Source organism: Stomoxys calcitrans, chromosome 5 (genome assembly GCF_963082655.1).
Source record: "Stomoxys calcitrans chromosome 5, idStoCalc2.1, whole genome shotgun sequence".
NCBI classification, from domain to species: domain Eukaryota; kingdom Metazoa; phylum Arthropoda; class Insecta; order Diptera; family Muscidae; genus Stomoxys; species Stomoxys calcitrans.
In genome coordinates, this window is record NC_081556.1 from 33,759,859 (window position 1) to 33,904,037 (window position 144,179).

Consider the following 144,179-nt stretch of genomic DNA (forward strand, 5'->3'; position numbering starts at 1 on the left):
GCACCCTAAAGGCTTAAGAAGTCAAGACCCAAGATCGGTTTATATGGCAGCTATATCAAAACATGGACAGATATAGCCCATTTACAATACCAACCGACGTGCACTAATAAGAAGTATTTGTGCAAAATTTCAAGCGGCTAGCTTTACTCCTTCGGAAGTTAGCGTGCTTTCGACAGACAGGCGGACGGGCGGACAGACGGACGGACATAACTAGATCGACCTAAAATGTCGCGACGATCAAGAATATATATACTTTATGGGGTCTCAGACGAATATTTCGAGTATTTACAAACAGAATGACGAAATTAGTATACCCCCATCCTATGGTGGTGGTGGTATAAAAGTTTTTGACAGGACTGAAAAATAATTAGGAAACCGTACAATTAGTTTCAGTTTAGAATATGGCAACACTGGTTGATAGGTTAGATCGTGCTCTTACAACAAAAAACGTCTGACTTCCAATTCTAGCGAGAATATCACTTTTAATACCCACCACCGAAGGATGGGGGTATATTCATTTTGTCATTCCGTTTGCAACACATCAAAATATCCATTTCCGACCCTATAAAGTATATAGATTCTTGATCAGCGTAAAAATCTAAGACGATCTAGACATGTCCGTCCGTCTGTCCGTCCGCCTGTCTGTTGAAATCACGCTACAGTCTTTAATAATAGAGATATTGAGCTGGAATTTTGCACAGATTCTATTTTTGTCCATAAGCAGGTTAAGTTCGAAGATAGGCTATATCGGACTTTATCTTGATATAGCCCCCAAATAGACCGATCCGCCGATTTAGGGTCTTTGGCCCACAAAAGCCACATTTTAGGGTCTTAGGCCCATAAAAGCCACATTTATTATCCGATGTTGCTGAAATTTGGGAGAGTGAGTTGTGTTAGGCCATTTGGATATAGCTACCATATAGACCGATCCTCCGATTTAGGGTCCTAGGCCCATAAAAGCCACATTTATCATCAAATTTTGCTGAAATTTGGGACAATGAATTGTCTTAGGCCCTTCGACATCTTTCTTCATCTTTCCTGATCGGTTCAGATTTGGGCCATATAGACCGATCTCTCGATTTAAGGTTTTGGTCCCATAAAAGGCGCATTTATTGTCCTATGTAGCCGAAATTTGGGACAGAGAGTTAAGTTAAGCCCCTCCACATATTTCTGCAATTTGGTCTCGATCGATCAAGATTTGCATATAGCTGCCATATAGACCGATATCTCGATTCAAAGTCTTGGCCCCAAAAAAGGTGCATTTATAATCCTGTTTAACTGAAATTTGACACATTGACTTATGTAAGGCTTTTCGATTAGGCATGTTGCACAAAATTTCACCCAAAGTGGAGGCTCAAGACGTCAAGATTGCAGATCGGTTTATATGGCAGCTATATCAGGCTATGGACCGATTTTTACCATATTTAGTACAGTTGTTGGAAGTCTTAGCAAAACACTTCATGCAAAATTTTTGCCAATTCGGAAAAGAATTGCGCTCTCTTGAGGCCAGAATTCAAGATCTCAGATCGGTTTATATGGCACCTATGTCATGTTATGGATCGCTTTGAACCATACTTTTTCAGCCAAATCGGATGACAATTTTGCCCTCTAGTATCTCAAGAATTCAAGACCCAAGATTAGGTTATAATGCAGCTATATCAGGTTATAGACCGATTTGAACCATACTTAGCCTTATTGTTGGAAGTCATAACAAAACACCTCATGTAAAATTTCCTCCAAATCGGATGAGAATTGCGTCCTCTAGTGGCTCAAGATGTAAAGATCCAAGATTGGTTTATGTGGCAGCTTTACCAAAACATGGACCAATATGGCCCATTTACAATCTAAACCGACGTACACTGATAAGAGGAATTTGTGCAAAATTTCAAGCGCCTAGCTTTACATCTTCGAGAGTTAGCATGATTGGACAGATTGACGGACGGACGGACAAGGCTAGATCGACTTTAAATGCTTAAATAAACTCCCTGTTTTAAATTTAAAAGAAATCGGGAATTAAATAAAGCTTTTATGGGCTTCAGACCCTTTATCGTGACGACTCTGGACGGCGTGCCGCAGTGCGATACCTCTTTGTGGAGAAGTTTTTACATGGTTGCCTTACCAAATGGTACAGTACTTCGTGGCCTCCAGCTTATGGTCCAATTTAGACCATGTTCGGTTTGGCCATCAAGGACCATACTGCAACACATTGATTCAAATTTCAGAGAAATCGGAAATAAATGCGGCTGTTACGGCAGAACGGTCTATATGGTAGCTTTATCCAAATATATTCCGATTTGGCCCATTTAAGAACTTAACCTGCGTATGGAAAAAATATGGAATGGTGCCAAATTTCAGATACAAATCTCAATTGTACAACAGCGGGACACACAGATTGACGGACAGACATAGGGATATCGCTAAATGTCTTAGAAATTTATTACGATCAAGAATATAGGCATTCTGTAGAGTCGGAAATGGATGCATGAAAATGTGTTGCAAACGGAATGACTAAATACAATATATACACCATCCTATGGTTGTGGGTATAGAAAAGTCATAACAACATCACATGCAAAATTTCAGCCAAATCACATACAAATTGCGGCTTGTATGGGTTCAAGATATCAAATCGAGATATCGATTTATATGAAAGATATATCATGTTATAGATCAATTCGGACCGTACTTGGCACAGTTGTTGGAAGTCATAACTGAACACCGCATCCAAAATTTCAGCCATATCGGACAAAAATTGCGGCTTGTAAGGAGTCAAGAAATCAAATCGGGAGATCGGTTTATATGAGAGCTATATCGGGTTATAGACCAAATTGGACCGTACTAGGCAGAGTTATTGGAAGTCATAACGGAACACTACGTGCAAAATTTCAGCCAAATCGGGAGATCGGTTTATATGGGAGCTATATCAGGTTATAGACCGATTTGAAACATACTTGACACAGCTATCGAAAGTCATAACAGAACACTATGTGCAAAATTTCAGCCAAATCCGATAAGTATCAAGGCTTCCAGGGGTTCAAGAAGTCAAATCGGGAGATCGGTTTATATGCGAGCTATATCAGGTTATGGACCGATTTGGACCGTACTTAGCACAGTTGTTGGAAGTCATAACAGAACACTATATGCAAAATTTCAGCCAAATCGGACATAAATTGCGGCTTGTATGGGCTCAAGAAGTCAAATCGGGAGGTTAGTTTATATGGGAGCTATATCCAAATCTGAACCGATATGTCCCATTTGCAATCTCCTACGACCTACATCTATATTAAGTATCTGTGCAAAATTTCAAGCGTCTAGCTTTACACGTTCGACCGCTATCGTGATATCGACAGACGGACGGACGGAAATGGCTAGATCGAATCAGAATGTCGAGACTATCCATGGGGTCCCAGGTCAATATTTCGAGGTGTTACTAACGGAATGACTAGATTAGTATACCTCCATCCTATGGTGGTGGGTATAAATATAATTTCGCTAAAAATCTAACAAAATCGAAATGGGCCGTCCATCCGACCATACCCTTGAAATTGAAAGTGAATTCTACCAAATTTAGCAGAAAAAGCCCAAAAAGGCAATGCTGTTGGGAAGGCTTTACAAACACTTCGTACATTGTCAGCAAAGATGTTTCATTTTGAGTACCGATTTGTTTGGTTTTGAAAGTTTGGCATACATTTCGCTTAATTCAATTGGTGTTTCTGAGGGTCCCCCCTTCTTAGAATATCAAAGTTAAGTACCCCAGAAAAAACTCGTTTTTTGGCCTGCCGAATTCAGAATCAAATCAGGTGCTTATTATTTGGCTGCACACTGCAGTCAATGACAAAGTTAATCTTTTTCAGTGTAGTTCTCTTTCACCAAACTTTTTTTCAGCTTTTATCAAAAGAAAAACTCTCTCGTAAAGCTCTCATAAAAGCGTTCTTTATACCTCGAAGGTAAACATTGTTTGTAGTTTCTACATCTTGCAGCGCTGCGTATATCATTTAGATAAAAAAAATTAAAACCTTATCGGTAACTGGTATTATTCCCTGCCCCACTTTTAAAACCCACTACAGTACTTTTATCGCTTCTCCGGAGCCAACAAAAATTGTTTAGAAAAGATCTGTTTTTAGTTAATTCCTAATGCTCAAACTATAAACAGACGATTGCCACATTATGAAAGAATTTTTATAAAACGAACGGAAGGAATCGGAAAAAATTATCACAATGTCACGTACTTGAAGAGGAAAGCTTAAATAAAAATTGAAAAAGTGCTTATTTAAAAAAAAAGAATTAAAAAAAATACAAAATTGAAATTTTTTTCTAAAACAAAAAAAAAAAAAAAAAAACAAAAAATTTAAAAAATGCTGTTGGATATCTTTTTGTTTTTCTTTGTAATTCTGTGGCATTGCTTGAAATACGAAAGGGCCTTATATGCAAGGTCTGGCATAACGAATCGAGAACAAGTGAAATTATTGCGATTCCGAGAAATTCCGGAAATTTGTTGTAAGTTCTTACAAAGCTTATCCAAATGTATGGCCCATGGCATTTTGTTTATGAAAAAAAAAAATAAAAATTTATTAACGAGCCTTCAATAGCGGTTTATTATTCAAAATCTTAGCTGCCTAAGGCAATGGTTGAGAATCCATAAATTCACAGGTGTGTCCCGGATTTATTGTTCTTTGCTATTTTTATGGCTATGGGTGTAGTGTTTTTTTTTTGTCGTCTATTGTTATTGAAATTGGTTTTATTCTAAATTATGTTTCGTTTTTGGAATGTTGCCAAAGGCTTTAAATGAAGCCGCCAAACCACCACAAACCATTGATGACCATAAAATCGTGACTTTTTGTTTTGTGCTGTTTTGTTTTGGCGACAAAAAACCAATCTATCAAACCACTACTACCTGACCATTGACATTGGCCTTTAAGTTGTGCTTTCATTCATTTGGCCTTCTAGGAGATTATGCCACCAAGAACTGTACATACTACGATAACGGGCCAGTGAATGAACTTGAGTACGATCTTAGCTTAAATGCCAACCTTGAGGAAGGTAAAGAATTTGATTTATTAGGTAGATCTAAAATATGTTTTGCCGAAAATGTTCTATAAAAAATAAATTCTTTGTCGATATTTGATTGTCATGGGAAACTTTGCCGTTTTTAAATTGAATTTTAATACCTGTTGGAGCATAATTGATGAATCCCATTTTCAAAAGCATCAAAAAAGTCTAGAACAAACTTAATCGCCAAAAAATCTAATTGAAAGTGTAGCCGAAATTTGATTTTTCGATTAAAATTTGGAAAACTCTTCAACAGAACGAAAGCCACAAGAGCACCACATGATTGGGACATCTATAAGGCTGAGCTAAGAAAATACAAGGGCGAGCTGAGAAAGGCCCAGAACAAATCCTGGGTGGAATTCTGCTGCTCTGTGGAGTATACATCTGAGACCTCTAGGCTAAGGAAGAGTCTGTCCTCGAGACCTATTATTCGGCTGGGATGTTAAAGAGAACAAGATCCCAGATGGGTTTATATGACAGCTATATCAGGTTATGGACCGATTTGAACCATACTTTATACAGTTGTTGGAAGTCATAGCGAAACACGTCGTGCAAAATTTCATTCCAATCGGATAAGAATTGCGCCCTCTAGAGGCTCAAGAAGTCAAGACCCAAGATCGGTTTATATGGGAGCTATATCAGGTTTAAGACCGATTTGGACTGTACTTGGCACGGTTACTGGAAGTAATAACAGAACACGATGTGCAAAATTTCAGCCAAATCGGACAAAAATTGGGGCTTCCAGGAACTTAAGAAGTCAAATCGGGTGATCAGTTTACATGAGAGCTTTATCACGTTATAGACTGATTTGCAACATACTCGGCACAGTTGTTGAAAGTCTTAACAGAACACTACGTGCAAAATTTCAGCCAAATCGGACAAAAGTTACAGCTTCCAGGGGCTTAAGAAGTCAAATCGGGAGATCGGTTTATATGGGAGCTATATCCGGTTATAGACCGATTTGGACTGTACTCGGCACAGTTGTTGAAAGTCATAACAGAACACTACATGCAAAATTTCAGCCAAATCGGACACAAATTGCGGCTTCCAGGGGCTCGAGAAGTCAAATCGGGAAATCGCTTTACCTGGGACCCATATCAAGTTACAGACTGATGTGGACCGCACCTGGTACAGTTGTTTGAAGTCATAACATAATATAACATGCAAAATTTCAGCCAAACCGAACAAAAATTGCGGCCTCGAGGAATTTAAGAAGTCAAATCGGAAGAATGGCTTATATGGAAGCTATATCTAAATCTGAACCAATATGGCCCATTTGCAATCCTCAAGGACTTACATCAATATTAAGTATCTGCACAAAATTTCAAGCGACCAGCTTAACGCGTTCGACCACTATCGTTATTTCGACAGACGGACGGATGGACATGGCTAGATTGACTCATAACGTCGAGACGATCAAAAATATATATACCTTATGGGGCCTTAGACGAATATTTCGAAGTGCTACAAACGGAATGACTAGATTAGTGTACCTCCATCCTATGGTCGTGTGTATAATAAAAATTTGGTCCAGTCTAGAGCATAATCGGCAAGAATATTGTGGCAACTTAATGTGTCAAAGAACCTAAGACCTAAATCGCGTGATCGGTCTATATGAGGGCTAGTTTAAATTATAATCTAATCTTGACCATACCCGACGCACATGCTGTGTGTTGGCAATCACTGTGTCAAATTTCAGCGAAATCAGTTAACAAATGCGGATCTAAAGTCTAAGATATTAAACTGGGAGATAGGTCTTACATGGGGGTTTTTTTTCGATATGAACTGATTCAGATCATATTCGGCACGGATATTGATGATCTTGGCAAAACTCATTGTGCTTAGTTTCAGCTATAAGTCACAAATTAAGGCCGATTTCCCTCTAGGACTCTTAGTTTTGGAGATACAGGAGATTCATGCTGAAATTTCGATTTTTGATGAAATTTTGATTTTTTTTGATGTAGTCATGAATTAAGGCCCATTTCCCTCCAGGACACTTTGCCTACGAGATACAGCTTTTTCATGCTGGGATTTTGATTTTGTATTTATTTTCTATTAAATTTCGAATTTTGTAATTAAGTCATTAATTAAGGCTGATTTCCCTCTAAAACTTAGTTTTGGAGATACAGCCAATTTAGAGTTTTCATGCTAGAATTTTGATTTTGAATGGATTTTCGAAGAAATTTTGAATTTTATGATGGTGTCACGAATTAGGGCCAATTCCCTCTAGGACGCCTAGCTTAGGAGATACAGCTTTTTTAATGTTTTCATGCTGGAATTCCGATTTTGGATGGACTTTTAATGCAATTTTGATTATGATGGAGTCACGAATTAGGGCCAATTCCCTCTAGGACGCCTAGCTTAGAAGATACAGCTTATTTAAAGCTTTCATGCTGGAATTTTGATTTTGAATGGATTTTCGATGAATCTAGAACCCTTAGTTTAGGAGATACAGCAAATTTAAAGTTTCATGCTGGAATTTAGAATTAAATTTAGAATTTTCAATGAAATTTTGAGTTTTGTGATAAAGTCCTTACAGGACGCTTGAATGAGCCTAATAAATCGGTCTATATGGGATTTAAATTAAAATATAGTCCGATATTGCCCATCTTCGAACTTAACCTAACTATGAACAACCAGTAAAAATCATTAAGTTCGGCCGGGTAGAAGTTTGAATTTAAAGGGTGATTTTGTAAAAGCCATAGAAAAGTTTTTCAAAAAAAAAAAAAAAAAACAAAAAATTTCATGAAATCTTTATTTGATTCGATAGTACGTTCCATCGATAGTACGATTTGAAGATTATTTCATGCAAATGTTGACCGTGACTGCGCCTCAAATGGTCCATCCGCTTAGTCCAATTTTGGCATACTCTTTCCAACATTTCGCCCGGTATCTCACTAGTAAATGCTTCAATGTTGTCTTCCAATTCGTCAATTGAAGCGGGCTTGTCTATGTAGACACGAAAAAAAATAGTCTAAAGACGTTAAATTGCACGATCTAGGCGGCCAATTGACCGGTCTCGACCATGAAATAAAATGTTCAACGAACTCGCCTCTCCATAAATCCAAAGTTGGATATTATCTTACGGTAGCGCTTACCATTTACAGTTACGATACAATTCGCATAATCTTTGAAGAAGTACGGTCCAATGATGCCACCAGCGCATAAACCGCACCAAACTAGGACTTTTTCTGGATGCATTGGTAGATCTTGGTGATCTTCACTCCAAAATCGCCTCACCTTTTCACATTTCGGATATCCCATAAGACCTTTATTGTCTTTTGTTACCCAAATACTTAACTTGGGTCGCGATGCCAAGAAGGAAGATTGTTCTCTCATAGCCCTTTGTGGAATTGCTCCCAAACAATGCGGAGGATCCGATCATATGTAACATAAACATTAATCGCTAGTTGTCAAGTCTTGTATAAGGCACACATTTCGTAAATACCCGGACATCCTCGAATCGTTAGGATGGTGGTATAATCTGGCAGGCAAAAGACGAAATTGGTTTTCTGGATACCCCTTATTTATTTATTCAGTTTCGATCGATTAATGTAGCAGCAGCTACCAGGTGGCATTTGTGCTAGGCTTCGTCCCATTCATTATTCCATCCTTGGTATTCGTGTTTCATACTCCACTTCAATCGTCGTCTAAGGTATACCGAAACCTTTAGCATTCCATTCATTGGTCTTCTTCTTCTTTTAATCGTTTCTCCTCATCTTCTAAGTCCCATAACTGTAAGTGCTGCCTTTACTTTATCTGTATGTGTATGGGATGGTGTCTCATAGTCCTTATGTCGAGACAGAAAGTCCGTTAGACCTGTTGTTATATTCCGTTATTGCACATCCCCTCTATCGCGGTCTACCAATATACCGATACATGTCTTAAAATCGACCTGACCTTACTCACGTAGATTCAGTGAAGTATCTTGAGATTGAGAGGTTAGCATGTCCGCCTATGATGCTGAACGTCTGGGTTCGAATCCTGGCGGGAACATCAAAAAAATTTTCAGTGGTGGTTATCCCCTCCTAATGCTGGCAACATTTGTGAGGTACTTTGCCATGTAAAAACTTCTCCTCAAAGAGGTGTCGCTCTGCGGCACACCGTTCGGACTCGGCTATAAAAGGAGGTCCCATATCATTGAGCTTAAAATTGAATCGCACATCACTCATTGATATATGAGAAGTTTGCCCCATTTCCTAAATGGAATGTTCATGGGCAAATTTGCATTTGCACCTCGAGATTCAGCCCCTTATTCGAGCAAATGAGTATAGGCCTCCTCTAAAGTAATCGACTTCTATAGCCTTCTCCGCACGCTCTTGAATGTGATACTTCCAGTTCAGTTCCTGTCGAGGATAACTAAATGTTCCATGATTATTCCATTAAGGAACAAGGGATACTTCTCTCATATCAATGAGTGCAGTCCGATTAAAGTTTAATCGCAATGATAAGAGGCCTCCCTCCTTTCTATGCCGAGTCCGAACGGCGTGTCGCATAGCGGCACCACTTGGTAGAGAAGTTTTAACATCGCATACCTTTCAAATGTATTGGGTTGCCCAAAAAGTAATTGCGGATTTTTTAAAAGAAAGTAAATGCATTTTTAATAAAACTTAGAATGAACTTTAATCAAATATACTTTTTTTACACTTTTGTTATAAAGCAAGCTAAAAGTAACAGCTGATAACTGACAGAAGAAAGAATGAAATTACAGAGTCACAAGCTGTGAAAAAATTTGTCAACGCCGACTATATGAAAAATCCGCAATTACTTTTTGGACAACCCAATAGCCAGCATTAGTAAGGGGATAACCATCGCTGTTGATTTTGTGGATATTCACGCCGGGATTTGAACCCAGGGGTTCGTTGTTATAGGCAGACGTGCTAACATCTGCGTCACGGTGGCCTCTAAGTCTAGGTTTACTACCAGGTTTTTATCTTTATTCGATATCGAGTTTTTTATACCCACCACCACAGGATGGGGGTATACTAATTTGGTCATTCCGTTTGTAACACCTCGAAATATTGATCTAGGACCCCATAAAATTTATATATTCTTGATCGTCTCGAAATTCTGATTCGAACTAGCCATTTCCGTCCGTCCGTCTGTCGAAAACACGATAGCGGTCGAACGCGTAAAGCCAGTCACCTAGAATTTTGCACAGATACTTAATATTGATGTAGTTCGTTGAGGACTGCAAATGGGTCATATCGGTTCAGATTTGGATATAGCTTCTATAAAAACCGATCTCTCGATTTGACTTCTTGAGCCCATGGAAGCTATTGTTTTTGTCCGATTTGGCGGAAATCTTGCTCATAGAGTTCAGTTATAACTGCCAACAACTGTGCAACTGTGTCCGAATCGATCAAGAACCTGATATAGCTCCCATATAAACCGATCTCCTGATTTGATTTCCTGAGCCCCTGGAAGCCGCAATTTTTGTCCGATTTGGCTGAAATTTTGCACATAGTGTTCCGTTATGACTTTCGACAACTTTGCCAAGTACAGTCCGAATCGATCAAGAACCTGATATAGCTCCCATATAAACTGATCTCCTGATTTGACTTCCTGAGCCCCTGGAAGCCCCAATTTTTCTCCGATTTGGCTGAATCCAAAACTGTGCCAAGTACGGTTTAAATCTGTGTATAATCTGATGTAGATCCCATATAAACCGATCTCCCGGTTTGACTTCTGGGGGCCCCTGGAAGCCGCAATTTTCATCCGATTTGGCTATACGGTCCAAAACGGTCAAGAACCTGATATGGCTCCCATATAAACCGATCTCCCGATTTGACTTCTTGAGCACCTGGAAGCTGTAATTGTTGTCCGATTTGGCTGAATTCTGTTATGACTTCCAATAACGGAGCCAAGTACAGTCGAAATCGGTAAAAAAAAAAACCTGATATGGCTTCAATATAAACCGATCTCCTGCTTTGACTTACTGAGCCCCTGGAAACCCGCAATTTTTGCCCGGTCTGTCTGAAATTTTGCATGTAGTATTCTGTTATGACTCCCAACATATGTGCCAAATACGGTTGAAATCGGCCAAGAACATGATATAGCTCCCATATAAACCGGTCTCCCGATTGGATTTCTTGAGCCCTTACAAGCCGCGATTTTTATCCGATTTGGCTGAAATTTTGCATATAGTGACTCTCAACAACTGCGCCAAGTACAGTCAAAATCGAGCAAAAACCTGATATAGCTCCCATATAAACCGATCTCCTCATTTGACTTCCTGAGCCCCTGGAAGCCCAACTGCACTAAGTACGGTCCAATTCGGTCTATAACTAGATATAGCTCTCATATTTTAGCAGAATCCATGGTGGTGGGTTCCCAAGATTCGGCCCGGTCGAAGTTAGCATGGTTTTACTCGTTTTGTCTAGAGAGCGTTGCAGGGGTGTGTCTGAGGACGTGGTGCTTTTAATGACTGAGTGCCCGTACTATTCGGACCTAAGGGACTCAGGCGCTATGGGTATATGCTATGGAGAGGGGGTGTGGTATTTGAGTATGGCCTTGTTGTTCTATAGGACGTTTGCGAGGTTGGCCACCTTTACGAGGGCGATCTTTGATAGAAGGATGTTAGGTAAGGGGTGATAGGCCTCTGGTGAGCTCGTCCGATGGTTTGGTTCTTGATGTTTGTCTGTTTTGTGGGCTCGTCCGTTTTCGTCCGTAGTGGGAAGTATCTGTTCTTGTCCTTCCGTTTTTGTCTGTTTTGTCAGTATAGGGAGTTGTCCATTTGCGTGTTGGGTATTTCATCCGTTTAGATTCGTATTGGGTTTTTAGTCCGCTTTGTTGGTGACCATGTTTGATCTGGAGGGTGATGGGGGGTGGTGGAGGGTTTTGGCGGTTCGGAGAAATGTCTTTGGCTGTTTTCCCTTTAGGTGAGCAGTCCGGAACCGTTTGGAGTTTAACTGGTAGTAGCTTCGGCTACGATGTCTGACTGAAGTCCTAAATCTGATACCACAGGAGTCGGGAATCCCTGGAATTTCGATCTCAGCCCGACTATGGTGAGGTCCCAGTGGGGAGTAACGTGGTGGCTGTGGTTTGCACGCAAATCGTGGGTAGAGTGCAAGCTCGATGTGTCCGTGTTGGGTATTTCATCCGTTCAGATTCGTATGGGGATTTTAGTCCGCTTTGTTGGCGAACATGTTTGATCTTGGGGGTGATGGGGGTTTTTGGGGGTTCAGAGAAATGTCTTCGGCTATTTTCCCTTCAGGTGAGCAGTCCGGAACCGTTTGTGGTTCAACTAGTAGTAGCTTCGTCGACGAGGTCTGAACGGAGTTCTTAACCTGATACCACGGGAGTCGGGAGTCCCTGGGATTTCGATCTCAGCCCGACTATGATGAGTTCCCAAAGGGGAGGAACGTGGTGGCTGTGGTTTGCACCCAAATAGCGGGTAGAGCGCAATCTCAATGGGGAGTTGCATTGCAACCGAGTGCCGTGACCTATAGATCGGAAGGTATTTAGATAGTGCTCCGCTCCTAACCAAGGGGGCGACTACGTCCAAACAACGTGAACTCGAATTGGTACTCATGCATGGCCTAGGCTAAGAGTGGGGGCTTTGGTAGCCGCATTGTATTCACCCGGGATTAAGAGCCCTGCATGATAGGGCCAACACGGCAGGTGCCTGCATTAAACACCATTAGGACCTGTCTAGAGACCGTTGAAAATTATATTGACTTTGCAAGGCGTGACCTTACTTAAAATACTCCCAAATATTGGCTATATGAACCAATTGCAGAAAAATTTTTGTTCGAGACTTTTGAGGAAAATTTGGTAATCTCTAAATTTTAGCCCAATAATGCCTGCTGCGCTATAGTCTGGCCCTGACACATTGTCTGGCACATGGAGTTGTCAGACACTGTGTCAGGGGCATCGACTATCGTCGACTAAATCATTGGTTTTGGTTGATAGGTAGAAACATTATCGGCCTTCCATTAACTCTTCTTCGAAGTACTTGCTGGCTTTCAACCACTTTCTACAATATGACGATTCTTTAGATAATATTGGGCTGCCCAAAAAGTAATTGCGGATTTTTTAAAAGAAAGTAAGTGCATTTTTAATAAAGCTTAGAATGAACTTTAATCAAATATACTTTTTTTACACTTTTTTCTAAAGCAAGCTAAAAGTAACAGCTGATAACTGACAGAAGAAAGAATGCAATTTCAGAGTCACAAGCTGTGAAAAAATTTGTCAACGCCGACTATATGATAAATCCGCAATTACTTTTTGGGCAACCCAATAGAAACAAGCACCGTGTTCTTCCGTTCTAAATTTGTTAGAATAAAATTGTATAAGATTTTAATTTTTACTGTTTTTTCGAGTTGGTCCATGTCTTCCCTATTTTTCTCTTTGAAAAAATTTGTCTGCCCCATAGCATGCAGCAAACCACATACTCATCTCCCTTTTCCCACAAAGACCGCAAGCATTGGACCAACCAACCACCATAAGATGAAGACCACACCATATTCATATTTCCATATTTATTTATGTTAGTTTATGGATAATATTTTTTTTTATTAATCTTTCATCCTTTTTTCTTTTTTGGTTTTTTTTTTCGTTTTTATTGCATGTAGGTAATCTGCCACAATATGCGAATGTACGCAGCTGCAACTGTTGTCCTTATGGATATCACATCGATTTGGATTTTGTGCGCTATTGCGAATCATTGGCCAATGCCAAGCCATCGGAAGAGGAATTACAAAGACGCAGCCGTCGAAGATCACGAAAATCTATGGAATTTATGTTGGGCTTGGATTCAATATTCGATCAATGGGATGCCATCGATAAGCAGCAAACATTAACCGAGGTAAGTGTATGCAGGGGATAGATTAAATTTAGCCAATAAAGTAACTCCCGCTTTGCGGCATTGTTTGCCAGCCACCGCGCCATGATTGAACTCAAAGGAATTTCAGTTTTGCCAGTTTATATCCCCCCAAAGTTTATGTTGAACTGTCTGTCTTTCTGTCTGGTGGCGTTATAGGAGGTTAAAGCGTCTTTGGTGTTGTTCACTGCCGTGTAGGCTGCAATCAATTCAAATAAAATTTACCGCGCTTCTAGAGGGAGTTTGGAAAAAAAAACGAAATCCCAAAAAACGTTAGACTGTCTAAAGAAAGAAATATTTGTGCAATAAATGAAATTTGTCTTGGAGGTTTTTGGGGGGGCTATAAATATTTCTTGCCATTCCATCTGCGGTAGGTCTGAGATTGGAGTTTTTTGCACTTTTTTTTCTTGGTTAACATAAGCGGGCGGTTTCTGTTTGTTTTTTGGGCTTTGCTGTTATGGGGGGAAATTGGAAATTCATTTTAAGCAATAGATTAATTTATTGTGCAAAAGTCGTAAAAGCTGTCTGAATTTTTTAAAAGGCGGACAATGAGCCACAGTGAGTGACGGCTTTCCATGAACTGAAAGGCGAAACATAAAAAAATTAAATCACCTCTAAAGACAAAATTTTTATAAAAATTTTTCTAACGACAAAATTTCCAGAAAAAATCCTTAAAGACAAAATTTTACCCTAAAGACCTAAAAAATGAGATTTTCTTTAAAAACAAAATTTCGGAGCTGAAAATTCTAACCAGGAATTTTTCTAAGCCTTTCTCAGCTCGACCTTATATTTTCTTAGCTCAGCCTTATAGATGTCCCAATCGTGTGGTGCTCTTATGGCTTTTGCTCTGTTGAAGAGTTTTCTGCAGTCCTTCCTTAGGCCAACCCGCTCTGGGGTCCACTATGGCGGTCGCTCTTTGCCCCTTGGCTTGGCACTAGGACATGCTGACACAAGCGCGTCATTCATGGCCTACGTGATTCGCTTGACCACTATGTCTATATCCTCCATAGTTTCCACTTCCTTTTCTGGTCTAGAAGAGATAGATGTGCAGAATTTGTGCCGAAATGTATCCCAATCCGCCTTTCTTCTGTTTAGCCGAGGAACCACTTCTGCAGTATCTTCTCCAAGGCTGAAACTTATATAACGATGTTGTTGGTGTAGCAGTTTGTTGTGTTCTATCTTTCGTCTGCTTGATTCTGTTGAGTGTCAAGACCCAGGAACTCTGCGACTTAGATAGGATGCGTCCACAGGGATCTGGGTCTAAGGCGAGTGGGTCTAGCCGGGCAGTTAAACAGGTGACTTGTATCGTGCGGTCCCTCGTTACAATCGGGACATACATCTTGCTCGTCGGCATCAATCCTTGCTCTGTAGGAATTGAGGCGGCTGCATCTGCCGGAACGTAATTGAGCCAGAACCACTCTGGTTTGCTGTGGGAGGTCTATTTCTTCATGGGCAATGGGAGGCCGTCGTTCTCCAAGGACTACATTCACCCGGTTGCCAATTACCGCATCTGCTACCGTGTCTGCATGAATGTTGTCTAGACCTGCTTGATATGCCACTTGATCGAGAGGTTCTCTCTTGTAGCGCTGAACCTCACGCTCTAGATCGTGTAGATCTACCTAAAGGCTTCTGGGCGGTGGATATCTATCCACAAGATGATGATTTGAATGGTCTCTGCGATAACAGCGCCCAAAAGGTATTGCTTAGACAGCATGGAGTTATGTCTTCGCATTGGAGAGACAGCCCGTCACAGTTCGGAAGGCGGCATTCTGACAGATCTGAATATTATTCCACTGCGTGTCACAAAGTTGACGAGACCACACTGGCGCTGTATAACTTACCATAGACCGGCCAATTGCTTTGTACGTGGTCAATAGGGATTCTTTGTCAGCACGGCAAGTTCGTTGAGGTAGACGTTAAAACTATCGCATATGTCATCAATGAGTGGATAGCCCGATGCCTTGATCGTACAATCGTCCGCATATGATACGATCTCTATGCCGTCTGGTGGGGATGGAATAGAGGATAGGTAGAGGTTGAACAGTGCCGGAGATATCACACCACCTAGGACAACTCCCTATATCACTCTACGGTGTTTCGACTTCTTATCCCTAAATTCCACAAATGACTGGCGACCAGACAGGTAATTCGCGACCCATCGTTTCAGACCTGGCTGGAGGGACGTGTTGGCAATGTCCTCAAATAATTTGGCATGGCTGACCGTGTCGTTTGCCTTCGATAGGTCCAGTGCCACGAGGACCGTCCCATCACATGCCACGGCAAATGTGTGCGGTGAAGGCATGCAAGACAGTTGTTGTGCTGTGCAGTCTTCGAAATCCATGTTGATGCTCGGCAAATGGAAATTCTCCTACGAGGTTCGGGAGGAGTATTGCCTCAAGCCACTGGTGAGAGAAGAGAGATCGGTCTGTATGACTCACCCAAACTCGAGTCTTTTCCAGGCTTCAGTAGCGGGATCACTCTGCCCATTTTCCAGACATCCGGAACTGTAAGAGTGTTCAAAGACAGGTTGAGGACAGTGGTAAGGTACTCAACTTCAGGTGAATCCAGATTCTTCAACATCAATGTAGAGATTCCGTCGGGGCCCAATGCCTTAGATGATTTGGCGCCACGGATGACATGCGTAACTTCGCCCACGGTAAATTGTGATGGCTGTTCATCGGCTCAGAGACCACGAATACGGCGAATGGCCCTCCTCCTTGTCCTGTCTCTCTCGGGATGCACAATAAATTGACGGTTGAACAACCTGGCACATCTCTTCGGATCAGTCACGGTTATTTCGCCAAAAGTGACTGAGGTCCGGTCACCCCGTCTACCGGGGTTCGAAAGTGACTTAACAGTAGACCACAGTTTGCCTACACCGGTGCCTAAGTTACATTGCTCCAAGTGTTCCAGCCACAAATTCCGATTATGTTCGTTGACTACCCTGTTTATTACCAGATTCAGTTCGCTGATTCTGAAACCACGTCAAATCCCCCTGCCATCAGGAGGACCTTTAGTGCCACCGATGTGGCCTTGCAATGGTGGAGATTTATCTATAGAAACCGGATCATAGCCAGGATTCAGAACTTCCACCACTGTTGTGTAAGCCTCGTCTTCTGATTCCACCAGGAGTTCATCCTCACAAGATTCGTTCGATCTTGTCATGATGAGTTTCCTTACCCAGGGGCAGTTGAGAAAGCAGTGAAACCAGTCTTCTGCTGGTGGACACTTGCGGTGTTGACTATTCCTCCTTAGCTGCTTCACTTGCTGATGCTGTCGAAGTACTTTTTGAGTTCCATACTTCCCCACTGGTGCACACCTTGAGCCCAGTTCAACTGGATGACCCACCAACACAGGGCTTGTCGGGTCCCGCTTGGATGCCATCCCCTCCTGTCTCGATTATGGCAGGGCGATTTTCAGTCTCCTGCCAGACTTCAGCGATGTGGTCTATAGTTCCTCAGGCAAGTGTTTAGCAATAACTGCTGAGTCGTCTCCTGATTCCCCAACAACCCCTTCAGATTTGTTGAGGTCTGCGAGACAGACGGAGTTGAGTACGAATACTGCATGTCTCCGGTCACCATCAGTCTCATCCAATCTACCAATCTTCCAGTCAGTGGTTGAAAGATTGGGATTAAATTCCCTTAGTCTTCCAAGTATCGATTCAGGATCTGAGGGAATCCTTGGTAGCCAATCATGCGCCATTGGTCGAGAAGGAATATCTTCCTTCTTGATCAAATCTAGTGCTGCACCTGGCCAGATCTCACCAATCTTTTTAAGCGCACAACGATACATTTCAATTGAGCTTTGATCCCCGAAGAAAATTAGTCTGTATAGGCCCCGATACCAGCCTGCATCGTCACAAACTGGAGGAGACCTAGGAAATTCCACAAGCACATCGGAGTATGTGGAGGCGGTCTTACCCGGATCTGAGTAGATGCACAGTTTCCATTACAGTTTCTGGCAAATTGTCTGCTCTTTCATTCTCCCTCACTATGCGATGGCCCGGCACCCAAACGATGGAGATCGAGCAATTCTCAGAGAAGGCGTTTCTTACACTCCAAGACTGTCCGTGACCAATCCGTTCTGGTACCTATTGCCCTTTTGGCCAATCTATTCTCCATCCTCTACGTCCTCGCGTTAATACCAGACCATCATACGCATTCCGTGCTTGCCCGGATCTCCGCCCTCAGTATCAGGCCCGAAGGCCAACGAATGATAAATGGGCATTAAGGCGCATTCCAAAACTATGTGGCCTAATCTAGACTTGTAGTGGTCTACCGCTTTGCTATCGCTGGCTAGAACAGACGTCTCAGTCATTGTGTCTGTCATGACGGGTCACTGTCTACTTGGAAAACATGCTGACAGACTGAAGGTTGCCAGCAACGACGTTTGCCGAAGCTGTGAGGACATCGAAGAGGAAGAGACTAAACACCTTCTGTGCGTGTAGCCCACACTGGCATTCAAAAGGAGTTCCACTTTAGGTCCTCATTTCATTTGAAAACTTTAACTGGATGTGAACAAGTTATTAGGCTTTTTAAAGTTCAACGGTATGAAGTATAAGGCATCTTCCTTCTCCTATACCTCTGGTATCACCAAGAACAAAAACGTCTAAGTCTAAACCTTACCTAACCTATTTCTGGACCCATGCCATTAATGCTATAATGTTTCGAAAAATGGAAAGGAAACCAGAAAGAGCTCGTCCATGGAAGATTTCCTTAAAAGCAATACTTCAGTGAAAACTCCCTTAAATACAAAATTCCAGTAAAAATATTCCTAAAGACCAAATTTAGTAAAAAATTCCTAAGTTTGAGTGAAACTTTCCCTAAGGGCAAAATTTTAATGACATTTTTCCTCAAGACAAAATTTCAGTGAAATTTTCATTGAACATTTCTCAAAGGACACATTTTAAGGAAAATTTTCTTTAAGACAAAATTTTAGTAAAATTTTCCTCAACACAAGTTATTAATGAAAATTTCCCTATAGACAAAATTTCAATTAAATTTCAGTTCAAATTTCCCTTAAGACAAAATTTCAGTGAAAATTTCCCTTAAGGCACAATTTCAGTAAAATTTTTCCTTGAAGACATAATTCCCCTAAGTAAAAAATTTCTCTTAAGACAAAATTTCAGTAAAATTTTCCTAAAAACAAATTGTTGGTGGAAATTTCCCTAAAGACAAAATATCTGTGAAATTTCCCATAAAGACAAGATTTCAATAAAATTTTCCCTAAGATAAAATTTCTGTGAAATTTTTCCCTTATGACAAACTTGCAGTGCTATTTCCCTAAAAATTTTAATTTCGGTTACAATTTCCCTAAAAACAAAATTCCTGTGACTATTTCCTTTTAGACAAAATTTTAGTAAAAATTTGCCTTTAGGCGAAATGTTATTGAAATGTTGCCTTTAAGACAACATTTCAGTGAAAAGTTTCCCCTTAAGACAAATTTTCAATAACAAATTAAAATTTTCTAAAAAGATAAAATTTCACTAAAAATTACCTTAAATACAAAATTCCAGTGAAAATTTCCCTAAGAACAAAATTTCGGTGAAATTTCCCGTAAAACAAAAATTCAGTAAAATTTTCCTCAATACAAGTTAAGTGAAAATTTCTCTATGGACAAAATTCCAGTGAAAAATTTCCCTTAAGACAAAATTTCTTTGTAATTTCCCTTAAGACACAAATTCAGTAAAATTTTCCCCTGAATACGAAATTCCAGTGAAAATTTCCCTAATGGCAAATTTCCAGTGATAATTTCCCTAAAGACAATATTTCATTGAAAATTTCCCGTAAGACAAGATTTTGGTGAAAATTTCCCTCAAGTTACAATTTCAGTAAAATTTTCCCCTGAAGACGAAATTCCAGTGAAAATTTCCCTAAAGGCCAAATTCCAATGATAATTTCCCTAAAAACGAAATTTGTGTGAAAATATCCCTAAATTTCAGTGGAAATTTCCCTTAAGACAAGATTTCAGTGAAAATTTCCCTCAAGACACAATTTCAGTAAAATTTCCCCTGAAGACGAAATTCCAGTGAAAATTTCCCTAAGGGCAAAATTCCAGTGATAATTTCCTTAAAAACAAAATTTCAGTGAAAATTTCCCTTAATACATAATTTCGGTAAAATTTTCCCTTGAAGACAAAATTTCCCTAATACCAAAATTTCTCTTCACAAATTATTAAAGACAATTTCCCTAAAAACTAAATTTCAGTTAAATTTTAGTGAAATTTTCCTTTTAAGACAAAATTTTAGTAAAATTTCCCAAAGAATAAATTTCAGTTATAATTTCCCTAACGACAAAATTCTGGTGAAAATTTCCCTTTAGACAAAATTTTAGTTAAATTTTCCCTTTAAGATAAAATTTCAGTGAAATTTTCCCCTTAAAAGAAATTTTCAGTAAAAAATCCCCAAGACAAGTTTTAGTAAAATTTTTTATACAAATTTCACTGAAAATTTCCTTATATACGAAATTCCGGTGAAAATTTTCCTAAAGTCGAAATTCCAGTGAAAATATCCCTAGCGACAAAATTTCGGTGAAATTTCCTGTAAATACAAGATTTTAGTAAAATTTTCCCTAAAGACAAAATTTTAGCAAAATTTTCCCAAAACAAAATTTCATTGAAATTTTCTCTAAGCTCAAAATTACCGTAAAATACCATCAAAATATTCAAATGATAAAATTTTTTTTAAATTTAAACCTAAAATACTACAAGAAAAAGTCCAATTTTGCAAATGAAATTCCCTCGCTATATCACATTCTCATTTCACACTGCAGAGCTCTCAAAATCAAGTCACAACAAGATTAATAAAATTCTCCACAGCCATGGCACAAGGCAGATTTCTACGCATGATATTTTCTGTCATTAAAAACCATTAAAATTTTCATTACACCATAAAAGTAAGATCAACACTTTTGAGGCAATAACAGCCAACATTAAAAATTGAAAACACAAACTCACACTCCCAAAAATGTCATATTTCAATTAAGGCGAAGAAGAAATCTTAGGGATATGAAGAAAACTTCAATTTGCTGTCAAAAGCCCATTGAGAAAAGATGACATGAACATCACTTTGATCTTTGGCTGAATGAAAATGAAATGAGACACTGGTACAGAGGCAGCCATGCCAATGGACGAATGGACGCAGCAACGATTACATGGTTGGAACAACAGACAAAAACTTCAACGGGAATGGGGGAATGATGGAATGAGCATGGCAAAAGCAAAAGTGTGACAAAACTTATTAAAAACAAGGCACATTAATGGGAACAAATGTTTCCGTGTGATCATGTTGAAAGATCAAAAGAGAGCTATAATGATGTTGGGGCATAAGACAACTTTCTCTAGTACATAAATAATAAAAAAAAATTTTAAAATATCATAATTTTTTTCCCTTGTTTTCATTTCAGTTGCCCCATGAAAATGAGCCAGATTCACCTTTTACAAGTCTACAGAGAACTCCCTCCTTTACATCCACCCCCTATCAGTATCAGGCCACTAGACCCAGATCTTCTTCAGTTCCGCGTTTTGGCTCCACCACACCCACACCCTATCCAAGGTCTGAATCACCCTATGGCACAGCTTCTTCCACCTGTTCTTCATATCGTGGTGCTGAAAGTGATAATCCTCCTTATCCCTTGCGAAGGCCTCCCATGAGTCCACCTGAAACAAAAGCCTTTCTAAGGGATGCCCTCGATGAGGTTTGCAGCGATTTTGAAAAGACCTTGGAGAGGACTTCCATGAAGAGAAAGAAAACGGCTCTCAGAGATGACTCTGGAGGAGGGAGATTTGGTAGAAGTTTTCCCTATAGCAGTGATCGAAATAACAACAATCATTTGGTCAAGGGCCTCAGTTACAACTATCAGGATAAACGCTATAACGGCTGGTCTTGGGACACCACGGACAATGGCCATGATGTGGGAGGTAAGTCAAATATATTTGAAATTTTAATAATGAAAATCGAATTTAAAGAAAAAATTAACAAAATTTATTTCGTGGAAATCAATTAAAGTATTTTAAGTAAAAAACAAGTAAAAGCGTGCTAAGTTCGGCCGGGCCGAATCTTATATACCCTCCACCATGGATCGCATATGTCGAGTTCTTTTCCCGGCATCTCTTCTTAGGCAAAAAAAGGATATAAGAAAAGATTTGCTCTGCTATTAGAGCGATATCAAGATATGGTCCGGTTTGGACTACAATTAAATTATATGTTGGAGACCTGTGTAAAATGTCAGCCAATTCGAATAAGAATTGCGCCCTTTGTGGGCTCAAGAAGTAAAATAGAGAGATCGATTTATATGGGAGCTATATCAGGCTATAAACCGATTCAGACCATAATAAACACGTATGTTAATGGTCATGAGAGAATCCGTCGTACAAAATTTCAGGCAAATCGGATAATAATTGCGACCTCTACAGGCTCAAGAAGTCAAGATCCCAGATCGGTTTATATGACAGCTATATCAGGTTATGAACCGATTTGAACCATATTTGGCACAGTTGTTGGATATCATAACAAAATACTACGTGCCAAAATTCATTCAAATTGGATAAGAATTGCGCCCTCTAGAGGCTCAAGAAGTCAAGACCCCAGATCGGTTTATATGACAGCTACATCAGGTTATGGACCGATTACAACCATACTTGGCACAGTTGTTGGATATCGTAACAAAACACGTCGTGCAAAATTTCATTCCAATCGGATAAGAATTGCACACTCTAGAGGCTCAAGAAGTCAAGACCCAAGATCGGTTTATATGGCAGCTGTATCAGGTTATGAATCAATTTCAACCATACTTGGCACAGTTGTTGGATGTCATAACAAAACACGTCGTGCAAAATTTCATTCCAATCGGATAAGAATTGCGCACTCTAGAGGCTCAAGAAGTCAAGACCCAATATCGGTTTATATGGCAGCTATATCAGGTTATAGACCGATTTGAACCATACTTGGCACAGTTGTTGGATGTCGTAACAAAACACGTCGTGCAAAATTTCATTCCAATCGGATAAGAATTGCGCACTCTAGAGGCTCAAGAAGTCAAGACCCTTGATCGGTTTATATGGCAGCTATATCAGGTTATGGACCGATTTGAACCATACTTAGCATAATTGTTGGATATCATAACAAAACACGTCGTGCAAAATTTCATCCCAATCGGATAAGAATTGCGCACTCTAGAGGCTCAAGAAGTCAAGACCCAAGATCGGTTTATATGGCAGCTATATCAAAACATGGACCGATATGGCCCATTTACAATACCAACCGACCTACACTAATAAGAAGTATTTGTGCAAAATTTCAAGCGGCTAGCTTTACTCCTTCGGAAGTTAGCGTGCTTTCGACAGACAGACGGACGGACGGACGGACGGACGGACGGACGGACGGACGGACGGACGGACGGACAGACGGACGGACATGGCTAGATCGACATAAAATTTCACGACGATCAAGAATATATATACTTTATGGGGTCTCAGACGAATATTTCGAGTAGTTACAAACAGAATGACGAAATTAGTATACCCCCCATCTTATGGTGGAGGGTATAACAAGTCATTGTTCAATTGTAATAACAAAATGTTGGCCGTTTGAACCATAAGCGACACGGATGTCGATGCGCCTAACATAAGTCACTGTGTCAAATTTCAGTGAAATCGGATTATAAATGCGCATTTTATTGGGCCAAGACTTTAAATCGAGAGATTGGTCTATATGACAGCTATATCCAAATCTGGACCGATCTGGGCCAAATTGAAAAAGGATGTCGAAGGGCCTAACATAACTCAATGTCTCAAATTTTGGCAAAATCAGACAATAAATGCGCCTTAAATTCTTAAATCGAGAGATCGGTCTATATGGCAGCTATATTCAAATATGGACCGATCTGAGCCAAATTGAAGAAGGATGTCGAAGGGCCTAACCCAACTCACTGTCCCACATTTTGGCAACATCGAACACTAAATGCGTCTTTTATGGGCGCGAAACCTTAAATCGAGAAATCGGTCTATATCCAAATCTGGGATAATTACGGAAAGATGTCGAATGGCCCAAATTTCGGCGAAATCGGACAATAAATGAGCTTTTAATGGCCCCAACACCTCATTCGGTCATTTATTATTTGGGACAGTAAGTTTCGTCAGGTCCTTCGACATCTTTCTTCAATTTGGTCCAGATCGGTCCAGATTTGGATATAGCTGCCATATAGAAGGAGAAGGATATCAAATGGCCTAACACAACTCACTGTCCCAAATTTCAGAGAAATAGGAAAATAAATGTGGCTTTTATGGGCGTAAAACCTTAAATCGAGAGATCGGTCTATATGGCAGCTATATTCAAATATGGACCGATCTGGACCAAATTGAAAAAAAATATCGAAGGGTCTAACACAACTCACTGTCCCAAATTTCAACGAAATAGGAAAATAAATGTGGCTTTTATGGGCCTAGGACCCTTAATCGGCGGATCGGTCTACATGACAGCTATATCCAAATCTGGACCGATCTGGACCAAATTGAAGAAAGATGTCGAAGGACCAAACGCAAGTCAATGTCCCAAATTTCAGCAAAATCGGATAATAACTGTGGCTTTTATGGACCTAAGACCCTAAATCGGTGGATCGGTCTATATGGTAGCTATATCCATACCTGAACCGATCTGAACCAAATTGTAGAAGGATATCGAAAGGCCTGACCCAACTCACTGTCTCAAATTTTGGCAAAATCGGACAATAAATGCGCCTTTTATGGGCTCAAAACTTTCAGCTTTATCCAAATTTGGACCGATCTGTGCCATATTGCAGAAGTATATTGAGGTTCTTAACCTAACCGATTGTCCCAAATTTCGGCAACATTGGACAATAAATGCGCCTTTTATGGGCCTAAAACCTTAAATTGAGAGATCGGTCTATATGGCAGCTACATCCAAATCTGGACTGATCTGGACCAAATTTCAGAAAAATGTCGATGGGCCTAACGAAACTTACTGTCCCAAATAATAAATGACCGAATGTTTGTCCATGTTAATTTGTGTACCAAGTACAAGTCGTACCTTTTATCCGATCGTTTTCAAATTTGGTCCAGTCTTGTTTTTCGGCCCAGAGACGAAGCCCATTGAAATTGGAAAAATCGGTTCAGATTTGGATATAGCTTCCCTATATATGTTCGTGCGATGTGCAGTAATAATGCAATAAAATGGTAATTTGTTAATCGATTCTCTCGAAAATTAGCAGGTAGGGTTTTCTCTTGACCTTCGACATTACTGGCGAATTTCATAGAAATCCGTTCAGATTTAGATATAGCTGTCATATATGTGTATCGCCCGATTTTCATTTCAAGAGCCATTGCAAGCGCATTTGTTGCCAATCTAGCCAAAATTTTGCACAACACTTTCCTCGACGACTTCCACAATATCTGAGTAGTTTACTCGAAATCGTTTAGTTTATTTAATAACACATCAGAAAACATCCGCCGAAGTCCATTAAAATTGCTTCAGAATTAGATATACCTCGCACATTGTACTTATAGGGCAGGTGTAGGGTGTTATATAGTCGGCACCACCCGCCTTTTGCCCTTCCTTACTGATTTTTTATGGAATCGAAAACGTTTGACGTTAATTGATCCAATTAAAAAATTAATTGTATATTTCGAAAATTTCAATAGTTTTATTGATATCAATTAAAAAGTTAATTGAAAATTTAAACAAAAATCATTTATTGTGTTGCATCAATTAAATTTGAAATTTCAAATATTTTTAATCATTTTCAATTGAATATGCAGTTTTTTTTTGGAATTTTTTCAATCACCTTTTTCAAGAACTGTGATTAATGATATCATTTTCGTTGTTGAATCAGCTTCAATTAAAAATTTAATTGGATTAATTAATTTCGTAATTGAAATCAATTTTTATTTTTTCTATGTAACGGCCACAATGAGTAAGACTTTTATTCTAGCTCACTACAGCAAAGAAATAGACCTCTTCAGGTAAAATTTTCATGAAAATTTTGATAAAACGTTTGTAGATATGAATATTTTCTTAAAATATTAAGAATTTTTATTAAAATCGAAATTTTTGGAGTACATATTGGCAAACTTAAAGTATCCCTGTTGTTCTTTAATTAAATGTTCATTTGCAAATTTGCATTTTTTCACACATATTTTACTTCCATCAATTTTCAATTTTTCTACATTTAGCTCAGTCTACGGTACGCCAAAATCATTGCACTTAATTATTTATTTTTTTTTGTTTTTATTTATTTTTCGCATCAAATACTGTTGATGTCCTCACATTTAATTCACATCAATTGTCAATTGGCAAATGTATCTTAAGTGTCGTTTCAACTTATGCCGAAATGTATCCATTTTTTATTTGGTTTTGTTGTGTGAGCTGTTACGGCTGTGATGAAGTTGAAAATCAGCTCAAATTTTTGTCTCAAATGAATGTTAAGTAACTTTAAAAATAAACATTTTAAATGATTTTTTTTTCGCGACTTGTGTGAACGTTTGATTTTTAAAATAAACACCAATTGTTGGGTAGCATCATGAGACAATGTGCGAAATCAATATCTACTGAAACTCTTCATTATAAGGCAGAGCTGTAAAGGAGTGCAAACATGAAAATTAACAAAACGAACGAATAATGCTATTGACTAAAGAATTACTAGATAGGTGCCTTGCAGAAAGATTTTTTATGTAGTTGAAAGTAAAAAGCTTAAATTTTATCAAGTTTTGTGGAAACTGAGTATGCCAGTTGATGATCTGCGTCTGTTTCCAGTGGAGCAGCAGATCTAGAGCCCCGGAGTAGGCTTAAAATGGACCCCAAAGACCCAACAACTGCGGTGGTGGTATCAAGCCGTGGCATGTTGTCTGTTACTGAGACCTCGACTGGTGGAGCGGTTGCGCCTGGCTCTACTAGCCGACAGATGACTGGTCAGCATGGGCTTTTGACGAAGACATTTGGTTCGAGTCCTAAAGACAAGGCTCAACCTATTTTTTCTTCGCGTGTCTACAATTTGCCTAGGCCATCGGCTTTCTTGAGCAAATCAATGCGCTCTTTAAGAGGTTTAAATAATAGAAGGCGCATTGTTTCCAGGTTTATTGACAGGCTTGGTGCGAATGATCCTAAAACTCCCACCTATAAATAGAGAGGCCACTTAATAGGGCTCGAAAATTCCCCGCACCGGCCTACACCAAAGGCAAAACGGCCAGATTCGGAAACGCCACCGCAGTCAACCAAAAATCTGTGGTCACCTGGGGGGCATCCCTCAAAATAACTAAGGCGAACAATAGTAATATGGGTCCAAGGACCTTTGCTAATTTCGCTAAGGACAGATTGGTGATGGTAGTTGTCGACAAGAGAGAAGAACAGGAACAATTGGAGTGGGCTAGTCAATGAACTGACATCTTTATACTCCGATCAACTCTCAATTGAGATGTCTCATTGCGCCCTAAAGAAGATTGGCGAGATGTGACCAAGCGCAGCACTGGATTTAGTCAAGAAGGAAGATATTCCTTTTTGGCCAATAGCACACGCTTGAATACCAAGGATTCCTTCAGATCCTTAATCCATACGTGGGAGACTAAGGGGCTATAATTCGAATCTTTCAACCACCGATTGGTAGATTGGATGAAGCTGATCGCGACCGGAGATGTTGCGTTGCGTTTTGTTTGTTCGTTTGTTTGTCTGTTCCGTATAGACTCAAAAATTTACACAGAAATGTACATACTCCAATTGTCAAAAGCGCTAGATCTTGAGAGATGCTAGAGATGCGAGCACCGATTTAAGCGAAATTTTGTATGCTACGTTATGGTACCCCAAAAACAAATTAAACGAAATTGGCATAACATTTTTGGATCAAATAACCTGAGGGGACGCCCCATCCCAAAACCCACCCGGACGGACATGTTTACTGATTGGGGAAATATGGGTATCAAATCAAAGGCATTTAAGAGTAGAGTACAAAATTTGGTATACAAATTTCGCCTAAAGTGTTTGGTGGCTTCCCCACCCCCAAAAACCCTTCAACAGGACTCTCACCGCATTGGGCAAAATGGGTATCAAATGGAAGGTATTTAAAAGTAGAGTTAGAATATACAAATTTATTCCTTGGCATCTGAAGCACCTCACCACACACCAAAAAAAAAGGAATTAAAAATAATATACAAAGGCCGATCAGGATAGAATAGAACAGTAATAAAAAGATCCAGTTTCCCTGAATATCTTTATAGCCACCTTCAAAATGCTTGACATTAAACGGTTAAACTAAATCGGTTAATAGTAAAAAACGAATTTGATATCCAATTTTGAGGCCAAGTGCTTGGGGGTCGTTTCATCCCATAAACTCCCCCTAAACCAATGGCTATTTGGGGCTAAAATAAAAGAAATTTAAGAGGGAATAAGTGCGTGGGTGGCAGCCCCACCCTAGATACCCCCTAAAGTGAACACATTTGTGGATTATGGCAGTAAGGGGCTTAAAACTGATATCTGTTTTATGACCAAGTGTTTCAGGCACGCCTCATCTAAACTTCCCCTAAACTACACATATATAGAAGGCATATCAATTTAGAAGGGCATCGACTTTTTTCAATAAACGGCCTATTCTTAGGAATTTGGCCAATGAAGCCATGGGTGAAAAATCAAACTTTCGGTTTCAACGAGATACTTTGGGGTTTTTGGCCAATAATTAGCAATCTTTCGATTCTGTCGTTAAAATCCGGCAGCTCGATTTTTATTTTAGACCCATGGTTTCTTGGACAAAACTTCTTACATTTTTATGTAGATAACGATTGTTATCTATTGCCCACCTTTTCGTCCATACATTCTATGCCTTCCACATGTACACCACTTTACGAAGTTAGGAGTATAACATCTTCTATAGTCTAGAAGCCTCAGATATATCTTCCGAGAAGTTACAGAATTCTATGAAGAATTTTTTCTAAGTTGTTATACCCTTCACCATAGGATGAGGGTATACTAATTTCGTCATTCTGTTTGTAACTTCTCGAAATATTCGTCGAAGACCCCATAAAGTATATACAATATATTCTTGATCGTCGCGACATTTTATGTCGATCTAGCCATGTCCGTCCGTCTGTCTGTCGAAAGCACGCTAACTTCCGAAAGAGTAAAGCTAGCCGCTTGAAATTTTGCACAAATACTTCTTATAAGTGTAGGTCGTTTGGTATTGTAAATGGGCCATATCGGTCCATGTTTTGATATAGCTGCCATATAAACCGACCTTGGGTCTTGACTTCTTGAGCCACTGGAGTGCGCAATTCTTATCCGATTGGAATGAAATTTTGCACGACGTGTTTTGTTATCATATCCAATAACTGTGCCAAGTATGATTCAAATCGGCCCATAACTTAATAAAGCTGCCATATAAACCGATTTTGGGTCTTGACTTCTTGAGCCTCTAGAGTGCGCAATCCTTATCCGATTGGAATGAAATTTTGCACGAGGTGTTTTGTTATAATATCCAACAACTGTGCCAAGTATGGTTTAAATCGGTTCATAACCTGATATAGCTGTTATATAAACAGATTTGGGGACTTGACTTCTTGAGCTTATAGAGGGCGCAATTCCTATCCGATTTGGCTGAAATTTTGCAAGACGTATTTTATTCTTACTTTCAACAACTGTGTCAAACAAGGTTCAAATCGGTTTATAACGTGATATAGCTGCCATATAAATCAATTTGGGATCTTGACTTCTGAGCCTTTAGAGGTCGCCATTATTATCCGATTTGCCTGAAATTTTTTACGACGTATTCTTTCATGACCACGTATGTTGAATACGTGTTTATTATGGTCTGATTCGGTCTATAGCCCGATACAGCTGCCATATAAATCGATCTCTCTATTTTACTTCTTGAGCCCCCAAAGGGTGCAATTCTTATTCAAATTGGCTGACATTTTACACAGGTCTCCAACATATAATTTAATTGTGGTCCAAACCGGACCATATCTTGATATCGCTCTAATAGCAGAGCAAATCTTTTCTTATATCCTTTTTTTGCCTAAGAAGAGATGCCGGGAAAAGAACTCGACAAATGCGATCCATGGTGGAGGGTATATAAGATTCGGCCCGGCCGAACTTAGCACGCTTTTATTTGTTTTTAACTCACCCTTGTACATTTTTAAATGCTTTTTATATCCTACACCACTACTGTGGTACAGGGTATTATAACTTAGTGCATTTGTTTGTAACACCCAAAAGGAAGAGTGAGGGACCCATTGATACCGATCGACTCAGAATCAATTTCTGATTCGATTTAGCTATGTCCGTCTATCTGTCTGTCCGTCTGCCCATGTTGATTTGTGTACAAACTATAGGTCGCAATTTTCATCCGATCGTCTTCAAATTTGATACGGACATGTTTTTCGACCTAGAGACGAAACCTATTGAAATTGGAAAAAACCGATTCAGATTTGGATATAGCTCCCAAATATATATGTTCGTCCTATTTGCAGTAATACAGCAATAAAATGGTCATTTGTTAACCGATTATCTCGAAGTTTGGTAGGAAGTGTATTCTTATGACTCTCGACATTATTGGTGAATTTCATAGAAATTGGTTCAGATTTAGTTATAGCTCTCATATATATATATCGCCCGATTTTCACTCCTAGAGCCACTGCAATTGCATTTATTCACCAATCTTCCCAAAATTTAGTACAACGCTTTTCTCGACGACTTTCACAATCGACTGGTCGAAATCGGTGCAGATTTAGATATAGCTCCCATGTATATGTTCGTCCGATTTTGAGTAATATTTCAATAAAGTGGTCAATTGTTAACCGATTCTCTCGAAATTTGTCAATAATGATATTCTTATGACTCTCGACATTATTGGTGAATTTCATAGAAATCGGTTCGGATTTGGATATAGCTCTCTGTATACATATCGCCAGATTTTCACTCCTACAGCCACTGCAATCGCATTTATTGACCAATCTTCCCAAAATTTTGTACAACGCTTTCCTCGAAGACTACCACAGATATCTATAAAGTTTGGTCGAAATCGGTTCAGATTTAGATATAGCTCCGCTATATATGTTCGTCCGATTTTGAGAAATATTGCAATAAAGTGTTCATTTGCTAACCGATTCTCTCGAAATTTAGCAGGAAGGATTTTCTTATTACTCTTAATATTGCTGGAGAATTTCATAAAAATTGGTTCAGATATAGATATAACTGTCATAAATGTATATCGCCCGATTTTCACTTCTAAGGCATTTGTTCACTAATATTGCCAAAATATCTAAGAAGATCTACATATATCTAGACAAAATCTTCCCTGTTAATCGCCGATAAATTTTGACAAAATTTTTAATTAATTAGGAACATAACAATGATCTTCATTAAAATTTTTAATAGATTTCTGCTCCGTTGAAAAGTTTTTGAGAAGAAAAGGCGCCGCTTTAAATTTTCAAACTAAATGCTATTTAAAATACATAAAATTTCTTTAATGCAAAACAATTCCGTCGTTTGATCCAAATTACGACGATTTTGTGGTCATAAATCCAAAAATTGTTTGTTTTTTCTTCACATAATCAATGTCATGAATATGGAATGAAATTAGCCAAACATTAGCAAAAGCGATTTTTGTGTATTGGCCTCCCCTATCACTAATTATGTGTGAATCTCTTTAGCGTACAATGTTATTCGCACAAAAAGTTTCTTGAGACTCTACGAAACTACAATGGCCGAGCATAAATTGGTTATATATCTCTGGTTGAGAGATGCTAATTTTGAGCTAAAGCAAGTTTTATTAGTTCATTAAGTAATCATGGATGTTCATAGCAATCACTACTCTAATAATAAAAATGATTTCTTGTTCGCTGGATCACCATCATCTTCACCATTATCATCTGTGAGTTTATCTTCATTTCCATTTTGTGTTCTTCATTTTTCTCCTTCTTTTCATGTGTATGGTCTCCACATTTATCATTTGAGATTTATTTTATCTGGTTTTTTGTTTCCCATTTTAAAAATTAAATTAAAGGTGTAAACGAAGTTATAGAAATATGATATAGTGTTAACAATGAGTTATGTTTTGTCTATGACGTGGGAAAATCATCAAGCCAAAAAAATGGCAAAAATGGCAAAAAATAACAGAAAAAAAATTAAATTAAAACAAAGCAACATTTGTCTAACATGAAGTCTGGTTCAGGGTTTTTTCTCCGTTTAAAGTCGTTTTTTTTTTGCTTTGCCAATAAATATGTTTTGCACGAATCCAAAGTGATTCATAGACTCATGTCAAGTTTTTGATATAATTTTGTTTGTCTGACATATATTAAAAAATTAAACAAACGTACGATGTGTGCAGATCCAATGGCAAAGCGGAGAGCTTTGGTAATAAAATACCCTACAAAATATTTGAAAATAAAAACTTGGCCAAATCATACCTCCTATGGAGAAGTTTAACATACAAGAAATATTTGGGAAATGTTGTCTGTTTTGCTCAGGGCTCAAGGTTTCTTGATATTGACGTTAGGATTTTAAGCCAGGAGTGGGGTTAAGTACTTACACAGCAATCATAAGACGCCTGTTAAGAGAATCTTAGAGCCTCAGGTCAGTAGAATATTCTGTATCTCCAACTCATAATTTGAAAACCAGTAAGGAAGGGAAAATGTCGGGCGGTGCCGACTGTATAATACCCTACACCTACCCTATAAGTACAATGTGGAACCTATATCCAATTCTGAACCAATTTTGATGGACCTCGGAGAGCAAATATGTTCAAACTGTAAAAACTACGGTTGACAAATGACAACATTATGGCAAATTACCCAAAATCAGACGAACATACAGCGGTCAAAAAAAGTATTCATCATTAGCAAAATTGATAATAAATTCACTTATTTTGGGTAATTGAAGAAAATTTAAAGTAAACAAATAATGCAGTTTTATGCAATAGTTTATTTTTCGTAATATGTTTTAAAATAAATTCAAAAAATAAATTTAATTAGCGCAAAAAATGCAATTTTATATAATAACACCAAAAACAGAACAAAAAAAGTATTCATCATTGATGTGCTATCATCAAAGTCAAATTCAAATATTATTTGGGAATCCCCCTTTTCTGTTTTATTTAGTAAAGGAGGCTTTGCCCTTGACAGCAAATATTTAATTTCATTGAAAATATAGTTTTTGTCAAAATGGGTGGTAAGCAAAACGAGGTTTCTGATGAGGTAAAAGTTTTGATAATAAAACACCACAGGAATGGTTTAACTCAAAAAACTATCAGTGAAATATTAAATAGACCACGATCTACTATACAATCCATCATCAGAAAGTGGACAGAAACGAAAACTGTTGACAATAAACCAAGATCTGGTCGACCAAAAGCACTTTCAGTTGGAGATGTGCGTTGGCTAGTGCGGCAAGTTCAGAAAACTCCGAAGACAAATGCGACCATTCTTCGTAAAAACACTATGGAATATTTAGGGAAGGAAGTTACTACACAAACAATTCGAAATACACTCAAAAGGCATAGTTACAGAGGAAGAACTGCACGTAAGAAGCCCTTTATAAATAAAATAAACCGAGTGAATAGGCTAAACTTCGCAAAAATGTATGTAAAACAGCCCGAATCATTTTGGAAAACAGTCATTTTTGCAGACGAGATCAAGTTTAATCTTTTTGGGTGCGATGGAAAGGTCATAGTGTACAGAAAACCAAATACAGAGCTTGAAGAACGAAACACAGTTGCTACTGTAAAACATGGTGGAGGTGGTTTAATGGTTTGGGGGTGTTTGGCGGCTTCAGGAGCGGGAAATCTTGAAATTATTAATGGAGTAATGGATCATAAGTATTACATTGACATTTTAAAGAGGAATTTAAAAGATAGTGCTGTAAAACTTGGGCTTGGTAATAACTTTCAATATTATCAAGATAATGACCCCAAACATTCTGCTTTAAATACCAAGATGTGGATGCTGTATAACTGCCCCAAAGTCATTAAAACTCCTCCTCAAAGTCCCGACTTGAACCCAATTGAACATCTTTGGGAACATCTCGAACGCAAATTGAGAACGCGCAATTTTTCGAGCAAGAGTCAAATGCAACAGGTGATAATGGAGGAATGGACTAATATAGACCAAAATATAACCGCTAAATTAGTCCAATCGATGTCAAACCGTTTAAAAGAAGTTATAAGACGCGGTGGTCGAATAACAAAGTATTAATTTTTTTAAATTATGTTATTTATTTTTTTGTTTTTTTGCAATGATGAATACTTTTTTTGTTTAATTTTTTGTGTTCAGCTGTAAAATGGCCCTTTTTGTTCCAATAAATACTATTTTTTTCTTTAAAAACAATGAAATTGTGTACATATATATCACACAAGCACTACTGCATCATTAGTTTAATATGTTTTTATTCCAATTGTCTTTTGTAGACTTATTAAAAAAAAAACATTGAATGATGAATACTTTTTTTGACCGCTGTATATATGGGAGCTATATTTAATTCTGAACACTTGCAGTGGCTCTTAAAGTGAAAATCGGGCGATATACATATATGACAGCTATATCTAAATCTAAACCAATTTCCATAAAATTCACCAGTAATATTGAGAGTCATAAGAAAATCACTCCTGCAAAATTTCGACAGAATCCGATAACAAATGATAAATTTTTTGCAATATTTCTCAAAATCGGGCGAACATATATATGAGAGCTATATCTAAATCTGAACCGATTTCGACCAAACTTCTCAGATACTGTGGCAGTCGTCGAGGAAAGCGTTTTGCACAATTTTGGCAAGATGGATCAATAAATGCGCTTGCTGTGACTCTAGAAGTTAAAATCCGGCCAAATGTATATATGAGAGCTATATCTTAAACTGAATCGATTTCCATAAAATTCATCAGTAATATTCAGAGTCAAGAGAAAATCGGTTAACAAAAGATTTCGAGAAAATCGGTTAACAAAAAACAATTTTATTGCAATATTACTGGAAATCGGAAGAACATATATATGGTAGCTATATCTAAATCTCAACCGATTTTGACCAAACTCTATGTATATTGTGATAGTCATCGAGGAAAGCGTTGTGCAATATTTTGCCAAGATTGGTCAATAAATGGGCTTGCAATGGCTCTAGGAATGAAAATCGGGCGATATATTGGGTTGCCCAAAAAGTAATTGCGGATTTTTTAAAAGAAAGTAAATGCATTTTTAATAAAACTTAGAATGAACTTTAATCAAATATACTTTTTTACACTTTTTTTTTAAAGCAAGCTAAAAGTAACAGCTAATAACTGACAGAAGAAAGAATGCAATTACAGAGTCACAAGCTGTGAAAAAATTTGTCAACGCCGACTATATGAAAAATCCGCAATTACTTTTTGGGCAACCCAATATATATATAAGAGCTATATCTAAATCTGATTCGATTTCCATGAAATTCACCAATAATGTCGACAGTCGTAAAAAAATCCTTCCTGCCAAATTTCGAGAGAATCGGTTAACAAATGACTATTTTATTGCATTATTACTGAAAATCGGACGAATATATATATGGGAGCTATATCCAGATCTGAACCGCGTTTTTCCAATTTCAATAGGCTTCGTCTGTAGGCCGAAAAACATGGCTGTACCAAATTTTAAGACGATCGGATGAAAACTGCGACCTGTACTTTGTACACAAATTAACATGGACAGACGGACAGGCAGACGGACGGACAGACAGACAGACGGACATAGCTAAATCGAATCATTAAGTGATTCTGAGTCGATCGGTATACTTATCAATGGGTCTATCTCTCTTCCATTTGGGTGTTACAAACTAATTCACTATGTTATAATACCCCGTGCCACAGTAGTGGTGTAGGGTATAAAAATCAAGGATATAACGTTGGCGAAATTTGCTCCTTCTGTATTCTTAAGACAAAAAATGGAGAAATTGGTTCATATGACCAAAAAACTTCTCCCCCAAGAAACCTATGAAACAAGCAGGAATGCCTGAGTACAACTGAGGTATGGACAATAAATCAGTCAATAGTAACTCGTGGTGTAATGAAGTGGCAATAGGAGAAGACTTGAGGGAAGAGACCTTTGGATGGATGGTTAAAGCACAACACGCTTGAAGGCTAATTTCTCGTTTTTTCTGAATGTGGTTATATCGAGACTGAAAGGTCAAGAAATCTTACCAGGTCACCTAGACCTTACTTCATTGTACTGACAAGGCTGCGAAAGAACGACTTATGATTCTAAGTTTACATTTCTTCAGCGCTGGACAAGAGCAGAATCTCCTCTTCCTTATGTTCACAACTGCGGCAATGGTCTTTGTATGGAAGTTTTAGTCTCTTTGCAATTTTCCCTATAGGCTTGTGGCCCGTCAGTACTTTTATCAGTCTTGACAAGTTCCGCCGATTTACATACTTTATTTAGAACCCGGTATTTTATTAAGTATCAGGTTCTTTATTAAGTATCATGTACTTTATTAAGTACCTGGTACTTTATTAAGTACAAGGTACTTTATTAAGTACCAGGTACTTTATTAAGTACCAGGTACTTTATTAAGTACCAGGTACTTTATTAAGTACCAGGTACTTTATTAAGTACCAGGTACTTTATTAAGTACCAGGTACTTTATTACGTACCAGGTACTTTATTAAGTACCAGGTACTTTATTAAGTACCAGGTACTTTATTAAGTACCAGGTACTTTATTATGTACCAGTTACTTTATTAAGTACCAAGTACTTTATCAAGTACCAATTACCTTATTAAGTACCAGGTACTTTATTATGTAACAGGTACTTTATTAGGTACCAGGTACTTTTTTACGTGTCAGCTACTTGTAAGTTTTGGTTACTTTTTTAAATGTCAGGTACTATTTTATGCGGCATGTATTTCTTTAAGTACCAGGTGCTTTGTTAAGTGCCAGGTACTTTTTAAGTTCCAGGTATTTTTAAGCACAGTATACTTTATTAGGTTCCAGGTAATTTTTAAACGCCAGTTTCTTTTTTAAGTGTTAGGTACTTCTTTAAGTGTTAGGTACTTCTTTAAGTGCCTGGTACTTCTTTAAGTGCCTGGTACTTCTTTAAGTGCCTGGTACTTCTTTAAGTGCCTGGTACTTCTTTAAGTACCAGTTACTTCTTTAAGTACCCGTTACTTCTTTAAGTGTCAGATGCTTTATTAAGTAGCAGGTACTTTACTAAGTGCCAGGCACTTTATTATGTGCCAGGTACTATATTAAGTGACAAGTACTTAATAAAGTGCCAGGTACTTTATTAAGTGCATTCTAATTTATTAACTGACATGTACTTTACTCAGTTCCAGGTACTTTATTAAATACCAGAAAATTTATTAGTCGCCAGGCCATGAAAGATTGGATTCACAGTCCCTAAGTCTCGTAAGTATGGATTCAAGCTCTGAGGGAATCCTTGGTATTCTAGCGTGTGCCATTAAACAAGAAGGGATATCATCCTTCTTGACTAAATACAGTACTGCGCTTGGCCATATCCCACCAATCTTCTTTAGGCCCCAACGATCAGTTGAACATTGATTGCCGAAAGCAATTCCTTTGTATCGGCTCCGATACCAGCCTGCATCGTTACAAACAGGTGGAGGCGCAAGCAACTCCGCAAGCACGTCGTAGTATACATATGACATTCCATTGACTATCCCACTCCAATTTTTCCTAACCATGTAGCCATGTTCTCAACAAACTGTTCTTAAAGACATTAGCAGAGGTTCTTGGTCCGATATTACTATTGTATTATTCGCCTAAGTTCATTTGGGCATGGGTTGCCCTCCAGGTGAACGCAGCCTTTTGGTTGACTGCGGTGGCGTTTCCAAATCTAGCCGTGTAGCCTTTGGAGTAGCTCGTGCAACTAATCTCCGGGCTCGATTAAGAGTGCCCCACTCTTTGTCGGTGAGCGTTTCAGGGTCATTCGCGCCAAATCTCGCATTAAAACTGAGAGCCATGCGCCTTTCATTATTCCAATTCCATTATAAAGTAGCAGGCACCGGGGACAAGGTACTTTATTTAGTACCAGGTGCTTTATGTAGTACCAGGTACATTTTTAGTACCGGATACTTTTTTTCATTGCTATGTACTTTATTTAACAAAGTACCGGGTACTTTATTTAGTACTGGGTACTTTTTAGTACGGGGTAATTTGTTTAATAAAGTGACTGGTATTTTTTCTAATAAAATACCAGGACTACAGGCCAACAAGTCTCTAATCTTTCATTTTTGAAGACTTTAGAGAGACTAGTTGACACATGTATCACGGGTCGTCTTGACTCTTCACTCGCAAACGGCTAGCAGTATGCCTACAATAAGGGTCGGGCGTTGGGTAGTGCCCTTTATAATGTGGTTAGCTACATAATGTCCATATGACTGATCACTGCGGGTACGTGATGGCCATTGGTTATTTAAAGCCGCCAAAAAAACTCGCCTTGTCATATCGAGCATCATAGGCATTCAGCAATTAAGCAAGAGCCGGTGCCTCCCGACTTCTCACTGAGACTCTCCACTCGATGCCGCTGATTGTCCGCGACTGCAGTTGCAGCTACTCCGTAGCATTCGAAGCATCTTACTATGCGCAACCTGTAGACGCGCCCGGTAGCTCTCAGCTGAGCTTCTCGTGATAACCACTATACAGATCGGAGCTCAAAGTTCTAGTCTGTGTGGGGTTAATAGTTATGTCGTGCCGGGGCCGTAGTCATGGTAGGTGGTCGTTTTCTTTCTACTATTTCGGACCTCGCTTAGAGAGTCTTGAGGAAGCTAACCAGACCAAAGACCAATATTTTGTTATACACAATTGAACAATGATTTGTTCTTATTAGTATTTGGTCCATATCGGAACATATTTGGATATAGCTGCTATGGGGTATAAGGAATGTATTTTTCACCGGATTTTGACGAAATGTGGTTTATGGGTATCCAAAGTTCGGCCCGGCCGAACTTAACGCCTTTTTGCTTGTTTCTGTACGATGTGGTATCGCTAAGCAGCACGCCGTTCAGGATCCGTTAAAAATAGTCAGCATTAGTAAGGGAATAACCGCTGCAATAACAATTTTTTATGTTTTTGCTCAACTTTAGGCCACTATGGCTTGCACATCAACAGTAGTATCTGTGCTGAATATCAATTCGTTCTAATGCTTTGATGATTTCCTCATTTGAGTAGACCTTATGGGCATGGTTTATTGATGGCGATCATGAGTTATATACTCATGTGTACTAAAATTTAAAAGTTATTTCAAATTGTTACAAACGTTATGACCAGTTAAGTACACTCCCCTACCTATGGTGATGTAAAAACATACGAAATCTTCATTAACATCAAAACAAGATACGGTGTAAAATAGCAAAAAATTATGGCATAAATTTTATGTGCAGTTCAATTTTACCAAGATTGGCTCAACGCTTGGCTGTGGCGAATCGAACGACTGACTTTGCGAAGCTTAGTTAGTCAAACATTGAGAAGAGCCTTTGAGGAAAAAAAAAAAATACAAATATGACTGTTATAATGATGAATTTGCAATTGTTTCAATTTAGCTTGGGACATGTTTGCCAACACAGCTGTAAGACCATAGAATTTCAGCTTGAAAAAGTCAATCTAAAAATCTATGGAAAAACGAAACATTTATGATCAACCATATTTGTCAGTTGACAAAAATTTATGTTGTTTTTTTTTTTTTGTGCTGCCTTCAAGCCAGACGGACTTCTCAGTGATAGCTGGATCGATGATTTTTTTTTTTTTTTGTTGATGTTGGTGTTGATAGTCATCGGTTTTTATTCCCATACGGGCATAATTTATGCAACCCACAATTTTTTCCTTGTCTATATGAATTTTTTCTTGATTTTGCACTCACAAAACCGAGTTTGAAATGCGCAATTTATGTGGTATTTTTGAATATTTATTTGAATGCTGTGGAAAATTCAATCAGCCTAAAACTATTAAAACTTATTTGTATGCAGTCACATTTAAAATTCCTTACCGCTTGAGGTTTTTTTGGACACCGCTAACCTCCCACCCAACCTCACGTAAAAAAAAAAAATCAAATCATTGGCCAAACAAAATGAATTTAAAATTTGCAACGCCAATTGAAATTCAAATGTTTCGCATTTAACGTCTTTTTGACGTAATATTTGTTACAAACAATTGTCACGCTGTTTTGTGTCTATATGCAGTTTTTCGTCACTACTTTGTCTGGGTTTTGTTTTTGTTTATATATATAAAAATTTTTTTAATTTAGTAATATTTTAGTTTGCATAACATTTTGGTAACAATTTTGACGCTTTCATTTGTTACAAGTCAGCGACTTTTTTGCTCCAAAAATGTAAATTACTTTAGACTTCCGACAGTTGTGACAGTTTTAAGGTATTAGTGAGAAACTGGTTTGTTAAACGTTTTTATACCCATCACCATAGAGGTATACTAATCTAGTTATACCGTTTACTTACTTACCTTAATTGGCCATGACACATCATTTGTTACACTAGCCGAACGTAGCATAGCGTTCCAAGCGCCTCGATCTTCTGGGAGCTCAGTCTAAAAACTCTGGCACCAAGTTTCGAGATGTCTCCCACCACTTGATCTTCTCATCGGGCTTTTGGTCTTCCCGGTTTGCGTGTACCACAGTGTGTCAAGACTTCTTTGCTGGAGCTTCTTCCTCCATTCTGACAACATGACCTAGCCAATGCAGCCGTTAAATTTTGATACGTGTAACTATCCTATCGTCGTCATACGGCTCATACAACTCGTGGTTCATACGTCGCCTCCATTCTCCATTAACGCAAACTGGTCCATATATTTTACAAAGAATCTTTCTCTCAAACACTCCAAACACTGCCTCGTCTGCTTTCACAAGTAGCCATGCCTCAGAACTATATAACAGCACGGATAGTAACAGTGTCTTGTATAGTGTAATCTTCGTCTGTCGAGAGGTGGCCTTGTTTCTAAACTGCTTACTTAATCCAAAGTAGCATCTGTTTGCCAGTATTATTCTTCGCTTAATTTCAAAACTGGTGGCATTCGTTTCGGTTACGGCGGTGCCAAGGTAGATAAAGTTACTGACTATCTCAAAGTTGTGGTTCTCAACTTTCTCCATTTTCTTTATCTGCTCGGTTGTGCAAGGCTTTTTGGGAGTTGAAACCATACATTTCGTCTTATCTCCATTTACTAACAGACCCATCTTCACTGACTATCTTTCGAGTCTTTCAAAGGCTGCAGTTACTACTTCCGGTGACCGAACTATGATATCGATGTCGTCGGCATAGGCGAGTAGCAGGTGTACTCTTGTGATTAGTGTGCCATATCTATTCACTTCTGCATCTCGTATAATCTTCTCCAGCAGGATATTAAAGAGATCACACGAGAGGCTGTCTCCTTGTCTGAAACCTCGTTTGGTATGGAATGGTTCGGAGAGATTCTTTCCTATTCTTACTGAGGAACGCGAATCAACGAGTGTCATCCTGCAGAGTCTTAAAAATTTTGCAGGGATACCAAACTCAAACATGGCTTGAAATACCTTTGAACGTAAAGGAGCATCTAATGGGGCTTTGTAGTCAACAAAGAGATGGTAGGTATTGATTTGTCCTTCTCGGTTCTTCTCCAGGATTTGGCGCAGTGTGAATATCTGGTTTAGGGTGGATTTACCAGGTCTAAAGCCGTATTGATGGGGCCCAATTATCTCATTGACTTTAGGTTTCAATCTTTCACACAGTTCGCTCGAGAGTATCTTGTATGCGATAGGGAGGAGACTTATTCCTCTGTAGTTGGCACATTCCGTCTTGTCTCCTTTTTTGTGTACGGGACATAGTATGCTGAGGTTCCAATCATCGGGTATGCGTTTTTCTAGCCAGATTGCGCAGATAAGCTGATGCATACGCCTTATCAGCGTGTCGCCTCCAGTCTTAAAACGTTCATTGGGTAACCCGCCGGCTCCTGCTGCCTTGATGTTCTTTAGTCGAGTCACTGCTACCTGGACCTCATTCTGACTAGGAGGTAAACATTCTATACCATCATCAGGGATTGGTACTACGGTATCCTCTTCGCCGCCAACCTCGGACACTAGCAGTTGGGTAAAACGTTATCTGTGTCAATTGTCAGATTTTCTTCTTTGTCTCTGCAGGGAGATGTGCCTGCACCAAAACCATCGGTTTGATGTTTAATTCTTTGGTAGAATTTCCGGACTTCATTCTGGCCCCTGTACATCTCAATTCGCTCACACTCACGTCTTTCCATTTGCTTTTTCTTTCTGCGGAAAAGACGTTTCTCCTCTCTCCTTTTCTCCCGAGATCTCTCCTACATCTGGAGCGTTGCTACTGATTGCAGGGTTGCTCTATATGCCGCATTCTTGGCTTCAGTAGCATCTCGAAACATTTGGTCGTACCATGGGTTTCTTGGAGGAGGCTTCCGTTACCCAAGTTCGAATTTCGCGGCATTTTGCATGGAGTGGCCAATAGTTTTCCACTGCGTCATTATATCATCGGAACAAGGAGTGCTTTCATCAAGCAGTTGGGTCAGTCGAGTGGAGTATGCCGCTGCCATTTGTTGTGTTTGCAGCTTTTCAATGTCCTGCTTCCGTGCAGTGTCAGATCGTACTTTCCTCGCCATGTTCAAACGGGTGCGAACCTTTGCTGCAACAAGGTAATGATCTGAATCTATATTCGCTCCACGGATCGGTCGTACATCTAACACGCTAGATGAATGCCTTCCATCTATCACAACGTGATCAATTTGGTTCCTCGTGTTTTGATCTGTTGACAGCCATGTGGCCTTGTAAATATTTTTATGTTGAAGTCTGGTGCTACTAACTACCATGTTTTTTGCCGCTGGGAAATCTATCAACCTCAACCCATTACTGGACGTTATCTCGTAGAGGCTAAACTTTCCGGTTGTTAGACCTAAGATGTCTTCCTTCTCAATCTTCGCATTAAAATCTCACAGAACGATTTTAATATCATGGGAGAGGCAGCGGTCATATTCTTTTTAGGCGCTCGTAAAAAATATCCTTGGTCTGCTCGTCTTTGTCTTCCGTCGCGACGCGTCGTGGCATGGGTACAAATTAGGTTAGTGTTGAAGAATTTGGCTTTTATGCGGATTGTGGCTAGCCTCTCACCACCGGAGTAAAGCTGGAAACAAGGTGTTTTAGACTCCGACTAACCACAAATCCACAGCCAAATTTATGCCTCGTGTTATGGCAGCTATAGTATAGTTCGTCACCGTTTGGTGTTGTAGTGACGCCATTCCCAGTCCATCGCACTTCCTGTAAGGCGGTAATATCTGCCTTGTACATCTGCAATACATTCCAGGTACAGATCCGCAAATCATGGTCCTTTGTACGTTTGGGTGAGTCGTCAACGTGGTGGGGGTCCGTTTTTACTATTCCATTTGTAACATCTCGAAATACTTGTTTAAGACCCCATAAAGTTTACATACTTTCGATCGGCGCGACGTTCTGCGTAGAGCCATGTCCGTCTGACGAAATGGCGATAGCGGTCGAACGCGTAGAGAAACCCCCTTGAAATTTTGCACAGATACTTAATATTGATGTAAGTCGTTGGGGATTGCAAATGGGCCATATCGGTAAAAATTTATATATATAGCTCCCATATAAACCGATCTCTCGATTTGACATAACCTGATATAGTTGCCATGTAAACCGATCCCGGATCTTGACTTCTTGAGCTTCTAGAGGGCGCAATTCTCAACCGATATGGCAGAAATTTTGTCAGACTATAACTTGATATATAACTTGTTAAGTATATCAATCAGTTTGTCCGTCCATCTGCCTGTCTGCTTGCCAAATTACTAATATCAATGGGAAAACCCATGATGATAAGTAACAAAATCACATTTATATGCTTCTCTTTTGTTCGTTATATCCTAGCTCTACTGTAAAAAATTCGTAGAGTTCGTCTTATTTACCAGCTGATGCAAACACTCACGCATAGCTCCAATAAAAAATTTGATCTTCTTTCAATTATCACCTCCACATTGTTTGTTTGCTAAGCATGAATAACATGCAAGACAAAGTATGTATGCGTGTTCTTATATGACCAGGCAAACAAGCAGACAGACAGACAGGCCAACTAGGAGATGGACGGCATAATGATACAGTCATAATCTAATTTTGTTTGTTCACAAATGTTTCCAAAAGATTTATTTACATTTCTTATCAGCTGAGCGCCATCGTAATTTCACATATTTTTATATCCTACCCACTGCTGTGCTACAGGGCATTATAACTTAGTGAATTTGTTTGTAACACCCAGAAGGAAGAGAGATAGACCCATTGATAAGTACACCAATCGACTTAGAATTACTTTATGATTCAATTTAGCCATGTCCGTCTGTCTGTCCGTCCATATTAAATAGTATACCAAGTACGAGGGTTGCCTTTAATATTTCGGAATTAGAGATATTAATCATCGATTTATTGTTTTTCAAAATATTCACAATTAAGATAAAGGGTGATTTTTTTGAGGTTAGGATTTTCATGCATTAGTATTTGACAGATCACGTGGGATTTCAGACATGGTGTCAAAGAGAAAGATGCTCAGTATGCTTTGACATTTCATCTTGAATAGACTTACTAACGAGCAACGCTTGCAAATCATTGAATTTTATTACCAAAATCAGTGTTCGGTTCGAAATGTGTTCAAATTTTGACAAATTTTGTTCAGCGATGAGGCTCATTTCTGGTTGAATTGCTACGTAAATAAGCAAAATTGCCGCATTTGGAGTGAAGAGCAACCAGAAGCCGTTCAAGAACTGCCCATGCATCCCAAAAAAAGGAACTGTTTGATGAGGTTTGTACGCTGGTGGAATCATTGGACCGTATTTTTTCAAAGATGCTGTTGGACGCAACGTTACGGTGAATGAACACATTTCGAACCGAACACTGATTTTGGTAATAAAATTCAATGATTTGCAAGCGTTGCTCGTTAGTAAGTCTATTCATGATGAAATGTCAAAGCATACTGAGCATCTTTCTCTTTGACACCATGTCTGAAATCCCACGTGATCTGTCAAATACTAATGCATGAAAATCCTAACCTCAAAAAAATCACCCTATATATGTTCGTCTGATTTTGAGAAATATTGCTATAAAGTGGTCATTTGTGAACCGAACCTTTCGAAATTTAGCAGGAAGGATTTTCTTATGACTCTCGACATTATTGGCGAATTTCATAGAAATCCGTTCAGAGTTAGATATACCTGTCATATATGCATATCGCCCGATTTTCACATCTAAGGCCACTACAGGCGCATTGATTGACCAATCTTGGCAATTTTGCACAACGCTTTCCTCGACGACTACCATAATATCTGAGAAGTTTATTTGAAATCGGTTCAGATTTAGATATAGCTCCCATATGTATGGTAGACAGATTTTGGGTAATTTGACATAACGTTGTCGTTTGTCAACCGGCGTTATTTCAATTTTTGCAATTTTATCGGATTGTTTAAAAACCCATCTGAAAGCATCCGCCGGGGTCCATTAGATTGGTTCAGAATTAGACGTTCAGCGTCATAGGCGGCCATGCTAACCTCTGCGCTACGGTGGTCTCCGATGTGTTTTGTTATGATTTCCAATAATCTTGCTATGCATGGCCCAAATCGGTCCATAACCTGATACAGCTGCCATATTAACCGATCTTTAATCTTGACTTCTTGTTGAGCCACTAGAGGGCGTAATTCTACACGATTTGGTTGAAAGTTTGCGTAAGATGTTTTGTTATGACTTCCAATAATTTTGCTAAGTATGGTTGAAATCGGTCTATAACCTGATGTAGGTATAATAACCGATCTGGGGTCTTGACTCTGGAGCCTCTGGAGGGTGCAATTCCTATCCGATTTAGATGAAATTTTGTACGACGCTATGACTTTAAACAACTCTGCTAAGTATAAGTAAGTATGGTTAGTATGGTTCAAGTCGGTCCACGTTTTGATTTAGCTGCCATATAAACCGATTTTGACTCTTAATTTATTGAGCCACTAGAGGGCGCAATTCCTATCCGATTTGGGTAAAATTGTGCATGACGTGTTTTGTTACGTCTTCTCACTACTTTGCGAAGTATGGTTCAAATCGGTCTATAACCTGATGTAGCTGTCATAAAAACCGATCTGGGGTCTTGACTCCTGGACCCTCTAGAGGGTTCAATTCCTATCCGATTTGAATGAAATTTTGCACGACGTATATTGCTAAGACTTTTAGCAACTGTGCCATATGAGCCACTAGAGGGCGCAGTTCTTATCCACTTTGGCAAAAATTTTGCATGACGTATTTTGTTATGTCTTCCAACAACTTTGGTAAGTATGATTCAAATCGGTTCATAACCTGATATAGCTGCCATATTAACCGATCTGGGATCTAGACTTCTTGAGCCTCTAGAGGGCGCAATTATTTTCCGATTTGGCTGAAATTTTGTACAACGGCTTCTCTTATGACCTTCAACATACGTGTCAACTATGGTCTAAAGTAGTCTACAGCCTGATACAACTCCCATATAATCCGATTTCCCTAGTTTTCTCCTGGAATCCCTAAAGGGCGTAATTCTTTTTCGAATTGGCTGAATTTTTACACAATGATCTGCTACTATGGTCTCCAACATTCAATTCAATTACAATCCGAATCGGATCATAACTTGATAAGACTCCAGTAGCATAGCAATTCTTTTCTTTTATCATTTATTTGCCTAAAAAGAGATACCGGGAAAAGAACTCGACAAATACGATCCATGGTGGAGGGTATATAAGATTCGGCCCGACTGAACTTAGCACGCTTTTATTTGTTAATTTTAATAGTTTTGTGGATTTTGGTTGATTTCAAATTCCATCCCATTGTGCTCCACGCACCATCCCACTGTGCTCCACATAAGGTTTTTGCTTTGCTCACTTTACAGAAGCTTTGTGGCGTTGTTTTTTAAGAGAACACCTTGAAGCTGTTTCACAAAAATTCTCCAACAATTGGCATCTTGAGAAAGTGTAACGATGCTGCCAACAACAATTCAGCCAAAGAGCATTCAGGCACTGATAATTTCTTTAATGATTTTAGTTAATAATATAATCTTGTTTGCATTTTTGTTGTTGTTCATCTTATTCATGTTTTTTTTTTTCGCTGAGACTTAATCGAAACACATACCGCCTTCAATGTTTTGTCTTGAAAGAAAAAAAGAGAGATGAAGCTTGAGCTTTTTCTTGCACAAGCTGCTATTTGATGTTTATTTATAAAGAAGATTTACACATTTAGTAATTTTTCCTTTACTTATTTTCTTGCTCATCAATAATTTGTGAGTTTGGTTGTACGATGGGTTGGGATTTTCGTTTTAAACGGATGGGGGGTTTAACTTAGCTCGAGGTGATTTAGTTGAAAGAAAGCGTTCGAAATGTAAGAAGATGTCTGAAAAGATGCTTAAACAAAGAAAGTGATGTGATTTTGAGAATGTTTAAAAAAAGAAAAAAAGTTGCCAAAAATTATATGTTAAACTGCAATTAAAACCTTCAAAAGATGATTAGAGTGAAGTGATATTTTCAAAAATTGTCATAAAATGTTTTCTACAACCAATAAAGTTAAAAAACGCCAGAAGAAGAAATTATCCACATCTACTACTTGGGAAGATTCCACTACCGCTGCAGTTACATCGCTAAATAAACCTCAAACACTATGGCATACAAGTTGGTGGAATGAATGTATGTACAAATATCATGAACTGTTTCAAGTTGTATACCCACCACCGTAGGAAAGGGGGTATATTCATTTCGTCATTCCGTTTGCAACACTTCGAAATATCATCTTCCGATCCTACAAAGTATATATATTTCGGATTCTCGTAAAATTCCAAGACGATTAAACGATGTCCGTGTGTCTGTCCGTCCGTCCGTCTATCCGTCCGTCTGTCTGTCCGTCCGTCCGTCTATCCGTCCGTCTGTCCGTCCGTCTGTCCGTCCGTCCATCTGTTGCAATGACTCTAAAGCCTTCAAAAATTGAGATATTGAGCTGAAATTTGGCACATATACATATTTTTGATGCACGCTGGTTAAGTTCTTGAACAGGCCAAATCGGACCATATTTGGGTATAACTGCCACATAGACCGATCTCCCGATAAAGGGTCTAATGCCCATAAAAACTTTATTATTCATCTGATTTTGCTGAAATTTGAAATTGTGAGTAGTTTAAGGTTTCTCGACAACTAATCCATATTTGGGTTAGATCGGTTCATATTTAGATATAGCTGCCATATAGACCAATCTCCCGATAAAGGGTCTGAAGCCCATAAAAGCTTTAGTTTTTACCCGATTTCGCTGAAATTTAGAACAGTGAGTTATTTTAAGCCTCCCGACATCTGACGTAAATATGGTTCAGATCAGATTATATTTGGATGTAGCTGTCATATAGACCGATCTCCCGATAAAGGGTCTGAAGCCCATAAAAGCTTTATTTATTACCCGATTTCGCTGAAACTTAAAACGGTGGGTTATTTTAAGCCTCCCGACATCTGGCCTCAATATGGTTCAGATCGGTTCATATTTAGATATAGCTGCCATATAGACCGATCTCCCGATAAAGGGTCTGAAGCCCATAAAAGCTTTATTTATTACCCGATTTCGCTGAAATTTGCAACAGTGAGTTATTTTAAGCCTCCCGACATCTGACCCAAATATAGATTAGATCGGTTCATATTTAGATATAGCTGCCATATAGACCGATCTCCCGATAAACGGTCTGGAGCCCATAAAAGCGTTACTTATTACCCGATTTCGCTGAAATTTAAAACGGTGGGTTATTTTAAGCCTCCCGACATCTGACCCAAATATGGAATAGATCGGTTCATATTTAGATATAGCAGTCATATAGACCGATCTCCCGATAATGGGTCTGAAGCCCATAAAAGCTTTATTTATTACCCGATTTCGCTGAAATTTTCAACAGTGAGTTATTTTAAGCCTCCCGACATCTGACGTAAATATGGATTAGATCGGTTAATATTCAGATATAGCTGCCATATAGACCGATCTCCCGATAAACGGTCTGGAGCCCATAAAAGCTTTATTTTTTAACCGATTTCGCTGAAATTTAGAACAGTGAGTTATTTTAAGCCTCCCGACTTCTGACGTATATATGATTCAAATCGGATTATATTTGGATATAGCTGTCATATAGACCGATCTGCCGATATGGGGCCTGAAGACAATAAAAGCTTTATTTATTAACGGATTAGCTGACCCGGGCCCGCTCCGCTGCGCCTTCTTTTACTTTATATGGACCAAACGTTTCCTTGGAATATTTAGTTTCGACAATTAAAGATCTTTTAGTGAAATACCATGCTAATGTGACTAACAGTTTAACAATATAAGTGCCTTTATCTGAATCCCATGTGATTTATATTGGTCTACGAATTTAAGTTTGGATGTAAGGTGTACTCCAATCTTAAAATGCTTCACTTCAGCCCGATATTCTCATGATGTCTGATTTAGTGGTGTTTTCGGGGGGAGAGGTGGTCCCCCAGATACTTGGCCCAGAAAAAATATCACCATCGTGATCTTCTCTCAAATACTATTTATTTAAACCCCATATTGCCATCGGCTTAAGAGGAGTTTACAGGATGGGGCGTCCCCCAAACAAATGGCCCCACAATTGGTTATCAAATTCGTTTTCTAATTCAAATACCTTTCATTTGAGCCACATATTGGCATGGTCGAAAAATATTTTCCCTTTGGGGGTGTTTTGGGAAAGTGGGTGATGCCCCAAATACATGGTCCTACATTTGGATATCAAATTCGTATTCTACTCCTAAATACCTTTATTTGAGCCCCATATTTCGATGGTCACTAAAAAATTGCTGTTTGTGGGGTATTTTGGGAAAGGGATAGACCTCCAGAAAATTGGTCCCGTAAATGGGTAAGAATTGTTGCTCTACCCCCCAAAACCTTTCATTTAATCTCTACATTGACATGGTCGGTAAATATGCCCGATTTAGGGGTGTTTTGGGGCTTTGGGTTGTCCCCCTAACACTTGGTCTGACAATTGGATATTAGATATGTTTTCTTATCCTAAATACGTTTCATTTGAGTACCATATTGTCGTGATTGGTCTAAATATATGTTTGGTAGGTTTTAGGGTGGGGCAGCCCCCTAGGTACCATATCCGAAATTTGGATACCAAATTTTTATTTTTAGGGTACTATATGAGAGCACACAAAATTTCGCTTAACTCGCACCACCCACCTCCGAGATCTGGCGTTTCTGAAAATTAGGGTAAGGGGGAGGGTCCGCACTCCCTTCAGATATCAAAAGATGTAGTACCATAATTTCACCGCTGGGTTATTATGCACCATCTGTGAACATTTCAAGAAAATCGGTTCAGCCGTTTCTGAGTCTGTAAGGAAGACACAAGCATACAAACAAACAAACAAACCTACAAACACACACCAATTGATTTTTAAACCCTCCACCATAGGATGGGGGGTATACTAATTACGTCTACTCGAAACTACTCGAAATATTCGTCTGAGACCCCATAAAGTATTTTATGTCGATCTAGCCATGTCCGTCCGTCCGTCTGTCTGTCCGTCCGTCCGTCCGTCTGTTTGTCGAAAGCACGCTTACTTCCGAAGGGGTAAAGCTAGCCGCTTGAAATTTTGCACACATACTTCTTATTAGTGTAGGTCGGTTGGAATTGTAAATGGGCCATATCGGTCCATGTTTTGATATAGCTGCCATATAAACCGATCTTGAGCCTCTAGAGTGCGCAATTCTTATCCGATTGGAATGAAATTTTGCACGACGAGTTTTGTTATGATATCCAACAACTGTGCCAAGTATAGTCCAAATCGGTCTATAACCTGATATAGCTGTCATATAAACCGATCTTGGGTCTTGACTTCTTGAGCCTCTAGAGGGCGCAATTCTTATCCGATTTGACTGAATTTTGGCACGATGTGTTTTGTTATGATATCCAACAACTGTGCTAAGTATGGTTCAAATCGGTCCATAACCTGATATAGCTGCCATATAAACCGATCTTGGGTCTTGACTTCTTAAGCCTCTAGAGTGCGCAATTCTTATCCGATTGGAATGAAATTTCGCACGACGTGTTTTGTTATGATATCCAACAACTGTGCCAAGTATGGTTCAAATCGGTCCATAACCTGATACAGCTGCCATATAAACCGATCTTGGGTCTTGACTTCTTGAGCCTCTAGAGTGCGCAATTCTTATCTGATTTGAATGAATTTTGGCACGTCGTGTTTTGTTTTGATATCCAACAACTGTGCTAAGTATGGTTCAAATCGGTCCATAACCTGATATAGCTGCCATATAAACCGATCTTGGGTCTTGACTTCTTGAGCCTCTAGAGTGCGCAATTCTTATCCGATTTGAATGAATTTTGGCACGACGTGTTTTGTTTTGATATCCAACAACTGTGCCATATAAACCGATCTGGGATCTTGACTTCTTGAGCCTGTAGAGGTCACAATTATTATCCGATTTACCTACGTGTTTATTATGGTATGAATCGGTCTATAGCGCGATACAGCTCCCATATAAATCGATCTCTCTATTTTACTTCTTGAGCCCCCAAAGGGCGCAATTCTTATTCGAATTGGCTGACATTTTACACAGGTCTCCAACATTTAATTTAATTGTGGTCCAGACCGGACCATATCTTGATATCGCTCTAATAGCAGAGCAAATCTTTTCTTATATCCTCTTTTGCCTAAGAAGAGATGCCGGGAAAAGAACTCGACAAATGCTATCCATGGTGGAGGGTATATAAGATTCGGCCCGGCCGAACTTAGCACGCTTTTACTTGTTATATATAGGATTGAGCTGAAATTTGAAACAGTGAGTTTTTCTGAGCCTCACGATATCCGACCTTAATATGATTAAGATCGGTTTATAATTGGATATATCTGCCAAAAAGACCAATATTTTGTTCTAAATTGAATAGAGACATATATATTAGACCACTCAATGGCCGTGCCGAATTTGGGTGCTTAAGTTATCCAATTTTCACCGGACTGTGACGAAATAGGGTTTACATATATACCCGAGGTGGTGGGTATCCAAAGTTCGGCCTGGCCGAGCTTAAAGCTATTTTACTTGTTTTTTCCCAATCATTTTGAAAATGTTGCCTCTTGGTGGAATGTTTTTTTGTTTTTGCTTCAATAATTGAAATTTTTAGCTCACAATCTAGGCGGTCACTGTAATGCTGAAATCTATATTAAATTTGTTCTGACGGGCAATGTAGTGGGAAGACCTGACAACATATTCTCCAAAGGGTACCGGAAAAGGAATTGCCCTCTGATCATATACCAGCTTTTCCACAATGACATCATGCTAAAATACAATATAATCGAAATATAACGATAGTGGGTTCTCAACAGTGGGAAATTTTAGCTTCTGATACTTGCATTGTAGGGACACGTAAGATTGAGATTGGAATACCGTGACAAATTGATATATATTCGATTAAAAGAACCAATTTTTTTGCGATTTTGCAGATAGTTACACGCATTCCAAGTAGAGTTTAGAAACACAATGCCACTGCTAAGAGGCCTCTGGTAGACTATTTCCACATGCAATTCATAGTTATTGTTGACTGGCAATTGTAATAATTTTATGTGCAGAAAAATTGAAGGATTTCTGTGTTCATTGGGCCTCACTTCGCACAAATCAAACTTGGCAAAGTTGCCATCATGAAGAGTGCAATTCAACCAATTTTGCATTAGTTTTGAGTGGACCTGGAACATTAAAATCCATATAAATGCCTTTAAGATATGTCTTTTTAGCAAATCTTACCTCGTAACTGTACATAGCAACCAAAATCAAGAGAGCAAATAATCGCTTTGTGCTCTGCCCAAAAAATTCAGCCAAAACCATTTCTACAACTGATATTTGTAAATAATTTGCTGCAACTGATATGAGGTTTTGCTTTGATCTGTGCCATTCGCCAAGTATGGTAATTTTCCACCATTCAATGCAAGGAATTTAGCCCAAATTCAAGGCCAAATGATTAAAATTTACCTTTAATGGAGCTGTATTTGAGTAGTGGGGTATTTCACATTATTTGTTTTGAAAAATGTAATTTAATCTTGAATTTAGTATTCCTATAAAAAGAATTTTAATGTATATATATGCTAGGGATTTAGCGTTTGAAAAACTGTTTTGTATATAGGGTAGATGATACTAAGAGCCCCACACGATTAGAACGTCTATAAGGCTGAGCTAACAAAATATAAGGGCGAGCTGAGCAGCGCTCAGAATAAATCCTGAGTAGAATTCTGCAGCTCCGTGGAGGATACATCTAAGGCCTCTAGGCTAAGGAAGATTCTGTCCTCGAGACCTAATATGGTGGGGTATATTCAGAAGTCAGAGAATGTATGGACCATGTCTAGAGAGGAATCACTAGAACTGCTCGTTGATACACATTTCCCGGGAAATTGTCCAACGCACAACATGGCGCCAGAAGAGATTGTCACTGGTATGCATTCGTCGGAGGTTATGGCGGAAATTGTGTCTGAGCCGAAAATCCTTTGGGCGATAAGAAGTTTCGACTCCTTCAAGTCACCATGCTTTAATGATGTATCACCGGTTGAATTACAAGCTGTGTCTGATAGACCGGTTCCTTGGCTTAGGGAGATATACTCTGCTTGCACCAGCATGTCATATATACCTGTGGGATAAAGGGACACAAATGTCATTTTCATTCCGAAAGCAGGAAAACCTTACCTTTATCCTTTATGCTGAAGACTTTTGAGAGGTTGATAGAAACATATTTTTGGGCAAATATCCCTCGAGACCATTTGTCTCGGCAGCAGCATGCGTATAATAAGAAAGTCCACTAAAACAGCCCTTCACGACCTAGCCGGCTACATAGAGGGTTCTTCCGCTGACGATGAATGTATAATGGTTAGAGATGGGTTTCTACCGAGCAAATACCCAACGCTTTTTTGGGTATTTATAATATTGCAGATATCTTGGATATAAAAAAATTTGCCTGACCTTCTCATCTCATAAAGTCCGACTAGTCTTATATAGCCACTATATAGACCGATTTCCAGACTTAAAGTCTTGAGACAATAAATTGGTAATTTTTCTTTCGATTTCGATGAAATTTGTCACAGTGAATTCTGGTAGACGTCTATTCCTTTCTGTAAAGTGCGTTTTAGATCGGACTATATTTGGATATAGCTGCCCTTAGACCGACCACCCGATCTCCCAATATAGGTTGTTGTTGAGGCCATAAAAGATCCATTTATTACCCGAATTCGATGAAATTTGGCACAGTGTGTTCTGGTAGACCCCTATTCATTCCTGTCAAATGTGGCTACCATATATACCGATCTCCCGATATTGTGTAATTAGCCTATAAAAGGAGCATTTTCATCATATTTCAATGAAATTTGGCACATCGAGGTGTACCGGAACTCGATATGCCAAATTTCATCGAAATAGGATGAACTAGTAATGGTTCATTTCGGACCATAATTGAACTGAATTTTGGAGAGCATAGTAGAAGTCATTATGTAAAATTTCAGCCAAATCTATTAGTAAGAATTGTAAAGAAGTAAATAGGGAGATCGGTTTATAGGGGAGCTGTAATAGGCTACAAACCGATTCATGTCATATTCGACACCTATGATAAAGGTCATGAGAGAAGCCGTTGCACAAAATTTCATTCAAATCGGATAATACTTGCGCCCTTTAGAGGCTCAAGAAGTCAAGATCCCATATTGGCTTATATGGCAGCTATATCAGTTTATGGACCGATTTGAACTATTCTTAGCACAGTTGTTGAAAGTTATAACAAAATACGTCGTGCAAAATTTCAGCTAATTCGGATAATAATTACGCCTTCTAGTGGCTCAAGAAGTCAAGACCCCAGATCGGTTTACATGGCAGCTATATCAGGTTATGGACCGATTTGAACTATTCTTAACACAGTTGTTGGAAGTCATAACAAAATACGTTGTGCAAAATTTCGGCCAAATCGGGTAATACTTGCGCCCTTTAGAGGCTCAAGAAGTCAAGATCCCATATTGGCTTATATGGCAGCTATATCAGTTTATGGACCGATTTGAACTATTCTTGGCACAGTTATTGAAAGTTATAACAAAACACCTCATGCAAAATTTCAGCTAATCGGATAGGAATTGCGCACTCTAGACGCTCAAGAAGTCAAGACCCCAGATAGGATTATATGACACCTATAACAGGTTATTAACCGATTTCAACCATACTCAGCACAGTTATTGGAAGTCATAACAAAACACGTCGTGCAAAATTTCAGACAAATCGGATAGGAATTGTGCCCTCTAGCGGCTCAAGAAGTCAAGACCCCATATAGGTTTATATGACAGCTATATGAGATTATGGACCAATTTCAACCATACTCAGCATAGTTGTTGGAAGTCATAATAAAACACCTCATTTCAGCCAAATCGGATAAGAATTGTGCCCTCTAGCGGCTCAAAAAATCAAGATCCCTTTTCGGTTTATATGGCAGCTATATCAAAACGTGGACCGATATAGCCCATTTACAATCGCAACCGATCTACTCTGATAAGAAGTATTTGTGCTAAATTTCAAACGGCTAGCTTTACTCCTTCGAAAGTTATCGTGCTTTCGCCAGACAGACAGACGGACGGACGTGGCTAGTTCGACTTAAAATGTCATGACGATCAAGAATATATATACTTTATTGGGGCCTCAGACGAATATTTCGAGGAGTTACAAACAGAATGACGAAATTAGTATACCCCCATCCTATGGTGGAGGGTATAAAAATGCTCGTTTTATAGGATATAGTAAACTATATCGGGTGATCGGTATATATGGCAGCTATATCCATATATGGTCCGATCTCTACCACATTTGAAAGGAATGGGATGGGGTCTATCAGAACACACCGTGCCAAATTTCATCGATTTCGGGTAATAAATAGATCTTTTATGGCCTCAATACCCTATATCGGAAGATCGGGTGGTCGGCCTAAGGGCAGCTATATCCAAATATAGTCCGATCAGAACTGCACTTCACAAAAATGAATAGAGGTCTACCAGAAGTCACTGTGCCAAATTTCAAATCTCATCCGAAATCCGAAGAAAAATTACCAATTTATTGCTCCAAATCTTTAAGTCTGGAGATCGGTCTATATAGCGGCTATATATAACTAAAATCCGATTTTATGAGATCACAAAATCAGGTTTATATGCAAAGAATACGAAATCATCAAACTTTTTTTGAAAATGCTTTTATACCCAAGATATCTGCAAAATTATAAATACTCAGTTTTTGGGTATAAATGGGTAAATTCTTGGGTATTTACCCAATTTACCGGGTAAATAACTTTGAGTATTTACCCATCGTCCATCTCTAACAATGGTAGTATATTTTGACATTGAAGGTCCTTTCAATAAAGTAAAACCGACGTCAATCATGAAGGAGTCGGCGTTTCTAGGCATCAATTCTATCGTAAGAAAGTCTATTATGCCCACCACCATAGTATGGGGGTATATTAATCTAGTCGTTCCGTTTGTAACACCTCGAAATATAGCCCAAAGATCCTATAAAGTATATATATTCTTGATCGCCTCGAAGTCGATCTAGCCATGTGCGTCTGTCCGTATGTCAAAATCAATCAATCAATATTTATGTAGGTCGTTGGGGACTGCATATGGACCATATTGGTCCAGATTTTGATATAGCTTCCATATAACCGATCTTCCGATTTGACATCTTGAGCCCTTGGGAGCCGAATTTTTTGTCCCATTTGACTGAAATTTTGCGCGTATTGCACGGTCAATAACTGTGCCAAGTACAGTCCAAACCGGTCTACGACCTGATATAGCTCCCACATAAACCGATCTCACGATTTGACTTATCTGATCCGATTTGGCTGAAATTTTCCACGTAGTGTTGTGTTATAACTTCCAACAACAGTGTCAAGTACGGTCCGAATCGCTCTATAACCTGATATAGCTCCCATATAAACCGAACTCCCGATTTGACTTATTGAGCCCTTACAAGCCGCAATTTTTATCCGATTTGCCTGAAATTTTCCACGTAGTATTTTGTTATGACTTCCAACAACTGTGTCAAGTACGGTCCGAATTGGTCTATAACCTGATGTACCTCCCATATAAACCGTTCTATCGATTTGACTTCTTGAGCATTTACAAGCAGCAATTTTTCTCCGATTTGGCTGAAATTTCGCAGGCGGTGTTCCATTATGACTTCCGACAACTGCATTAAGTACGGTCCGAATCGGTCTATAACCTGGTATAGCTCCCATATAAACCGATCTCCCGATTGACTTCTTGAGGACTTACAAGACGCATTTTTTGTCCGATTTGGCTGAAATTTTGCTTGTAGCCTTCTGTTATGACTTTGTCTAGTATGGTCCAAACCGGTCTATAACGTAATATAGCTCCCATATAAACCGATTTCTCGATTTTACTTCTTGACCCCTAACAAGCCGCAATTTTTGTCCGATTTGGCTGAAATTTTGCATGTGGTGTTCGGTTATGACCTTCTGTAACTGTGTCTGGTACCGTCCAAATCGGTATTTAACCTGATATAGCTCCCATATATACCGATCTCCCGATTTGACTTCTTGAGCACTTACAAGACGCAATTTTTATCCGATTTGGCTGAAATTTTGCATATAGTGTTCTGTTATGACTTTCAACAGCAGTGCTCAGTGCGGTTTAAATCGGTATATAACCTGATATAGCTCCCACATAAACCGATCTCCTGATTTGTCTTCTTGAGCCCCTGGGGGCCGCAATTGTTGTCCGATTTGGCTGAAAATTATCGCATTTTTGCTTGTTAAGATTCCTTAAAACATAATTATACCATTCTAATTATTTTGATTTTAAACTTTTTTAAAGCCTAGAGCTTAAACAAACACTTAACACCAATGTTACATACTCTAGTGTTCCTCTTTACTCAACTCTTTGGCCAGTCACAACGTGCTCATCATTATATGAATTTAAGCACCATTTCCATATAATGGCCTAACTGTCTAACCGACAATCAGTTGGAAAGACAGACAATACCGTTTGAAAGCATAATTCCGTAATTAATTTTTAAATGTTGTCTTAAACAGGCTTCACCATATCTTTCTTTTGCCTAGAGTTGGCACCAAAAAATGATGGTAAAAGGCCATCAGAAAAAAGGCCAAAATTTGGAGACGAACATTTTAGAGGTTTTAAAACTATTGGTAACATTGAAATTTATGATGACTTAAGTGATTGTTAAACTTATTTTAAGAGGCTTAGGTTTTGTAGAAACGTTTTTTTTTTCCAAATTCTGTCACAAGAATTTGACGAAATTATTCAAATTTGAAAATAAATTACGAATTAATGCCTTTGTGTTGAAAAAAAAAAAATATTCTGTAATTTAATACTTAAGTCAAGGCAGTTGGCAGATGACTTAATAACGCTATGGGCTGGGCTTGAAGATTAAAAGTATATATTGACATTTAATGGGAATTTAAAAAAAAAAAAAAATAATAATTCTCAAGACTTTGCATAATAGCGGTGGAATAACAAGTGAAAACGCATTAAGTTCGGCCGGGCCAAGGTAGTGGTTGCCCACTACCTTGGATATACATCCATACATGTTAACCTCTTTATGTCAAGTCCGGTGGAAAATCTTTCCAGCTATATCGAAAGATGTTCCGATCTGGATCAAACTCACCAAAATTCGATCTGCACCATATTCACGATGTGTAGTAGATCCCTATATTGTATTGTACCAAAATTCATCGAAATTGGGTAATAAAGCAGCCTATTATAGCCCCAAGAACATAAATCGGGATATCGTTATATATGACAGTTGTATCTAAATACAGGCCGGTCTAAGCCATACTTGATACGAACGTTGAGGTGGCTAACACAAATCATTTTTACCAAATATCAGCAAAATCGGCCAATAAATCCGCGCTTTTATTGGCCAAAGAACTTAAATCGAAAGATCGGTATATATGGCAGCTATATCCAAATATGACCCTATCTGGGCCATATTTGGATCAAATTTCAAGAGGCTGATCTCAAGTCATTGAGCCAAATTTCAGCGAAATCGGATAAGAAATGCCCTTTTTATGGGCCCACTACCCACTATCCAAATATGACCCTATCTGGGCCATATTTGGATCAAACTTCAAGAGGATGAACTCAAGTCATTGGGCCAAATTTCAGCGAAATCAGATAACAAATGCCTTTTTATGGGCCCAAAACCTTAAATCGGGAGATCAGTGTATATGGCAGCTATATCCAAATATAGACCGTTATTGGACATATTAGACAGGGATGTTGAAGAGACCAACGCAGTTCACGTCGCCAAATTTCAGCAAAATCGGTTAACAAATGCGCCTTTTATTGGTCGGAGACCTTAAATCGAGAGATCGGTATTTATGGGGTAAAATATAGACCATCCTTGAACTTATCCTACCGGCACAGTTGTTGAAGGTCATAGCAAAACACAACAAGAAAAATTTCAGCCAAATAGGACAAAAATTGCGGCTTGTAAGAGCTCAAGAAGTCAAATCGGGCTATCGGTTTCCCATATAAACCGATAGCCCGATTTGACATATCAGGTTATAGACCGTACTTGACATAGTTGTTAGAAGTCATAACATAAGGTTTTTTGCAAAATTTTAGTCAAATCGGACAAAATTTGCGGCTTCCAGTGGCTCAAGAAGTCAAATCGGGAGATCGATTTATATGGGAGCTATATCAGATTGCGAACCGATATGGACCGTACTTGGCACAATGGTTGGAAGTCATAGCGGATCACTACATGCAAAATTTCCGCCAGTTCGGACAAAAATTGCAGCTTCCAGGAGCTCAAGAAATCAAATAGGGATATCGTTTTATATGGGAGCTATATCTAAGTCTGAACCAATATGGCCCATTTGCAAGATCGAAGTCTCGTCTGCTTTCCGTCCTATGTAGCCGGTTCTTCTCCGATCACGGCGAACTTGTAGATATGTCCCTGGGGAGACTCCTTTAATACAAGGTAAGACGAGTATGTTTGGACGAGGGACACGATGAAAGTTTTCCGAGATTGGAGAAAATGAACGATGAACTTCAATACGCATGCTCAGATGTGGCATGCGTATTGAAGGCATATGTTAGGCATGCTCAGATGTGGAGTACCAATGTTTGGTACTCGGCGAGTCAACACTTGAGTGAGTGTGGGCCCACTCGCGTGGTGGATTGATGGATAGGCACTTGCTCCCTATATTTTTTTTATAATATATTAATATTTATACATATACTTTTATACCCTCCACAATAGAATGGGGCCTATTAGCTTTGTTATTCCGTTTGTAATACATCGAAATATTGGTCTAAGGCCCTTTGATATTTTAAGTCGATCTAGCCATGTCCGTCCGTCTGTCTGTCTGTCGGAAACAATCTAACTTTCGAAGGAGTGAAGCTAGGTGCTTGAAATTTTACACAAAGGGTCCTATGATTTTTAACTTACGTGCCAAGTAAGGCCTGAATCTGTCTATAACCTAATAGAGCTGCGATATAAACTGATCCCCCGATTTTACTTTTTCAGCCGCTAGAGGGCGCTATTATTATTCGATTTGGCTAAAATTTTGCATGAAGTGCTTTGTTCTAACTTCCAACAGCTGTGCCAAGTATGGTCTAAATCGGTTCATAGCTTTATATAATTCTCATATAAACCGATTTCCGGTCTTGACTACTTCAGCCGCTAGAGGGCGCAATTATTAATCGATTTGGCTGAAATTTTGTTTGAAGTGTTTCGTTTTAACGTCCAACAACTGGGCCATGTATGGTCTAAGTCGGTTCATAGCCTTATATAGTTCTCATATAAACCGATTTCGGGTCTTGACTTCTTCAGCCGCTAGAGGGCCCAATTATTATTCGCTTTGGCTAAAATTTTGTTTAAAGTGTTTCGTTTTAACTTCCAACAACTGGGCCATGTATGGTCTAAGTCGGTTCATAGCCTTATATAGTTCCCATATAAACCGATCACGGATCTTGACTTCGTAAACCACTTACCCGTTTTTTCTGAAATTTTGCACGAATTGGTTTGTTTTGATTTCCAACAATTGGTTCATAATCTGATATAGTTCCCATATAAATCGATTCCCCGATTATACTTCTTGAGCCTCTAGAGGGCGCAGTTCTTATACGATTTGGCAGAAATTTTGCATAATGACTTCCACTTTGGTCTCCAACAGCCAAACCAAGCATGTCTTCAATCGGTCCATAACCTGATATAGTTGCAATAGCATAGAAATTTGTATCCATTATCTTTTTTATACCCTCCACCATAGGATGGGGGTATACTGATTTCGTCATTTTGTTTGTAACTTCTCGAAATATTCGTCAGACACCCCATAAAGCATATATATTATCTTAATCGTCGTGACATTTTATGTCGATCTAGCCATATCCGTCCGTCTGTCTGTCGAAAGCACGCTTACTTTCGAAGGAGTAAAGCTAACTGCTTGAAATTTTGCACAAATACTGCCTATAGGTGTAGGTCGGTTGGGATTGTAAATGGGCCATATCGGTCCATGTTTTGATATAGCTGTCATATAAACCAATCTCGAATCTTAAATTCTTGAGCCACTAGAGGGCGCAATTCTTATCTGATTTAAATGAAATTTTGCACGAAGTATTTTGTTATGATATCAATGACAACTGTGCCAAGTATGGTACAAATCGGTCAATACGCTGATATTGCTGCCATATAAACCAATCTTGAATCTTGACTTCTTGGAGCCTCTAAAGGGCGCAATTCTTATCCGATTGGAATGAAGTTTTGCACGACGTGGTTTGTTATGGCTTCCAACAACTGTGCCAAGTATGGTACAAATCAGTTCATAACCTGATATAGCTGTCATATAAACCAATCTTGAATCTTAACTTCTTGAGCCACTAGAGGGCGCAATTCTTATCCGATTTGAATGAAATTTTGCACGAAGTATTTGGTTATGGTATGCAACAAATGTGCCAAGTATGGTACAAATCGGTCTACAAACTGATATAGCTGTCATATAAACCGATCTGGGGCCTTGACTTCTTGAGCCTCTAGAGGTCGCAATTATTATCCGATTTGCCTGAAATTGTTCATAATGTATTTTATTATGATATTCAACATCTGTGCCAAATAAGGTTCAAATTGGTTCATAAGCTGATATAGCTGCCATATAAACCGATCTGGAATCTTGATTTCTTGAGCCTCTAGAACTCACAATTATTATCCGATTTGCCTGAAATTTTGTACGACGGATCCTCTCATGACCATTAACATACGTGTTTATAATGGTCTGAATCGGTCTATAGCCTGATATAGCTACCATATAAATCGATCTCTCTATTTTACTTATTGACATTTTACACAGGTCTCCAACATGTAATTTAATTGTGGTCCGAACCGGACCATATCTTGATATCGCTCTAAAAGGAGACCAAATCTTTTCTTTTATCATTTGTTTGCCTAAGAAGAGATGCCGGGAAAAGAACTCGACAAATGCGATCCATGGTGGAGGGTATATAAGATTCGGTCTGACCGAACTTGGCACGCTTTTACTTGTTTTGCCTAAGAAGAGATGCCGGGAAAAGAATTCGACAAATGCGATCCATGCTGGAGAGTATATAAGATTCGGCCTGGTCGAACTTAGCACGCTTTACTTGTTTTGCCTATAAAGATATAACGGGCAAAGAATTTAACATATGCGATCCATGGTGGAGAGTATATAAGATTCGGCACGGCCGATCTTAGCACGCTTCGGGTCGAAGGAGAGGTGGCAGATTATTCCATCATCATCATTCATCATGCCTCCGAGCGAACTCACCTTTCGTGGTTAACTCCCCATTCATCTCAGATATCCGTTCAGAAACTGGAAAACCAAGCAGGTCCTTCATAGACCAAGTGTGGCACGATTGAAAACCACACGTCCCAAAAAGACACCCTTTGAAGCGTATTTTTAAAACCAGTTTGGAAATCCCCATTGTTTAGCTTCTCAAGAGAAGTTGTCTTTATTTCCCGAAGAAACACATAACAGTTGTTGTCAAATTTATATAAGAACATCATTCAACATATTTACCCCATACAAATATAAATATCAATTTATTTACTTGTTTTGGGTTTTTTATTTGCTTTCTTTTTTCACCTATTTATCTACTATTTCAAATAATTAAATTAAAGTTTTGTTTCATTTATATCACCCAAGGCGATAAAAAAATTGCCTCATTTAGTTATGCGTATGCCTTGTTTATCTTAAAAAGCAGATTTCCATTGTGTTTCCTATTGGCTAGTGGCTACTGGCGCTTCATTATCAATTAAACATGACAAAAGCACACTCCAACCATTTCATGACAGTAGCAACGCAACAATGTGTTGTCCATTTGGACTTTACCATTTTCCAGTCATAGTAAATTAGCAACAGCTTTGGTTGATCGGAATGTAAAAGCCCCAACACAAGCCAACAAAAATCGTAAATGGAGTTGTATAGAGCACATCATAGCAAAAAAGGTCAAACCACACAATAAATAAACAACAAAAGCAACACTATAAAGAAGCTTATAAAGAGCTTTTTTTGTGTCCTACACCAGGAAAATACAGAATGGGCTAAGACCATGTCAAGAGGTAGCCTCTATTGTCAGCTAAACAAACAAAGATGAAGAAAGCGAAAATGAAAGTTGTTAGGCTTCAGTGGTGGGTACTTAAAATATGCGCCCTACACCAATTTGGAATGAATGTAAAAGGGCAAGTGTTCTCTATACACCAGCTTGAAGGCAATTGGCAATCGTTGGGGACTTTAACCACGCGTCATGCCTTGGCTATATACTGCAAGTGTCAAAATGCTACAATATGTGGTGTTGTGGTCTAGTGGACGGCTCTTAAAAAGTCCATCTAGTGTTTAATACTTAGCTGGAAAGTATCACTTTTTGGTGATTAACAGTCAAAAATACAAATTTTGCCCTTGAAATGGAGCATTCTATTTGGTGAAGTAGCGGCGTATACTTCTATACGGATAGTTTTAGACTGGACAACCATACGGGTTTTGGGGTGCGCTAAGAAGAACTAGGACTAGAGACATCGGGAAGATTGTCCGATCTCTTTGGTGTGTAACGAGCGAAGCCAAATCGGTTCATGTTTTGATATAGCTGCAATAAAAACCGATCTTGGGTCTTGACTTCATGAGTCTCTAGAGGGCGCAATTTTTATCCGATTTGACTGACCAAACCCAACAGCCAAATCGGATCAAAATTGCGCCCTCTAGAAGCTCAAGGAATCAAGACCCAATATCGGTTTATATGGCAGCTATATCAAAACATGGACCAATTTGGCTCATTTACAATTGCAACCGACCTACACTTATAAGAAGTTTTTGTGTAAAATTTTCTTAGATGGTCTAAATCAGCCCATATCCCGATATAGGTGCCATATATGCCGATCTCCCAATAAGACTTCGTGAGCTTCTAGAGGGCGCAATTGTTATCCAATTTGGTTGAAATTTTGTATACGATGTTTTGGTATGACTTCCAACAACTGTGTCAAGTATGATTTAAATCTAAAATGATCTAAATGGCTATAACCTGATATAGCCGCCATATAAAACGATCTCTCGATTAGACTTCTTGAGGTCCTGGCAAGTCTTGTATTCCTGGTGAACATCCTAACGTCAGGGATAAGAAGACGAATATCCCTGGAACACACGCCATGAAAATAACGATAGTGCAATACAACAACGCTACCCACATTTCGACGATGTTCAAGAGAAGCAATAAAGTTGGATACCCTACTGTCCCCAATCAACACCATCGCTCTCCGTTGAACCCGATCAAGTAGCTCGAAGGATAATTTTGGAGCTCTTCTCCATATATGAGAGTTATATTCCATCCTCGGCCTGATGTAGGTAATATAGGTATTGAGAAGATCAGAAGAGGTGAAATATGTCTTGCATCGCTTAAGAAAACCCAAACACTTGAATGCTTCTTTCGACACTTCGAATATGTGTTTTGATGACCAACGGACATCACATTGTATCTTCATGCCCAGAACATCGAGAGCATCTGACTGTTCAATATCTATACCGTCGATAGATATCGCCGATTGAAGTGGGTCAGTGAGACACTCTATTCATTCTACCCCACTCGGAAATGGCCAACAAATCCAGGGAGAGCGTCTTATCCATAATGCGCCTCCTGTCCACAATTTCTTGAGGAATGGGGCTATGGGCGAATGAATATGAATGACCCAGACTACTGTCATTGGCAAATGAATAGACTGGATTCGAAGTCTGGCCCAATAGATCGTCAATGAAAGGAAGAAAAAGGGAAGGCGAAAGGACAGAGCCTTGTGTCACACCTGCGGTCAATGTATTCTCATCAATGTATACCCAACTAAAGGGTGATTTTTTTGAGGTTAGCTTCTTAGAGATCGCACTATACGAGTTGTTGTAAAGGGTGATTTTTTTGAGGTTAGGATTTTCATGCATTAGTATTTGACAGATCACGTGGGGTTTCAGACATGGTGTCAAAGAGAAAGATGCTCAGTATGCTTTGACATTTCATCATGAATAGACTTACTAACGAGCAACCCTTGCAAATCATTGAATTTTATTACCAAAATCAGTGTTCGGTTCGAAATGTGTTCATTCACCGTAACGTTGCGTCCAACAGCATCTTTGAAAAAATACGGTCCAATGATTCCACCAGCGTACAAACCACACCAAACAGTGCATTTTTCGGGATGCATGGGCAGTTCTTGAACGGCTTCTGGTTGCTCTTCACTCCAAATGCGGCAATTTTGCTTATTTACGTAGCCATTCAACCAGAAATGAGCCTTATCGCTGAACGGTGAATGAACACATTTCGAACCGAACACTGATTTTGGTAATAAAATTCAATGATTTGCAAGCGTTGCTCGTTAGTAAGTCTATTCATGATGAAATGTCAAAGCATACTGAGCATCTTTCTCTTTGACACCATGTCTGAAATCCCACGTGATCTGTCAAATACTAATGCATGAAAATCCTAACCTCAAAAAAATCACCCTTTACAACAACTCGTATAGTGCGATCTCTAAGAAGCTCGATATACAATAATTCGAACGAAGTTTTTACCGACTGCAAAAGCGGCAAGCTTTGATAAAAGTGCACCGAGCCAGACCCTATCAATTGCCTTGGAGATAACCAGAGCCACGACCTTACTCTCACCAAACTGGTGGATAGAGCGACACCATCGTTTCGACAAAAATGCCATTAGGTCTCCCGTAGAGCGATTTCTGCGGAACCCATACAGTCCGTTGCTTAGAAGGCCATTGGACTCTGAGTATCTGACAGGATGATGGTTAACCATACTCTCCATAACTTTGGAGAGCGCAGAGCATATCGAAATTGGCCGGCAATTCGCAGGGTTTTTCCCCCGCCTCTTTTGGGAATGGACTGAGGGTTCGCAAACTTCCAACGCGCCGGGAAAACTCCAGCATGGTAAGCAAGGTTGAAAAGGTTGCGTAGTGGACAAGCAAGAACACTTACAAAGGACAAGTGTTGATTATATTATTTCATTTTAGTTTGTTTTTGTTTTTTCATTTTGTTGCGGCCTTATTTCATTTTTAATTTTAGAGAAATGAATGAATGAATATGAATTAGAGCTCCATTTTTGGGTCTTTATTTCATTTTCAGTTTGGAGCTTTATTGCATTGGGGCCTTATTTCATACTGCTGTCCGCGAACCCAAGTTAGCTTTACGTTACGGGCCCGAAATTATTCAGGTATTCATACCGTCCCCCAATCCCTTCCCTTACCCCATTTTGGAGCTATGTGGGAAGAGCGAGGTCTTATCATCGTTAAACACAGCGTCCGTCTGCCAATCGTCTCGTCAGGGAACGCGAATCCTGAAGATTCTTATACGCATCGTTCTTATTGCGGGACTGAGACCTTCTTCATTCTACCCACCGCATTATTTCCAGAATGTGCAGTCTCCTGCTGCCAATCCTCTCGTCGGAGAAAGCGTATCCTGAAGATCCTATTTTTTTGCATCGGTTTTGGTGCGAGATAGTCTAAGACCTTCTTCAGTCTACCCCCTGCATTATATCCAGAATGAAATTTTCGCTTAGTACCTCAGTAGCCGATATTACATTCCTTAGTGCCTACGAGCTGGCTTCGCACCTTCTATCCTTTTTCCTACTTCAGCTATTTGGAGCGTCAGCGTATCACTAGGAGCATTCAGCACTTTTGCCAGATTGCCTCTCCTATATTCAGACTCGTATAGAATTTTTATACCCACCACCGTTGGATAGGGGGTATATTCATTTAGTCATTCCGACTGATCTCCCAATTAAGGGTCTGAATCCCATAAAAGCTTTATTTTTTAACCGATTTCGCTGAAATTTGAAACGGTGAGTAGTTTTAAGCCTCACAACATAGGACCCAAATATGGTTTATATCGGACTATATTTAGATATAGCCGTCATAGACCGATCTGCCGATAAAGGGTCTGAAGTCCATAAAATCTTTATTTTTTCACTGATTTTGCTAAAATTTGAAACGGTGAGTAGTTTTAGTCCTCTTAACATGGGACCTAAATATGGTTCATATCGGAATATATTTAGATATACCTGCCATATAGACCGATCTGCCGATAAAGGGTCTGAAGCCCATAAAAGCTTCATTTTTTAACCGATTTTGCTGAAATTTGGATCAGTGAGTTGTTTTGAGCCTCCCAATATCCGAGCTTACTATGGTTGAGATCGGCCTATATTTAGATATAGCTGCCATATAGACCGTTCTCCCGATTAAGGGCCTGAAGCCCATAAAAGCTTTATATTTTAACCGATTTCGCTGAAATTTGAAACAATGAGAAGTTTTAGGCCTCTAAATATAGGATCGAAATATGGTTTATATCGGACTATATTTAGATATAGCTGTCATATAGACCGATCTGCCGATAAAGGGTCCGAAACCCATAAAAGCTTTATATTTTAACCGATTTCGCTGAAATTTGAAACAATGAGAAGTTTTAGGCCTCTAAACATAGGATCGAAATATGGTTCATATCGGTCTATATTTAGATATAGCTGCCATATAGACCGATCTCCCGATAAAGGGTCTGAAGCCCATAAAAACTTTATTTTTTATCCGATTTCGCTGAAAACTTAAACAGTGGGTAGTTTTAGGTCTTCCGACATCCGGCCTAAATATGGTTCGGATCGGACTGTATTTAGATATAGCTGTCATATAGACCGATATGCCTATTAGGGATCTGAAGCTCATAAAAGCTTTATTTATTGCCCGATTTTGTTGAAAATTGAAATACAAAATTCAACAGAATGTCCGTGCCGAATTTGGGTGCATAAGTTATGCAATTTTCACCGGATTGCGACGCAATGGGGTTTACATATATACCCGAGGTGGTGGGTATCCAAAGTTCGGCCCGGCCGAACTTAATGCCTTTCTACTTGTTGCTTTTGTTGTGAGTTAGTCAATGATATCAGTTACCTCTGCTAATTTTAACATCTGAATCATAAACAGCACCTGGGTTTAAAGAGCGCTTTCATCTGGGTTTACAGTCTCTTTCTTTGTTATTAGTCTGACGACTAGATTAGCTAGATCTTGACGACTAGTGAACCTTTACAACACCTGGGCAACTGCTGCGTTAGATATAAAGTATCCCCGTGGAAAAATTTTGTAAATATCGGGGTTATATAAAAGCCCATATCGGATGAAAACCATATGCGGAAGCTTAAGCAAATTTTTGCAAAAAATTTTTCCTGAAGAATTTTCCAAGAAAAGTCCCCATACAAACCCATTCCTTATAGAGTATTATAGGGCTGACCTATATCCAATGCTTCATAGATCTGGTTTTCCATCTCTCTTTCTCTGTTCGAATCTAAAACAAAATCAAACAACAATCATCTACATAGACATAGTGTCAACCCCTCAAGTTTCAGTCTTTGTTATCTGGCTGGCTTGGAAACCACCAAAACAAAACAATAATAAACAAATGACTCTGACAAACAAAGCTTCTATCGAACTGGCATATTTTTGGCAACTAAAACATTTGCTAATGAATTGGAAGTGCCAACATCGGGTTGGAGCTTCGCGCTGAAACACTGACTATTTAGCAAAGCTCAGTTGGAATGATGACACACATTTCCGCACTAGAAACTCCACACAAAGTAGCGCTAAGACCCTGGGAATGAAAGCCGCTGCTTCGGCTGGTTAGTCAAGTTCAACTCGGAGAGTTTTAGCAGCTCACAGCAAAAAGCAAAAAATTTGAATAAATTCCTCGTTAGCAAAAAATATACAGAGACCGAAAATTATTCAAGCAGCAACAAATCGGAAACAAACTAATTTCAATATGAATGGATGAGCGAGCAAGCGAGCGAGCTAGTGAGCGGTAGAAAGGGGAACAGACAGCCGCTCTGACTCTCCGACCTGGAATACAATAGCAAATGCGTCCGTTGCCATAGTTCGCCTCGAGCTGTGTCCATGGAAAGACTTAACATACGAATTGTTTTAATACAAAAAACCCATGTTGAAGAAGATTGTAAAAAAGAAACTTTTTTTGGAAAAAATTTACATAAATTTTGATGGGAAACCATGTTTGCTCCATTTTCTTTTAGATTCTTGCATAGCTGGCCAGAAATCACCAAGGACCTCACGCTTCTATACCAAACCACTGCCCTTTCAACAGAAGTTATCACCAGCGGAGCAGCAATATGAGTCTTATGTCAAGGCCACAGTGGCTGCAAATGCCAAATCACCAATGGAGGAGCTGTTGCTGGGAGGCAATGGCACGGCAGGTCAATCCACGCCTCCTGCGCCGCCCCCACGCAAGCAGTCTTTGGTTACCTCCTCTGTAACTAGCCCCATAAGTCCAATGCCCCAAGCCTCTGCGGAAAATTCTTCTTCCTCCACTTCGCCTGATAAGCCGCAGCTAGCCTCACAAATGCCAACAACCGAAAGTCTTCCCTCCCCAGCGGCGGCAGCGACGATGGCCGCAACAGCTGCAGCAGCCGCCACAGATGCTCAGACACTTTTCAATATACGCCAACAAATGGCTTTGAGCTTGAAACGCATGAAAGATCTAGAGGAACAGGTTAAAACTATACCGGATTTGCAGGTAAGAAAGCTTTTGAACATAAAATGCTGATCTCAAAAACTGAACTTCTGTTTGCCTTCTCATCCACAGAGTGAGTTGACTCAATTGCGCGATGACAAGCAGCGGCTGCAACAGACGGTACAGCGCAAGGAGGAGGAGCTGCAAAAGGCCAAAGAGGCCAATCGTTTCTCCTCATCGCCCAGCCCCAGTCCAAAAATCACTTCACCCATACAATTCCAACCACAGCGTGTCAGTCCCATTTCTCTGGAAAGCATGGGCACTCGCCTTAGAAGTTCTTCCACCTCCTCCGATAGGGCTTCCAAATCTCCGCCCAGCTTAAAAAGAGATGTGGGAACCATGTACAGTAAGCATACCACCCGAGACATAGCTGTGGGTAGTCCTCTTCCCATTGTAAAAACCACTCGGGATGTGGCCTGCAATTCCGCTCTTACTGCCAACATCACAGAAAGCCTCTATACCCGAATCGAAATGGAGGAGCACATATACATGTCCATGCGCCAGTATGAGGAACAAAAGAAATTGGAGCGTCTCAAGGATCTGATATCGGTGGGTACCCAAATGTATACCCCCAAAAAGGATGTAAGAGATTCTTCTGCCCAGACGCGAGCCGAAAGACCTGTGCCCAAATATAATGTGGGCATTATGGCGCAGCCAGCCACCCGTGAAAGTTATACCAATTGTAAACCAGATGTACGTTCAGTGGGTTGCTCCAATGACCGGATCACAGATGTGTTGTGTGAAAAGTGTCTGGTGACCAAACACCATGTGGCCTGTGGCACCGAAGAGCCTGGTGTCGAAACTACCAAGTCCATATCGCTTAAGCTACTGGAAATGCCAGGACGTAGCAATACCTTTACCCTGGGTGAGCACGAAAAGCTGAACATACAAAAGAAGACACAATGGACCCAATACACTCCCATCACGGTGCACTCGGCAGCCTGCCAAACACCCTTGGCTGTGGTACACTCGGTAGGTTTGCAATTCTCCCCCGAAATGCAGAGCAGCAGCACCCAGGCCGAGGTTGATATGGCCTTTAAACTCACCGATACTCGTGATTTGATACGCTGGCGAACATCACAAACCAATACCGAGGAGATGGCTCCTCCCACTCCTTCGACGCCTAAAGAAACAAAATTACAACCCCCCAAACCCATACTCTTCACCAAGGCCTGCAATACGGAAATGAAAAGTTTTAAAGATAATGCCGTGAATACCCCACCCCCAGCCACCACAAGTAATTCTGCCTCCAACACCGAAGAAGTCCATAAGCGAGACATAGCCTGTGGTGACATAGTGAAACCTCACATATCTATTGCCTGTGCCGACAACTATTGTGATTCTTGCAAGGATGCCATTAAAAATTTAGCTAAAGATTTCTCCAAAGTTCTGGCAAGTCCTGTGCCCAGTCGAGCAGCTGAATCGAAAATACCACGTCCCAAAACACTACCCAGTCCCACACCACAGAGAAGGGTGTTTCAAAGGCAAAATACGTATACGGTGACACCTTCACCACCATCTAGTCCTGTGGCGGAGCGTAAAAATCTGGCAAGGTAAGTAAAGCAAGAGAAAGAAAGAGAGAGAGAGATGGCGACAATGTATGGCTAGTACAGTCATCAACCAGCAGGTGGTGAATACTGCTAAGGGTGGTAAAGTTTAAGGAGGGTAACCCAATAACTCACTGACCTAATACACATTGCAGTGTAGTGGTTAAGGGTGATGGGTGGTTCAAAACAATTGTTATGCTTATGGTGATAGAGTTGCCAATGTATTGGATGGAAAAAACATTTTTGGGGATTTACAGGGTATTTTAAGGGAAAATTTGCAAGTAAATTTTATTGAGAACAAAAATTGATTACATTTCGCTAGGAAAACCTCAAGTTAGATCTACTTAGGAGCGTTTCCTCTTTCGATGGTTTAAGCAGTTGGTTAATGAAATCCGTTATAGAATTTGCATTCTCTCGGTAAATAGTTATCATTTCTTAGACTTCCACTTCTTGAATGCTGTTTGTTCTAGAGTCTTCTTTGAGCAGCTTGACCGTTTGCCATTCACTGGTATGTTTATAAAATACACCTCAAAATGTATGGGATGGGCACCGTGAAAACAGGCCCAAACATAAAACTTGGATCCAAAAGGACGTTTATTTGCCTTCACACAAAAAAAGTCAAAATGAATCTTGAGATGCCAACTTTCGTTGTTCGTTTTGACAAGTCTGTATCTAAATCGCTCATTCAGCGTATCCACGCTTATGCTGCGTTACCAGTGATTGGCTATAAGTAGGGCTCGACATCGCCCCAGTGGTGAGATCAAGCAATACGGAATCTTGCTCCCATTTATAAGAAGTTACAAATACCAAAATACTGTCCTAAAATACAATCCCATGGCAGCCGGTTGTACGTACCGGATTGAACCGATAGAGTCCTTCATCGACAAGGCCTGCCGCCTCAGTGTACACTGCTACAACAACAACGTCAACAGCCAAAATACTGAGCTTTAGAGTATATCCAAATAGATGGGGTGGAAACAGATGGACTTGCTAATAGTTGCAGTAAAAAATAGATTTTTTAGAATGCATTTCAAAGTTCTGGTTGTTGCAAGGCATTAATCTGGAAAAGCTAAGGCTAAGGAAAATGGAGACCACCGTTAGGCAGGGATTAACATGCCTGCCTACGACGCTGCACATCTGGTTTTAAATCCTGGCGAGAACATCTGAAAAATAATACAGCAGTAGTTATCCCCTCCTAGGCTCGGAACAAATCCCTGGGGGAATTTGCAGCTCTGAGGGCTCTAGGCCAATCCTGGAAATCTATTACGGTGAGATATATTCAGAAGTCAGAGAATGTATGGACAATGTCTAGTGAGGAAACACTAGAACTACTCGTTGATGCAAATTTTCAGGGAAACTGTCCAACAGATAACATGGCGCCAGAAGAGGTTGTCAGTGAAATGTATTCGTCGAAGTTTGTTGGGATATTGTTTCAGCGATGAAAATTTTCGACTCCTTTATGTCGCCAGGCCCTGATGATGTATTAACGGTTGAATTACAACCTGTGTCTGATAGACTGGCTGCTTGGCTTAGGGAGATATACTCCGCTTGTATCAACATGTCGTATATACCTGTGGGATGGAGGCACACAAATGTCATTTTCATTCTAAACGCAGGATAACCTTACCACATCCTTTATGCTGAAGACTCTTGAAAGGTTGATGGAAACATATCTAAGGGCAAAGATTCCTGGAGATCGCGTGTCTCAGTAGCAGAATGCATATATTGGGTTGCCCAAAAAATAATTGCGGATTTTTCATATAGTCGGCGTTGACAAATTTTTTCACTGCTTGTGACTCTGTAATTGCATTCTTTCTTCTGTCAGTTATCAGCTGTTACTTTTAGCTTGCTTTAGAAAAAAAGTATATTTGATTAAAGTTCATTCTAAGTTTTATTAAAAATGCATTTACTTTCTTTTAAAAAATACGCAATTACTTTTTGGGCAACCCAATAGTAAGGGCAAGTCCACTGAACCAGCCCTTCGCGAGCTGGTCGCCTGCGTAGAGAGTTCTCTTACTGCCAAGGAATATACAATGGTAGCATTTCTGGATTTTGAAGGTGCTTTCAATAATATAAAATCTACGCCAATCATGAAGGAATTAAAATTTTTATAGGCAAGCATCAAGACTACCCTAAGAAAGTTTATAAATACAATAACTTAGTAAAAAATTCATTACCGCAGGCTTGGGATCTGAGGATATAACGAGTAAAAACGTGATAAGTTCGGCCGGGCCGAATCTTTGTCAGGTTCTTTGCCCAGTCGTTGTACTAAATTTCATAAGAATTTCTTATAAGAATTGTGCCTTCTATAGGCGGAAGAAGTATAATTGGGAGATCATTTTATATGGGAGCTATTTCAGGTTATTAACCGATTTGGGCCATACTCGGCATAGTTGTTGGAAGTCAAAACAAAAGACTTCATGCTAAATTCCAAATCGGATAACAATTGCTCTCTCTAGAGCCTTAAGAATTCAGGATCCGACACAGGGTTTCTATGACAGCCTTGTTACCTTACTGGGCATAGTTGTTGGAAATCATAACAAAACCCTCATAAGAATTTTCAGCCAAATCGGATAAGAATAGCGCCGTCTACAGGCTCAAGAATTTAAGGTTCAAAAACATGGACCGATATGACCCATTTACAATCCCGAACTACTCAGATAGTAAGTATATGTGCAAGTGTCTAGCTTTACTACGGAAGTTAGCAAGCTTTCCATAGCCAGACAGACAGACGGACGGACATGGCTAGATCGACTTAAAATGTCATGACCATCAAGAATATATGTCCTCTATGGGGTCTTAGACTAATATTTCGATGTGTTTCAAACTAAGTGGCAAAGTTAGTATACCCTCATCCAATGGTGGAGGTTATAAAAAGATGGGTCAGTAGAGGAGCTCTTGAAGGAGGTTTACTGTCTTCTCTACTTTGGAATATGGCTTTCAAAAATATATGCTGTTGTCTCCGGAAGAAAAAGGTGTAAAAGTGATCTGATGACGTGGCTGTTGCGGTCAGGGAAAAGTTTCCCAGTGCTTTCAGAGATATACTTCAGGAAGCTCTACGTGTGACAGAAAGTGTTATAAGCGTAAGTCCGTCTAAAACGAAAGTTGTTCTCTTCAGCATGAGATACAAGTTACCTACAGTGGCACCTGTCTCTTTGGGAGGAGAGAATGTTTGATTTACTAAAAGCTAAAAATACCTGGGTGTTTTGCTGGTCCGGAAATTGAACTTCAAATAAAGTATTTTGGAAAGGGCATGAAAGTCAACTCTTGCCTTATACACCTGCAAATAAGCCATGGGCAAACGTTGGGGGGTTTAAACCGCGTCTATAATACTATATGGTGTTGTGGTCTGGTGAACGGCGCTTCCAAAAGTCTACCTTCTGTTCCAATGCGTCAATTGAAGCGGGCTTGTCTGTAAAGACATGAGCATTAAAATACTCCACAAAAAATAGTCTAAAGGCGTTAAATCGCACGTTCTAGGCGGCCAATTGACCGGTCCCGAACGTGAAATAAAATGCTCATCGAACTCGCCTCTCAATAAGTCCATTGTTATGTGTGCTGTGTGGCATTTGACACCGTCTTGTTCAAACCACATGTCATTCAAGTCAAGTTCTTGCATTTTAGGCAAAAAAAGTTGAATATCATCTAACGGTAGCGCTCACTATTCACAGTTACATTAAGATTCGCATCATCTTTGAAGATGGACCATACGGTCCAATGATGCCACCAGCCCATAAACCACACCAAACTGTGACCTTTTCTGGATGCAAGCAATGCTTGTGGCTGATCTTCACCAAAAATGAGCTTCGTTGCTCTGTGGAAGAAGCGCGCCTTCAACTTTCTTAACAGAGCACGCATTTCGATGATAAGAAGCAAGCGTTGTTAGTTTGTAACACGATTCATGTTTGAACTATAGACCGAATTGAGGATGCTTAACAGCGAAGTGTTGCCAAAAAGATAAAAGCTAAAAAATCACCCTTTATATTTTTGATCGTCTCGACGTTCTGAGTCGATCTAGTAATGTCCGTCTGTCGAAATCATGTTAGCGGTCGAACGCGTAGCTAGCCGTTTAAAATTTCACACAGATACTAACTATAAAGGTCTTTGGGGACTACAAATGGGCCATATCGTTTCAGATTTAGATATTACTCCCATAAAAACCAATCTCCCAATTTGGTTTTTGAGTCCCTGAAAGCAAAAATTTTTGTCGGATTTTTCCAATAGCTGTGCCAAGTACGATCTAAATCGGTGAATAACCTGATATAACTCCCATATAATCCGATATTCCGATTTGACTTCTTGAGTCCTTGAGAGCCGCAATTTTTGTCCGATTTGGCTGAAAGTTTGCATGTGGTGTTCCGTTATGACTTCCAAAAACTGTGCCTAATACGGTACAAATTAGTCTATAACCTAATATAGCTCCCATGTAAACAGGTCCCTCGATCAAGATTTGGTCCGGCCGAACCAAGATTCGGACCCTCCGCCGTAGGATAGGGGGTATACTAATATCATCATTCTGTTTCTAACTCCTTGAAATACTCGTCTAAGATCCCATAGAGTGTATATATTCTTGATCGTCATGACATTTTATGTCAATCTTGCCATGTCCGTCCGTCCGTGCATCTGTCGAAAGCACGATAACTTTCTAAGGACTTAAGTTGGTCGCATTTTGAAATTTTGCACAAATACTTTTCATAAGTGAAGGTAGGTTGGGATTGTAAATGAGCCATATCGGTCCATGTTTTGATATAGCTGTCATATTAACCGATCTTGGATCTTGACTTTTTGAGCCACTAGAAGGCACAATTCTCATCCGGTGTGGCTGAAATTTGGATAAGGTGTTTTGTTATGATTTCCAACAACTGTGCAGAGTATGATTAAAATTGGTCCATAACCTGATATAGCTCCCATATAAACCGATCTGGGATCTTGACTTCTTGAGCCACTAGAGAGCGCAATTTCTATCCCATTTGGCTGAAATTCGGCATGACGTGTTTCGTTATGACTTCCAACAACTTTGCTAAGTATGGTTTAAAACGGTCCATAACCCGATATAGTTACCTTATAAACCGATTTGGGGTCTTCACTTCCATAACCTGATACCGCTGCCATATACACCGATCTGGGATCTTGAAATTTCGTACAACGGTTTCTCCCTTGACCTTCAATATACGTGTCAAATATAGATACAGCTCCCATGTAAACCGATCTCCCTATTTTACTCTTGAGCCCCTAAAGGGTGCAATTCTTATTCGAATTGGCTGGAGTTTTTACAAAATGACTTCTACTGTGGTCTCCAATATTAATTTTTAAAATATGGTCTGAGTCGGACCACGACTAGGTTTAGCTCCAATACCATAGCAATTCTATTATTTTATCCTTTGTTTGCCTAAAAAGAGATACCGGGAAAACAACTCGACAAATGCGATCCATGGTGGAGGGTATATAAGATTCGGCACAGCCGAACTTAACACACTTTATTGCAATATTTCTCAATATCGGACGAACATATATATGGAAGCTATACCTAAATCTAAACCGATTTCGAAAAAACTTCTCAGATATTGTGGTAGTCGCCGAGGAAGACGTTGTTTGTTTGTTTGTTTATTGATACCAGACATCACAAGATAAAAATCTTATAAGTGACGATGCCGGTTTAAGGAATGGATTACATCGAATATGTGTTAAGAAAAATATAAATAAATAAAAAAGTAATTATATTATAAAATTTATCATAAGAGAATTTTTTTAGGAATTATACTTTAAATATAGTGTTTGAAAATTGTTTTCTTGAAAAGAGTAGCATTACTTATGGTTTGGATGTTGGATGGCAAATTGTTCCAAAGACGAATACTGTTGATTAAAAATTGTTTTTCAGAGTTTGAGGTTCGGAAGCGTGGTAGAATGATTTTTAGTCCTCTGCCAGATCGAGCAAAATGGAGATGATCATAAAGATATTTTGGCTGCTTAAGATAGATTATTTTTTGCAGTAAGATAACGCATTTCGCTTTGAGGAGGTTTTCGAAACTAATGTCGAATATTTTGTGGGCGAATTGAGAAATTCGGTCTCTCCTTTTCTTATTAAATATGTAGCGAGCAATGTTATTGTAGCTTACTCTTAGTTTGTTGAAGTCTCTCGAATCACAATTTGCGAAAATTTCACATCCATAAAGTAGAGTAGGTATAAGGTAAGATTTCGCTAAAAGCATACGTACTTGAAAAGGTGTAGAAGTCCGCACAGACCACAAACTTCGCAGCATTCCTTGAACTTTACCAACAGCTTTGTTTATATGATTAGTCCAAGTCAGTTTGGAATTGAATATTACACCAAGGTTGCAGGATGTATCAACAGTTTCTATTACCGAGTTGTTCAAAGTAGCTCTTACAGGAGGAATCTGGGTGGTTGATCGTTTTAAAATTTTCATCAGTTTAGTTTTTGACGGATTTAGACAGAGACTATTTTTACTCGCCCAGTTCTGGATTTCATTCAGATCGCAATTAATATTATTTATACATGATTGTACGCAATTTGGTTTAGCGCTGGAGAAAAGCTGAACATCGTCAGCGTACATTTGCACATTACAATGCATTGGAATATCAGGTAGATCATTTATGTATACAGAAAAAAGTAAGGGACCAAGGATAGAGCCCTGCGGAACACCTCTAGGTACATCAAGTGCCGCAGATGTTGTATCACCGACATTGACGGATTGACGGCGTCCGGTAATGTATGATGAAATCAGTTTACAGGCCGGTTTGGAGAAAAAGAAAAGTCTGTCAAGCTTCGAGATAAGAATATCATGGTTCACTGTGTCAAAGGCTTTACTGTGGTCCAGTAAAACCAGAAATGATACCATATTATTATCCATATTTTGTCTCAATTCTTCCACAACGTCAATTAATACAGTAGAGCAGTTTCTTTTTGTTCGAAAACCAGATTGTCTATCATTCAAAAGACCTCTGAAACTCAGGAAGGCATCTATTTGAGTATTTATAATACGTTCCAAAGCTTTAGAGAAAAACGGCAGGATAGCAATCGGACGGAACTCTGAATTCTGTTTGGGTATCGGTATAATTTTTGCCAATTTCCAGTCTGTTGGGAACGTTGACTTTGTAAGAATGTTGTTATAAAAGTGTGTAACAAATGGAAGTATTTTCGGCAGTACCAATTTGGCAAATCTAGGATGTATGCCATCAAATCCCATTGCGTCAGACTTTATGGTTGCAAAACTTTGTAAGACTTCTTCGGGACTAACACATCTAAACGAGAATGTGTCTTCAATCTGTGCTGTAGAAATATTAGAATAAGTGTTTGTGCCAGGGTCCACAGTATTTATTTTCAAAAAGTTTTCATTTATCTCATCTAGGTCAGAGATAGAAAGACAATCAGTGTTGGTATTGGATTTCGATCCAATTCCGATGTTCCTTATTTCTTTCCATTTTCGCTTACTATCAATTGCATTTTCGAATTTCCTTTTATAGTACTGCTTTTTGGACTCGTTAGTCTTTTTGAGCACATCTCTTCTAGCGGATTTAAACGTGTCATACAGTGTAGGCAGTCTATAACGTTTCCATCTTTTATATGCCAAATTTCGAACGCTGATCAAGTGCTTGATTTCAGGAGTAAACCATGGCTGTTGTTTTCTGTTAGTATAAATGACTTTGACAGGAACGCATGTGTCGTAAATTGAGCAAAGGTTATGATTTAGGAAGGAAACTTGTTCGTCAACACCTTCCATATAGAAAATCTCTTCCCAAGGTACTTCATCTAAACTTTGATGCAGAAGTGGCCAGTCAATGTTTTTGAAGTCGCGATATGTCGATGTACAAACAGTGGGATTAATTTCGAAGTGGTATGTGACGAAAAGCAAATCATGCTTGGAGAATGCGGGGGCATCTAGCTGATTGTAGAGAGATATTTTGGACAAATGGCTGACAAAGAACACATCTAGCAGACTCGCGTTACTTCTTGTGAAGTGAGTTGGTGCGGAATCATTCACAGGAAGTAGCCCTAGGGTTTGCATTGAGTCGGCAAGACAACAAGCAAGTTGCTATTAAAATCACCAGCTACGATTATATTGTCGTACTCGATGGAAATTATATCAATAGTTTCTATTAATTCTTCAAAATCTATTGATGAATTTGGTCTGTAGACGCAACCCAGCAGTAATCTTTTCTTGTCATCAGATAAAAGTTCCAGAAATAAGTATTCAATGCGGGAAGAGCGGTTTGACATACATTTGAGAGAGCAGCTTATACCATGTTTGATATATATAGCTACCCCGCCGCCATGAGTATGACGATCCGCTCTAAACAGTTTGTATCCCGTAACATGAAAAATGCTGCTATCGATTTCAGGATGAAACCACGTTTCAGATATACAAATGGCGTCGATGTCGGAGTTAATAAATGTATCGCGAAACTCATCCATTTTGTTATTAAGACTTTGGGCATTTATGTGCACCAGTTTTAGGCCTGTTTTTTGTTTTGATAGTATTCGTATCATGCATTTTAAGTTGTCTTTGGAACATTGTTTTGCTCTATCTAATATTATAAGAAAAATAAGTAATGCTACAAAGGTTTGTATAGTTACTTAGGACTACAATGTGAAATTTACTTAAAGTAAGTGGTGTAACATTTATTTTTTCTATGCAGGAAATCAGTGAGTAACAATTTATGTAAATAATAATAAAAAGTTCGAGTAATTTATATATTGAGTCATGAAATATTTTAATTTTGATCATTATTATTGCTGGAATATTCTGCTGGCATGTTGATTGGTTCAGGACCGCCGCGAAAAAGATTGATTAATTTGCTGGTACTATCAACCATGATAGGTGGCTCATCTTTTGTTCTTTTGACATATACGAGGCCACGGAGACTAAATGTTGACTCGATGCATTTTTGCCGTTTTAGTTTAAGTGCATTTTGAAGTATTTTGTAGTTATAACTGGTAAGATTTTCGTTTACATAGATATGTTTATCGGAATCATATCCCACATGTTGTAGTTGCAATGCAGTTTTATGACTTTTTTTGAACTGCGATATATTTTTTAAAATAAAGTTTTTATCAGAGGGTGATGTTAGATTCACCATGATTGTTTCTGGAGTGTCTCTATTTTTATTAACATTGCAGACTCGATAAATTGCTCTGATGGTTGGAGTAGCAATGTTTAGATTGTTGCAAAGAGTGTCAAAAATTTGAAATAGATTTTCGTTATTTGTATAAGGGATACCGTTTATCCGAAGGTCACTCGCAACGTGTAAATTTTCGTGTTTTTGTTGTTGAACTTTTAGTTTTTCGATTTCATGTTTTAATACACCTATATCCTGGTTCATGTTTTCAATTTTGTCTGCCACTGTTTCAATTTTCTCAACACGATTGGTTATATTAGAAAGCTTTTCTGATAGCTTACCAATGTCTTTTCTAAATTCATCCATGCTCTTATCTATAACACTTAAGAGTCTAGATTCACTCTCGAGTATCAATGCTTTGATAAGCTCAGATTGTTTCTCGAACCGTTTATCTATGAGTTGAACAATACGTTGAGGAGAGTCATAATTAGACAAGCGAGGAGTTTTGCAAACGTTCTCATCAGAGTAAGATCCACGGCCTTCTCTCCAAAGTTTTGGGAAAATTGGTCAATAAATGCGCTTGCTGTGACCATAGAAGTGGAAATCGGGCGATATATATATATATGAGAGCTATATCCAAATCTGAACCGATTTCTGTGAAATTCACCAGTAATGTCGAGAGTCATAAAAAATCCTTCCTGCCAATTTTCGAGACAATAGGTTTTCAAGGGACAATTTTATTTCATTATTACTGCAAATCGGACGAACATATATATGGGAGCTATATCTAAATCTGAACCGATGTCGAGCAAACTTCTCAGGCATTGTCGTAGTCCTCGAGGAAGGCGTTGTACACAGTTTTGGGAAGGTTGGTTAATAAATGCGTTTGCAATGGATCTAGGAGTGAAAATCGGACGGTATATATGTATGGGAGCTATATCCAAATCTAAACCGATTTTTTCCCATTTCAAAAGTCTTCGTTTCTAGGCTGAAAAACATGCCTGTACCAAATTTGAAGACGATCAGATGAAAATTGCGACCTGTAGTATGTACATAAATTAACATGGACAGACGGACAGACAGACGGGCATAGCTAAATCGAATCAGAAAGTGATTCTGCGTCAATCGGTATACTTATCAATGGGTCTATCTCTCTTCATTTTGGGTGTTACAAACTAATTTACTAAGTTATAATACCCTGTACCACAGTAGTGGTGTAGGGTATAATTATCAGTTATCCTCTCTGCTGTTATTTGATCAAAACTTCGCAAATTGTTGAAAATTTTAAAAAAATTTAAGTCTTATGCATGTAAAATTGAAAAATATGATGGAATAAAGAAATGTTAGAAATATTTTTGAAATTTTTAAGATTTGTTTAACTTTTCAAAACTTGAAAATAGGAAATAGGAAATGTTTGCTGTTTTAGCAACAAATTACTGCTGTTCCATTTTCAACAGACTTTCTGCTGTTTCAACAAACTTTTTTGCTGTTTAACTAACAAATTTCTATGAGTGTAGGCTTAGAATCAGTACGACTAAGATCATCAATATGAAGTCATCTTTTGAATTGGCCGTCTTAATAGCCAACTTCCAATTCTTTCAAAATTCTATGAGCACCCTGTTGAAGTTTATTGAGAACAAAAATTGATTTACTTCTGAAGTTATGTGAAGCATTTATTTTGCAGCCCTTTGCCTTTCCACATACTGCTTCCCATGTTTACATGCCCAATCCAATAGCTTTTCATTTGGCAACTCTCACCCATCACTCATGCGCATTGCAAAATTCAACTTTTATGTTTGCCCAGCGGAAGCTATTTCCGCATAGCAAGAAGAAGAATAGCAAAACAATAGCAATGACCTTCGCAGTAAATGCTAGTTAAGTTTTGAAAGCTTCGTAGCAGCAGCTTGTGTTGTGTTTATTTGCAAAATAAGTGTGAAAAATAGCTGATAATTTTGCTTTTGTAGTGTAACTTAGTAACTTAGTTCATTTTTTTTTGTTATAATAAAAATAAAACAAAATTCCCATAAATTCTTGGACAACAGCAATCGCTACCCATGTTTTGGAGTCTTGGCAGCTTCACTTGCTATCCTTTGATAGTGAGTGGCTGTTCAGCTTTATTGCTAACGTAATTCTTTCCCACCATTTTCCCGTCTTCAACAAAAGCTATAAAAACTAATGATTTTCATTTCATTTGTTGTTACAGTTCCTTGCAGGAAAAACCTGCGGCATTCCATCAATTGGACTCTGCGGGCGAATCTCAAAGTTTCATAACCGAACAAGTGAGTGCGGGCAAAAGCAAGCTAGACAGTGAAAAGCTTACCGAAGAAGATAGCGATGAAAAGACCACAGAATCCCCAGGGGCATCACCGCAGCGTAAATCGTTATATGACCTCAGTCATTTGGGTGATAATGAGCTCATTGTGCGTGAAGAGAAGCGTATAAGTATCAGTTGGTCGCGCGACAATTCTCCGGCTCCGGCTCCTGCTGCCGCCGCTGCTGCTGACCAACCTGCAGCCAAACCAAATGTTGTCTCGAATGCTATCGATGAGAAGCCAGCGCCGCCACCGGCAAAAACGGAAGAATGCGAGAAAGCAAAAGAGTCAGCCCCACCTTGCATGGCGGAAATATCTCAGGGAGCTCGCAAGAAGACCACCACTTCTCTTTTGCCCTCACCCATTAAATCTAGTCAAGTGAAAACAACACGAGGTGAAGAAGAATCTACCAAGGAGGAGCAGAAACCACCATCCAAGGCTTTGTTACAAAAAATAGCCATGAAAGAAACAGAGCCTAGGAAGAAGTATGCATGATGATTTGTTTAAATCTAATATGAATCTTTTTTAATTGTTTTATGTTTAATTTTTACAGAGCCACTCCACCCATGAACATGCTGGTCGCTCTGAAATCCATTAATAATTCATTGTTGAAAAAGATGGGTGCTAAACCCATCTCTTCTTTGAGTTTGAAAACTTCCAAGCAGATCATACAACAGGAATGGTTTCGTGTTTCCAGCTCGGAAAATGCCAACCCCTTGGATGTTGAGGACTATTTGGATTGTTTTGAGGAGTTGTCTGTGCCATTGTTGGAACATTGCGTTAATATGGTGGATGCTAATGTGAGTAAGATGAAGGTTACTTTTTGAGTAGTTTAAAAATTTATTGAGAACAAAAATTGATTGCTTATACTAAGGTTTATATTTGGACAGCGCATTTTATTATCTGTTTAGTAAGGCTTTTAGCATTAAAAAAAATGCCTTGATGTCTCCAGTGAAATAGCCACTTCCATATATACTCTCTATATCCACTATCATAGTAGGGGACCCGTTAGGTTTGTTATAGCACTAACAAAATATCGCAGAATTCTTGTCTTCATGTATTTCATGCAATGAGATGATTTAGGCATGGATGAGTGTCTGCCTATTGAAATCTGTAAGGCGTAGACTTCCCAATTAACAAAGTTTGACATTTGACCTTCATTGCGAAGAAAGATTTTTTAAGAAGAACTAGTTAAGAGATTGGGCGCCCCGGTAGCCGAGTAGGTAGCGTGCTTGGATTAGGAGTCGTGGGTTCGATTCCCTCCAGAAGCCTTGGTCTGTCGCTACTGTGGTATCACAATGGATTTAAAATTGTCTATGTAAGTCTGTAAGGGACTGCTGCTCTTACCTAACCTAACCTAGCTTGGAGCTTTCTTTTCCTTATATACAGTGATCGGAATATTTATTTTTATACCCACTACCATAGAATGGCCACGGTAGCGCAGAGGTTAGCATGTCCGCCTATGACGCTGAACGTCTGTATTCGAATCCTAACGAGACCATTAGAAAAAATTTTTACCGGTGGTTTTCCCCTCCTAATGCTGGCGACATTTGTGAGGTACTATGTCATGTAAAACTTCTTCAAAGAGGTGTCGCACTGCGACTCGCCGTTCGTCGGACTCGGCAATAAAAAGGAAGCCCCTTATCATTGAGCTTAAACTTGAATCGGACTGCACTCTGACACACTTGATATGTGAGAAGTTCGCCCCTGTTCCTTAGTGGAATGTTCATGGGCAAAATTTGTAATTTTTACAATAGGATGGGGTTATACTAACCTAGACACCTCGAAATATTGATCTGCAAAATATATATTCTGGATCATCTCGACATTCTGTGTCGATCTAGCAATGTCCGTCCGTCCGTCTGTCGCAATCACAAATGCGGTCGAACGTGTAAAGCTATCCCCTTGAAATTTTGCACACATACTTAATATCGTTGTCGGGGATTGCAAATGGGCCATATCTCCCGATTTGACTTCTTGAGCGTCTGGAAGTAGCAATTTTGGCTTCCAGAGGCTCAAATCGTTTCATAACCTGATATAGCTGCCATATAAACCGATCTTGAATCTTGACTTCTTGAGTTACTAGTGGGCGAAATTTGTTTCCGATTTTGGCTTTCAGAAGCTCAAATCGGTTCATAACCTGATATAGCTGCCATATGAACCGATCTTGAATCTTGACTTCTTGAGCCACTAGTGGGCGAAATTTTTATCCGATTTTGGCTTCCAGAGGCTCAAATCGGTTCATAACCTGACATAGCTGCCATATAAACCGATCTTGAATCTTGACTTCTTGAGCCACTAGTGGGCGAAATTTTTACCCGATTTGGCTAAAATTTTGCACGTAGTGTTCCGTTATGACTATCAACTACTGGGTAAAGTACGATCCAAATCGGCCTATAACCTATATTCGGTACATAACTTGATATAGCTCCCATATAAACCGATCATCGGATTTAACTTCTTGAGCCGCTAGAAGCAGCAAATTTTGTCCTATTTGGCTGAAATTTCGCATGAAGTATTCTGTTGTGATTCCCAACAATTATGGCAAGTGCAGTTCAAATCGGTCTTTAACCTGATATAGCCGTCAAATAAACCGAGCTGGGGTCTTAACTTCTTGAGTCTCTAGAGGACGCAATTCTTATCGGATTTGGCTGAAATTTTGCACGACGTGTTTCGTTATGACTATCAACAACAGTGCCTAGTACGGTCGAAATCGGTACATAACCTGATATAGCTCCCATATATACCGATCACAGGATTTGACTTCTTGAGCCCCTGGAAGCCGATATTTTTGTCCTAAATGTTGAACTGAGTTGGCTTTTTAGCGGAATTCATAGTGGTGGGTACCCAAGATTTGGCCCGGCCGAACTTAGCACGCTTTTACTTGTTTTGATTTTTTTGTTCCATTTTGTTTTTCATTATAAGTTAAGACTATTTTTTAAAAAACAATTTTCAATATTGTCCTACACATTTCTTAAACTGTTTATATTTTTCCTCTTTTAGGGCAATACCGCCATGCATTATGCAGTCTCGCATTGTAATTTCGATGTTGTATCCATTTTGCTCGATTCTAAGGTTTGCAATGTAAATCAAATGAATAATGCCGGATACACGAGTGTGATGCTGGTATCATTGGCTAAGTTGAAGAATGCAGAGCATCGTACAGTCGTTGAACGACTGTTTCAGATGGCTGATGTCAATATACGAGCAAAAAAGGTAATATATTTAATTTTTTTTTAATTTATATAATTATTTGCGTCGGAAATTGAACAATTAGCTGATAACCTCAACACAATGATTACCCTGCTTAGTTTCTTAAGAAGCTACAATGACAAATGAACAAGGCTGAAAACAGATCTTTGATTGTAGCTAATGAACTGCATCATAAAGTGTCAATATTTTGATGGATGCCGTGGTTAATGACAAATATTACATGTAGATGGTAAAGAAGTTAAAGAAGATGACAACATTGCCGGGTATTCTTAAATATGTCTTCCACTTTAAACTGTTTTTAAAAATCCTTATAAAGGTACCGTATTGCATAGGTTAACATGTCCGCCTATGACGCTAAACGCCTGGATTGGAATCCTTGCGAGAACATCAGAAAAAATTTTTAGCGGTGATTATCCCCACCCCTCCTAAATCGGATAAAAATCAAGGCTTCCAGGTTCCAAGACTTTGAAACCGGCGCTCGGTTTATATGAGGGCTATTTCTCTTTATAGAACTATATAGGAAAAATTCGGGGGAGTATGAGGTCATTAAGTCAAGACGAAGGACATTTCCTATAAGCGCCAAATACCAATCGACAACCTACAAAATTCGTTCTAACACTACACTCATAGAAAAAGTCTGCTGAAAATAGCAAACACTGCCTGCTGATTATTCGTAGGTAATTTTGCTATTACAGTAGTAGTTTTGCAATTTCAGTACACCAGGCTCACTGCTGAAAAGTCCACCTCTGATATGTATGTAAACCACCTTTTGTCATAATCCGCTGAAAAATGCTGTGGGGGCATAATCAGCTATATTGAAATGTGATCCGATTTGGACCAAATTCGACATGGACATTGAGTGGTCTAATAAGTACAAGTCACTGATCAATTTTGAAGAACGAAATATTGGACTTTTTGATAACCAGATCTAAATATAGACCGATCTGAACCATATACGACACGGCTGTCGAAATGCCTTACATAAGTCACTGTGTCAAATTTCAGCGATCGAATCGGATTAGAAATGTGCCTTTTAAGAGCCAAGACTTTTAATCGAGAGATCGGTCTATATGGTAGCTATATCCAAATCTGAACCGATCTGGGCCAAATTGTAGAGGCATGTCGAAAGGCCTAACACAACTCATTGTCCCAAATTTCGGCAAAATGGGACAATAAAATCGCCTTTTATGGGCCCAAGACCTTAATTCGAGAAATCGGTCTATATGGCAGCTATATACAAATCTAGACCGATCTGGGCTATATTGCAGAAATATGTCGAGGGACTCAACACAACTCAATGTCCGAAATTTCGGCGACATCGGACAATAAATGCACCTTTTATGGGCCCAAAACCTTAAATCGAGAGATCGGTCTATATGGCAGCTATATTCATATCTGGACCGATGTAGACCAAATTGAAGAAGGATGTTGAAGGGTCTAACACAAAATCGGACGATGAATGCATCTTTTATGGGCCCAAGACCTTTCATCGAGAGATCGGTATATGGCAGCTTTATCCAAATCTGAACCAATTTGTGCCAAATTGAAGAAGGTTGTCGACTGGCCCAACACAACTGAACCGATGTAGGCCAAATTGAAGAAGGATGTTGAAAGGCCAAACACAACTCTCTGTCTCAAATTTCAGCAAAATCGGATAACAAATATGTCTTTTATGGGCCTATTACCCCTAAATCGGCGGATCGGTCTATGTGGGGGCTATTGGTGAACTGCTTGCCATGCAATGATATGGTGTTGTAGTCTGGTGAACGGCGCTTTAAAAGTCCACCTTCTATTCAATACTAAGCCGGATCTAAAGGATAGCTTGTTTGTACATCACTGAGGGCGACGTCATCTGATGCACTGAATTTAATGCTACACCTAATACCTCTGGACATTGTGACTGGACAAATTGCTGCGACCACTGCTTTGAGGCTAAGGCTAAGGCGCTTTCCCTTGGGTGCCTACGGACTGTGTATTATCCCTGATACAATGTCCAATGTTCCAATTTAAAAACTGCCTTGGATTGTCGCAGATTTCTCAACGAAATGGCTGAGTAGTTCACAATTCACTTTCTCTGGGTGCAGCCCACAGAGATATCCCAGGAAATTGAAGAGCAGACGAGTTTGCGATACTAGACACTACCTTACACATTCTGGGGGAACTGGAATCTTTGAGTATGCCTCTAGGGACATGTAAGTTAAGTCTTCAGGATCAGGCTCAAAGGGTAACGAATTATAGAGGGTCACAAAGGGGTTGAGTTGTTAGCATTCCAAAATTATGTTGCCTAAACTGGACTTGAAGAGACCTACTGCTTTGCTGTTGCTGGCTGGACCTGCTGTTGGCCTCGCAGCCATAGAGTCCATCATGACAGATCACGGTCTGATCGGATAACATGCTGACAGATTGAGATCGCATGATTTAAACTTTCGCAACTTATATAGAATGGACCTGGGATCATAGTTATCTCCAAATCCTTGTCTGATAAGGTCAGATCATCCATCATAACCATTCTCCATCTCTAGATGGCGCTTCTCTTGCTCGCAATTTTGTGTGGCAAGGTTCCTGTTCAGCGTCTCAATGTCTTTCCGGGCAGTTGATCTCGTTTTAGGTGGTTCAAAACATACCTCGCAGCCATCGAGTCCATCATGACAGATCACTGTCTGATCGGATAACATGCTAACAGACTGAGTTCGCATGATTTGAATGTTCTCTACTTACATAGAATGGACCTGGGATCATAGTTAATTCCAAATCCTTGTCTGAGAAGGTCAGATCGTCCATCATAACCGTTCTCCATCTCTAGATGGCGCTTCTCTTGCTCGCAAAATTTTGTGGCGAGGTCCCTGTTCAGCGTCTCACTTATTGTAAAATCAAGAGCAACCAGGCGTCCAACTCCATGCGGACGGACATGTTTTTGCGAGCTCTCATACATCGACTCAAACTTTTTGATCGGCCAAAAGTTGAATTGATGCGTCAACTGCCGTACACCCATGTCAGGGGCGTACGGCGTGCGTTTTAAATGATTTTCAATGCCTGAAACTACTATGAAAAGGTTCAATAACCATGTTTTGGAGGTGCCTCAATCGGAGGGAAATATTTGCTTCGACAATTGGTTTGAGCGCATGAAAAAGTGTATACATCTTGCTGGAGGATACTTTGAAAGTTAATAAAACTATTTTGACAAAAATTTGCATATTCATTATTTGGGCAGAAATTTATGTAGCACCCCTCGTACATCTTAGGTCTTTACACACAAGCTAGTACTTGGAGTGTTTGTTTGTTCCGTATAGACTCAAAAACGGCTTAACCGATTACCTAGAAATTTTCACAGATTGTGTAGGTTGATCTGGAAGGAAACATAGGCTATATAATTTTTTGATATCGCGATGGGGGCGTATCCTCCCCCTTACCCCAAAAGTACTATCCAAAAATAAAATTGGACCGTTAAGGACAATATGGGACTCAAATGAAAGGTATTCAGGAGTAGAATAGGAATTTCAAAATAAAAGCTGGGTCTAAGTACATAGTGGGCCGCCCCAGCCCCAAAACCCCTTAAAATACGTTTATTTGACAATCATGACAATATGGGACTCAAATGAAAGGTATTCGCGAGTAGAATATGAATATGGTCAGTAAGTAGGAATAGGCTTTATAATTTATTGAAAACGGAAGAGGGCGGACCCTCCACCGCTACCCCAAAAACACCACCACAAATCAAAAGTAGACCGATAAGGACAATATGGGTATCAAATGAAAAGTATGCAGGAGTAGATAACGAATCTGGCATACAAATTCATGTCGACGTCTAGGGGGTCACCCCACCCGTACAAAAACGCCCAAAATGGGCACATTAGCCAATCACGGATATATGGGAATCGGTTTGTTTGTTCCGTATAGACTGAAAAACAGCTGAACCGATTTTCTCGAAATTTTCGCATATTGTGTAGGTTGGTCTAGAAGGAAACATAGGCTATATAATCTTTCGGTATCAGAAGGGGGACGGACTCTCCCCCTTATGCCAAAAACACCACCCGAAATCAAAAGTTGACCTATCGGGACAACATAGGTATCAAATGGAAGGTATTGGAGAGTAGAATACGATTATGGTATTAAAATTTGACTCTAAGTACCCATCGGGCCGCCCCAACCCCAAAACTCCCCAAAACAGACATTAGACGCTCATTTCAATATGGGACTCAAATGAAAGATATTCGGGAGTAGATTTCGACTCTGGCATACAAAATCAGATCGAAGTATAGGGGGTCACCCCACTCCTCAAAAACGCCATTAGACCCATTATAACCATATGATACTTGGCTGAACCGATTTTCTCAAAATTTTCATATTTTTGTATGGAAGGAAACATAGGCTATATAATTTTTAGATACCGGGTGGAGGCGGACCATCCCCCTTACCCTAAAAACGCCACCCCTTTCCGAAAGTGGTCCGAAGGGCACAATAAGAATATCAAATGAAAGGTATTGGAGACCAGAAAACGAACATGGTGTTAAAATTTGGGTCCAAGTACACAGCGGGCCCCCCAACCCCGAATCTCCTCTTAACAGATATATTACAAGTTTATGTCAATATGGGACTCAAATGAAAAGTATTAGGCAGTAGATTACAAATATGGCATAAAACATTAGGTCCAGGTAATGGGAAGTCTCCCACCTCCATATATCCCCAAATGAGCATATTAGCCGAATATGACATTAAAATTTGCGTTCAAGTCTAGGTGGCGCTTTTCCTCCTAAACATACGTCAAATGGGTTATTTGACCCATTATGACAATATGGGACTCAAATGAAAGGTATTTGAGAGTAGGAAGCGAATTTGATATGCAATTTTGGAGCCAAGTGCTTTGGGGTACCCTCTTAACTGAATTTCATTTCCGTTGGTAATAAAGAACGGATTTGATGCCGGTGGCCGCCCCAGACCCAAAACACCCTCCAAGCGGTCAATGCAATATGGGGCTCAAATTAAAGGGATTTGGAGGTGAAGCACGAATTTGATATCCATATTTGATTCGAAATGTCTGAGGTGCCATCCCTCCCCTAATGAGAACATTACTCTAAGGAAGAACATTACCACCAAGAACCGAAAAGTGGCAATTTCTCACACATCAATGAGTGCTTTCCGATTCAAGTTTAAACTCAAGGATAGCCAAGTCCGAACGGCGTCCCGCAGTGCGACACCTCTTTGGGGAGACTTTTTTAAATGACTTCGCAAAGGTCGCCAACATTAAAAGGGGATAAACACAGTTTTGTCCCATGTTCTTGCCAGGATTCGAACGCGTTCAGCGTCATAGGCTACAATGGCATGAATTCAATATCCGCATTCAGGGCGTAGATATTAAAGAGTTAAAGAAGGCACAGCGGAGCGGGCCCGGTTTGGCTAGTGCAATATATTATTCAATATTTAAACCCATGCAAAATTTTGAAGAAATAAAACATCTGCAAGGATTAAATCTTGTTAAAAAAAAGGATTGATCGTTGTATTTAAGTCAACCCAGCGTTAATATTAAGTAATGACCTTATTTTTCAACATTTTTCTTTTATTCTCTATTTTAGCATTGCCAGACAGCCCTAATGCTGGCTGTATCACATGGTAACCTGGAAATGGTACAACTACTCTTGGCCAATGGTGCCGATATCAATATTCAGGATGAGGATGGCAGCACAGCGCTAATGTGTGCCGCCGAACATGGACGCAGTGATATTGTTAAGCATTTGTTAACGCATCCAGATTGTGATTCTTTGATACAAGATGCGGTTGGTTTCTTTTAAAGGAAAATTTGTTTAAGAACCATTTAAAAAATTTTTTTTTTGTTGTATATTTTCTTAGGACGGCAGCACTGCCTTCAAGATTGCCTGGCAGGCAGGCCATCGCGATATTGGAGTATTTCTTTATGTGCATGAACAAATGTTGCGCAGCAAAATGCCCAATCGTCCAGATACAGCGCCTGTGAAACATAGTCCACCAGCAGCAACATCACCGCGCTACACTCACAAAAGGCAGCCCTCGAAATAAGTGTCAAATGTTCTTAATGTAATATAAGGGCCAGTTTTAGTTTAAAACGAACAAAAATAACAATTTCTTAATATGTTTAGTTAAAAAAGAAGTCGGGCATTTTAAATGCTTTTGTGAACTTTTTTTAAATTTTTTTTTATTTTTATCATTTAAAATTAGCAGTACGAAAAACTGGCTTAAGTTAGAGAAATTAGTTTTACTTTATGTTTAACCATCTATGCATAAGTTATAAATAAAAGGTTTTTAAAGCAGTTATAGTTAAGAACATTCCATGTGGTAAATTTTAACAAATCTTAAACCCAAAAGTCAATTAACTAAAATCAAGTAAATATTGTCCTTAAATAAAAAGACAAAATTCAACGAAACCATAACAAATGACAACAAATTTTAACTTTTATCTTAAAAACAGAAGAGTAACAATCTTCGTAACCAGTCTTTACAACTTTATTTCAAGTGCATGAACATTGCAACAAAATCACCTCAAAAAAGTTCTATAAAACGCACAGGTATTTTAACTTTATATAGAAAAATAAAAATTTGTTATAAATTTTCTATCAAAGGCACAAATATTCAAATTAAATCCCTCCAGTAAGGCAGTTTAAAAGACCCTACAGCAACTCAGTAAAAATGATAATCAATAAATAACCCAAAAAATTTCATAAATAACCAAAAGTACGACAAGGCACCTCAATGAAATATCTTTTGTGGTTTGAAAAATATAAAAGTTAGACATTTAAACAACAAATTACAGAATTTAATATACCACACAATGTATCGGACAGCACTCATTGATATGTGAGAAGTTTGCCCCCCATTCCTAAGCGGAATATTCATGGGCAAATTTGAATTTGCATACTAAATTTTAGTTAAAAATTTACTAAAAAACACAACATTGAACAATTTTCAAAATTGAACAGCTTTTTTTAAATTTTTTAAATTTTTTACTTTTTGTTTTTAATTTTCAGCATTCAAAACCAATTTTTCAAATGAAATTTTATAACAAATTATTTTTAAAATTTATTTTTTTTAAATTATTCACAAGGTTTTTTTTTTGTATTTTTTTGTAATTTCCCACATCTTTCACAAAAAAGCCACACTTTTTTATAACCGCAAGTGTAGTGTTCGTCTTGTAGTTGAATCTTCAATTTTTATCCCCTTTCATTCTAAGTAGGATAGAACACTACATATCTTTAACCATAATCAATACAAAAACAAACAACAAATAAAATATTCATTGAAAATAAGTAGTTTTGAACTAAATTGTTAATGCATTCGGGCATATTAATTAATATACATTTACGTATATATGAAAAATAACATACATATTTAATTATAGTTATAATTTAAATTTATATTTTAATTATTAAATATGGTAGTTTTTAAAACTTAAATAAAGCGAAGAATTTTTTTCAAAATCCTAAAAATATAAAAAAAGTTTTATACAAAATTTTAATGGAATTTCTGACGGAAGTATTGATTTTTTACACCCAAAAAATTTGATTCTTGCGAAGTTTTTCATAGTTTTTGAGCTTGTTTTTTGAAGCAAAAACATAGGAGTTGCACTAAAACTATTTTTTTTGCCATCGCCTTCAATACTGTATACTCAACTCGAAAAATTTTTTACCATCAAAAATCGAAAATTTTCATAAGGGGGTTGCCTTTGGTAAAAAAATGCGAAAAATTAAATATGTAAAATTTTAAGTATTTCTGCTTATTTTACAAATCGTCGTCGAATAGCGAACTGCGGAATGCTTAAACATTCTCGAAATTCAAGAAAATGAAGGAGTTACAGCGTTTTAGACCTTAAAAAACGCGTTTGAATTTTACACCCAAAAAAAATTAATTCTTGGGATGTTTTTCATAGTTTGTAAGCTTGTTTTTTGAAGCAAAAACATAGGAGTTGCACAAAAACGATTTTTTTGCCATCACCTTCAATACTGTATACTCAACTCGAAAAATTTTTTACCATCAAAAATTGAAAATTTTCATAAGGGGTAGCCTTTGGTAAAAAAATGCGAAAAATTAAAAATGTGAAATTTTAAGTATTTCTGTTTATTTTACAAGTCGTCGTCGAATTTCGAACTGCGGAATGCTTAAACATTCTCGAAATTCAAGAAAATGAAGGAGTTACAGCGTTTTAGACCTTAAAAAACGCGTTTGAATTTTACACCCAAAAAAAATGGTTCTTGCGATGTTTTTCATAGTTTGTGAGCTTGTTTTTTGAAGCAAAAACATAGGAGTTGCACTAAAACGAATTTTTTGCCATCGCCTTCAATACTGTATACTCAACTCGAAAAATTTTTTCCCATCAAAAATTGAAAATTTCCTTTGGTAAAAAAATGCGAAAAATTAAAAATGTGAAATTTTAAGTATTTCTGTTTATTTTACAAATCGTCGTCGAATTTCGAACTGCGGAATGGTTAAACATTCTCGAAATTCAAAAAAATGAGGGAGTTGCAGCGTTTTAGACCTTAAAAACAAGTTTGAATTTTACACCCAAAAGTAATGGTTCTTGCGATGTTTTTCATAGTTTGTAAGCTTGTTTTTTGAAGCAAAACCATAGGAGTTGCACTAAAACGAATTTTTTGCCATCACCTTCAATACTCTATACTCAACTCGAAAAATTTTTTCCCATCAAAAATTGAAAATTTTCATAAGGGGGTAGCCTTTGGTAAAAAAATGCGAAAAATTAAAAATGTGAAATTTTTAGTATTTCTGTTTATTTTACAAATCGTCGTCGAATTTCGAACTGCGGAATGCTTAAACATTCTCGAAATTCAAGAAAATGAAGGAGTTACAGCGTTTTAGACCTTAAAAACAAGTTTGAATTTTACACCCAAAAGAAATGGTTCTTGCGATGTTTTTCATAGTTTGTGAGCTTGTTTTTTGAAGCAAAACCATAGGAGTTGCACTAAAACGATTTTTTTTTGCCATCGCCTTCAATACTGTATACTCAACTCGAAAAATTTTTTACCATCAAAAACTGAAAATTTTCATAAGGGGGTAGCCTTTGGTAAAAAAATGCGAAAAATTAAAAATGTGAAATTTTAAGTATTTCTGTTTATTTTACAAATCGTCGTCGAATTTCGAACTGCGGAATGCTTAAACATTCTCGAAATTCAAAAAAATGAGGGAGTTGCAGCGTTTTAGACCTTAAAAACAAGTTTGAATTTTACACCCAAAAGAAATGGTTCTTGCGATGTTTTTCATAGTTTGTAAGCTTGTTTTTTGAAGCAAAAACATAGGAGTTGCACTAAAACGATTTTTTTGCCATCACCTTCAATACTGTATACTCAACTCGAAAATTTTTTTACCATCAAAAATTGAAAATTTTCATAAGGGGGTAGCCTTTGGTAAAAAAATGCGAAAAATTAAAAATGTGAAATTTTAAGTATTTCTGTTTATTTTACAAGTCGTCGTCGAATTTCGAACTGCGGAATGCTTAAACATTCTCGAAATTCAAGAAACTGAAGGAGTTACAGCGTTTTAGACCTTAAAAAAACGCCTTTGAATTTTACACCCAAAAAAAAATTGGTTTTTGCGATGTTTTTCATAGTTTGTGAGCTTGTTTTTTGAAGAAAAAACATAGGAGTTGCACTAAAACGAATTTTTTGCCATCACCTTCAATACTGTATACTCAACTCGAAAAATTTTTTACCATCAAAAATTGAAAATTTTCATAAGGGGGTAGCCTTTGGTAAAAAAAATGCGAAAAATTAAAAATGTGAAATTTTAAGTATTTTTGTTTATTTTACAAGTCGTCGTCGAATTTCGAACTGCGGAATGCTTAAACATTCTCGAAATTCAAGAAAATGAGGGAGTTGCAGCGTTTTAGACCTTAAAAACAAGTTTGAATTTTACACCCAAAAAAAATTAATTCTTGTGATGTTTTTCATAATTTGTAAGCTTGTTTTTTGAAGCAAAAACATAGGAGTTGCACTAAAACGATTTTTTTGCCATCACCTTCAATACTGTATACTCAACTCGAAAAATTTTTTACCATCAAAAACTGAAAATTTTCATTTCATTTTTGGTAAAAAAATGCGAAAAATTAAAAATGTGAAATTTTAAGTATTTCTGTTTATTTTACAAATCGTCGTCGAATTTCGAACTGCGGAATGCTTAAACATTCTCGAAATTCAAAAAAATGAGGGAGTTGCAGCGTTTTAGACCTTAAAAACAAGTTTGAATTTTACACCCAAAAGAAATGGTTCTTGCGATGTTTTTCATAGTTTGTAAGCTTGTTTTTTGAAGCAAAAACATAGGAGTTGCACTAAAACGATTTTTTTGCCATCACCTTCAATACTGTATACTCAACTCGAAAATTTTTTTACCATCAAAAATTGAAAATTTTCATAAGGGGGTAGCCTTTGGTAAAAAAAATGCGAAAAATTAAAAATGTGAAATTTTAAGTATTTTTGTTTATTTTACAAGTCGTCGTCGAATTTCGAACTGCGGAATGCTTAAACATTCTCGAAATTCAAGAAAATGAGGGAGTTGCAGCGTTTTAGACCTTAAAAACAAGTTTGAATTTTACACCCAAAAAAAATTGGTTCTTGCGATGTTTTTCATAGTTTGTGAGGTTGTTTTTTGAAGCAAAAACCTAGGAGTTGCACTAAAACGATTTTTTTGCCATCACCTTCAATACTGTATACTCAACTCGAAAAATTTTTTACCATCAAAAATTGAAAATTTTCATAAGGGGGTAGCCTTTGGTAAAAAAATGCGAAAAATTAAAAATGTGAAATTTTAAGTATTTCTGTTTATTTTACAAATCGTCGTCGAATTTCGAACTGCGGAATGCTTAAACATTCTCGAAATTCAAAAAAATGAGGGAGTTGCAGCGTTTTAGACCTTAAAAACAAGTTTGAATTTTACACCCAAAAGAAATGGTTCTTGCGATGTTTTTCATAGTTTGTAAGCTTGTTTTTTGAAGCAAAAACATAGGAGTTGCACTAAACCGAATTTTTTGCCATCACCTTCAATACTGTATACTCAACTCGAAAATTTTTTTACCATCAAAAATTGAAAATTTTCATAAGGGGGTAGCCTTTGGTAAAAAAATGCGAAAAATTAAAAATGTGAAATTTTAAGTATTTCTGTTTATTTTACAAGTCGTCGTCGAATTTCGAACTGCGGAATGCTTAAACATTCTCGAAATTCATGAAACTGAAGGAGTTACAGCGTTTTAGACCTTAAAAAAACGCGTTTGAATTTTACACCCAAAAAAAATTGGTTCTTGCGATGTTTTTCATAGTTTGTGAGCTTGTTTTTTGAAGCAAAAACATAGCAAAAAACGAATTTTTTGCCATCACCTTCAATACTGTATACTCAACTCGAAAATTTTTTTACCATCAAAAATTGAAAATTTTCATAAGGGGGTAGCCTTTGGTAAAAAAATGCGAAAAATTAAAAATGTGAAATTTTAAGTATTTCTGTTTATTTTACAAGTCGTCGTCGAATTTCGAACTGCGGAATGCTTAAACATTCTCGAAATTCAAGAAACTGAAGGAGTTACAGCGTTTTAGACCTTAAAAAAACGCCTTTGAATTTTACACCCAAAAAAAAATTGGTTTTTGCGATGTTTTTCATAGTTTGTGAGCTTGTTTTTTGAAGAAAAAACATAGGAGTTGCACTAAAACGAATTTTTTGCCATCACCTTCAATACTGTATACTCAACTCGAAAAATTTTTTACCATCAAAAATTGAAAATTTTCATAAGGGGGTAGCCTTTGGTAAAAAAATGCGAAAAATTAAAAATGTGAAATTTTAAGTATTTCTGTTTATTTTACAAATCGTCGTCGAATTTCGAACTGCGGAATGCTTTAACATTCTCGAAATTCAAAAAAATGAGGGAGTTGCAGCGTTTTAGACCTTAAAAAAACGCCTTTGAATTTTACACCCAAAAAAAATTGGTTTTTGCGATGTTTTTCATAGTTTGTGAGCTTGTTTTTTGAAGAAAAAACATAGGAGTTGCACTAAAACGAATTTTTTGCCATCACCTTCAATACTGTATACTCAACTCGAAAAATTTTTTACCATCAAAAATTGAAAATTTTCATAAGGGGGTGGTAGCCTTTGGTAAAAAAATGCGAAAAATTAAAAATGTGAAATTTTAAGTATTTCTGTTTATTTTACAAATCGTCGTCGAATTTCGAACTGCGGAATGCTTTAACATTCTCGAAATTCAAAAAAATGAGGGAGTTGCAGCGTTTTAGACCTTAAAAAAACGCGTTTGAATTTTACACCCAAAAGAAATGGTTCTTGCGATGTTTTTCATAGTTTGTGAGCTTGTTTTTTTAAGCAAAAACATAGGAGTTGCACTAAACCGAATTTTTTGCCATCACCTTCAATACTGTATACTCAACTCGAAAAATTTTTTACCATCAAAAATTGAAAATTTTCATAAGGGGGTAGTCTTTGGTAAAAAAATGCGAAAAATTAAAAATGTGAAATTTTAAGTATTTCTGTTTATTTTACAAATCGTCGTCGAATTTCGAACTGCGGAATGCTTAAACATTCTCGAAATTCAAGCAAATGAAGGAGTTACAGCGTTTTAGACCTTAAAAAAACGCGTTTGAATTTTACACCCAAAAAAAATTGGTTCTTGCGATGTTTTTCATAGTTTATGAGCTTGTTTTCTGAAGCAAAAACATAGGAGTTGCACTAAACCGAATGTTTTGCCATCGCCTTCAATACTGTATACTCAACTCGAAAATTTTTTTACCATCAAAAATTGAAAATTTTCATAAGGGGGTAGCCTTTGGTAAAAAAATGCGAAAAATTAAAAATGTGAAATTTTAAGTATTTTTGTTTATTTTACAAGTCGTCGTCGAATTTCGAACTGCGGAATGCTTAAACATTCTCGAAATTCAAAAAATGAGGGAGTTACAGCGTTTTAGACCTTAAAAAAACGCGTTTGAATTTTACACCCAAAAAAAATTGGTTCTTGCGATGTTTTTCATAGTTTGTGAGCTTGTTTTTTGAAGCAAAAACATAGCAAAAAACGAATTTTTTGCCATCACCTTCAATACTGTATACTCAACTCGAAAATTTTTTTACCATCAAAAATTGAAAATTTTCATAAGGGGGTAGCCTTTGGTAAAAAAATGCGAAAAATTAAAAATGTGAAATTTTAAGTATTTCTGTTTATTTTACAAATCGTCGTCGAATTTCGAACTGCGGAATGCTTTAACATTCTCGAAATTCAAAAAAATGAGGGAGTTGCAGCGTTTTAGACCTTAAAAAAACGCCTTTGAATTTTACACCCAAAAAAAATTGGTTTTTGCGATGTTTTTCATAGTTTGTGAGCTTGTTTTTTGAAGAAAAAACATAGGAGTTGCACTAAAACGAATTTTTTGCCATCACCTTCAATACTGTATACTCAACTCGAAAAATTTTTTACCATCAAAAATTGAAAATTTTCATAAGGGGGTGGTAGCCTTTGGTAAAAAAATGCGAAAAATTAAAAATGTGAAATTTTAAGTATTTCTGTTTATTTTACAAATCGTCGTCGAATTTCGAACTGCGGAATGCTTTAACATTCTCGAAATTCAAAAAAATGAGGGAGTTGCAGCGTTTTAGACCTTAAAAAAACGCGTTTGAATTTTACACCCAAAAGAAATGGTTCTTGCGATGTTTTTCATAGTTTGTGAGCTTGTTTTTTTAAGCAAAAACATAGGAGTTGCACTAAACCGAATTTTTTGCCATCACCTTCAATACTGTATACTCAACTCGAAAAATTTTTTACCATCAAAAATTGAAAATTTTCATAAGGGGGTAGTCTTTGGTAAAAAAATGCGAAAAATTAAAAATGTGAAATTTTAAGTATTTCTGTTTATTTTACAAATCGTCGTCGAATTTCGAACTGCGGAATGCTTAAACATTCTCGAAATTCAAGCAAATGAAGGAGTTACAGCGTTTTAGACCTTAAAAAAACGCCTTTGAATTTTACACCCAAAAAAAATTGGTTCTTGCGATGTTTTTCATAGTTTATGAGCTTGTTTTCTGAAGCAAAAACATAGGAGTTGCACTAAACCGAATGTTTTGCCATCGCCTTCAATACTGTATACTCAACTCGAAAATTTTTTTACCATCAAAAATTGAAAATTTTCATAAGGGGGTAGCCTTTGGTAAAAAAATGCGAAAAATTAAAAATGTGAAATTTTAAGTATTTTTGTTTATTTTACAAGTCGTCGTCGAATTTCGAACTGCGGAATGCTTAAACATTCTCGAAATTCAAAAAATGAGGGAGTTACAGCGTTTTAGACCTTAAAAAACGCGTTTGAATTTTACACCCAAAAAAAATTGGTTCTTGCGATGTTTTTCATAGTTTGTGAGCTTGTTTTTTGAAGCAAAAACATAAGAGTTGCACTAAAACGAATTTTTTGCCATCGCCTTCAATACTGTATACTCAATTCGAAAAATTTTTTACCATCAAAAATTGAAAATGTTCATAAGGGGGTTGCCTTTGGTAAAAAAAATGCGAAAAATTAAAAATGTAAAATTTTAAGTATTTCTGCTTATTTTACAAATCGTCGTCGAATAGCGAACTGCGGAATGATTAAACATTCTCGAAATATAAAAAAATGAGGGAGTAACAGCGTTTTAGACATTGAAAAACGAGTTTGAATTTTACACCCAAAAAAAATTGGTTTTTGCGATGTTTTTCATAGTTTGTGAGCTTGTTTTTTGAAGCAAAAACATAGGAGTTGCACTAAAACGATTTTTTGCCATCACCTTCAATACTGTATACTCAACTCGAACATTTTTTACCATCAAAAATTGAAAATTTTCATAAGGGGGTAGCCTTTGGTAAAAAAATGCGAAAAATTAAAAATGTGAAATTTTAAGTATTTCTGTTTATTTTACAAATCGTCGTCGAATTTCGAACTGCGGAATGCTTAAACATTCTCGAAATTCAAGAAAATGACGGAGTTACAGCGTTTTAAACTTTAAAAAATGGATTTAAATTTTTACACAAAAAAAACTGGTTTTTGCGATGTTTTTCATAGTTTGTGAGCTTGTTTTTTGAAGCAAAAACATAGGAGTTGCACTAAAACGAATTTTTTGCCATCACCTTCAATACTGTATACTCAACTCGAAAAATTTTTTACCATCAAAAATTGAAAATTTTCATAAGGGGGTAGCCTTTGGTAAAAAAATGCGAAAAATTAAAAATGTGAAATTTTAAGTATTTCTGTTTATTTTACAAATCGTCGTCGAATTTCGAACTGCGGAATGCTTAAACATTCTCGAAATTCAAAAAAATGAAGGAGTTACAGCGTTTTAGACCTTAAAAAATGGATTTGAATTTTACACCAAAAAAAAATTGGTTTTTGCGATGTTTTTCATAGTTTGTGAGCTTGTTTTTTGAAGCAAAAACATAGGAGTTGCACTAAACCGAATTTTTTGCCATCACCTTCAATACTGTATACTCAACTCGAAAAATTTTTTACCATCAAAAACTGAAAATTTTCATAAGGGGGTAGCCTTTGGTAAAAAAATGCGAAAAATTAAAAATGTGAAATTTTAAGTATTACTGTTTATTTTACAAATCGTCGTCGAATTTCGAACTGCGGAATGCTTAAACATTCTCGAAATTCAAAAAAATGAAGGAGTTACAGCGTTTTAGACCTTAAAAAATGGATTTGAATTTTACACCCAAAAAAAATTGGTTTTTGCGATGTTTTTCATAGTTTGTGAGCTTGTTTTTTGAAGCAAAAACATAGGAGTTGCTCTAAACCGAATTTTTTGCCATCGCCTTCAATACTGTATACTCAACTCGAAAAATTTTTTACCATCAAAAACTGAAAATTTTCATAAGGGGGTAGCCTTTGGTAAAAAAATGCGAAAAATTAAAAATGTGCAATTTTAAGTATTTCTCTTTATTTTACAAATCGTCGTCGAATTTCGAACTGCGGAATACTTAAACATTCTCGAAATTCAAAAAAATGAAGGAGTTACAGCGTTTTAGACCTTAAAAAATGGATTTGAATTTTACACCCAAAAAAAAATTGGTTATTGCGATGTTTTTCATAGTTTGTGAGCTTGTTTTTTGAAGCAAAAACATAGGAGTTGCACTAAACCGAATTTTTTGCCATCGCCTTCAATACTGTATACTCAACTCGAAAAATTTTTTACCATCAAAAACTGAAAATTTTCATAAGGGGGTAGGTAGCCTTTGGTAAAAAAATGCGAAAAATTAAAAATGTGAAATTTTAAGTATTTCTGTTTATTTTACAAATCGTCGTCGAATTTCGAACTGCGGAATGCTTAAACATTCTCGAAATTCAAGAAAATGAAGGAGTTACAGCGTTTTAGACCTTAAAAAGTGGATTTGAATTTTACACCCAAAAAAAAAATTGGTTTTTGCAATGTTTTTCATAGTTTGTGAGCTTGTTTTTTGAAGCAAAAACATAGGAGTTGCACTAAAACGAATTTTTTGCCATCACCTTCAATACTGTATACTCAACTCGAAAATTTTTTACCATCAAGAATTGAAAATTTTCATAAGGGGGTAGCCTTTGGTAAAAAAAATGCGAAAAATTAAAAATGTGAAATTTTTAGTATTTCTGTTTATTTTACAAATCGTCGTCGAATTTCGAACTGCGGAATGCTTAAACATTCTCGAAATTCAAAAAAATGAGGGAGTTGCAGCGTTTTAGACCTTAAAAACAAGTTTGAATTTTACACCCAAAAAATTGGTTCTTGTGATGTTTTTCATAGTTTGTAAGCTTGTTTTTTGAAGCAAAAACATAGGAGTTGCACTAAACCGAATTTTTTGCCATCACCTTCAATACTGTATACTCAACTCGAAAAATTTTTTACCATCAAAAATTGAAAATTTTCATAAGGGGGTAGCCTTTGGTAAAAAAATGCAAAAAATTAAAAATGTGAAATTTTAAGTATTTCTGTTTATTTTACAAATCGTCGTCGAATTTCGAACTGCGGAATGCTTAAACATTCTCGAAATTCAAGAAAATGAAGGAGTTACAGCGTTTTAGACCTTAAAAAATGGATTTGAATTTTACACCCAAAAAAAATTGGTTTTTGCGATGTTTTTCATAGTTTGTGAGCTTGTTTTTTGAAGCAAAAACATAGGAGTTGCTCTAAACCGAATTTTTTGCCATCGCCTTCAATACTGTATACTCAACTCGAAAAATTTTTTACCATCAAAAACTGAAAATTTTCATAAGGGGGTAGCCTTTGGTAAAAAAATGCGAAAAATTAAAAATGTGCAATTTTAAGTATTTCTCTTTATTTTACAAATCGTCGTCGAATTTCGAACTGCGGAATACTTAAACATTCTCGAAATTCAAAAAAATGAAGGAGTTACAGCGTTTTAGACCTTAAAAAATGGATTTGAATTTTACACCCAAAAAAAAATTGGTTATTGCGATGTTTTTCATAGTTTGTGAGCTTGTTTTTTGAAGCAAAAACATAGGAGTTGCACTAAACCGAATTTTTTGCCATCGCCTTCAATACTGTATACTCAACTCGAAAAATTTTTTGCCATCAAAAACTGAAAATTTTCATAAGGGGGTAGCCTTTGGTAAAAAAAAATGCGAAAAATTAAAAATGTGAAATTTTTAGTATTTCTGTTTATTTTACTAATCGTCGTCGAATTTCGAACTGCGGAATGCTTAAACATTCTCGAAATTCAAGAAAATGAAGGAGTTACAGCGTTTTAGACCTTAAAAAATGGATTTGAATTTTACACCCAAAAAAAATTGGTTTTTGCGATGTTTTTCATAGTTTGTGAGCTTGTTTTTTGAAGCAAAAACATAGGAGTTGCACTAAAACGAATTTTTTGCCATCACCTTCAATACTGTATACTCAACTCGAAAAATTTTTTACCATCAAAAATTGAAAATTTTCATAAGGGGGTAGCCTTTGGTAAAAAAAATGCGAAAAATTAAAAATGTGAAATTTTAAGTATTTCTGTTTATTTTACAAATCGTCGTCGAATTTCGAACTGCGGAATGCTTAAACATTCTCGAAACTCAAAAAAATGAGGGAGTTGCAGCGTTTTAGACCTTAAAAACAAGTTTGAATTTTACACCCAAAAGAAATGGTTCTTGCGATGTTTTTCATAGTTTGTAAGCTTGTTTTTTGAAGCAAAACCATAGGAATTGCATTAAAACGAATTTTTTGCCATCACCTTCAATACTGTATACTCAACTCGAAAAATTTTTTGCCATCAAAAACTGAAAATTTTCATAAGGGGGTAGCCTTTGGTAAAAAAATGCGAAAAATTAAAAATGTGAAATTTTAAGTATTTCTGTTTATTTTACAAATCGTCGTCGAATTTCGAACTGCGGAATGCTTAAACATTCTCGAAATTCAAGAAAATGACGGAGTTACAGCGTTTTAAACTTTAAAAAATGGATTTAAATTTTTACACAAAAAAAACTGGTTTTTGCGATGTTTTTCATAGTTTGTGAGCTTGTTTTTTGAAGCAAAAACATAGGAGTTGCACTAAAACGAATTTTTTGCCATCACCTTCAATACTGTATACTCAACTCGAAAAATTTTTTACCATCAAAAATTGAAAATTTTCATAAGGGGGTAGCCTTTGGTAAAAAAATGCGAAAAATTAAAAATGTGAAATTTTAAGTATTTCTGTTTATTTTACAAATCGTCGTCGAATTTCGAACTGCGGAATGCTTAAACATTCTCGAAATTCAAAAAAATGAAGGAGTTACAGCGTTTTAGACCTTAAAAAATGGATTTGAATTTTACACCAAAAAAAAATTGGTTTTTGCGATGTTTTTCATAGTTTGTGAGCTTGTTTTTTGAAGCAAAAACATAGGAGTTGCACTAAACCGAATTTTTTGCCATCACCTTCAATACTGTATACTCAACTCGAAAAATTTTTTACCATCAAAAACTGAAAATTTTCATAAGGGGGTAGCCTTTGGTAAAAAAATGCGAAAAATTAAAAATGTGAAATTTTAAGTATTACTGTTTATTTTACAAATCGTCGTCGAATTTCGAACTGCGGAATGCTTAAACATTCTCGAAATTCAAAAAAATGAAGGAGTTACAGCGTTTTAGACCTTAAAAAATGGATTTGAATTTTACACCCAAAAAAAATTGGTTTTTGCGATGTTTTTCATAGTTTGTGAGCTTGTTTTTTGAAGCAAAAACATAGGAGTTGCTCTAAACCGAATTTTTTGCCATCGCCTTCAATACTGTATACTCAACTCGAAAAATTTTTTACCATCAAAAACTGAAAATTTTCATAAGGGGGTAGCCTTTGGTAAAAAAATGCGAAAAATTAAAAATGTGCAATTTTAAGTATTTCTCTTTATTTTACAAATCGTCGTCGAATTTCGAACTGCGGAATACTTAAACATTCTCGAAATTCAAAAAAATGAAGGAGTTACAGCGTTTTAGACCTTAAAAAATGGATTTGAATTTTACACCCAAAAAAAAATTGGTTATTGCGATGTTTTTCATAGTTTGTGAGCTTGTTTTTTGAAGCAAAAACATAGGAGTTGCACTAAACCGAATTTTTTGCCATCGCCTTCAATACTGTATACTCAACTCGAAAAATTTTTTACCATCAAAAACTGAAAATTTTCATAAGGGGGTAGGTAGCCTTTGGTAAAAAAATGCGAAAAATTAAAAATGTGAAATTTTAAGTATTTCTGTTTATTTTACAAATCGTCGTCGAATTTCGAACTGCGGAATGCTTAAACATTCTCGAAATTCAAGAAAATGAAGGAGTTACAGCGTTTTAGACCTTAAAAAGTGGATTTGAATTTTACACCCAAAAAAAAAAATGGTTTTTGCAATGTTTTTCATAGTTTGTGAGCTTGTTTTTTGAAGCAAAAACATAGGAGTTGCACTAAAACGAATTTTTTGCCATCACCTTCAATACTGTATACTCAACTCGAAAATTTTTTACCATCAAGAATTGAAAATTTTCATAAGGGGGTAGCCTTTGGTAAAAAAAATGCGAAAAATTAAAAATGTGAAATTTTAAGTATTTCTGTTTATTTTACAAATCGTCGTCGAATTTCGAACTGCGGAATGCTTAAACATTCTCGAAATTCAAAAAAATGAGGGAGTTGCAGCGTTTTAGACCTTAAAAACAAGTTTGAATTTTACACCCAAAAAATTGGTTCTTGTGATGTTTTTCATAGTTTGTAAGCTTGTTTTTTGAAGCAAAAACATAGGAGTTGCACTAAACCGAATTTTTTGCCATCACCTTCAATACTGTATACTCAACTCGAAAAATTTTTTACCATCAAAAATTGAAAATTTTCATAAGGGGGTAGCCTTTGGTAAAAAAATGCAAAAAATTAAAAATGTGAAATTTTAAGTATTTCTGTTTATTTTACAAATCGTCGTCGAATTTCGAACTGCGGAATGCTTAAACATTCTCGAAATTCAAAAAAATGAAGGAGTTACAGCGTTTTAGACCTTAAAAAATGGATTTGAATTTTACACCCAAAAAAAATTGGTTTTTGCGATGTTTTTCATAGTTTGTGAGCTTGTTTTTTGAAGCAAAACCATAGGAATTGCATTAAAACGAATTTTTTGCCATCACCTTCAATACTGTATACTCAACTCGAAAAATTTTTTCCCATCAAAAACTGAAAATTTTCATAAGGGGGTAGCCTTTGGTAAAAAAATGCGAAAAATTAAAAATGTGAAATTTTAAGTATTTCTGTTTATTTTACAAATCGTCGTCGAATTTCGAACTGCGGAATGAATTTCTCGAAATTCAAGAAAATGACGGAGTTACAGCGTTTTAAACTTTAAAAAATGGATTTAAATTTTTACACCAAAAAAAAAATGGTTTTTGCGATGTTTTTCATAGTTTGTGAGCTTGTTTTTTGAAGCAAAAACATAGGAGTTGCACTAAAACGAATTTTTTGCCATCACCTTCAATACAGTATACTCAACTCGAAAAATTTTTTACCATAAAAAATTGAAAATTTTCATAAGGGGATAGCCTTTGGTAAAAAAATGCGAAAAATTAAAAATGTGAAATTTTAAGTATTTCTGTTTATTTTACAAATCGTCGTCGAATTTCGAACTGCGGAATGCTTAAACATTCTCGAAATTCAAGGAAATGACGGAGTTACAGCGTTTTAAACTTTAAAAAATGGATTTAAATTTTTACACCAAAAAAAAATGGTTTTTGCGATGTTTTTCATAGTTTGTAAGCTTGTTTTTTGAAGCAAAAACATAGGAGTTGCACTAAACCGAATTTTTTGCCATCGCCTTCAATACTGTATACTCAACTCGAAAAATTTTTTACCATAAAAAATTGAAAATTTTCATAAGGGGATAGCCTTTGGTAAAAAAATGCGAAAAATTAAAAATGTGAAATTTTAAGTATTTCTGTTTATTTTACAAATCGTCGTCGAATTTCGAACTGCGGAATGAATTTCTCGAAATTCAAGAAAATGACGGAGTTACAGCGTTTTAAACTTTAAAAAATGGATTTAAATTTTTACACCAAAAAAAAAAATGGTTTTTGCGATGTTTTTCATAGTTTGTGAGCTTGTTTTTTGAAGCAAAAACATAGGAGTTGCACTAAAACGAATTTTTTGCCATCACCTTCAATACAGTATACTCAACTCGAAAAATTTTTTACCATAAAAAATTGAAAATTTTCATAAGGGGATAGCCTTTGGTAAAAAAATGCGAAAAATTAAAAATGTGAAATTTTAAGTATTTCTGTTTATTTTACAAATCGTCGTCGAATTTCGAACTGCGGAATGAATTTCTCGAAATTCAAGAAAATGACGGAGTTACAGCGTTTTAGACCTTAAAAAAACGCGTTTGAATTTTACACCCAAAAAAAATTGGTTCTTGTGATGTTTTTCATAGTTTGTGAGCTTGTTTTTTGAAGCAAAAACATAGGAGTTGCACTAAACCGAATTTTTTGCCATCGCCTTCAATACTGTATACTCAACTCGAAAAATTTTTTACCATCAAAAACTGAAAATTTTCATAAGGTAAAATTTGGTAAAAAAATGCGAAAAATTAAAAATGTGAAATTTTAAGTATTTCTGTTTATTTTACAAATCGTCGTCGAATTTCGAACTGCGGAATGCTTAAACATTCTCGAAATTCAAAAAAATGAGGGAGTTACAGCGTTTTAGACCTTAAAAAACGAGTTTGAATTTTACACCCAAAAAAAATGGTTCTTGTGATGTTTTTCATAGTTTGTGAGCTTGTTTTTTGAAGCAAAAACATAGGAGTTGCACTAAACCGAATTTTTTGCCATCGCCTTCAATACTGTATACTCAACTCGAAAAATTTTTTACCATCAAAAACTGAAAATTTTCATAAGGGGGTAGCCTTTGGTAAAAAAATGCGAAAAATTAAAAATGTGAAATTTTAAGTATTTCTGTTTATTTTACAAATCGTCGTCGAATTTCGAACTGCGGAATGCTTAAACATTCTCGAAATTCAAGAAAATGAAGGAGTGACAGCGTTTTATACCTTAAAAATTTGAATTTTACACCCAAAAAAAAATTTGGTTCTAGCGATGTTTTTCATAGTTTGTAAGCTTGTTTTTTGAAGCAAAAACATAGGAGTTGCACTAAAACGAATTTTTTGCCATTGCCTGCAATACTGTATACTCAACTCGAAAAATTTTTTACCATCAAAAATTGAAAATTTTCATAAGTTACCTTTGGTAAAAAAATGCTAAAAATTAAAAATATGAAATTTTAAGTATTTCTGTTTATTTTTCAAATCGTCGTCGAATTTCGAACTGCGGAATGCTTAAACATTCTCGAAATTCAAAAAAATGAGGGAGTAACAGCGTTTTAGACTTTAAAAAACGAGTTTGAATCTACACCCAAAAAAAAATTGGTTCTTGTGATGTTTTTCATAGTTTGTGAGCTTGTTTTTTGAAGCAAAAACATAGGAGTTGCACTAAAACGATTTTTTTTGCCATCACTTTCAATACTGTATACTCAACTCGAATAATTTTTTACCATCAAAAATTGAAAATTTTCATAAGGAGGTAGGCTTTGAATTTTAAACCCAAAAAAAAAAAAATGGTTCTTGCGATGTTTTTCATAGTTTGTGAGCTTGTTTTTGAACTCGAAACTCGAAAAATTTTTTACCATCAAAAATTGAAAATTTTCATAAGGGGGTACCCTTTGGTAAAAAAATGCGAAAAATTAAAAATGTGAAAATTTAAGTATTTCAGTTTATTTTACAAATCGTCGCCGAATTTCGAACTGCGGAATGCTTAAACATTCTCGAAATTCACACAAATGAGGGCGTAATAGCGTTTTATACCTTAAAAACGAGTGTGAATTTTACACCCAAAAAAAAAATGGTTCTTGTGATGTTTTTCATAGATTCTGAGTTTGTTTTTTGAAGCAAAAACATAGGAGTTGCACTAAAACGAATTTTTTTCCATCGCCATCAATACTGTATACTCAACTCGAAAAATTTTTTACCATCAAAAATTAAAAAATTTCATAAGGGGGTAGCCTTTGGTAAAAAAATGCGAAAAATTAAAAATGTGAAATTTTAAGTATTTCTGTTTATTTTACAAATCGTCGTCGAATTTCGAACTGCGGAATGCTTAAACATTCTCGAAATTCAAGAAAATGAAGGAGTTACAGCGTTTTAGACCTTAAAAAATGGATTTGAATTTTACACCCAAAAAAAATTGGTTTTTGCGATGTTTTTCATAGTTTGTGAGCTTGTTTTTTGAAGCAAAAACATAGGAGTTGCACTAAACCGAATTTTTTGCCATCGCCTTCAATACTGTATACTCAACTCGAAAAATTTTTTACCATCAAAAACTGAAAATTTTCATAAGGGGGTAGCCTTTGGTAAAAAAAAATGCGAAAAATTAAAAATGTGAAATTTTTAGTATTTCTGTTTATTTTACAAATCGTCGTCGAATTTCGAACTGCAGAATGCTTAAACATTCTCGAAATTCAAGAAAATGAGGGAGTTACAGCGTTTTAGACCTTAAGAAACGAGTTTGAATTTTACACCCAAAAAAAATTTGTTCTTGTGATGTTTTTCATAGTTTGTGAGCATGTTTTTTGATGCAAAAACATAGGAGTTGCACTAAAACGAATTTTTTGCCATCACCTTCAATACTGTATACTCAAAGGGTAGCCTTTGGTAAAAAAATGCGAAAAATTAAAAATGTGAAATTTTAAGTATTTCTGTTTATTTTACAAATCGTCGTCGAATTTCGAACTGCGGAATGCTTAAATTTTCTCGAAATTCAAGAAAATGAAGGAGTTACAGCGTTTAAGACCTTAAAAAATGGATTTGAATTTTACACCCAAAAAAAAAATTGGTTTTTGCGATGTTTTTCATAGTTTGTGAGCTTGTTTTTTGAAGCAAAAACATAGGAGTTGCACTAAAACGAATTTTTTGCCATCACCTTCAATACTGTATACTCAACTCGAAAAATTTGTTACCATCAAAAATTGAAAATTTTCATAAGGGGGTAGCCTTAGGTAAAAAAATGAGAAAAATTAAAAATGTGAAATTTAAAGTATTTCTGTTTATTTTTCAAATCGTCGTCGAATTTCGAACTGCGGAATGCTTAAACATTCTGGAAATTCAAGAAAATTAAGGATTTACAGCGTTTTAGACTTTAAAAAATAGATTTGAATTTTACACCCAAAAAAATTTATTTTTGCGATGTTTTTCATAAAAAAAATGCGAAAAATTAAAAATGTGAAATTTTAAGTATTTCTGTTTATTTTACAAATCGTTGTCGAATTTCGAACTGCGGAATGCTTAAACATTCTCGAAATTCAAAAAAATGAAGGAGTTACAGCGTTTTAGACCTTAAAAAATGGATTTGAATTTTACACCCAAAAAAAATTTTGTTTTTGCGATGTTTTTCATAGTTTGTGAGCTTGTTTTTTGAAGCAAAAACATAGGAGTTGCACTAAACCGAATTTTTTGCCATCACCTTCAATACTGTATACTCAACTCGAAAAATTTTTTACCATCAAAAATTGAAAATTTTCATAAGGGGGTAGCCTTTGGTAAAAAAATGCGAAAAATTAAAAATGTGAAATTTTAAGTATTTCTGTTTATTTTACAAATCGTCGTCGAATTTCGAACTGCGGAATGCTTAAACATTCTCGAAATTAAAAATTTGAAATGTTAAGTATTTCTCTTTATTTTACAAATCGTCGTCGAATTTCGAACTGCGGAATGAAAAAAAATGAGGGAGTTACAGCGTTTTAGACCTTAAAAAACGAGTTTGAATTTTACACCCAAAAAAAATGGTTCTTGTGATGTTTTTCATAGTTTGTGAGCTTGTTTTTTGAAGCAAAAACATAGGAGTTGCACTAAACCGAATTTTTTGCCATCGCCTTCAATACTGTATACTCAACTCGAAAAATTTTTTACCATCAAAAACTGAAAATTTTCATAAGGGGGTAGCCTTTGGTAAAAAAATGCGAAAAATTAAAAATGTGAAATTTTAAGTATTTCTGTTTATTTTACAAATCGTCGTCGAATTTCGAACTGCGGAATGCTTAAACATTCTCGAAATTCAAGAAAATGAAGGAGTGACAGCGTTTTATACCTTAAAAATTTGAATTTTACACCCAAAAAAAAATTTGGTTCTAGCGATGTTTTTCATAGTTTGTAAGCTTGTTTTTTGAAGCAAAAACATAGGAGTTGCACTAAAACGAATTTTTTGCCATTGCCTGCAATACTGTATACTCAACTCGAAAAATTTTTTACCATCAAAAATTGAAAATTTTCATAAGGGGGTAGCCTTTGGTAAAAAAATGCAAAAAATTAAAAATGTGAAATTTTAAGTATTTCTGTTTATTTTACAAATCGTCGTCGAATTTCGAACTGCGGAATGCTTAAACATTCTCGAAATTCAAGAAAATGAGGGAGTAACAGCGTTTTAGACCTTAAGAAACGAGTTTGAATTTTACACCCAAAAAAAAATTTGTTCTTGTGATGTTTTTCATAGTTTGTGAGCATGTTTTTTGATGCAAAAACATAGGAGTTGCACTAAAACGAATTTTTTTCCATCACCATCAATACTGTATACTCAACTCGAAAAATTTTTTACCATCAAAAATTAAAAATTTTCATAAGGGGGTAGCCTTTGGTAAAAAAATGCGAAAAATTAAATATGTGGAATTTTAAGTATTTCTGTTTATTTTACAAATCGTAGTTGAATTTCGAACTGCGGAATGCTTAAACATTCTCGAAATTCAAGAAAATGAAGGAGTTACAGCGTTTTAGACCTTAAAAAATGGATTTGAATTTTACACCCAAAAAAAAAATTTGGTTTTTGCGATGTTTTTCATAGTTTGTGAGCTTGTTTTTTTAAGCAAAAACATAGGAGTTGCACTAAAACGAATTTTTTGCCATCACCATCAATACTGTATACTCAACTCGAAAAATTTTTTACCATCAAAAATTGAAAATTTTCATAAGGGGGTAGCCTTTGGTAAAAAAATGCAAAAAATTAAAAATGTGAAATTTTAAGTATTTCTGTTTATTTTACAAATCGTCGTCGAATTTCGAACTGCGGAATGCTTAAACATTCTCGAAATTCAAGAAAATGAGGGAGTTACAACGTTTTAGACCTTAAGAATCGAGTTTGAATTTTACACCCAAAAAAAAATTGGTTCTTTCGATGTTTTTCATAGTTTGTGAGCATGTTTTTTTAAGCAAAAACATAGGAGTTGCACTAAAACGAATTTTTTGCCATCACCTTCAATACTGTATACTCAAAGGGTAGCCTTTGGTAAAAAAATGCGAAAAATTAAAAATGTGAAGTTTTAAGTATTTCTGTTTATTTTACAAATCGTCGTCGAATTTCGAACTGCGGAATGCTTAAACATTCTCGAAATTCAAGAAAATGAAGGAGTTACAGCGTTTAACACCTTAAAAAATGGATTTGAATTTTACACCCAAAAAAAAAATTGGTTTTTGCGATGTTTTTCATAGTTTGTGAGCTTGTTTTTTGAAGCAAAAACATAGGAGTTGCACTAAAACAAATTTTTTGCCATCACCTTCAATACTGTATACTCAACTCGAAAAATTTGTTACCATCAAAAATTGAAAATTTTCATAAGGGGGTAGCCTTAGGTAAAAAAATGAGAAAAATTAAAAATGTGAAATTTAAAGTATTTCTGTTTATTTTTCAAATCGTCGTCGAATTTCGAACTGCGGAATGCTTAAACATTCTGGAAATTCAAGAAAATTAAGGATTTACAGCGTTTTAGACTTTAAAAAATAGATTTGAATTTTACACCCAAAAAAATTTATTTTTGCGATGTTTTTCATAAAAAAAATGCGAAAAATTAAAAATGTGAAATTTTAAGTATTTCTGTTTATTTTACAAATCGTCGTCGAATTTCGAACTGCGGAATGCTTAAACATTCTCGAAATTCTAAAAAATGAGGAAGTTACAGCGTTTTAGACCTTAAAAATCGAGTTTGAATTTTACACTCAAAAAAAATTGGTTCTAGCGATGATTTTCATAGTTCGTGAGCTTGTTTTTTGAAGCAAAAACATAGGAGTTGCACTAAAACGAATTTTTTGCCATCACCTTCAATACTGTATACTCTACTCGAAAAATTTTTTACCATCAAAAATTGAAAATTTTCATAAGGGGATAGCCTTTGGTAAAAAAATGCGAAAAATTAAAAATGTGAAATTTTAAGTATTTCTGTTTATTTTACAAATCGTCGTCGAATTTCGAACTGCGGAATGAATTTCTCGAAATTCATGAAAATGACGGAGTTACAGCGTTTTAAACTTTAAAAAATGGATTTAAATTTTTACACCAAAAAAAAAAAATGGTTTTTGCGATGTTTTTCATAGTTTGTGAGCTTGTTTTTTGAAGCAAAAACATAGGAGTTGCACTAAAACGAATTTTTTGCCATCACCTTCAATACAGTATACTCAACTCGAAAAATTTTTTACCATAAAAAATTGAAAATTTTCATAAGGGGATAGCCTTTGGTAAAAAAATGCGAAAAATTAAAAATGTGAAATTTCAAGTATTTCTGTTTATTTTACAAATCGTCGTCGAATTTCGAACTGCGGAATGCTTAAACATTCTCGAAATTCAAAAAAATGAAGGAGTTACAGCGTTTTAGACCTTAAAAAATGGATTTGAATTTTACACCCAAAAAAAAAATTGGTTTTTGCGATGTTTTTCATAGTTTGTGAGCTTGTTTTTTGAAGCAAAAACATAGGAGTTGCACTAAACCGAATTTTTTGCCATCACCTTCAATACTGTATACTCAACTCGAAAAATTTTTTACCATAAAAAATTGAAAATTTTCATAAGGGGATAGCCTTTGGTAAAAAAATGCGAAAAATTAAAAATGTGAAATTTTAAGTATTTCTGTTTATTTTACAAATCGTCGTCGAATTTCGAACTGCGGAATGAATTTCTCGAAATTCAAGAAAATGACGGAGTTACAGCGTTTTAAACTTTAAAAAATGGATTTAAATTTTTACACCAAAAAAAAAAAAAAAAATGGTTTTTGCGATGTTTTTCATAGTTTGTGAGCTTGTTTTTTGAAGCAAAAACATAGGAGTTGCTCTAAAACGAATTTTTTGCCATCACCTTCAATACAGTATACTCAACTCGAAAAATTTTTTACCATAAAAAATTGAAAATTTTCATAAGGGGATAGCCTTTGGTAAAAAAATGCGAAAAATTAAAAATGTGAAATTTTAAGTATTTCTGTTTATTTTACAAATCGTCGTCGAATTTCGAACTGCGGAATGAATTTCTCGAAATTCAAGAAAATGACGGAGTTACAGCGTTTTAGACCTTAAAAAAACGCGTTTGAATTTTACACCCAAAAAAAATTGGTTCTTGCGATGTTTTTCATAGTTTGTGAGCTTGTTTTTTTAAGCAAAAACATAGGAGTTGCACTAAAACGAATTTTTTTCCATCGCCATCAATACTGTATACTCAACTCGAAAAATTTTTTACCATCAAAAATTAAAAAATTTCATAAGGGGGTAGCCTTTGGTAAAAAAATGCGAAAAATTAAAAATGTGAAATTTTAAGTATTTCTGTTTATTTTACAAATCGTCGTCGAATTTCGAACTGCGGAATGCTTAAACATTCTCGAAATTCAAGAAAATGAGGGAGTAACAGCGTTTTAGACCTTAAGAAACGAGTTTGAATTTTACACCCAAAAAAAAATTTGTTCTTGTGATGTTTTTCATAGTTTGTGAGCATGTTTTTTGATGCAAAAACATAGGAGTTGCACTAAAACGAATTTTTTTCCATCACCATCAATACTGTATACTCAACTCGAAAAATTTTTTACCATCAAAAATTAAAAATTTTCATAAGGGGGTAGCCTTTGGTAAAAAAATGCGAAAAATTAAATATGTGGAATTTTAAGTATTTCTGTTTATTTTACAAATCGTAGTTGAATTTCGAACTGCGGAATGCTTAAACATTCTCGAAATTCAAGAAAATGAAGGAGTTACAGCGTTTTAGACCTTAAAAAATGGATTTGAATTTTACACCCAAAAAAAAAATTTGGTTTTTGCGATGTTTTTCATAGTTTGTGAGCTTGTTTTTTTAAGCAAAAACATAGGAGTTGCACTAAAACGAATTTTTTGCCATCACCATCAATACTGTATACTCAACTCGAAAAATTTTTTACCATCAAAAATTGAAAATTTTCATAAGGGGGTAGCCTTTGGTAAAAAAATGCAAAAAATTAAAAATGTGAAATTTTAAGTATTTCTGTTTATTTTACAAATCGTCGTCGAATTTCGAACTGCGGAATGCTTAAACATTCTCGAAATTCAAGAAAATGAGGGAGTTACAACGTTTTAGACCTTAAGAATCGAGTTTGAATTTTACACCCAAAAAAAAATTGGTTCTTTCGATGTTTTTCATAGTTTGTGAGCATGTTTTTTTAAGCAAAAACATAGGAGTTGCACTAAAACGAATTTTTTGCCATCACCTTCAATACTGTATACTCAAAGGGTAGCCTTTGGTAAAAAAATGCGAAAAATTAAAAATGTGAAGTTTTAAGTATTTCTGTTTATTTTACAAATCGTCGTCGAATTTCGAACTGCGGAATGCTTAAACATTCTCGAAATTCAAGAAAATGAAGGAGTTACAGCGTTTAACACCTTAAAAAATGGATTTGAATTTTACACCCAAAAAAAAAATTGGTTTTTGCGATGTTTTTCATAGTTTGTGAGCTTGTTTTTTGAAGCAAAAACATAGGAGTTGCACTAAAACAAATTTTTTGCCATCACCTTCAATACTGTATACTCAACTCGAAAAATTTGTTACCATCAAAAATTGAAAATTTTCATAAGGGGGTAGCCTTAGGTAAAAAAATGAGAAAAATTAAAAATGTGAAATTTAAAGTATTTCTGTTTATTTTTCAAATCGTCGTCGAATTTCGAACTGCGGAATGCTTAAACATTCTGGAAATTCAAGAAAATTAAGGATTTACAGCGTTTTAGACTTTAAAAAATAGATTTGAATTTTACACCCAAAAAAATTTATTTTTGCGATGTTTTTCATAAAAAAAATGCGAAAAATTAAAAATGTGAAATTTTAAGTATTTCTGTTTATTTTACAAATCGTCGTCGAATTTCGAACTGCGGAATGCTTAAACATTCTCGAAATTCTAAAAAATGAGGAAGTTACAGCGTTTTAGACCTTAAAAATCGAGTTTGAATTTTACACTCAAAAAAAATTGGTTCTAGCGATGATTTTCATAGTTCGTGAGCTTGTTTTTTGAAGCAAAAACATAGGAGTTGCACTAAACCGAATTTTTTGCCATCACCTTCAATACTGTATACTCAACTCGAAAAATTTTTTACCATCAAAAATTGAAAATTTTCATAGTAGCCTTTGGTAAAAAAATGCGAAAAATTAAAAATGTGAAATTTTAAGTATTTCTGTTTATTTTACAAATCGTCGTCGAATTTCGAACTGCGGAATGCTTAAACATTCTCGAAATTCAAGAAAATGAAGGAGTTACAGCGTTTTAGACCTTAAAAAATGGATTTGAATTTTACACCCAAAAAAAATTGGTTTTTGCAATGTTTTTCATAGTTTGTGAGCTTGTTTTTTGAAGCAAAAACATAGGAGTTGCACTAAAACGAATTTTTTGCCATTGCCTGCAATACTGTATACTCAACTCGAAAAATTTTTTACCATCAAAAATTGAAAATTTTCATAAGTTACCTTTGGTAAAAAAATGCTAAAAATTAAAAATATGAAATTTTAAGTATTTCTGTTTATTTTTCAAATCGTCGTCCAATTTCGAACTGCGGAATGCTTAAACATTCTCGAAATTCAAAAAAATGAGGGAGTAACAGCGTTTTAGACTTTAAAAAACGAGTTTGAATCTACACCCCAAAAAAAATTGGTTCTTGTGATGTTTTTCATAGTTTGTGAGCTTGTTTTTTGAAGCAAAAACATAGGAGTTGCACCAAAACGATTTTTTTTGCCATCACTTTCAATACTGTATACTCAACTCGAATAATTTTTTACCATCAAAAATTGAAAATTTTCATAAGGAGGTAGGCTTTGAATTTTAAACCAAAAAAAAAATGGTTCTTGCGATGTTTTTCATAGTTTGTGAGCTTGTTTTTGAACTCGAAACTCGAAAAATTTTTTACCATCAAAAATTGAAAATTTTCATAAGGGGGTACCCTTTGGTAAAAAAATGCGAAAAATTAAAAATGTGAAAATTTAAGTATTTCAGTTTATTTTACAAATCGTCGTCGAATTTCGAACTGCGGAATGCTTAAACATTCTCGAAATTCACACAAATGAGGGCGTAATAGCGTTTTATACCTTAAAAACGAGTGTGAATTTTACACCCAAAAAAAATTGGTTCTTGTGATGTTTTTCATAGATTCTGAGTTTGTTTTTTGAAGCAAAAACATAGGAGTTGCACTAAAACGAATTTTTTTCCATCGCCATCAATACTGTATACTCAACTCGAAAAATTTTTTACCATCAAAAATTAAAAAATTTCATAAGGGGGTAGCCTTTGGTAAAAAAATGCGAAAAATTAAAAATGTGAAATTTTAAGTATTTCTGTTTATTTTACAAATCGTCGTCGAATTTCGAACTGCGGAATGCTTAAACATTCTCGAAATTCAAGAAAATGAGGGAGTAACAGCGTTTTAGACCTTAAGAAACGAGTTTGAATTTTACACCCAAAAAAAATTTGTTCTTGTGATGTTTTTCATAGTTTGTGAGCATGTTTTTTGATGCAAAAACATAGGAGTTGCACTAAAACGAATTTTTTTCCATCACCATCAATACTGTATACTCAACTCGAAAAATTTTTTACCATCAAAAATTAAAAATTTTCATAAGGGTAAAAAAATGCGAAAAATTAAAAATGTGGAATTTTAAGTATTTCTGTTTATTTTACAAATCGTCGTCGAATTTCGAACTGCGGAATGCTTAAACATTCTCGAAATTCAAGAAAATGAGGGAGTTACAGCGTTTTAGACCTTAAGAATCGAGTTTGAATTTTACACCCAAAAAAAATTGGTTCTTTCGATGTTTTTCATAGTTTGTGAGCATGTTTTTTTAAGCAAAAACATAGGAGTTGCACTAAAACGAATTTTTTGCCATCACCATCAATACTGTATACTCAACTCGAAAAATTTTTTACCATCAAAAATTGAAAATTTTCATTCATTGAAAATGTGGAATTTTAAGTATTTCTGTTTATTTTACAAATCGTCGTCGAATTTCGAACTGCGGAATGCTTAAACATTCTCGAAATTCAAGAAAAGGGGGGAGTTACAGCGTTTTAGACCTTAAAAAACGAGTTTGAATTTTACACCCAAAAAAAAAAAAAATTGGTTCTTTCGATGTTTTTCATAGTTTGTGAGCATGTTTTTTGAAGCAAAAACATAGGAGTTGCACTAAAACGAATTTTTTGCCATCACCTTCAATACTGTATACTCAACTCGAAAAATTTTTTACCATCAAAAATTGAAAATTTTCGTAAGGGGGTAGCCTTTGGTAAAAAAATGCGAAAAATTAAAAATGTGAAATTTTAAGTATTTCTGTTTATTTTACAACTCGTCGTCGAATTTCGAACTGCGGAATGCTTAAACATTCTCGAAACTCAAGAAAATGAAGGAGTTACAGCGTTTTAGACCCTAAGAAACGAGTTTGAATTTTACACCCAAAAAAAATTTGTTCTTGTGATGTTTTTCATAGTTTGTGGGCATGTTTTTTGATGCAAAAACATAGGAGTTGCACTAAAACGAATTTTTTGCCATCACCTTCAATACTGTATACTCTACTCGAAAAATTTTTTACCATCAAAAATTGAAAATTTTCATAAGGGGGTAGCCTTTGGTAAAAAAATGCGAAAAATTAAAAATGTGAAATTTTAAGTATTTCTGTTTATTTTACAAATCGTCGTCGAATTTCGAACTGCGGAATGCTTAAACATTCTCGAAATTCAAAAAAATGAGGGAGTTACAGCGTTTTAGACTTTGAAAAACAAGTTTGAATTTTACACCCAAAAGAAATGGTTCTTGTGATGTTTTTCATAGTTTGTGAGCTTGTTTTTTGAAGCAAAAACATAGGAGTTGCACTAAAGCGAATTTTTTGCCATCGCCTTCAATACTGTATACTCAACTCGAAAAATTTTTTCCCATCAAAAACTGAAAATTTTCATAAGGGTAAAAAAATGCGAAAAATTAAAAATGTGGAATTTTAAGTATTTCTGTTTATTTTACAAATCGTCGTCGAATTTCGAACTGCGGAATGCATCAAAAATTGAAAATTTTCATAAGGGTAAAAAAATGCGAAAAATTAAAAATGTGGAATTTTAAGTATTTCTGTTTATTTTACAAATCGTCGTCGAATTTCGAACTGCGGAATGCTTAAACATTCTCGAAATTCAAGAAAATGAGGGAGTTACAGCGTTTTAGACCTTAAGAATCGAGTTTGAATTTTACACCCAAAAAAAAATTGGTTCTTTCGATGTTTTTCATAGTTTGTGAGCATGTTTTTTTAAGCAAAAACATAGGAGTTGCACTAAAACGAATTTTTTGCCATCACCTTCAATACTGTATACTCAAAGGGTAGCCTTTGGTAAAAAAATGAGAAAAATTAAAAATGTGAAATTTAAAGTATTTCTGTTTATTTTTCAAATCGTCGTCGAATTTCGAACTGCGGAATGCTTAAACATTCTGGAAATTCAAGAAAATTAAGGATTTACAGCGTTTTAGACTTTAAAAAATAGATTTGAATTTTACACCCAAAAAAATTTATTTTTGCGATGTTTTTCATAAAAAAAAATGCGAAAAATTAAAAATGTGAAATTTTAAGTATTTCTGTTTATTTTACAAATCGTCGTCGAATTTCGAACTGCGGAATGCTTAAACATTTTCTAAATTCTAAAAAATGAGGGAGTTACAGCGTTTTAGACCTTAAAAATCGAGTTTGAATTTTACACTAAAAAAAAAATTGGTTTTTGCGATGATTTTTATAGTTCGTGAGCTTGTTTTTTGAAGCAAAAACATAGGAGTTGCACTAAAACGAATTTTTTGCCATCACCTTCAATGCTGTATACTCAACTCGAAAAATTTGTTACCATCAAAAATTGAAAATTTTCATAAGGGGGTAGCCTTTGGTAAAAAAAATGCGAAAAATAAAATATGTGAAATTTTAAGTATTTCCGTTTATTTTACAAATCGTCGTTGAATTTCGAAGTGCGGAATGCTTAAACATTCTCGAAATTCAAAAAAATGAGGGAGTAACAGGGTTTTAGACTTTAAAAAATGAGTTTGAATTTTACACCCATGAAAATTTGGGAGTTTTAACAATGTGCGGACCGACACACTGAACCAATCCTAAGACCAGTACTGTACTGGACCGAGTCCTTACAGACTGGACAAACCATATGCTAAGGAATAGGTGGATAAATTGTAAATCATATAACTTAAATATAAGGGAGAAAGTGGCACAGGGCGCTGTGGGCCACAGCCGAGTCAAAAATGGAAATATCAATTGTGGCAAATTAAAGGTACTGCAATTGTTTTTAACCAATTAATGAAGGTTGTTTTTTAACTATTATCTTTTTGACAACACTGGTTTATTTCACTATTAAACATTTTCAGTTTGGTCTATAATTGCACCATGATTCGTCTTACAAACGAACAACGCTGGCAAATTATTGAACTTTATTATCTGTTATGAATGTTCATCGCGCACTTCTTGCCTTTTTTAACGAAGCTCATTTTTGGCTCAATGGGTACGTAAATGAGAAGAATTGTCGATTTTGGAGTTAAGATTAGCCAGAAGCATTGCAAGAGCTAACAATGCATCCAGAAAAAGTCACAGTTTTTTTGGAAAGAATATGCCAAAGTTAGACTAAGCGGATGGACCATTTGAGGCACAGTCACCAACATTTGCATGAAATAATTTTCAAACATTAAATCATATGAACTGTACTATCTATTCAAATAAAGATTTTATGCATATTTCTGAATTTTACGTTTTTTTTTTTTTTTTTTTTTTGAAAAACTTTGCTATAGCTCTTAAAAACTCACCCTTTATAAGGGAGAAAGTGGCACAAGTCACACCACAGGGGGTCATTTATGGTGGTCACCCACTCCTATGGGTGACCACCATAAATAACTTATTAGGGATGCTGACTGAGGAGGGATTTGATACCGTCTGCCTCGCAGAGAATAATTTTAATACCTCTAAGAGGTAATGTAAGGTCTAGACCTAGCGGTCTCCATGTTTAAACAGAGAAGGCTGAAATCTACCTGTTCGCGAGGAAGACGAAGGCGCACCACGTTTCCTCAATATGACGATTTCGAAATCTGACGAAATCAGATGCTTAGGAGTGATCTTGCACATTGAAGATGTCACATTTAGGAGCATACCGAAGAGGCTTACAGTAGTTGGGCACTATGTAGAAGGGCCTTAGGTTCCAAATGGGTCCTGAGTCACAGGATAGTCCTCTGGCTCTATAGGAGCGTGATTAGACACATACTTAATTATACCTCAAATGCTTAGTGAACTGAACTGAAAAAGTGCAAATAAGGGATAAACAATTAAAAGCTTGCCACCGTAGCGCATAGGTTAGCATGTCCACCTATGACGCTGAACGCCTGGGTTCGAATCCTGGCGAGATCATCACAAAAAATTTTCAGGGGTGGTTTTACCCTCCTATTGTTGTCAACATTTGTGAGGTAAAATGCCATGTAAAACTTCTCTCCAAAGAGGTGTCGCACTGCGGCACGTCGTTCGGACTCGGCTATAAAATGGAGAGGCCCCTTATCATTGAGCTTAAACTTGAATCGGACTGCACTCATTGATATGTGAGAAGTTTGCCCCTGTTTCTTTGTGGAATGTTCATGGGCAAAATTTGCTGCATTTGCAATTCCCTTACCAGAATTTTTCTTGCGACGACTGCAATGGCACAGACCTCTGCCTGAAAGACCATACACTCGTCCGACAGTCTCAGAGACATAGTGATATTGAGTGCAATAGAGTAGTCCTCCAATCCAGTACCTGACTCCAACTTGGAACAATGTGTTTAGATCGAGGTGTCATCCTCCTCAAGGTACAGCATTCGCCATTCGTCCCTCTCAGGAAATCGTATAGCGAATGCTCTCACTCCAGTCGGCACTGGTGCCAGCTAGTTGGAGATTCTTCTCAGTCTACCCTCCGCTTCCATAACACCCAGAATCGAACTGTGGCCTCAACCATCCTCCTTCAGCATGACGAGCTCCCTCAGCCTAATCGCGATCTTGGTGGCACAGTTCCCAATATAGGCCTCAATGGGCTGCATATCCAACATCGTCTCCAAACCTGCCTGCCACTAACTTTTATTACTTTATATAGAGTGCACAATAAGCCGATTACTGGCTTAGGTGTATGTCCATAGTGGCATGGGATGGGTTAAAAACCGCACTCTCTTTTCAACCTAACCTAGTCTAAGCGCCAGGCGCTTCCCACTCTCAGATCTTTCAGTGTTTCGTGTTAAAACGATGATAGATTAGTCGTTGTGGTGTATTTTATCTCGCTGGTGCCAGGTATTCGGAGGCCACCGCAGCGTCCGCCTATGACGCTGAACGCCTGGGTTCGAATCCTGGCGAGACCATCAGAAAACATTTTCAGCGGTGGCTTTCCCCTCCTAATGCGGGCAACATTTGTGAGGTAATATGCCATGTAGAACTTCTCTCCGAAGAGGAGTCGCACTGCGGCACGCAGTCTACTCGGCTATAAAAAGGAGGCCCCTTATCATTGAGCTTAAACTTGAATTGGACTGCACCCATTGATATGTGAGAAGTTTGCCCTTGTACGTTAGTGGAATGTTCATGGGCAAAATTTGCAATTATTTGCCAGGTATTCGGAGATTCTCCTCAGTCTACCCTCCGCATCCATAATACCCAGAATCGTACTGTGGTCTTTTTGGATTTATTTGTCCGGAGGCTTCACAATATTTGTCGCAGCCCTCAGTAGTGATCTCTTTATTACCTTTTGTTAAAGCCTCCTTATCTCCCTCCTAAGTGCTTTCAGGCTCAGTAGTTTTACAGGGGCGGTACCCGTTTCGGACATAAGATCACAAAGGCTTCGTTCATGAACTCTGAATAAAATCTACTGCGGATTCCAACTGCCTTGCATCCAATTTAAATCCCTAAGAGGCGTCATATTTGACATTTGTTCCCTGATTTTCATATATTCCCAATTGGCATTTCTCCGATTTTTGTATGGCTACTTCTTTTCCATTACATGCTCACCCTGACAACTTACCCCTTATCTAAGCCTTAAACATTTGATCTGATGGCACATTAAAGAAAAATGGATCTTTGTGTTTTGATTTATTTTTTGGACTATATTTCATTACATTAAGGGTACTCACAACTTATATTTAACAAAATGTTTCAAAGGCAGCATACTTTTAGGCGTAATGCAATTTTTACACATTTACAAGGGTATGTTAGGCTATATGGCTTAAGCAGAAACATTTAACATTACAAGACTTTGCTAACTCGGTATTCATAACACAACAAATAAAATATTTACAATAATCTAAAACATAAACAATTTTTTACCTTATTATTGCTACAAAATAAATAACAAATTAATACTTGACTATATGTATATAAACAACACAATCACTTTACAGAAACAATGAATACTAATTTTTGATAAAATATTATTTTTGTAACTTTTAAATTCCTCATATCACAACGGCTGATTCTCTTCCCTCCGTCTCCACATACTCCGAACGTTCATGTAAGGGTCGTATCTTTATGGCTACACCCTCCAGGCAACACACAACCACATTTTGTGTGTCCAAAGAGAATTCGTATCTCATCAATAGCATTGCTACTAGGCAACGCATCTGCAATTGGGCATAGTGGAGACCCAAACAATTTCGTGGTCCTTCTCCAAAACCCAGCCAAACGCAGTTCTCTCTTAGCCTATTGTTGGAGGGAGCAAAGCGATCCGGATTAAAGATGTGCGGTTGTGGATAAATCTCAGGATCATTGTGCATGGCATGAATGGGTATGACTATTTTGATATCCTTTCGTATAAGGAAATTTGAATTTGTTTGCACCAGATAATCGTTGAGGGTACGTCGCATGATATAGGGGACCACAGGATGAAGGCGGATGGTTTCTAACAAAAAAAATTAAATAAATAAATATATAAAATAAAAGGATCAGGAAGCAAGCTTAGTAGGTTAGTAATTATGAAAAATAAACATTCTGAAACATTCTCTGATACATATTCAATTCAAGGGTACATTCCGGAAAAATACGATACCTCAAGGTCATTTTGTCTAAATTTCATTTTTAAGAGAAAGGCAACTTTGACAAAATTTACTTTCTAAAGGAAATTTTCTTAAAAATTTCATTTAATAGGAAACTTTATTTAGACTCCAAAGCACGATATTGTCTGGCTATGACCATTTCGTTCAATGCTTTCTATTCAAAGAATAGCTTAGCGAAGAACTTTCAAAAGTAAGGCACAATCTGCGATGCTGTTAAAAGCGTTTGACCTATGGCTATATGTACCGTGATTTCTAATTCGCCATGAATCTTCGTCAGCAGAATTTTTCAAATGGGTCATGATGCTTAACATACCTACCCAACTAGAGTGTGTTGCAAGGCATATAGACAATGTATCAAAATTCTATTTTTATACCCCCCACCATAGGATGGAGGTATATTCATTTCGTCACTCCGTTTGCAATACATCGAAATATCCATTTTCCACCCTATAAGGATATATATTCTTGATCAGCGTAAAAATCTAAGACTATCTAGCCAAGGCCGTCCTTTGTCTATTGAAATCACGCTACAGTCTTTACAAATAAATCAATCAAATAAACCAAATCACAAGCCGTTGAAAAAATTTGTCAACGCCGACTATATGAATAATCCGCAATTACTTTTTGGGCAAGCCAATAATTTCGTCATTCTGTTTGTAACTACTCGAAATATTCGTCTGAGACCCCATAAATATAAATATTCTTGATCGTCGCAATATTTTATGTCGATCTAGCCATGTCCGTCCGTCTGTCCATCCGTCTGTCCGTCCGTCCGTCTGTCCGTCCGTCCGTCTGTCCGGCCGTCTGTCCGTCCGTCTGTCCATCCGTCTGTCCATCCGTCTGTCCATCCGTCTGTCCATCCGTCCGTCCGTCCGTCTGTCTGTCGAAAGCACGCTAACTTCCGAAGGAGTAAAGCTAGCCGCTTGAAATGTTGCACAAATACTTCCTATTAGTGTAGGTTGGTATTGTAAATGGGCCATATCGGTCCACGTTTTGATATAGCTGCCATATAAACCGATCTTGGGTCTTGACTTCTTGAGCCTCTAGAATGCGTAATTCTTACCCGATTGGAATGAAATTTCGCACGACGTGTTTTCTTATGATTTTCAACAATTGTGCCAAGCATGGTTCAAACCGGTGCATAACCTGATATAGCTGCCATATAAACCGATCTAGGGTCTTGACTTCTTGAGCCACTAGAGGGCGCGATTATTATCCGATTTAGCTGAAATTTTGCATGAGGTGTTTTGTTATGACTTTCAACAACTGTACTAAGAATAGTTCAAATCGGCCCATAACCTGATATAGCTGCCATATAAACCGATCTTGGGTCTTGACTTCTTGAGACACTAGAGGGCGCAATTATTACCCGATTTGGCTGAAATTTTGTATAACGGCAACTCTCATGTCCTTTAACATACGTGTCGCATATGGCATGAATCGGTTTATAGTTTAATACAGCTCCCCTGTAAACCGATCTCCCTATTTTAGTTCTTCAGCCTCTAAAGTGCGCAATTCTTAATAGATTTGGTTGAAATTTTACACAATGACTTCTGTATGCTCGTTTAGTCATTCCGATTGCAACACATCGCAATATTAATTTGCGACCCTAAAAAGTATATATTGTACATTACGGATCGTTGCAATATTCTAAGACGATTGAACGATGTCCGTGTGTCTGTCCGTCTATACATCTATCCGTCTGCCCGTTCGTCTGTTGTAATCACTCTACCGCCTTCAAAATTGATATATTGAGCTGAAATTTGGCACATATACGTTTTTTTGATCCACGCTGGTTAAGTTCTTGAACGGGCCAAATCGGAACATATTTGGACATAGCTGCTATATAGGCCGATCTAGGGATAAAGGGTCTAATGCCCATAAATTCTTTATTTTTTATGCAATTTCGCTGAGTCTTCGGCCTCCCGACATCTGACCTAAATATGGTTCAGATTGGACTATATTTAGATATAGCTGCGATATATACCGATCTGCTGATAAAGGGTCTGAAGTCCATAAAAGCTTTATTTATTACCCGATTTTGCTGAAATTTGAAACAGTGGGTTATTTTAACCCTCCCGATATCAGAACTCAATATGGTTCAGATTGGACTATATTTAGAAATAGCTGTCATATAGACCGATCTCCCGAATAAGCGTCTAAAGCCCATAAAAGCTTTATATATTACCCGATCTCGGTAAAATTTGAAACAGTGAGTAGTCTTAGGCCTCCCGACATCTGACCCAAATATGGTACAGATCGGACTATATTTAGATATAGCTGCTATATAGACCGATTTCCAGAAAAAGGTTTGAAGACCATAAAAGATTTATTTATTACCCGATGAAATTTGCAACAGTGGGTTATTTTAAGCCTCCCAACATCTAACCAAAATATGGTACAGATCGGACTATAGTTAGATATAGCTGCTATATAGATCGATCTCCCGATTAGGGGTCTGAAGCCCATAAAAGCTATATTTTTTAACCGATTTCGCTAAAATTTTAAACGGTGAGTAGTTTTGGGCCTTCCGACATAGGACCAACATATGGTTCAGATCGGACTATATTTGGATATAGCTGCTATATAGAGCGATCTGCCGGTAAAGGGTCTAACGCCCATAAATGCTTCTTTTTTCATTCGATTTCGCTGAAATTTGAAACAGTGGGTAGCATTATACCTCCCGACATCTGACCCAAATGTGGTTCAGATCGGACTATATAAGGTATAGCTGACATATATACCGATCTGCTGATAAAGGGTTTGAAGTCCATAAAAGCTTTATTTATTACCCGATTTTGCTGAAATTTGAAACAGTGAGTAATTTTCGGCCTCCCTATTTCTGACTCAAATATGGTTCAGATCGGACTATATTTAGATATAGCTGCCATATAGACCGATCTGCCGATAAGGGGCCTGAAGCCCATAAAAGCTTTATTTATTAGCCGATTTCGCTGAAATTTGAAACAGTGAGTAATTTTCGGCCTCCCTATTTCTGACTCAAATATGGTTCAGATCGGACTATATTTAGATATAGCTGCCATATATACCGATCTGCCGATAAAGGGCATGAAGCCCCTAAAAGCTTTATTTATTAGCCGATTTCTCTTAAATTTGAAACAGTGATTTTTTGAGCCTCTCGATAATCGACCTTAATATGGTTCTGATCGGTTTATATTTGGATGTTGCTGGCCAAAAGACCAATATGTTGTTCTATAAAATTAAATAGTGTCATATATTTTGAACCACTCAATGTACGTGCCGAATTTGGGTGCTTAAGTTATCCAATTTTCACTGGATTGTAACGAAAGGGGGTTTAAATATATACCCGATGGTAGTAGATAGCCAAACTTTGGCCCGGCCGAACTAAATACATTTTTTCTCGTTTTTATACCCTCCACCATAAGATGGGGGGTATACTAATTTCGTCATTCTGTTTGTAACTACTCGAAATATTCGTCTGAGACCCCATAAAGTATATATATTCTTGATCGTCGTGACATTTTATGTCGATCTAGCCATGTCCGTCCGTCTGTCCGTCCGTCCGTCCGTCCGTCTGTCTGTCGAAAGCACGCTAACTTCAGAAGGAGTAAAGCTAGCCGCTTGAAATTTTGCACAAATACTTCTTATTAGTGTAGGTCGGTTGGTATTGTAAATGGGCCATATCGGTCCATGTTTTGATATAGCTGCCATATAAACCGATCTTGGGTCTTGACTTCTTGAGCCTCTAGAGGGCGCGATTATTATCCGATTTAGCTGAAATTTTGCATGAGGTGTTTTGTTATGACTTTCAACAACTGTACTAAGAATAGTTCAAATCGGTCCATAACCTGATAAAGCTGTCATATAAACCGATCATGGGTCTTGACTTCTTGAGCCACTAGAGGGCGCGATTATTATCCGATTTAGCTGAAATTTTGCATGAGGTGTTTTGTTATGACTTTCAACAACTGTACTAAGAATAGTTCAAATCGGTCCATAACCTGATAAAGCTGTCATATAAACCGATCTTGGGTCTTGACTTCTTGAGCCTCTAGAGGGCGCAATTATTACCCGATTTGGCTGAAATTTTGTATAACGGCAACTCTCATGTCCTTTAACATACGTGTCGCATATGGCATGAATCGGTTTATAGTTTAATACAGCTCCCCTGTAAACCGATCTCCCTATTTTAGTTCTTCAGCCTCTAAAGTGCGCAATTCTTAATAGATTTGGTTGAAATTTTACACAATGACTTCTGTATGCTCGTTTAGTCATTCCGATTGCAACACATCGCAATATTAATTTGCGACCCTACAAAGTATATATTGTATATTACGGATCGTTGCAATATTCTAAGATAATTGAACGATGTCCGTGTGTCTGTCCGTCTATTCATCTATCCGTCTGCCCGTCCGTCTGTTGTAATCACTCTACCGCCTTTAAAATTGATATATTGACCTGAAATTTGGCACAGATACGTTTTTTTGATCCACGCTGGTTAAGTTCTTGAACGGGCCAAATCGGAACATATTTGGACATAGCTGCTATATAGGCCGATCTGGGGATAAAGGGTCTAATGCCCATAAATTCTTTATTTTTTATGCAATTTCGCTGAAATTTGAAACAGTGAGTAGTCTTAGGCCTCCCGACATCTGACCTAAATATGGTTCAGATTGGACTATATTTAGATATAGCTGGCATATAGACCGATCTCCCGATTAAGGGTCTAAAGCCCATAAAAGCTTTATTTATTATCCGATCTCGCTGAAATTTGAAACTGTTCGCAGTTTTAAGCCTCTCAACATTTGACCCAAATATGGTACAGATCGGACTATATTTAGATATATCTGCTATATAGACCGATTTCCAGAAAAAGGGTTTGAAGACCATAAAAAATTTATTTATTATCCGATTTCGCTGAAATTTGCAACAGTGGGTTATTTTAAGCCTCCCGCCATCTGACCCAAATATGGTTCAGATCGGACTACAGTTAGATATAGCTGCTATATAGACCGATCTCCAGATAAAGGGTCTGAAGCCCATAAGAGCTTTATATTTTAACCGATTTCGCTGAAATTTGAAACAGAGAGTAGTTTTGAGCCTTCCGACATAGGACCCAAATATGGTTCAGATCGGACTATATTTAGGTATAGCTGTCATATAGACCGATCTGCCGATAAAGGGCCTGAAGCCCATAAAAGCTTTATGTATTAGCCGATTTCGCTGAAATTTGAAGCAGTGAGTTGTATTAGACCTCCCGACATCTGACTCAAAAATGATTCAGATCGGACTATATTTAGATATAGCGCCATATAGACCGATCTGCCGATAAGGGGCCTGAAGCCCATAAAAGCTTTATTTATTAGCCGATTTCGCTGAAATTTGAAACAGTGAGTAATATTCGGCCTTGCTATATCTGACTCAAATATAGTACAGATCGGACTATATTAAGATATAGCTGCCATATAGACCGATCTGTCGATAAGGGGGCCTGAAGCCCATAAAAGCTTTATTTATTAGCCGATTTAGCTGAAATTTTAAACAGTGGGTAGTATTAGACCTCCCGACATCTGACCCAAATATGATTCAGATCGGACTATATTTAGATATAGCTGCCATATAGACCGATCTGCCGATAAAGGGTCTGAAGCCCATAAAAGCTTTATTTATCAGCCGATTTCGCTGAAATTTGAAACAGTGAGTAATATTCGGCCTCCCTATATCTGACTCAAATATGGGCAATATTTAGATATAGCTGCCATATATACCTATCTGCCGATAAGGGGTCTGAGGCCCATAAAAGCTTTATTTATTAGCCGATTTCGCTGAAATTTGAAACAGTGATTTATTGAGACTCCCGATAACTGACCTTAATATGGTTCCGATCGGTTTATATTTGAATATAGCTGGTAAAAAGACCAATATTTTGTTCTACAAAATTGAACACTGTAAGAGAGAGAGAGAGGATTTATGAGCAGCGGAGGCCTCCCGATTGTTGATGCCAAATTTTTAAATCAAATTCGTATGTTACTCGCAAATACCTTCCATTTGAGTCCCATATTGCCTCGATCACTTTTCATTTCCGCTTGAGAGGTTTTGGAGTGGTTTATAAGATAACTCAGCCCTCCTGAAACATAGTGGCAAATTTTAAAATCAAATTCGTATTCTACTGTACTTTTACTTTCATTTTGGTACCATATTTTCCCAATCGGGTAAAATGTCCCTTTGGGGGTTTCTTCTACGCAAAAATACCCTTCGTTTGAATCCCATATTGTTTCCGTTGGTCAACTTTTCATTTTCTGTGGTGATTTTGTGGTAAGGGGGAGAATCCGCTCCCCTACCGAATATCAAAACTTATACAGCCTATAACTTCTTCCAAACTATTCTACATATTCTGTGAAAATGTCAGCAAAATCGGCTCTGTCGTTTTGGAGACTATATGGAACAATCGAACAAACAGAAAGACAGACAGACGTTTGGAGTTTTTTTTTTTAATTATTTTTTTTTTCTTTTCCTTTATTTGGTTAAGAATTAATATTTGTACTGTAGTACGATCTACCCTAATACACTTCATTGCTAATTAAAAAGTTGTTATGTTTTTTGCAAAGTTTTTCTATATCTCATTTTAGTCTACTTCAATAGCCTATATTCTAATCATCTTGGTTTTCGATAACAAATAGCTACCATAAACTGTTTTACAAACTTACCCGAAATAAATTGCCCCATAAACTTTAGCGACTGTATGCCCTCATAGGTAAATGTCTCACCATCCTCCTCATACACTTTGTTTACTTCCTCACGTACCCGCTGCTGCATTACAGGATCTCGGGCCAGCTCATACAAAATATATGTCAACGTTTGCTCGGTGGGCTCGAGACCAGCACGCAAAAACGTAAAGGCATGCGAAGCCAACTCATTGAACAAATGTTCCATAAGGCCAATTCCCTCATTATGCACTTCCGTTTCATGGGTATTGTATTCTTGATTCATGAGATTGATAAGCAATTGCAGATAGTCATCGGTGTAGGCCTCAACTTTGTTGCGATGAGCAATGACATCATTGAGAAGGGCTTTAAAATAGGCATGGACTTTCTCATTGGTCGTCGAATAGTTGAGGGAACGAAAGAAACGGGGATAGCGATCCATTATGGAGGTCAAGAAGTTGCCATGGCGATGTGTGTACAACGCATACTGGGTCATGGCATCAAATTCCTCCAAGGGGTACTTCACTTGCATGGCCTTGTTGAGGCCAAACACACATTTGGCTATGTTGGCCAAGACATAGCGATGCATTATGGGCTTCACATCCAGCGCCACATCACTTTGGGGCGAGATCTTTTGATACTCTTGACGCTGCAGCTCAAAGAACAGAAAGGTCTTTTCGCACTCCTCACGTATACTCTCAAAGAAATGATGCATATGGGCCTTTTGAAAAACCGGCTCCAGTTTTAAACGCATCTCCTTCCAATGATCACCACTTATGGAGAACAAATCAGCCGACAAAGGATCCGTTTTGCGATTGTGATAGTGACCGCGATCATTGAAATTGGAGAAATTCTTAACCAAAATTTGCTGCACCAACTCTGGACTCAAAACCATAACGCGCGGCTCGAACAGATAATAGAAACCACAAAAGGGACCGCTCCCCTTGAACTTTTTATACAACTTTTTGAAATACTCCATTTGGTCCTGCACCTGTGTGGTGGTGCCATATTTGCTGATGGTCTTGACAACTTCCACCATGGGTCGCGGTTTCTCGTTGGGCACCCCCAAAAAATGCCAATAGTCGCGCACATATTTCATAAAAACAAACAGCAGCGCTAAGATGAGCCCAATAACTAAGGCCAAAAGTAAGAAAATGACCCACATGGTCATAGACGGTTATTTTATCGACGAGCGCACTGTTGTAAATCTATTTAAATTTTAGCCTGGAATTTCGTTTTTTTTCGCGCTCGGGTTCTTATGGTGGATATTTGCACTTGATTTCATTTTGTGATCATGATTTTGTCGCCTTTATTGTTTGCCCGTTGTTTTTGTATTCGAAATTATCGTTGCCTATTTTGCCGTCCCGTCGCCGTTGGCAAAATTCTCTACTATTGTTACGATTTGGCGGTATGTGTGTATTAAACGCTTATTTGTTAACTGATTACTAAACTTCGAGAGCGTCGAGAAGCGAGCGATACGATGCGATGTTTTTTTTTTTTTTCATTTTTATTGTTGGGAGGTAATTTCTATTTTTCAAGCACTCCATACGTTCTGCTTAAACTTTTCGTAAAAAACAAAACGCTCTGCTGAGTTTATCATCTGCCGCTGATTACGGTACCAACAACAGAGAGGTCTATACGGTTCGAAATTAGATAGGCGTCAATCGTGGCTAAAATATTTTTTTAAAAGGGCTATCGAAACATTGATAAGTTAGAACAACAGTTATAGCAAATCGGCATTAGGCACAATGCTTGGTGGTAACGAACCTTCGATACCCTCTAGCATGGTGCTGTAGTAAAAATATTGTATTTCTATGGGAAATTTTTAATACAATTTATATTTCAAGGGACATTTTGTCCAAGTTACTTTCATATTTGTAGGAGATTTTTATTAAAATTTTTGTTAATATGAAAAATTTGTCAAAAATTATATTTAAAGGACATTTTTGGAAAACTTTCATATCCGTGGGATTTTTTTTTTTTCAAAATTTCCCTTAACAATGAAATTTTGTCAAAATTTTGTAAAAATTTATTTTGTATTGGTAATTTTGTTAAAAGTTGCATCTATAGAAAATTTATTCAAATTTTCGTCTCTATAAGAAATTTTTTTCAAATTTTATTTTTATAGGAAATTTTGTTCAAAATTAATTTCTATAGAATTTTTTTCAAAACTTCATGTATTTTGTCAAAATTTAATTTCTTTGGCAAATTTCATCAAAATTTTATTTCCTTGATGAATGTTGCTAAAATTTAATCTCCCTAGGTTAGGTTAGGTTGAAAAGAGGGTGCAGATATTAATCCGCCCCATGCCACTATGGTTATACACCTAAGCCAATAATCGGCTTGTTGTGCGCTCTAAAAACTTTAAAGTAGCCTCTAAAAAGATAATTTTTAAGTTAGGAATTCCGTGCTACTTACAAAATCCGTAATTGTTTTCAATGCCATCCCCTTAATTGGTTCATGTCTGGCATTGTGCCTTCACCTAAGTGCCTGTATTTGTTAGACGCGATAGCCGGACAATGACAAAGGAAACGCTCCAACGTCTCATCAACTTCCCCGCATGTTCTACACTTGCCGCACCGATTTTACATAAGTCAGCTCGTAGTCCTATGTGTTCCGTTGTGATACCAAAAGCTATACTGACCTCCATCTTGCTTCCTTTCAGTAATAGCCACGCCTTTTCGCGACCTGGATCACCCCATAAGATTTTCGCCGTCCTACCGACCGTTTCGCTGTTCCACAATGTTGCATGCTTCGGGTTAACCAAATTTATTGACGGCAGTCCTCCGGCCTTCACTGCCAAATCGTCTGCCCTTTCATTTCCCCATACTCCGTTATGGCCCGGCACCCAAACAATGCGGATTTTCCCATCCTCAGAAAAGGCGTTAATCTCCTTCTTACACTGCAAGACTGTTCGTAACCTTACCATCCTGGTTGTTATTGCCCTTATGGCAATTTTACTGTCGGTAAAGATGTTCAGACTCGACGTCCTCGCGTTAGCACCACACCACTTCACGCATTCGGTGATCGCCCAGATCTCCGCCTGCAGGACCGTATTATGGTCAGACAGCCTAAAACAGATCTCAGTCGCTGGGTTCTCAATGTAAACCCCCAGGCCCACTCTGTCCTCTAGCTTTGATCCATACGTGTAACAACATCTTTCCAGATGGCAATACTAGGGTTCAGTCAATCCAAGACTGTGCCGATGGCAGCAGTGCCTCCGACTAGTCTTCAAGGTTCATCTCAGGTATCCGATCGGAAACCTCTCCACTTCCTTCCAGGTTTCCTATCGTCGCCTCGATTATACTGCGTTGGTATGAGCTGCTCCCATTCTCAATTCATTCTCTCATCGTCTTAAGTCTCATAGCTGCAGTGGCTGCCTCACAATTAATTTGTAAGTCAATGGGTCGGATATTTAGAATAGTCTCCAGTGCCCTAGTGGGCGTGGTCCTCATCGCTCCGTCTATGCCAAGACAACATGTTCTCTGAACCTGTTGTATGGTCCTTATGTTTCGGTTTTTCTCCATAGCAGATCACCAAACTACTGAGGCGTAAGTAAGTATTGGTCTAATCAGGCTCCTGCAGAGTCAGTGGACTATCCTCGGATTGAGGCCCCATTTCGAGCCTACGATCCGTCTACGTAGTGCCCAACATCTGTGAGCCTTCTAAGTACGCTCCTGAATGTGACACTTCCAATTCAATTTCCTGTCCAAGATCATACCCAAGTATTTGTCCTTGTCAGATATCGAAATCGTCTTATTGCGGGTACAAGGTGCGTTAAATTGGCTCACCTTCGTCTTCCTAGTGAACAGGCATATTTCAGTCTTCTCTGGGTTAACATTGAGACCCAGGGGTCTAGCCCAGTCATATTCCATATGCAAGACCCTTTCGGCCATTCTGCATAGCTCGTTCGGATCCTTATCACTTAGAAGTATTTTAACATCGTCTGCGTAGTAGACGGGTTCAAATCCCTATTCAGTCAGCATCCGTAATAGGTCATTTATGTTGGTCACCCATAGGAGTGGCGATAAAATGCCCCCCTGTGCCACTTTCTCCCTTATATTTATGCCATGGGACACATAATTTATCCACCTGTTCCTTAGCATATGGTTAATCCAGTCTCTAAGGAACGGGTCCACCTGGTACTGGTCTAATGATTGGATCAATGTGTCAGTCCACACATGGTTAAAAGCCCCCTCGATGTCAATGCATACCGCTAGGGTGTACGTTTTGGCATCGAAGGATTCTTCTATTTTATGCACAACCTCGTGCAGGGCAGTCTCCATCGACCTTCCCTTGACATAGGCATGCTGTTGGTATTTGAGTAGTTCACTGGATGTCCTATTCTTTATCATGGTGAGGAAAGGAGGAAAGGACGTAAGGCTTATGGGTTTGTAGGCCTTTTGGTGTCGCATAACTTGCCTTGACGGGCTTGGGTATAAACACCACCCTTGCCTTCTGCCAGGCTCTCGCAGTATATGCAAGTCCTACGTACGCTGTCAAAATTTTGGCCAGACGAGGCGCCAGATAGTCTGCCACTTTCTGTAGTAACGCCTGAAATATTTCATCGAGTCCGGGTGATTTAAATGGTTTGAAGCTCCTCAAGGATGCCTTCACCATAAATTCCGCTATTATAAACCTTCGATCAACGTCATTATTCCAAGATTCCGGTGTCTCTGTGAGTCCTTTCGTATCCTGTGGAAAATGGGGTTTCATCAAAATCCTCAACATGTCCTTCGATGTCTCTGCTCTTACTCCCATATCGTCTACTAAACTTTTACTTGTTATATAATAGACTAGCGGAACCCGGCTGCCCATTACTTGGACCATATTTTCAATGCCATACTAGTAATCTATTCCCGAGTACTTTTCATATGAATCTCATATTGGCATGATCGGTTCACTTTTGATTTTGGGCGGTACTTTTGGGGCGATATTGGGCTTGGGGCGACCCCCTAGGTATTTGGACCCAATTTCAATGTCATATTCACATTCTACTTCCGAATATCTTTTATTTTAGTATCATATTGACTCGATCGGTCACATTTGATGTTGCATGCGTACTCTACTCTTTAATACCTTTCATTTGATATCCATATTGTCCCGATCGCCCATTTTTATAGCCACCACCATAGGATGGGGGTATACCAATCTAATCTAGTCACTCCATTTGTAACACGTTGAAATATTCGTCTAAGAATTCGTCCCGTAAAGTATATAAATTCTGGATCGTCTCGATGTTCTGATTTGATCTAGCTATGTCCGTCCGTCCGTCTGTCATAATTACGATAGCGGTCAAACACATGGAATTAGCCGCTTGAAATTTTGCGCAGATACTTTATGTTTATGTGGGTCGTTGGGTATTGCAAATCGGCCATATCGGTTCAGATTTAGATATAGCTCCCATATAAACCAATCTGCCGATTTGACTTCTTGAGCCCCTGGAAGTCGCAGCTTTTGTCCTATTATGTTCTGTAATGATTTCCATTAACTGTGCCAAGTACGATCCAAATCGATCCTTAACCTAATATAGCTCCCATATAAACCGATCTCCCGATTTGACTTCTTAAGCCCCTGAAAGCTTAAATTTTTGTCCGATTCGGCTGAAATTTTGCATGCAGTGTTCTGTTACGACCTCCAATTACTGTACCAAATACGGTCCAAATCAGTCTATACCCTGACATTGCTCCAATGTAAACCGGTCCAAGGTGGCTGGTATCCAAAGTTTGGGTCGACCGAACTTAATGCCTTTTTACTTGTTGTAGAAAATTTGGTCGAAACTTCATTTTTACAGGAAATTTTGTCAAAGTGTCATTTCTATAGGAAATTATGTCAAATTTTATTTCCATTTCAAAATCATTTACATAAAAATAAAATTTTGACAAAATTTTCTATAGAAATGAAGTTTTGCATGGGAAATTTTATTAAAACTTCAATACCCATGGAAATTTTGTCAAGATTTCTTTTCCATAGGAAATTTTTTCTAAATTTCAATTCTATAGAAAATTTTGTTTAATTTTCAATTTATAGGAAATTTTTTACCCATATTTCAAGAGAAACTTTTTAAAAATTTAATTTCTGTAGGAAATTTTCTATTGAAAATGTTGTGCGATATTCATTTGAATGGTAAATTTTACCACAGTTTCCCTACTTAAGGAAATTTTGTCAACACTGCAATTCCATAGCAAACGTCAAAGTTTCATTTCAAAGAGAAATTTTGTCAAAATTTCATTTCTATTTGAATTTGTAGCGTGCTAACTTTTCGCCAATTCTTAGCTCAAAGGGTAGCAGCAGCTTATCTCTAGAGTTGTGCTCTCTACAAAACTTGTAACAATTGAATCATCAATACTGGTTCTTCCCATAACAGCTGAGATGAGAACACTTCTATACAAGACTCCATGCCTTTATGCCATTGAGCGCAAATGCTTTATATGACTCACCCTTCTCACCTGGCCAAGTCCAAATCACAGCAGAATGTTGGCCATTTACTAGAATCATACTAAGGCAACAGAATTAAAACCAAAGCCAAAGTTTACAGATAATTAAAGTTTTGTGATGTTAGAATGCCAGTCAGCAATCGTTGCTCTATAGTCGACTGTAATTAAAACGGAAGCAAACAAATGAAATGTTACATAAAACGAACTTGAACTGTTAAAACAAACGCAAAACAGAAACAACAAAATAATTAAATAAAACTAGTTGCACCCATTTGTTTATAATTTTTGTTTGCTTACATATTTCAATTATTTGTGTAGGCTTTATATACCAACCAAGATTGACGCTGATGAACTGAAAAATTTCAAAAATTTCATTTCTTTTGGGAAACTTTGTCAAAATTTCATTTCTTTTGGAAAATTTAATCAATATTTCATTTTTTATAGGAAATTTTGGCAAAATTTCATTTCTTTTGGGAAATTTTGTCAATATTTCATTTCTTTTGGGATATTTTGTCAGAATTTTATCTATTTTTTTTTTTTTTGGGGGAAATTTTGTCACAGTTTCATATCTTTTTGGGAAATTTTGTCAAAATTTCATTTCTTATGGGAAATTATGTCAAAATTTCATTACATTCGGGAAATTTTGTCAAAATTTCATTTCTTTTGGAAAATTTTGTCAAAACTTCATTTCTTTTGGGAAATTTTGTCAAAAAGAACTTAAATTTTTGTTTTGGGAAATTTTTTCAAAATTTCATTTCTAATGGGAAATTTTGTCAAAATTTCATTACTTTTGGGAAATTTTGTCAAAATTTCATTACTTTTGGGAAATTTTGTCAAAATTTAATTTCTTATGGGATTTTTTTTTTTTAATTTAATTTCTTATGGGAAATTTTGCCAAAATTTCATTTCTTTTGGGAAATTTTGTCAAAATTTCATTTCTTTTGGGAAATTTTGTCAAAATTTCATATCTTTTGGGAATTATTGTCAAAATTTCATTTTTTTGGGAAATTTTGTCAAATTTTCATTTCGTGTGGGAAACTTAATAAAAATTTCATTTCGTGTGGGAAATTTTGTCAAAATTTCATTTCTAATGGGAAATTTTGTCAAAATTTCATTACTAATGGGAAATTTTGTCAAAATTTCATTACTTTTGGGAAATTTCGTCAAAATTTAATTTCTTATGGGAAATTTTTTTCAAAATTTAATTTCTTATGGGAAATTTTTTGTTAAAATATCATTTTTTTTGTGAAATTTTGTCAAAATTTAGTTTTTTGAGAAATTTTGTCAAAATTTCATTTCTTTTGGGAAACATTGTCAAAATTTCATTCTTTTGGCAAATTTTGTCGGAATTTGATTTTTTTTTTTTGGGAAATTTTTGTCAAAATTTCATTTCTTTTCTAAAATTTTGTCAAAATTTCATTTCTTTTGGGAAATTTTTTCCAAATTTCATTCTTTTGGGAAATTTTTTCCAAATTTCATTTTTTTGGGAAATTTTGTCAAAATTTCATTTCTTCTGGGAAATTTTGTCAAAATTTTATTACTTTTGGGAAATTTTGTCAAATTTTCATTTCGTGTGGGAAATTTAATAAAAACTTCATTTCGTGTGGAAAATATTGTCAAAATTTCATTTCATGTGGGAAATTTTGTCAAAACTTAATTTCTACTGGGAAATTTTGGGAAATTTTTTTAAACATATCATGTCGATTAAAAATGTTATTAACATTTCATGTCAATCAAAAGTTTTGTCAATCATTATAACCACCACCGAAGGATGGGGGTATATTCATTTTGTCATTCCGATTTCAACACATCGAAATATCCATTTCCGACCCTATAAAGAATATATATATATATATATATTCTTGATCAACGTAAAAATCTAAGACGATCTGGCCATGTCCGTCCGACTGTCTGTTGGTATCATGCTAAAGTCTTAAAAAATAGAGATATTGAGCTGAAACTTTGCACAAATTCTTGTTTTGCCCACAGGCTAAGATCGAAGATGGGCTATATCGGACTATATCTTGATATAGCCTCCATATAGACCGATCAGCCGATTTAGGGTCTTAGGACCATAAAAGCCACATTTGTCATCCGAAATTACTGAAATTTGAAGCAATGAGTTGTGATAGGCCCTTCGCCATCCTTCTCTAATTTGGCCCAGATCGGTCTAAATTTGGATACAGCTGCAATATAGACTGATCCGCCGAATTAGAGTCTTGGGGTCCATAAAAGCCACTTTTATTATCCGATTTTGCTGAAATTTGTAACAGTGAGTTGTGTTGGGCCCTTCAACATCCTCCTTCAATTTGGCTCAGATCGGTTCAGATTTGGATATAGCTGTCATATAGACCGATCTCTCGATTTAAATTTTTTGGCCCATAAAAGGCGCACTTATTGTCCGATTTCGCCGAAATTTGGGACAGTGAGTTGTGTTAAGCCAGTCGACATCCTCCTTCAATTAAGCCTAGATCGGTCCAGATTTGGATATAGCTGCCATATAGACCGATCCTCCGATTTAGGGTCTTAGGCCCATAAAAGCCACATTTATTATCCGATTTTGCTGAAATTTGGGACAGTGAGTTGCGTAGAGCCCTCCGACATCCTTCGTCAAGTTGGCCCAGATCGGTCCAGATTTGGATATAGCTGCCATATAGATCAATCCGCCGATTTGGGGTCTTGCGTCCATAAAAACCATATTTATTATCCGATTTTGCTGAAATTTACGACAATGAGTTGTGTTGAGCTCTTCAACATACTTCTGCAATTTGGCCCAGATCGATCGAAATTTGGACATAGCTCCCATATAGACCGATCCGCCGAGTTAAGGTCTTAAGCCCATAAAAGCCACATTTATTATCCGATTTTGCTGAAATTTGGGACAGTGAGTTGTGTTTGGCCTTTCGACATCCTCCGTCAATTTGGTCCAGATCGGTCGAGATTTGGATATAGCTGCTATATAGACCGATCTCTCGATTTATGGTCTTGGGCCCATACAAGGTGCTTTTATTGTCCAATGTCGCCGAAATTTGGAACAGTGAGTTTTTTAAGGGCCTTCAACACCCCTCTTCATTTCGTCCAGATCGGTCCAGATCTGGATATAGCTGCCATATAAACCGATCTCTCGATTTAAGGTTTTGGGTCCATAAAAGGCACATTTATAATCCAATTTCGGTGAAATTTGACACAGTGACTTATGTTAAGCTTTTCAACATCCGTGTCGTATATGGTTCAGATCAGTCTTTATTCAGATATGGCTAGCAAAAAGACCAATATTTTGTTCCACAAAGTTGAACAATGACTTGTACTTATTAGACCACTCAATATCCGTGTCAAATGTGGTCTAAATCGGATCATATTTCGATAAAGCTGCTATGGGGGCATAAATTATGCATTTTTCACCGGATTATGACGAAAGGTGGTTTACATATTTACCCGAGGTGCTGGGTATACAAAGTTCGGCCCGGCCGAACTTAACGCCTTTCGTCAAAGTTCCAATTCATTTAGAACAGGTGTGCCTGCAGGGCCTCACATGTTTGACACAAATGCACTTTTCATATTTTTTTTTTTATATTTGAAGCTTTGTTGACCTAATTAGGTTTGAAACCGTCATTAAGGGAATTATTTAAATTTTTGTTTTTTTTTATCAAAGTGTGCTTTAACTGTCACCATTAACCTACACAAAACAAAAAAAAATTGACATATTCGCCTGCTTCATTTGTGTGAAGCTACTCGTTCTTATCAATCCATAAAAGCATTTCATTTTTTCAGTTTTTCTTCATTTTTTTTTTTTTTTTTGACAATCATCATGTCAAATTTAGCCAGAGTGTGAAGGAGGGAGAGAGGGGCGAATTAACTCGCTCGAACTCGGAGGTGTATTGTGTAAACAAATATCGATTCGTCATTGAAACGAAGCGTAAAATGAGTGTTAATGAAAAATGCAAACAATGTCGATATTGGGAGTAGGAGAGCGAGAGAGCATAGAAGAGCAAATGGAGAACACATCTCTAAAACAATTATTGAAAAATTTATGGATTTCTCTCCCTTCAGTCAAATTCTCTTTGCTTGAGATGGAGCTAGGTGGATGTTAACGTCAAACAAATTGTGGTTGACAAAGTCATTATTCAAAATAATTGGTTACCGGTTTTACGGCGTGGGTTACCCTCCACCATTCTAACTGGCTGTCTTCAGAGTTTTGATAGATAACGTCACATGCTGTCAGAGTTGAATTAAGCAAACGATAGAAATATGATTCAGGTGACAATGCATTTTTTTGCAGCTTTTAGTTAAGTGGGTTACTACAAAAGCTTCGCTGTACACTCTACACCACTACCAGGTGTCGACTAAAATGACTTGGAGCACTTGTTTGCAACGCTTATAAGCTGATATCGAATCTGAGCCACTTCATGTGTCCGTACTTCCTATAATGGATTTATTTATACAATTGACTCATCATAATATCCCTAAAAAGGGGCAGTTTTTTTTTTTGTAACAATTTTTCACCAGTCCTCCTTTTTATACCCACCACCATAGGATGGAGGTATACTAACCTGGTCATTTCGGCCGGGACGAACTTTGGATACCCACCACCTCGGGTATATATGTAAACCACCTTTCATCAAAATTCGGTGAAAATTTCATACCTTATACTCATATACCTCATACCGATCTGAATTATATACGACACGGATGTCGAAAAGCCGAACATAAGTCACTGTGTCAAATTTCAGTGAAATCGGATTATAAATGCGCCTTTTATGGGGCCAAGACTTTAATTCGAGATATCGGTCTACATGGCAGCTATATCCAAATCTGGACCGATTTGGGCCAAGTTGCATAAGCATGTCGAAGAGCCCAACACTAAGCACTGTCCCAAATTTCGGCGAAATCGGACAATAAATGCCTCTTATATGGGCCCTAAACCATAAATCCAGAGATCAGTCTATATGGCAGCTATATTTAAATCTGGACCGATCTGGGCAAAATTTAAGAAGGACGTCGAAGAGCCTAACCAAACTCACTGTCTCAAATTTCAGCGACATCGGACAATAAATGCGTCTTTTATGGCCCCAAAACCTAAAACCTAGATATCGGTCTATATGGCAGCTATATCCAAGTCTGGACCGATCTGTGCGATATTGCAGAAATATGTCAAGGGGCTTAACTTAACTCACTGTTCCAAATTTCGGGGACATCGGGCAATAAATGAGCATTTTATGGGCCCAAAACCATAAATCAAGAAATCGGTCTATATGGCAGCTATATCCAAATTTGAACCGATCTGGACCAAATTGAAGAAATATCTCAAAGGGCCTAACACAACTCACTCTCCCAAATTTCAGCAAAATCGGATAATGAATGTGGCTATTATGGGCCTTACACCATAAATCGGAGGATCGATCTATATGGCAGCTATATCCAAATCTGAACCGATCGGAGCCAAATTAACGAAGGATGTCTATGGGCCTTACACAATTCACTGTCCAGAATTTCATCAAAATCGTATAATAAATGTGGCTGTTGTGGGCCTAAGACCCTAAACCGGACGATCGGTCTATATGGCAGCTATATCCAAATCTGGACCGATCTGAGCCAATTTAACGAAGGATGTCGATGGGCCTTACACAATTCACTGGCCCGAATTTCATCAAAATCGGATAATAAATGTGGCTTTTGTGGGCCTAAGACCCTAAACCGGAGGATCGGTCTATATGGCAGCTATATCCAAATCTGAACCGATCTGGACCAAATTAAAGAAACATGTCAAAGAGCCTAAGACAACTCACTGTCCCAAATTTCAGCAAAATCGGATGATAAATGTGGCTTTTATGGGCCTTAGACCCTAAATCGGATGATCGGTCTATATGGCAGCTATATCCAAATCTGGACCGATCTGAGCCAAATTGACAAAGGATGTCGAAGGGCCTAACACAACTCACTGTCCCAAATTTCAACAAAATCGGAAAATCTGTGCAAAATTTCAGCTCAATATCTCTATTTTTAAAGACTGTAGCGTGATTTCAACAGACAGACGGACAGACGGACGGACATGGCTAGATCGTCTTAGATTTTTACGCTGATCAAGAATATATATACTTTATAGGGTTGGAAATGGATATTTCGA

General features: G+C 37.2%; 2 protein-coding genes across 4 annotated transcripts; one reads left to right on the forward strand and one right to left on the reverse strand.

Annotated features, from left to right (window-relative positions):
* The first annotated feature begins 4,331 nt into the window (after positions 1-4,331).
* Positions 4,332-93,469, forward strand: LOC106083656 (KN motif and ankyrin repeat domain-containing protein 2). Of its 3 annotated transcripts, XM_013246803.2 has the most exons (10): positions 4,332-4,497; positions 13,626-13,858; positions 21,277-21,790; positions 69,467-69,966; positions 70,036-71,516; positions 82,789-83,382; positions 83,451-83,697; positions 85,901-86,113; positions 91,681-91,881; positions 91,955-93,469. In XM_013246803.2, the coding sequence occupies exons 1-10, from the start codon at positions 4,356-4,358 to the stop codon at positions 92,138-92,140; spliced, it is 4,311 nt and encodes a 1,436-aa protein (XP_013102257.2). In that variant the 5' UTR covers positions 4,332-4,355; the 3' UTR covers positions 92,141-93,469. The 3 variants fall into 3 exon arrangements, with proteins under 3 accessions (XP_013102257.2, XP_013102259.2, XP_059224700.1); XM_013246805.2 differs by lacking the exons at positions 4,332-4,497; positions 13,626-13,858; positions 21,277-21,790 and adding an exon at positions 47,263-47,530 and having other exon boundaries at positions 91,955-93,468; XM_059368717.1 differs by lacking the exons at positions 4,332-4,497; positions 13,626-13,858; positions 21,277-21,790 and adding an exon at positions 69,318-69,390 and having other exon boundaries at positions 91,955-93,468.
* Positions 93,470-124,183: 30,714 nt separating this feature from the next.
* On the reverse strand, positions 124,184-133,062 carry LOC106083651 (probable cytochrome P450 317a1). Its single transcript, XM_013246797.2, has 2 exons — positions 131,622-133,062; positions 124,184-124,778 (listed from the first exon to the last, which is right to left on the reverse strand). Exons 1-2 carry the CDS (start codon positions 132,787-132,789, stop codon positions 124,336-124,338), a joined length of 1,611 nt encoding a protein of 536 aa, XP_013102251.2. The 5' UTR covers positions 132,790-133,062; the 3' UTR covers positions 124,184-124,335.
* Between the last annotated feature and the right edge of the window lie 11,117 nt (positions 133,063-144,179).

Bases quoted from the DNA above. Each gene is read 5' to 3' on its own strand.
- LOC106083656 (XM_013246803.2), top strand. From the start codon at position 4,356: ATGCTGTTGGATATCTTTTTGTTTTTCTTTGTAATTCTGTGGCATTGC. The intron at 13,859-21,276 runs GTAAGTGTATGC...TTTTCATTTCAG, and splicing joins AGCAGCAAACATTAACCGAG to TTGCCCCATGAAAATGAGCC. The intron at 91,882-91,954 runs GTTGGTTTCTTT...ATATTTTCTTAG, and splicing joins ATTCTTTGATACAAGATGCG to GACGGCAGCACTGCCTTCAA.
- LOC106083651 (XM_013246797.2), bottom strand. From the start codon at position 132,789: ATGACCATGTGGGTCATTTTCTTACTTTTGGCCTTAGTTATTGGGCTC. The intron at 124,779-131,621 runs GTAAGTTTGTAA...TTTTTTTGTTAG, and splicing joins TATGGGGCAATTTATTTCGG to AAACCATCCGCCTTCATCCT.